This window comes from Natrix helvetica (assembly GCF_964273705.1).
Source record: "Natrix helvetica genome assembly, chromosome: 12".
NCBI lineage: Eukaryota > Metazoa > Chordata > Lepidosauria > Squamata > Natricidae > Natrix > Natrix helvetica.
In genome coordinates this window covers 16,198,122-16,337,547 of record NC_138556.1, presented here as the reverse complement: position 1 = coordinate 16,337,547, position 139,426 = coordinate 16,198,122, and the positions used below count along the sequence as shown (strand labels likewise).

The 139,426-nt window shown below is 45.7% G+C and overlaps 9 protein-coding genes across 18 annotated transcripts in view; 3 read left to right on the top strand and 6 right to left on the bottom strand.

Annotated features, from left to right (window-relative positions):
* The window catches only part of TERB2 (telomere repeat binding bouquet formation protein 2), a gene marked incomplete at both ends in the record, with an annotated part of 5,863 nt that extends 4,877 nt beyond the window's left edge, over window positions 1-986 (bottom strand). Inside the window, one exon of the mRNA XM_081964509.1 lies at window positions 797-986. Within this exon, the coding sequence (XP_081820635.1) occupies window positions 797-986 (190 nt within the window). The remainder of the gene's footprint in view (window positions 1-796) is intronic.
* A 1,846-nt stretch (window positions 987-2,832) lies between these two features.
* Window positions 2,833-7,703, bottom strand: TRIM69 (tripartite motif containing 69; the record flags this gene model as incomplete). The annotated part of the gene is made up of 6 exons (XM_081965257.1): window positions 2,833-3,646; window positions 4,401-4,525; window positions 5,413-5,435; window positions 5,803-6,036; window positions 6,733-6,828; window positions 7,155-7,703. The coding sequence occupies 6 exons, from the start codon at window positions 7,701-7,703 to the stop codon at window positions 3,102-3,104; spliced, it is 1,572 nt and encodes a 523-aa protein (XP_081821383.1). The 3' UTR covers window positions 2,833-3,101.
* A 5,857-nt stretch (window positions 7,704-13,560) lies between these two features.
* Window positions 13,561-21,349, bottom strand: B2M (beta-2-microglobulin). Its single transcript, XM_081965252.1, has 4 exons — window positions 21,189-21,349; window positions 17,136-17,414; window positions 15,752-15,788; window positions 13,561-13,997 (listed from the first exon to the last, which is right to left on the bottom strand). The coding sequence occupies exons 1-3, from the start codon at window positions 21,259-21,261 to the stop codon at window positions 15,775-15,777; spliced, it is 366 nt and encodes a 121-aa protein (XP_081821378.1). The 5' UTR covers window positions 21,262-21,349; the 3' UTR covers window positions 13,561-13,997; window positions 15,752-15,774.
* Window positions 21,350-25,041: 3,692 nt separating this feature from the next.
* PATL2 (PAT1 homolog 2) lies at window positions 25,042-45,034 on the top strand. 3 transcript variants are annotated; one of them, XM_081965109.1, is made up of 19 exons: window positions 25,042-25,114; window positions 25,842-25,959; window positions 27,476-27,801; window positions 29,028-29,096; window positions 30,099-30,158; window positions 31,102-31,248; window positions 32,908-32,994; window positions 34,557-34,687; window positions 34,783-34,860; window positions 36,428-36,569; window positions 36,895-37,012; window positions 37,100-37,197; window positions 37,900-37,944; window positions 38,755-38,903; window positions 40,380-40,539; window positions 41,568-41,708; window positions 42,463-42,560; window positions 42,896-43,086; window positions 44,627-45,034. In XM_081965109.1, the coding sequence occupies exons 1-18, from the start codon at window positions 25,076-25,078 to the stop codon at window positions 43,047-43,049; spliced, it is 2,160 nt and encodes a 719-aa protein (XP_081821235.1). In that variant the 5' UTR covers window positions 25,042-25,075; the 3' UTR covers window positions 43,050-43,086; window positions 44,627-45,034. The 3 variants fall into 3 exon arrangements, with proteins under 3 accessions (XP_081821235.1, XP_081821234.1, XP_081821233.1); XM_081965108.1 differs by having other exon boundaries at window positions 27,452-27,801; window positions 37,103-37,197; XM_081965107.1 differs by having other exon boundaries at window positions 27,452-27,801.
* A 6,102-nt stretch (window positions 45,035-51,136) lies between these two features.
* SNX1 (sorting nexin 1) lies at window positions 51,137-77,600 on the top strand. The gene is made up of 15 exons (XM_081964653.1): window positions 51,137-51,327; window positions 56,547-56,652; window positions 57,426-57,562; window positions 59,584-59,650; window positions 62,318-62,361; window positions 66,923-67,064; window positions 67,969-68,047; window positions 68,986-69,061; window positions 72,797-72,910; window positions 73,058-73,151; window positions 73,443-73,648; window positions 74,121-74,264; window positions 74,465-74,545; window positions 75,976-76,047; window positions 77,196-77,600. The coding sequence occupies exons 1-15, from the start codon at window positions 51,193-51,195 to the stop codon at window positions 77,244-77,246; spliced, it is 1,548 nt and encodes a 515-aa protein (XP_081820779.1). The 5' UTR covers window positions 51,137-51,192; the 3' UTR covers window positions 77,247-77,600.
* Window positions 77,601-79,225: 1,625 nt separating this feature from the next.
* Window positions 79,226-87,155, top strand: SNX22 (sorting nexin 22). 3 transcript variants are annotated; one of them, XM_081964596.1, is made up of 7 exons: window positions 79,226-79,364; window positions 82,495-82,578; window positions 83,288-83,392; window positions 83,510-83,595; window positions 83,924-83,956; window positions 85,156-85,232; window positions 86,031-87,155. In XM_081964596.1, exons 1-7 carry the CDS (start codon window positions 79,284-79,286, stop codon window positions 86,189-86,191), a joined length of 627 nt encoding a protein of 208 aa, XP_081820722.1. In that variant the 5' UTR covers window positions 79,226-79,283; the 3' UTR covers window positions 86,192-87,155. The 3 variants fall into 3 exon arrangements, with proteins under 3 accessions (XP_081820722.1, XP_081820723.1, XP_081820724.1); XM_081964597.1 differs by lacking the exon at window positions 79,226-79,364 and adding an exon at window positions 80,460-80,845; XM_081964598.1 differs by lacking the exon at window positions 79,226-79,364 and adding an exon at window positions 81,426-81,523.
* A 74-nt stretch (window positions 87,156-87,229) lies between these two features.
* On the bottom strand, window positions 87,230-92,656 carry PPIB (peptidylprolyl isomerase B). The gene is made up of 5 exons (XM_081964594.1): window positions 92,456-92,656; window positions 90,179-90,292; window positions 89,848-89,941; window positions 89,495-89,679; window positions 87,230-87,663 (listed from the first exon to the last, which is right to left on the bottom strand). The coding sequence occupies exons 1-5, from the start codon at window positions 92,630-92,632 to the stop codon at window positions 87,541-87,543; spliced, it is 693 nt and encodes a 230-aa protein (XP_081820720.1). The 5' UTR covers window positions 92,633-92,656; the 3' UTR covers window positions 87,230-87,540.
* A 1,890-nt stretch (window positions 92,657-94,546) lies between these two features.
* CSNK1G1 (casein kinase 1 gamma 1) lies at window positions 94,547-129,658 on the bottom strand. 6 transcript variants are annotated; one of them, XM_081964663.1, is made up of 14 exons: window positions 129,496-129,658; window positions 123,172-123,564; window positions 122,205-122,245; window positions 121,106-121,175; window positions 120,340-120,491; window positions 119,417-119,651; window positions 118,527-118,612; window positions 117,853-117,937; window positions 116,302-116,450; window positions 115,577-115,678; window positions 113,192-113,299; window positions 111,531-111,637; window positions 99,496-99,553; window positions 94,547-98,924 (listed from the first exon to the last, which is right to left on the bottom strand). In XM_081964663.1, exons 2-13 carry the CDS (start codon window positions 123,347-123,349, stop codon window positions 99,499-99,501), a joined length of 1,368 nt encoding a protein of 455 aa, XP_081820789.1. In that variant the 5' UTR covers window positions 123,350-123,564; window positions 129,496-129,658; the 3' UTR covers window positions 94,547-98,924; window positions 99,496-99,498. The 6 variants fall into 6 exon arrangements, with proteins under 6 accessions (XP_081820789.1, XP_081820787.1, XP_081820786.1 ...); XM_081964661.1 differs by having other exon boundaries at window positions 94,547-98,915; XM_081964660.1 differs by having other exon boundaries at window positions 94,547-99,553.
* Window positions 129,659-130,991: 1,333 nt separating this feature from the next.
* Window positions 130,992-136,121, bottom strand: PCLAF (PCNA clamp associated factor). Its single transcript, XM_081964438.1, has 4 exons — window positions 135,820-136,121; window positions 134,612-134,689; window positions 132,587-132,752; window positions 130,992-131,740 (listed from the first exon to the last, which is right to left on the bottom strand). The coding sequence occupies exons 1-4, from the start codon at window positions 136,031-136,033 to the stop codon at window positions 131,680-131,682; spliced, it is 519 nt and encodes a 172-aa protein (XP_081820564.1). The 5' UTR covers window positions 136,034-136,121; the 3' UTR covers window positions 130,992-131,679.
* Window positions 136,122-139,426: the final 3,305 nt, after the last annotated feature.

The window sequence follows — 139,426 nt, the reverse complement described above, 5'->3', positions numbered from 1 at the left end:
TTGCAAATGGTGGGATCTTCCAACAGTTAGGTTTTTCTCAGAAAAAGACTGAAAAGTAAAAAAAAAATCTAGATATTTTTTTGGGGGGGGAAGCCCTGGGTAAATCCTGATAGAGATAGTCCTTGATTTGCAACTCGTTCATTTAGTGACTGTTTGAAATTCCAGTGCCCCTCCCAAAAAAGTGACCTACAACCTGTCCTTGCACTTACGGCCATCGCAACACCCCCGAGGTCAGGTGATTAAAATTTCGGCAGGTGTAAGGACACAGGTTGCAGCGTCCCAGCGTTACGGATGGGATGGCCGTTTGCCACCTACCTGGTCCAGGGGAGAAAGCTAAATTTGCTCAACAACTTAACTTGATTCCCTGAACAACTTGCAGTGGTTTGCAAAAAAAAAAAAAAAAGGTCACGAAGTCAGGTGCGGCTCACTTAACGACCACCTTGCTTAGCGACAGAAATGCTGGCCGTCTTTGCGGACATAATTTCGAGGGCTATTTGTAATGGTTCTTAAAAATAGGACCAGCTGTTCAGGGTTTCCAGGCAGAGAAACTTTCCCCAGGCTTGGCGGGGGCGCTGGGTCCATGCCCCCAGCCGCCATGAACAAATTTCGAAGCCTGGTGGGTGTGGCTTCAACGGCACGGGCGCCATTTTGACTCTTTTGACCTAGCTGATACTCGCCAGCAGCCCTTCATGTCAACTGGGGGAAGCCTTGGGCCTCTTCACCCCAATGGAGGCTTCCCCTGTTTTCCTCCCTTCCCCCCCCCCCCGCAGGGATTCCCTCGCTGCCCCCACCTCACCCCAAAGGCGGCGGATCTCTGGGGGGACGCTCTGCGAGAACCAGGCGCTGAGGCCCCTAAATATCCCGCCGTGAGGCCGAGCTGGGGTCCCCCAAAGCTCCATACATCCCCGTTTCCTTTCCATCTGAAGGAAGGCCCCAAAATGTCTCCGCCCACTCATTGAAGGAAGACGTTTGCACACTTTGACCATTTCGCCACATGGGGATGCTACATGCAAATCCAGGCTGTGTTTACGTCTCCTTTGGAGGGGGGTGGAGGGGGGGGATGTCTCCTTTCAGGTCGGGACGTTCCAAGGGCAGCTAAATCCAGGCGTAAAAAGAGGCCCCTGAAACTTTGCTGGCCGATTCCAAAGACCGACTTTTGCAAAATATCAATAATGTGTGATGGGCGGGCTGTTAAAGCAAGGTCATGGCACACACTTGAAAGTAAATCAGGAAGAGTGTAATTGGGTGTGTCTGTCTGTCTGTCTGTCTGGCAAGAACAAAGAACGCTTATCAACAGGAAATATGCATGTTAAGTTTTAAAAAAAACGTCGGATGAAAAATGTTTGCGCGTTAATAAGACGTGTTAGCTGGGATGGTTGCTGAGTGTGGGGAGTAGAGCTGTGAAGTCATCACAACTGCCGAATTCCAGAAAGTAACCACGGATAATGCCTTGGTAAGGCCACACTTGGAATACGGCATTCAGTTTTGGTCGCCACGATGTAGAAAAGTTGTGGAGACTCTGGAAAGAGTGCAGAGAAGAGCAAGAAAGATGATTAGGGGACTGGAGGCTAAAACATATGGAGAACGGTTGCAGGAACTGGGCATGACTAGTTTGATGAAAAGAAGGACTAGGGGATATCCAATATCTCAGGGGCTGCCACAAAGAAGAGAGAGTTTAGCTATTCTCCAAAGCACATGAGGGCAGGACAAGAAGAAATGGGTGGAAACTAATCAAGGAGAGAAGCAACCTGGAACTAAGGAGAAATTTCCTGACAGTGAGAACAATTAATCAGTGGAACATCTTTCCTCCAGAAGTTGTGAATGCTCCAACACTGGAAGCTTTAAAGAAGATACTGGAGAACCATTTGTCTGAAGTGGTGATGGGTTTCCTGCCTAAACGGGGTTAGACTAGAAGACCTCCAAGGTCCCTTCCAACTCTGCTATTGTATTATTGTATTATATCTCAAACATGAAAAAGTGATTGCAAATATATATACAGAATTTGCTCTTTGCAAAGGCTTATTAGCATTGTTAAAAAAAAACAGCAAATCCACCCACTGCCATAAATTTGAGCCTTTCTTTAGGCTGGGTTACTTTTCACCAATTCAGACAGTCTTTGACTTATAACTTATTTATTTAGTGACCATTTGAAGTCAGGGTACTGAATAATGTGACCGCTATCACACCCGTGTCAAAGCGTTCCCCCACAGTCACGTGATCACAATTCGAGCATTGGGCAGCCGGCATGTCGGCGCCATCTTCCTAGGCAGCCTCCGACTCACCAAACTCACTTAATGACCGAGATTCGCTTAACAACAACTGTGGTGATTTGCTGAATGGTGCTTTAAAAAAAGGTCGTAAAACCGGGCATGCCTCACTTACCAACCGTCTCACTTAGCAATGGGAAATCTGGCCCCAGGTGTGGACTATCTGTGCAACTGATTTTTTTTTTAATCTAGGGGAAATGAAATTTGCCCAGTTATTATTTCCTCAAGTTTCTGAACATTTGCCTGTTTTCACGCCGGTTGTGAAGAAGGGAGCTTCCCATCAAACACCAGGAGGAGAAAGGGGGTGGGGGGGGGGGGGAAGCCATGCTTAAACTTAACATTTTCTTTTGATTTTATTTGTCAGGGGTCCGAGTCACAGACCCAATCCAATCAAAACCCTCAGGCCTGGGGTTTCCTCAAAGTATGAATTTATTTATGAAGGCTGACATTATTCGTATTATTCTTATAATATTATGGAATGGAACACTAATAGCTTGGGATACATCCTTCTGCTCAACCTTAACAGTTGGAAATTATCCCGGAAAGAAATTGGATGACAACCCCCCCCCCATTGGAGATGCTCTTTTAAGTGGTCAAGGAGGCATCTGGCTACCTTTTCGAAACGTGACAGCTGTCCTAGCTGAACCACAGAAAGGGTCAAAGGAACTACTCTACTGTTGGAAAGAGCAGGGAGTAAACCCCGTGAGAAGTCCAAGGAACTGATTAGACCCTTCTACCGGCCCTGGGGGGTCGAACCCCCGCAATCCTATAAGCTTCCACAGAGCCAGGGTCAGGCATATTGGTTGAGGAGACATCTCCATTCTCCCCGTGCTTCTACATATCGAAAGCAATAATTCTCAGGGGTTCCTTGTTCTTTCCAGAGTCATTGAGACACGGGCAGAAGTAGGGGTACATCTTCTCGGTGAAGGTGTCCGTGAAGGTGTAGAGGTGAGACATGGCCATGGCCTCATAGAAGGATACCTGGCCCCCTTCATAATCCAAATAGATCCCCACTCTGGAGAGGTTGCTAAACAAAGTGAGACATTTGGGGTGGATATCGACAGCCTTTAGCTCGTTCTTATTCCTCAGCTTGATCAACCAGTGACCTTCCTTGGGCGAGAGGGGATAATTCCCTTTCCGGTTGATGCTTTCCCGGACAACCCCTAGAGTCCACTTGCTCTTCTTCTTCACTTCCACCTCCCAATAGTGCTTCCCGGTGGTGAATCCTTCAGAAGCTAAGACCGAAACGCTGCAGTCAAATCTTTCTGGGATATCTGGAAGAATCTGCTTCGTGTCGTTATGCCAGACGCAGGTCAATCCTTCGGAGAGGACCAAGTTAGGGTGGGCTGTGTTAGGATCCAAGGTGATGAAGGTGATGTCTGGAGAAGGAAAGACATGATTGGTGAAGCCTGGGAGATGCCTTCATTCTAAATTAAATTACGATAAACAAGGCCTATCTATATGATAGGGAATGCTGTGGCTCAGTGGCTAAGACGCTGAGCTTCTCGATCAGAAAGATTGGCAGTTCGGCAGTTCGAATCCCTACTGCTGCGTAACGGAGTGAGCTCCCATTACTTGTCCCAGCTTCGGCCAACCTACCAGTTCATAAGTACGTAAAATTGCAAGTAGAAAAATGGGAACCACCTTTGGTGGGATGTTAACAGCATTCCATGCGCCTTCGGCGTTTAGTCATGCCGGCCACATGACCATGGAGACGACTTCGGACAGCGCTGGCTCTTCAGCTTTGAAACGGAGATGAGCATCGCCCCCTAGAGTCGGGAACGACTAGCACAGGATGTGCGAGGGGACCCTTTACCTTTTTATCTATACGATATACTAACTTTCTTTGGTACAGATATGAAATACATTAACCTCTTATTCTACAATCAACAGCAATACACAGCATTTCTGTCACATCCCAAAATTAAATGTGCGTTTCTTTCAGTTACTAGCAAGAAGTCCAACAGTGGTTTCCAAGTGGAAGCAAAGTTAGATTTTCCTTCACTGGAATAACTTTGTTTGCTATCTCAACCAGTTGCATTAGCTTCCCTATTCCTTCTTCCAAGATAGGAAGGGAGGGGTGGATAATCCATTTCAGTTAAGATCAAGTAACTGATCTGGTTGCTTCTTTACCTGGATTAAGGATGGTTCTCATTTCTTTCCACACCGCATAATGCATGGGTCCCTTGAATTCTCCAGGGTTCAGCGACCCGGTCACTAATTGTCCCAGAGACGAATTGTCAGTTTTGTTCTCCATCCTACACAGAACATTTGTAGAGTTGGTTAAATGTGGCAGTGATGAGGGATAATCTGGGACATAATGAGACACGGTGGCACAGTGGTTAGAGTGCAGTACTGCAGGGATGATAGGTAGGTTGGTAGGTAGGTAGGTAAGTAGATGATAGATAGATAGATAGATAGATAGATAGATAGATAGATAGATAGATAGATAGATGATAGATGGATGGATGGATGGATGGATGGATGGATGGATGGATGGATGGATGATACTGTAGATTATAGATTAGAGAGAGATAATAAGAGAGAGAGAGAGATGAGGGGGAGGAAGAAAGAAAGAGAGGGAGAGGGATGGATAGATGATGGATGGATAGACAGACAGACAACTATTCTCTTCTATTGGAACTCATTCATTGCTTGAACACTGATACATGTGTTTGCATCAACACAGAAGAACCAATCCTTCTGGCCGGTATTTTAAATTTTCGGGGTAGACTTTTTAGGCTGTTTTTTAATTTTTATTATTATTGTACAGGCTTTGTATTTAATCTATTTTTAAGGGGTATTTATATTTTCTACTATGTACATGGTTTTTTAGTTGCTGTCTGTACACCGCCCCGAGTCCCTTTGGGGAGAGGGGGCGGTCTATAAATTCAATAAAATAAATAAATAAATAAATAAAATAAAAACTACATAGGTGCTGAAGAGTTGAGTGTTAGGATTCCCAATCTCAAGGGAAGAACCTTATGTATTTGGGTCCTTCAGACAGGGCAGAATGCGCAGCAGCAGGAAGAGCAGGCCAACCAAGGGGAATGGTTCAGATTTTGTGGTTCATCTTCATATTTTTTGTTACTCTTGAAGTCTGCTATAATCATTTCAGAATATTTCCTTGTAGACTCGTACTCACCGTTCCACAAATGTCTTTATTCCCTGCCAGGAAAAATAAAACAAGAGAAAAGGAAGAAGAATCATTTCTAAATTGCCTTCCCTTTGGACCCATTGATAAGAATAAATATAACTCAGCAAAGCAAAGATTAGAGTTCAAATGTCTCAGTGGCCTTAAGAGTCTTCAAAGCTTCTGGCCCTAGAGGGCCTTTATACCTTTCTACAATCTATATCAAATGACCTTAAAGCCAAATGGGCTGCCAGCTTCATCTCTGAACTTGTCTACTTGACTTCGGAGTTCTCAGCTGTGTCCTTCTTCTCCATGCTAAGCAGATGCCCCTGAGTCTTAATTACACGTCTTAATACTCCAGACACATCATCCCAAACCCTTGTGCAAGATTGGCAATCTTACTTTTAGGAAACCGGCAGAATTTTGCTGGTACAACCGAGCCTGAATGCAGACCAAAGTGTCTTTGGCAATTTGTGATCGGTCCTGGAGTTTGTTTAGGTTCCCTTCCATTTCCTGCAGAAGGATTTCACTCTCTTCCTTTAACTGATGGATTAGCATTTTCTCCTTGGTGTGAAGAAACTGGTGCAGTTTTAGGAACTCCAAGGAGATATGGTACTGGAGCTGTAACTTGTTCTCCTGGAAATTAAAAATAAGAGAGAGAGACAGACAGACAGAGAGACAGACAGAGACACAGAGAGAGAGATTGAAAACAAAGTCCATGCAATTAACTGACGCTAGTGATATGGATTCTGATCGTTGATCTGTTATTTACGATGGGACAATCATTACACCATAAATGAGCTTTTGCAACGTTGCTTTAGACTTATTTCCTCTTTTTTAATAATGGCTACCAAGAAAGAAAAACTGATTCTGATGTTACTGGCTTGCAGTATGTTTATTTGGGTTCAAAATGAGGGAATAAATGTGTTGCGTCCCGTCCCGTCCCGTCCCCCCGCCACCAAAAAAAAAATCAAACTGATAGTATCTATTAAATTAAAGGAATAACAGAGTGGGAAGGGACCCCGGAGGTCTTCTAGCTCAACCCCCTGCTAAGGCAGGAAACACTATGCCATTTCAGACAAACGGATGTCCAATCTCTTCTTAAAAACCTCCAGTATTGGAACAATCACAATTTATTAATGCAAGTTGTTCCACTGATTAATTGTTCTAACTGTCAGGAAATTCCTCCTTAGTTCTAAGTTGCTTCTCTCCTTGATTAGTTTCCACCCATTGCTTCTTGTCCTGCCTTCAGGTGCTTTGGAAAATAGCTTGACTCCCTCTTCTTTGGGGCAGCCCCTGAGACATTGCAACACTGCTATCATTCATACTCACTTTATGACTGGAAAGTTTCTCCTCCTGCGCATTCTTCAACACCTCCAGTTTTACCAGGATAGACCTGAGCTGAAGTCTCAAGGCGAGTAGCCTTTCCTGTAAACATAATATGAAGTCACAGCTCCGTTTTAGCTAGATTAAAAAGCCGCCTCTCTCAGCCCCAAATCCTTAGCCTCCAAAAGTGGGTCACCCTTGAAACATGAATCATTTCAAACAGAACACAAGGGTTAAGCTCAGCCACTTTAAGCGGCGTTGACTTCAACGCCCACAATTCCAGAGTCAACATGCTGGAGTTGAAGTCTACACCGTTTCAAGTTGCTGAGCTTGAGAAATCTTGCAGAACATTAAAAGGGGACCTGCTGGAACATCTAAAGGGCCTTCAAAAGCTTCCCTTTGACAGGGTCACAGGATCATTCATTTACCGTATATATCTGCACTGCGTCAGGGATGAGAAGAAACTGGGTGCATTGATCTTTGGGCACCTGAGCTTCCCGGCAGGTGAAGCACGCTAGTTTCCCTTGAGGCTTCCAGTAGAGGGTCAGTGGTTCTCCATGCTCCATGCATTTCTGCTGTTGGCCTCCTACGTGAAAAGTCTTAATCTTCTCCGCCATCTTTTCCAAGGCTTGGTTGATTATGAACTTGCGGTCAGGAACGTTGATGTGGCATTCTGGGCAGAAAACACCCTTTTTATTCCAGATGGCCTCCAGGCAAGGTTTGCAGAAGTTATGGCCGCAAGGTAGAATGACCGGCTCTTGGAACAGTTCGAGGCAAAGAGAGCAGGACAACTCCTTGGTGAAGTCATCCGCATTCAAGTCCCACGAGGTGTTTGACGAGCTGGCAAGGATCGGGCTCACTGCTCGTTCGTTTAGGGAAATGAGTGAGGAAGTGGACGGATTTTTGCTGGAGGAAGTGGACATTGTACTGGAAAGAGCCAACACTAAAGCAACAATCAGAAGTAGGGAAGAAAGCATGCATGAGAACGATGGCCTTAAACGGCAACGGTTGGATTAGTAGGTCATCTACCTAGGGTCACCTCCAATTCCGTCACTGAATGAATCTACAATCCTTAACCAAAATAAAGTTGATTATCTGATGAATTCACTAGATTCATTCTAGCTAGAATTGTTGGGATGTGAGATGAGCAGCAACTAAATTTAAATGATTGGATGGATGGATGGATGGATGGATGGATGGATGGATGGATGGATGGATGGATAGATAGATAGATAGATAGATAGATAGATAGATAGATAGATAGATGAAGGAGGGAAGGAGAGAGAGAGATAAAGACAGAGAGGAGGGAGAGAGAAGAGAGAGGGAGAGAGAGAAAGACAGAGAGAGAAGAGAGAGGGGGAGAGAGAAAGACAGAGAGGAGAGAAGGGGGAAAGATAAAGATAAACATAAAGAGAGGGGGAGAGAGACAAGAGAGAGAGGGAGAGAGAGAGGAAGAGAGAGAAATAAAGACAGAGAGGAAAGAGAGAGAGAGATTTATTTTCAACAAATAGGTGAAATTAGTTTTTTTCAATTCTAAACCTAGAGTATAACTCCCAGGTTTAAGTCCTTCTGATGAAAATCCTGAGAGATAATGCATCCCCCCACCCACCCTTACCAAAGTGGTCAAGTGAGGAAGGCTGATGTTTGCCATCTCCTGGTAAAATTCTCGTGCCTGGTTGTTGTTGTTTCTTAAACGACTGAAAAACCTGCAGCCCCATTAAACAAAGTCACCTTTGTAAAAAGGTTTCACTGGTTAATTTGGCCAGTTGATTGCCTACATATTACAGATGATAATAATATAGCTAGAGTTACTATATTAGTCCGTCAGTTTCCCAATGTTATTTTTTAAAAAAACCCAATGCTAATATTTAAAAACGGCAGGATGTATCCAGGAGGTAAGAAGCTGACCTTGATATGGAAGTGAAGTAGCCCCTTCATGGGGGTGGGGGGGTTTACAATTAATTGACTTTGGACCAGCATTCCCCCACCTGGAGATCTTTAGATGTGTTGGACTGCATAATTCTCATAATCTTCAGCCCTTTTAGGACTTTTAATGACAGAGCTTGGATGATTCAGGCAACTTATAAATTACAGTGGTACCTTGGTACTCATCATTCATTCCAGGAAGCACGAGGAGTACTAAAAAACGATGAGTACCAAGCAACCCCTTGACGTCACGTGACCCTTTATTTCATCCGGAAGAGGTACTAGAGTCACAAGACAGCCAACACCAACACCAGTTCTACCTTACACATCAAGTCCTGGGAGAAACGATAAGTATACCAGGACAAATTTTCACTTCAAAACACATCATGTACTCAATTCGACGAGTTTTGAAGCAGTCATGGACCCAAGGTATGACTATAAACGAATAATAGTAGCAGCGATAACAACCATCCTAACGCATGTGGGCACCAGGTAGGAAAAGTTAACATTAGAAGACCTGGTGTGCTCCAGACTTGATCCTTCTCTTTTGCCTTTGGTAGATAAATCCACATCTCTCACCAATTTCCACTTGAGGTTATTTCATGGCAGGAATGAGGTCCTGCTTTGAAAACGTTTTTGAAAAAGCCACAGTGGGACCTACTGTAGAAGTCGCCATCTAGCCCATTCCTCCTTGGGGTGCTTCAAGATAAATGGGCTGGCTTCCAATTTCCACCCATTTCTACAGTGAAATGTATCATTTGTGGCATTTCTAGGAATTCACCTATTTTGAAGAAGAAAGTCTTTATTGTTCAGAGGAACTTTTGGTTCCTCGTGAATCTGCTTTCAGTGTTCCTGCCTCGTAACTGCCACTCTCTAACGGTCTTCTTCTTCCAGAAGATTCCACTGGCTTCCTATGAAATGACTTAAGTCTCAAACCTCCTCATGAACTCTCGAAGCAAGAACAAACTCTAACAACAGCTGTCGAACAGCTGGCCCTTATTTTATTCTCTTCTTGGCACTGCTCTCCCAACAGATTGCAAATCCAATATTTTCAGAGAGGCTCGAATTGACAGCTATTGTTTTCGTAATCTTACATCAGGAAAAATAACCCCCCTCGAATCTTCTGAAACCGTTATGATTTTGAGAAATTTATTTATAAACTCAAAGCCACCAGGATTATTTACTGACAAAAATGCAACTCCTCGTACAATGCAACGCTTGAGAAATAGCATTGCTACGTTATTGTCCGTGCAAGCCATTTCACCAGCTGTTAAAACATATGCAGGATGCTAAATTTAGCTGAAAATGTTGGCCAGAGCTCATGTAGCTTATATTGGGTTTCACACACAGCTCTTTTCCCAACTCATTAATGATTTTTAAAACACTGAATATTCTCTTAATGTATTGCTTAAGAGCCATGGTGGTGCAGTGCTTAGAATTTTTTTTTATTAAGCATGCATAAGTATATAAGTGTAAACATGATTATGAATACATTGGAGGTGTCTATTTTTCTGTCTGAGTTCACCCTAATAGGAGGGCTTTCGTAGATACGACGGGTTGGAAAAGTAGCTCCCTCCTAAGCATTCCAATGAGCTGTGAATCTATTTGTGGGGTCTATTTTTCTGTCTTGGGTTCATGGGGACCTAACCCTAAGTGGGTTTTCTCCCCTATGGGATTTTCCCATGTATTTGACCAGGAAACGTAGATACAACAGGTTGGAAAACTCAGCTCCCCCCTAACTATACCGATGAGCTGCGAATCCATTGGCGGTGTCCATTTTCCTGTCTGAGTTCATGGGGAGCTAACCCTAACCCTAAGTGGGTTCCCCCCCCCCATGGGATTTTCCCATGTATTTTACCAGGAAACATATATACGATAGGTTGGAAAAGTCAGCTCCCCCCTAACTATACCGATGAGCTGCGAATCCATTGGCGGTGTCCATTTTCCTGTCTGAGTTCATGGGGAGCTAACCCTAACCCTAAGTGGGTTTTCCCCCCTATGGGATTTTCCCATGTATTTGACCAGGAAACATAGATATGACAGGTTGGAAAAGTCAGCTCCCCCCTAACCATACCGATGACCTGCGAATCCATTGGCGGTGTCCATTTTCCTGTCTGAGTTCATGGGGAGCTAACCCTAACCCTAAGTGGGTTCCCCCCCCCCCCATGGGATTTTCCCATGTATTTTACCAGGAAACATAGATACCATGGGTTGGAAAAGTCAGCTCCCCCCTAACCATACCGATGAGCTGTGAATCCATTGGCGGTGTCCATTTTCTTGTCTGAGTTCATGGGGACTTAACCCTAACCCTAAGTGGGTTTTCCCCCCTATGGGATTTTCCCATGTATTTGACCAGGAAACATAGATATGACGGGTTGGAAAAGTCAGCTCCCCCCTAACCATACCGATGAGCTGTGAATCCATTGGCGGTGTCCATTTTCATGTCTGAGTTCATGGGGAGCTAACCCTAACCCTAAGTGGGTTTTCCCCCCTATGGGATTTTCCCATGTATTTGACCAGGAAACATAGATACCATGGGTTGGAAAAGTCAGCTCCCCCCTAACCATACCGATGAGCTGTGAATCCATTGGCGGTGTCCATTTTCTTGTCTGAGTTCATGGGGACTTAACCCTAACCCTAAGTGGGTTTTCCCCCCTATGGGATTTTCCCATGTATTTGACCAGGAAACATAGATACGATGGGTTGGAAAAGTCAGCTCCCCCCTAACCATACCGATGAGCTGCGAATCCATTGGCGGTGCCCATTTTCCTGTCTGAATTCATGGGGAGCTAACCCTAACCCTAAGTGGGTTTTCCCCCCTATGGGATTTTCCCATGTATTTGACCAGGAAACATAGATACGATGGGTTGGAAAAGTCAGCTCCCCCCTAACCATACCGATGAGCTGCGAATCCATTGGAGGTATCCATTTTCCTGTCTGAGTTCATGGGGGCTTAACCCTAACCCTAAGTGGGTTTTCCCCCCTATGGGATTTTCCCATGTATTTGACCAGGAAACATAGATACCATGGGTTGGAAAAGTCAGCTCCCCCCTAACCATACCGATGAGCTGTGAATCCATTGGCGGTGTCCATTTTCCTGTCTGAGTTCATGGGGACCTAACCCTAACCCTAAGTGGGTTTTCCCCCCTATGGGATTTTCCCATGTATTTGACCAGGAAACATAGATATGACGGGTTGGAAAAGTCAGCTCCCCCCTAACCATACCGATGAGCTGCGAATCCATTGGCGGTGTCCATTTTCCTGTCTGAGTTCATGGGGAGCTAACCCTAAACCTAAGTGGGTTTTCCCCCCTATGGGATTTTCCCATGTATTTGACCAGGAAACATAGATATGACGGGTTGGAAAAGTCAGCTCCCCCCTAACCATACCGATGAGCTGTGAATCCATTGGCGGTGTCCATTTTCATGTCTGAGTTCATGGGGAGCTAACCCTAACCCTAAGTGGGTTTTCCCCCCTATGGGATTTTCCCATGTATTTGACCAGGAAACATAGATACGATGGGTTGGAAAAGTCAGCTCCCCCCTAACCATACCGATGAGCTGTGAATCCATTGGCGGTGTCCATTTTCATGTCTGAGTTCATGGGGAGCTAACCCTAACCCTAAGTGGGTTTTCCCCTCTATGGGATTTTCCCATGTATTTGACCAGCAAACATAGATACCATGGGTTTGAAAAGTCAGCTCCCCCCTAACCATACCGATGAGCTGTGAATCCATTGGCAGTGTCCATTTTCTTGTCTGAGTTCATGGGGACTTAACCCTAACCCTAAGTGGGTTTTCCCCCCTATGGGATTTTCCCATGTATTTGACTAGGAAACATAGATACGATGGGTTGGAAAAGTCAGCTCCCCCCTAACAATACCGATGAGCTGCGAATCCATTGGCGGTGTCCATTTTCCTGTCTGAGTTCATGGGGACTTAACCCTAACCCTAAATGGGTTTTCCCCCCCTATGGGATTTTCCCATGTATTTGACCAGGAAACATAGATACGATGGGTTGGAAAAGTCAGTTCCCCCCTAACCATACCGATGAGCTGCGAATCCATTGGCGGTGTCCATTTTCCTGTCTGAATTCATGGGGAGCTAACCCTAACCCTAAGTGGGTTTTCCCCCCTATGGGATTTTCCCATGTATTTGACCAGGAAACATAGATACGATGGGTTGGAAAAGTCAGCTCCCCCCTAACAATACCGATGAGCTGCGAATCCATTGGCGGTGTCCATTTTCCTGTCTGAGTTCATGGGGGCTTAACCCTAACCCTAAGTGGGTTTTCCCCCCTATGGGATTTTCCCATGTATTTGACCAGGAAACATAGATACCATGGGTTGGAAAAGTCAGCTCCCCCCTAACCATACCGATGAGCTGTGAATCCATTGGCGGTGTCCATTTTCATGTCTGAGTTCATGGGGAGCTAACCCTAACCCTAAATGGGTTTTCCCCCCTATGGGATTTTCCCATGTATTTGACCAGGAAACATAGATACGATGGGTTGGAAAAGTCAGCTCCCCCCTAACCATACTGATGAGCTGTGAATCCATTGGCGGTATCCATTTTCATGTCTGAGTTAATGGGGAGCTAACCCTAACCCTAAGTGGGTTTTCCCCCCTATGGGATTTTCCCATGTATTTGACCAGGAAACATAGATACGATGGGTTGGAAAAGTCAGCTCCCCCCTAACCATACCGATGAGCTGCGAATCCATTGGCGGTGTCCATTTTCCTGTCTGAGTTCATGGGGAGCTAACCCTAACCCTAAGTGGGTTTTCCCCCCTATGGGATTTTCCCATGTATTTGACCAGGAAACATAGAAACATGGAAAAGTCAGCATCCTCCTAACCATACCGATGAGCCACGAATCCATTCAAAGCCACCAAGAACTTCCAAAGAAAACATTGTTAGATAACTTTTATTAAGGATTTTGTATACATTAGTAGAGGATAAGAAAAAGAACTTACAGTATATGTTAGGCAAGACTGTCAACTGAGCTAGCCTATCAGGTAGCAGTTAATAAAAGGAAACATTAATTATCATTTTTAGAAGATTCAATTTTGCAATTCTTATCTCCACAATATAACACCCTTAACTCCTAAAAGATTTAACATAGCAATAAAGCGAAACCTTTTCAGACACTTTTTATAAAATCATGATGCCTTGAACGCTGATTTATATGTGACACGTGATATTTATCGTTGATCCTTTCCTGAACACGCATTGTTTAAAAAGTTGAAATTGGAGATCTTCGGTCAGTGATAAGCAGAAACATCTTTTGAAGTCAATTCAGAAAGATCATCAGCAGAAATAGTAGTTTAAAGCAGCATTGATCAAATCTGGGGGTGGAAAATATTATTTTTACATTAAAAAAAAAAACAAGAAGTGTGGTACAGTACACTATAGGCTAGATTGGAAAGCCAAATAAATTGATTTTTGCCTCTGTGTTTGAGTCTCTCTTAACAGGGCGATATTGAAAATATAAAAACATACAAATGCAGGGAAAGTACTTTTAAAAGTATTGCAAGAATGGTTCAGGGTTCTTGTAAGGATTGCCAAAGGTTGTGCAAAGTGTTTGCAATTCTTCTGCGCTCCAAACCGGGCTAAATTATCCAAAATTGAATAAAATTGTCTTTTCTTTGGGTAAGGACACACGACTGATGTGAAGCGAAACATCTCAGATTAACGAATGTTGGTTTGTCACATTTTAATATTTTTAGACACATAAACCCATTACCTATGAGCCTTGATGGCGCAGTGGTTAGAGTGCAGTACTGCAGGCTATTTCTGCTGCCTGCCGGCTGCCTACAATTCAAATCTCACCAGGCTCAGGGTTGACTCTGCCTTCCATCCTTCCGAGGAAGGTAAAATGAGGACTCAGATTGTTGGGGGAAAGAGGCTGACTCTGTAAACCGCTTAGAGAGGGCTGGAAAGCATTGTGTGCTATTGCTTCCTTCCTTGAATTCCTTCCTTCCCTTTCTTTTCGTCCCCAGTGGTTAGAATGCAGCATTGCAGGCAAACTCTGCCTACAACCAGGGGTTCAATCCTGACCGGCTCAAGGTTGACTCAGCCATCCTTCAGAGATGGTAAAAGGAGGACCCAGATTGTTGGGGGAAAGAGGCTGACTCTGTAAACCGCTTAGAGAGGGATGGAAAGCATTGTAAAGTGGTATGTAAGTGTAAGTGCTATTGCTAGTGCTATTACCCAATTAAAGCAAGGACTGTGTTTTACCAACATTGGGTAAAAATGACTTTTTGATAAGCAGGTATTGAAAGAAGCTCTGTGTCAACTTCTAAAGCATTGCCATGACTATTATCAGGCTGGCATGGAAGGGGAAATTCCATGCATGCCTTCAGCCGGAGTACAGCAAAGATATTAATTATGATTATTTTGGTTATTGTGTGTTCTACGCTTTTTGACAGTATATCATATGGATTCTGCACACACACACATATATATGCATGCATGCCGGCAGGGGAATTCTGGGAGTTGAAGTCCACACATCTTGAAGTGGCCACTGGTCTAAAACATCAGCTTTCTTCTTTTTACAGGTCTCTTTCCTGGTGAAAGCTGCTTAAACGTGTTGGCTCTCTAGTTTCATTTTGTTTACTGCTTTGTCTTTTGTGACAGCAAGCTGATCTCTTTCCTAGGGGTGACATGATAGCAGTCTTCTGGTATCTCAGGGGTTGCCCCAAAGAAGAGGGAGTCAAACTATTCTCCAAAGCAACTGAGGGCAGGACAAGAAGCATCAGGTGGAAACTAATCAAGGAGAGAAGCAACTTAGAACTAAGGAGGAATTTCCTGACAGTTAGAACAATTAATCAGGGGAACGACTTGCCTCCAGAAGTTGTGAATGCTCCAACACTGAAAGTTTTTAAGAAGAGATTGGATAACCATTTGTCTAAAGTGGTGTAGGATTTCCTGCTTAAGCAGGGAGTTAGACTAGAAGACCTCCAAGGTCCCTTCCAACTCTGTTATTCTATTCTATCCTATTCTATTCTACTCCCTGATTAATAATACAACACATTAAAATGATACACACACTTTCGTATTTCCTGTGAAGTATTCTTTTCGTGAAACAGCCATCTCTTACCTTATTTGCTGGAGATTACTGGATTAGTGGTCTTGTTCTATGAAACACAAAGAGAATAAACTTACAGCACATATTTCTTCAAATACATATCAAATCATTGAAGGCCTACAGATTCTAAGCTAATTCTTTGCTACTGAATGCATTAATCCAGCAGTAGCATATCAAGCCACAACAGATCTGTAACAGATGCCTTTTCATGTTTACAAGTGAACTGCCCAGAATGGTTGGAAATTGGGCAGCATACAAATTTAATCCGTAGTAATAAAAACAATCGGACTGAGCGAACTTATTGCATTTCTGTCTTTTTATAAACATGTCTACCGCAATCGTAAGATACAGAAAAGAGACTCTTATTATCGTCTGCAACAATTCTATTTATTAATACCCCATGATGATTAAATAGAATTCCAGCAATTCATGCAATTGCGTGTTTCCTTGACTGCTCAACTATCGAAGGCTGAAAAAGTAAGCCATGGTTTGACAGAGATGGCACATTTGAAGATCAGGACGTGCGAGAAATCCAACAGACCATCATGGTTCATTGGACGTTAGAACTGGGCTCAACAGAGGTTGCTTCAGGGCCCAGCACACAGCTTCATTGCACCTTTTACAGGAAGGGTGGGAGACTTCTATCTCCCCAGATGTTGCTAAACTACAACTCCGAAAATCCCTCACCAACGGGAGGGTGAATAGGGAGAATAGATCAGCAATAGGTGTAGAGAAACTAGACCAGGGGTATCAAACTCAAGGTCCGGGAGCCAGATCTGGCCCGAGGGGCTGCCCTGGAAACAGCGAAGCACCGGTCTGCGGTGCCTCTGCCAGAGAAAACAAAGCTCGGGAGGGCTGTGTGCTCCTGAGCTCTGTTTTCAGCCATGACGGCCTCCTGCAGTCCTCTGCCAGCAAAAACTGAGCTCTATCTCCGCTGGCAAAGCCCTGCAGGAGGCCGTCATGGCTGAAAACGGAGCTCAGGAGCCCTTTTTCACTGGCACAGCATTTGGGCCACCGCAGGCACACACAACACGAGTGATGTCAAGCTGGCCACGCCCACCTAGGGCCCCCGAAGTCAAACACAACCCTGATGCAGCCCTCAATGAAATTGAGTTTGACACCCCTGAACTAGACTGATGACTCCCATGATGCATTCTCCAGCTAAACTAAAGGTCTCCAAACTTGACCACTTTAAGACGTGTGGACTTCCAACTCCCAGAATTCCCCAGCCAGCATAGATAGCTGGGGAATTCTGGGAGTTGAAGTCCACAAGTCCTAAAGCGGCCAGGTTTGGAGACCCATGGACTAGGACATCTTAACTATTCCTGTTTCAAGTGGAGGAAGGATGGGGAGGGGGAAGAAGAAACGGAACAGAAAGTCAACTCAAAGTAGTTACCCCATTTCACTTTCTGGGGCTCGGAGAACGCCTGGTGCTCCACCACGCACAAGTATTCGTCCTTTCCATTGGGAACCACCCCAACGTGGGCCAGAAGCTGGAAGGTCCAGTCTTCTTTGAAAGAGAGGTCGGAATACTTGACGTCGGGTATTTTGACGTTATTCTTCAGAAGGGTAACGTTGATTTTGGGAGGGTGGAAGCCCTCCGCGAAGCAGTGCAGAATGTTATCCTTGCCGTCGGATATAGGATAGCGGGAATACACTTGCACTGTAGGCGCTTCTAAAGGTTGAGGGGAAAAAGAAAAAACAAACAAAAGAGAAGACATTGTAAATCCAGGTCATCTGGCCTATATTTTCTCCACCATGCCCAGAGGGCCTTGAGATAGGATTTTTGTAATTTAGAATGAATGAACTGGAAGGCACTTTGGAGGTCTTCTAGTCAAGCCCCCTGTGAGAGCAGAAGACCCTATACCAGGGGTCAGCCACCTTAAACACTCAAAGAACCACAAAGGTCCTAACCAGAAGCCCCCGGTTCAATTCTAGAGCTGGCCGGAAGTCCGGTTCCCTCACCATAGAGTCTCCTCCTAGTGCGGCATCCTTTTTCCTCTGCTGATCGGAAGTCTGGTGTGTCGTTCCCGCCCCCCCCCATAGAGTCTCCTCCTTGCGTGGCATCCTTTTTCCTCTGCTGACCGGAAGTCTGTTTCCCCCCCCCCTAGAGTCTTCTCCTAGCATGGCATCCTTTTTCCTCTACCTGTCCTAACCAAAAGCCCTATCAATTGTGGAGCCGACCAGCGACAGGGAGCCGCAGCAGAGGGATGAAAGAGCCACATGTGGCTCCAGAGCTGCAGGTTGCCGATCCCTGCCCTATATCATTTCAAATAAGTGGCTGTCCTCTCTCTTCTTAAAAACCTCCAGTGATGAAGAATCCACAACTTCTGGTGACAAGCCATTCCACTGGTTAATTGTCCTCACAGTTAGGAAGGTTCTCCTTCATTCCGGGTTGCTTCTCTCCTTGATGAGTTTCCAACCAATGGATTTGGTTCTTTGATGTTGCTTCCAGATAGAACATGATTTCCAACAGCTGATCTATCCAGGTAGCATCAGGCAAGTAATGCACAATAACAGGGCCACCTCTTTAGAAAAGATAGGTGGGCCATGGATTCCCAAAGGAATCCTTTGGCTACAAGCAGGATTCTCCGGTACAGGTGGCACTCAACATACAATAACAATTTGGATAGGAATTTTGGTTGCTAAGCCATGCGGCCGTTAAGCAAATCATCCCATGACCGGACCCGATTTTTATTACCATTTTCATTGTGGCCGTTAAGTGAGTCACATAGTGGTTAAGTGAATCCGGCTCCCCCATTGAGTTTGCATGCCAGAAGCAGGCTGGGAATTGAGGTGAGATACAAATCGATGATTTTTTTTTTTAAAAAAAACAGATTATTTTTATTTAAATCGGATCATTTTTATTTTTATCAAATTTATTTTAATAATATGCTTTTAGAGGGGAAAAAAATCTATCTAAAGATACGTTTTCTATTTAAGATATTCATCCTTTAGTTTATTCAGCATGAAATGGAGCTTAGTTATGTAGCATGCGGAGGCTGTACATTCTGCCATGTTGGGACTCTCGGTGAGTCAACAGCAGGTCAGAGGTGACAGCTGCTCTTTACAAATTATGATTTAAATCGAGTTGATTTAAATCAAGCCCTTTTACAAATCCACCCTGATATCGTGTGACTGCAGAACACATGATCTCAATGCGAGATCATGTACGCAGCATTGTAATGGGGATCACAAAGCTTTGGGAGAGGCATAAGTGTCATAAATCCCGTCCCCATCTCAAATTCTGGGAGGACAAAGAATGAATAAAAGTGCGACATACATTTTAGGGCAGGTTTCCCCACCCCACCCCCACCCCCAACCGTGGCAACGATTAAGATGTGTGGACTTCCACTCCCAGAATTCCTCAGTCAGCATGTTGGCTAAGGAGCTCTACAACTTGAAAGCCACATATATTAAAAGCTCCAGAGTTTAAAAAAAAAAGATTTTTAGAGCAAACAAAATGTTTCTTTTCTTTCCCCACACTTTTAAGAGCCCCCTTTTAAAGCATTGCTGTTATTGTATTCTTTGATAAGATATCCATCACAGTTATCTTTGTGTTCTGCTCCTTTGGTTTTTCTGTTACTAGGGTAGAAAGCAACAGACTATTATGTGAGGAGGTTGGGGAGGAACATGGGCTAGTCCTGGAGTCTGGGGAAGGCTCTGATGAGGGCTCTGTGTCAGAGGCAGAGAGGGGGCCAGAGCCGTATGCCAGTTATCAGCTGCCTTCAGAGTCAGACATCAGTGAGGCAGAGGAACAGCTGGAGCCTGTTCCCAGTGTGCACATGCGCAGAGTTCCCAGATGAAAGGAACAGCTAAGGAACAAGGGTCGACTTGGGAGTAAAGTGACAGGTGGACGGTGAATGGCCTCTCCCACAGGGAATAAAAGAGGAGCAAAAGAGGAGTGGAGTTTGCAGGAGACAATTCATTCGCTTAATCCTGACTTTCCAAGACCTTCTATCGCTGCACTATAGAGTATTTTAACTTACTGCAGCCGTGTCTGGTTTGCCAATTGCACAGTGGCAGCTAGGACAGCGTTCCCCTCTTTGGAAAAGTTTTATAGCTCCCGCTGCCTTAAGAAAGTTCAAAACATTCTTAAAGATCCATCTCATCCTGGGCACCCCCCTCTTTTTTTTTTAAACTGTTACCATCTGGCAGGCGATACAGGATAATAAAAACAAGGGCAAAGAGGCTGAAAACCAGCTTCGATCCCAGAGCAGTAACTATATTAAATTCTACTCTACAGTGCAATATCGGGTTTTCAATTTCAATTATATAGCATGTGTGTTTGTGGTTTTATTTTTATAACGTACACCGAAGGTGGCATTTAATTCCGTTGTATGATGTGCAATGACAATAAACTAAACTAGACTCTTTTCAGCACACCACTCTTTCAAATCAAAAGAAAATACTTGGCTACTCAAGTCTTCCCCTTCTTCCCTTTTGCATTTGGGGCACTGAGCCCCACAACTAAACCAGAAACATGGCTAAGGGAGGAAAACCAAGTTTCCCTGAAGTTTATAACAAAGAACATCAAGACGGTAGCCATTACAGGTTTCCCCGTTCCTCACCCATCATGGGTGCTCACACACAACTGGGGGGGGGGGAGGATTGTTATTGTTTTGGAATAGTTTTAAGCCATCCTGTGAAGTTTAGGCAGCTTTAAAATGCAATAAAAATTGAAGAATAAACAAAAGGGAACCCCTCCCATTTCCTTCCTGTATATCCCAATCAACAGAAATACGAATAAAAAAAGCAAAATGGAACTGAATTCTCCTATTATTCTTCCAACCAGATCTGTTCTCCTCCCCGCTTCCCCACCGCAAGTATTGCAAGGAAGTCAAATTTTTTCTTTTGATTTCCTAGATTATTAGTAAAAAAATAATTAAAGAAAGAAGATTATACCAGGCCACAGAAAGGGAGGGAAGAAGCCTTGCGCTCCCCTCCTTAAGACTACAACCTCCATTTTCCCGCAAACGGCCGAGCTAACCCGGGACAGACCCGGGAGACGCAAATTTAATTCCCTAGATTATTCGTAAAAATAATAAAAGGATATAAAGAAGTAAGATTATACAAGGCCATAGAAAGAGAAGTAAAAAGGCTCCACCGATCTCCTTAAGACTACAGCCCCCATCTTCCCGCAAACCTCTGGGCTATCCCGGGACAGACCCAGGAGAGGCAAACCCACCTTCAACCCCGCAAAGCCCCCCGCGAGTTTCGGGGTGCAGACCCCCCCTCTCATGCCCCCACCCACACCCCTTCACCCCCACGACGCCCGAAGCTCCTGAAGAAACGCGACCAATAATAGTGGGGAAAAAACATTTTAAGCACAGCACCTTCTCAAGTCACCCATTTCTAACCCGGGTAAGTAAAGCGGGGGACAGGAGGAGAAGAACCAGCGGCAGGAGCGCAGAATTCGCAATCGCGAGAAGCAGAAAAGTGGTCTTACTTTCCAAGGCTTTTGTGAGACCGCAGACACACACCAACACCACACACCAGAGGAGAAGTTCTTTGGAGGCCATGATCTTTTTTTAAAAAAAAAAAATTACTTTGCAGACGCGACAAGAGCCTTCCACTCTCTTCGGATCCCGAAAGCGAAGTGACTCCGCGAAGCGGGGGAACTACGCCTAAGAGAGAGAAAAAGTCGTCTCCGGGCCAATCGGAAAATCGAAAGAGCCGTGTCGTCACTGGTAACTAGGCACGAGGTTTCCCGCAGGGGTCTGCTCAAGGCTTCGGGACTTTCCAGCGCAAGCGCACTTCTGCCCGCCGCTACTTCCACTTTCGGTTTCTCGCTGCTGGGAAGACGCGGCTGATTTCCGAGAAAACTCAGCTCGGCTTGCAAAAGGAGGGGGAGCGAGGAGGATCTGCTGCTCGCGCTGGAGATTAGAAGGCAGTTTGCAGCGGCTGAAAGGGGGAAAAGATCGCGGTTGTGTCCCAAAGGTGCTTTCCACAACAGGCAAAGGGACTTTTTGGTTTTTCTTTGAATGCGTTTTGCTTCTCATCCAAGAAGCTTCTTCAGCTTCCCCACCGTCCATCCAGAGCTGGAGAAGCTTCTTGGATGAGAAGTGAAAAATCTTCAAAAGAAAACCAGAAAGTCCACTTGCCTCTTGGGGAAAAGAAAAAAAAACACCTTTGGAGGATGAACAGATAAGACACAATGGTACAATGGGGGGAAAACACTTTGGCTAGAACATAGAATTAAGAGAAGTGGCAAAATTTATGGGAAAGGAACTGTAGATTAACAACCGCAACCTCTTATCAAGAAAAAAATGTATGTAACGTTTTATAGATGGCATTTACCACCTGCAAGGTTAGCTACAATGTTCAGAAATATTTATCGAGCAAATGTTGGAAATGTAATTTTTAAAAATGGGCACGTTTTATCATATGTGGTGGACTTGTGTTAAAGCAAAAAAAAATAACCTGCAGGTTAGCTAAAATGTTAAAAGTACTTCTCTAGAAAATGTTGGAAATGTAATTTAAAAATGGGCACATTTTATTGTATGTGGTGGACTGTGTTAAAGCAAATAATAATAATAATAACCTGTAAGATTAGCTAAAGTGTTTAAAAATATTTATTGAGCAAATGTTGGAAATGTAATTTAGAAAATAGGCACATTTTATCATATGTGGTGGACTTGTGTTAAAGCAAAAAAGACAAATAACCTGCAAGGTTAGCTAAAATGTTTAAAAATGTTTATCTAGCAAATGTTGGAAATGTAATAAAAATGGGCACATATTATCATATGTGGTGGACTTTTGTTAAAGCTAAAAATATGGGGCAAAAATACACAGATGGCTAGAAAGGATAATAGGGAAAGGTAGATTTTAAACCTGAACTGTTTTTATTAGCGATGATATCAGAAAAAAATGATAAGAAAAGTATGTATTTAGTATGACATGTTTTAACAGCAGTGAGGATTACCTTCGCACAATATTGGAAAAATGAAGAAACACTGGAAGACAAAGAGATAATTAAGATATTGTGCAGATATTGTGTAGATTGTGCAGAAATGGACAGACTTATATTGAAAATCAAACAGAAAGAAGACACAGAATATTATTAGACATGGAACTTATTTTACAAGTAGTTGGGGAAAAAAGGAGTGGAGACTAAAAAATGCAATCTGTATTGCTAAGCAAATTAAATACCCAGACAACACAAACTTTATTAAGCACTAAGAAGTAGAATTAATAGAGAAATAATTTTTTAAAAAAATTTTAAAGCACCTTTGGGACAATCATGACCCTGGATGACTGAGAATGTCCGTAGACATCTTGAATATTGTTCCAGAAAAAAAATGGTTCCTTTTTAATCTGTTGGCAGGTTGTTTATTTGGAGAGCCAGGGAATTTCCTAGGATAAATTTATAACCCTGAACTTTGCTCTCTGACAAACAGGATTGAGCCTGTTTGACTGCAACAGCAGTTTCAGAATCAGCATATATTATTATTACTGGGTGTGTATGTGTGTGTGTGTGTAATGTATATATATATAGGAGTTTGTGAAAGTTATCTGAATTTATAATTCTAAACACAGGCCAGGTTACCCGAAAGGTGCATAGCTCTTTTTTTCATGCATCATCTGACATCCAAATGCATAGAATAGAATAGAGTAGAGTAGAATAGAATAGAATAGAATTTTTTATTGGCCAAGTGTGTTTGGACACAAAAGGAATTTGTCTTTGGTGCATAGGCTCTCTACATAAAAAGACACGATGCATTCATCAAGAATCATAAGGTGCAACATTTAGTGATAGTCATAGGGTACAAATAAGCAGTCAGGAAACTAATATACATCGTAAGGATACAAGCAGCAAAGTTACAGTCATGCAGTCATAAGTGGGAGGAGATGGGTGATAGGGCCTCCTGGGGCAGGGGAGGCTGTTTTCGCCCTCGCCAGGCTCCTATAAAGCATCTGGAGCCTGGGGTGGGCGAAAAATGGCTTTAAAAAAGACTGAACTCAGCTGGCCCAGGGCAACGCCTCGCGTGCCATAGGTTCGCCATCCCAGATCTAGGTGGTTAGCAGAGTGGTAGGAAAAATATTCCCCTGCTGGATTTCTTAGCTTCTTTCATGGGTAGAAAAAAAGTTGCCAGGCAGTTTTGAAACAACAGCCTTTGAAAGGGGGCACATGAGAGGAGGGGGGAATCCCCAGAGCAGCTCTCTTAAAAATGCAACCTTCCCATGGCTCTTACTATAAACCCTCCCAATGTAGGCAGAGGTTTGGCCTCTGATGGGCCAGTTCAAACCTGGTTCCTGAGTTAATCCATTTTCTAGGTTTATGCAATACACCAGGGGTCCTCAAAACTATGGCCCGGGGGGCGGATACGGCCCCACCAAAACCATTAATACAGCCTGTGAGGGACCACAAGGCTGTCTGAGCTTGATTGCTTTCTTCCAGATGTTTTATTACCCTAACTAGGTAACATCATCAGTGATGGAATGGAATGGAATGTAGGGTAAGGTAGAGTAGAATCGGGATAGAATAGAATAGAATAGAATAGAATAGAATAGAATAGAATATAGGGTAGGGTAGAGTAGAAGAGTTAGAGAAATTAGAAGAGAAGAGGAGAAGAGAGAATAGAATAGAATAGAATAGAATAGAATAGAATAGAATAGAATAGAATAGAATAGGAGAAAAGAGAATAGAATAGAATTCTTTATTGGCCAAGTGTGATTGGCCACACAAGGAATTTGTCTTTGGTGCAGATGCTCTCAGTGTGCATAAAGAAAAATAAAATAGAATACATTCATCAAGAATCAAAAGATACAACACTTAGTGACAGTCATAGGTTACTAATAAGCAATCAAATCATACTAGGAAACAAACAAAACAATAACAATTTTAAAGATACAGACAACATGGTTATAGTCGTAAGTGGGAAGAGATACAAACTAGAAAGGAAGAGAAGAATAATAGTAATACACTTAGTAGAAGTCTTGGTAGGAAACAGGGTTTATGTTAGCCCTTCTAGCACTGATGATGTTACCTAGTTGGGCCATGAAACGTCTGCAAGAAAACCAGCAAGCTCAGAGAGCACCAAGGACCGCTCATTTCAACCCTGAGCTACCAATCTTCTGCTTTATTGAACTCCATCAGCTGCTCCGCCGGATCGGATTCGAAGTTAAGCCCCTGCCAGGGGCTCGCAAACCAGCTAGCCCCGCGCATCGGACCCACGCGGGATCAAACCCCCGTGGCTGAGCCCCTTAAAGAGGGTGGTGTGTGTTTTTAAATGAGCCCCGGACCGGCTGCCCCGCCCTTGAAAAGGCCCTTTAAAAGAGCCGGCATGGCCGCAGGGAGGGACCGCTGCCGGGAGAAGGCGCTACGAGGGCTCCATGGCCGAAGGAGGCGAAGTCGCGGGGGCGCCGGACGTGGTAAGCGCCCGGCGCTGCAGAGACTGGGTCGGTGGGCGAGCCGGTGGATGCTGGAGCCCTTTGGAGAAGGCGGAGCACCGTTGCAACCCTGCTGCATCCTTTGCCTTTCTTTCCGGGAAAGCCACGAATCTCCTTGTCGTGCTTTGCTTTCTGCATTTAATTGCTACCCTTGAGTAGTAAATGTACGGTTGAGTAGTGCATTTCCACGGAGTAGCTGCGTCCGTGCGGTCGGGAGTAATAATAAGACTTTACTCCTGGAAATTCCGGAGCGCGTAGTTGCGAGGATGCTCCCGCGCGGGGCGAGCAAGTCTCTTACTCACTGAGTTGTTGCTCCTCCTTTTCTCCTTCGTCTCCCTCCTAAATGTGAATTACTCCTCCTCGTGGCTGTTGGGAGATCGTACAAGGCTGGCTTATCCTAGCAAAGAAGCTTTGGCTATAAAACTTAAGTTGGAATCTTTAAAAGAGAATTGGCTGCCTTACTTTTGGAGAGGCATTGAAATAACTGCTAGTATAGATACCAGTAGTAGTAACTCCGCAGTGATGCCGGCTCAGTACAAGACGCTATTTCTGGCTGAATTAGAGGGATGTGTAAGCAAAACTATGAGTTTAAACTTTCTTAAACTGGCCCAGATTGAGTTTTGGTCAAAATTCCCTATTCTTTTCCAAGGAGGGATTTAAATTATGAGGTTCCATTTTGTTTGTTTGTTTGTTTGTTTGTTTGTGTCAGATCGTAGAGAATTATTTCATGATGGAGGAGGAGGAGGACACGGGGGAAGAACCGGTGATTGACAAAGCAACTGAAGAGGACGATGTTGATCTTTATATTAACTTAACATTCAGTTCAGGTAAAACATACTGGAACAGCAACTCCTGGCCCCTTTGGTTGGAGTAGAGCGCTTGTAATGAAATAGTAAAGCAATAGTATAGCAAGAAAAGTGAACCAAAGCTGCCCTAATTGGATTTTCTTTCTTTTTCTTGAAAAGGATATAAATAAGAGATAGAAAATATAAAAATACATTCTTAAAAAGGTGTGGATGATCCATATGGTACTTGAGAATGAGTATACTCGAACAACAAACTATACAAATTGCTAGGAGTAAGCAATATATTAATACCGAACATTATAGCTCATGTTGAAATATAGTTGGGTGAAGGGAAAAGTCAAATCTTGGATGCGATGCAAAATTATATATAGTGTTATGCAATCATGATTTCCAATTAGAATTAAATTCTGCACCAGATTTATTTTTTAGGAAGGAAGTTCCATGAAGGATGTTAAACACCTATATATTAATATATCCATGTAAATATAATAAAAGCATGATGGGTAACAATGGAGTTTCATAGAAATGTTTGCTCTAGTGAACTGGACACGTGGCCAAATTACACGTATAACTGAAAAGTTGAAAATGACTCCTCTTCCAAGTTAAATCGTGGTTAAGTTCACGGAGCAGACATTTAACCTAGTTACTAAGCAAAGCAACCTTCTAAAGATTGTGCAATGGGTTAAGCCAGAATATAAGTAACTTGCCTAGATTTGCAAAGGTTCGGAACAAACCAAACCTAATATATGAATGCTACTTTTACATCAATTTAATTACTCAAGTATTGTGATTAAATTGTATTCTTTAAATTGTATTCTTTTAAAGTATTCTTTACAAGTAGGATCTCTGTGGAGACCATCAAGTACACAAGGAGGAGGATAGTCTTCCACCTCTTTAGCTCCTTCAACAACTAAAGGGATCTAATAACATCCGCCAAATCGTGAAATTAGTTAGTACAGTTGCAAGGAGCACAGAGAATAAGATGGCTTGAACTCAGGATGTTTTATCGGGTCAAATCTTACTTAGAGGTGACATTCAGGGGTGAAATCCAGCAGGTTCTGACAAGTTCTAGAGAGCCGGTAGCGGAAATTTTGAGTAGTTTAGAGAACTGGTAAATGCCACCTCTGACTGACACCCCCCCCCCATCCATTCTCTGCCTCCCGAGTACCAGCTGATCCAGAGGGAATGGGGATTTTGCAGTATCTTTCCCCTGCCACACCCACCAAGCGATGTCCACAGAACCAGTAGTAAAAAAATTTGAATCCCACCACTGGAGTACACATCCCACAATGTCCAGCCAGCAAGTCCAGCTGGCCCCAGAATGGGGTGGGAATGGAGACTTTGCAGTGTCCTTCCCCTGCCACGCCCACCAAGTCACACCACGCCCACCAAACCACACCCACAGAACCGTTAGTAAAAAAAAATTAAATTTCATCACTGGTGAGATTGTAATAATGTAAGAATTGTACTGCAGTTCCCCCCTTAGGATGAGGGTGTTTCTATATTGACCTAGATATCCGTTCTTTTGGCTTGCAAGAGAACTCTGAAGACCATAAGGCAAAGGCCTTGACAAAGGAATCTCAGACAGTGGCTGAGGTTGACCCCGAGGAAGGGGAGGTGGTTGATGCTGAAGGAGAAAAAGAGACCGGAACTTCAGACGTGGAATCGATGGTAGAAGATGGGAAAGAAGATGAAAGTCTTCCCCAAGAGTCTCCATCCCAGTTTGCTTATGGCACCATGGAGGTTGAGGAAGAAGACATGACTGACCATGAAGAGGTGCCTACAAGTAAGAATGCAGGAGAACCGCATGACTTGGACGATCCAGCTGTCATGAGTGCTGTGTGGAGTCAGCTTCTGCTGGAGGTGAGGGGGACCTTGGGAAATTTCCTTCGATGGGTGTTCTCAAGTTGGAGATGAGCTACAAGATTGCAAGAATGGGTGGTAAACCAGCTGGCTATGGAAGAAGGGATGTCTCCCCCAAGCCATTGAAAGCACACTAGATTGAAGTTGCTTCTCTTAACAGTGCAACCTCTTAAGGTGCTCTTAAGCTATGGGAGAGGACCTCAGGTTTTGGTCCTCCTTTCATGTAGAACCCATCTTCTCTCAGGACCTGGCAGTGGTATGTCCGAGGATCTCCATGTGAAGTAGATTAAGTTGAGAGAAGGTGGACAAGCTGTTAATCACTGAATAAAGTCAATACTCTAATCTTAATTCTCTTGATCCACCTTGGTCTACTGGTGAAGGCACTAGAGTCCTCCTTGGTCTACTGGTGAAGGCACTAGAGTCCTCCTTGGTCTACTGGTGAAGGCACTAGAGTCCTCCTTGGTCTACTGGTGAAGGCACTAGAGTCCTCCTTGGTCTACTGGTGAAGGCACTAGAGTCCTCCTTGGTCTACTGGTGAAGGCACTAGAGTCCTCCTTGGTCTACTGGTGAAGGCACTAGAGTCCATCTTGGTCTATTGGTGAAGGCACTAGAGTCCTCCTTGGTCTACTGGTGAAGGCATTAGAGTCCATCTTGGTCTATTGGTGAAGGCGGCAGAGTCCTCCTTGGTCTACTGGTGAAGGCAGTAGATCTTCCTTGGTCTACTGGTGAAGGCTAGAAACCAGGAGTCTGTGAATTCTAGTCCCACCTTAGGCACAAAAGCCAACTAGGTGACTTTGGCGTCAGTCACAATGTCTCAGTCCAACTTACCCCATAGAGTAATTGTTATGGAGAAAATAGGTAGAGGAAGGATCCTTGTGTATATTCGTCACCTTGGATTATTTATCAAAAAGGTAAAATCAAGGTGAGGTATATGTTAAATAAAAATATCCACCACCATATCTGACTTCAAATTATAATTTTGTAATTGACCAAAGCGGGCTTAGATATATATATATATATAGGAATTTTTTTTTACATGCTTTGATTTTAAATGCATAGCCAAAAATGAAACCTGTAACAGGTATTTTGTAATGCTGATAATGTCCCTGAAAAAAATAAAATTAGTTTTGTAAAGTGCTCATTTTGTATTTAGGACATCCTGTATCTGTTTAGTGGCATTGTTGTGATTTTCTGTCTTTTGAATCCGCTCTTCTCTCTTTTTTCAGAAGGAAGATTCTGCTATTCTTGATAGCAAACTGGCCAACAATCTTTCAAATTTTTCTCCTGATTACTTGGTAAGACGGCTTGGTGTTCCCTCTCTTCCCTCCCCTTCCAATAAACATATTAACGAAATAAATAAAAAACGGGATGGAGGCAGGGATTAGGCAGGATTTTACAGGAAGGGGCTGCTGTTGAAGGGATCCATTATTGGGGAAAACATCCAATTGTGAACCAAGGCGGCAAATATGTCTCAATGCAGCTTCCTCCTCCTGTTTTCCCCACAACAATCTTGTGAGGTGGGTTAGGCTGAGAGAGAAAGAGGGGCTAGCCCAAGGTGTCACCCAGCTACTTTTCATGGCTGAGGTGGAACTAGAACTCACCGTCTCCTGGTGATTGGTCCAAAGTCACCCAGCTAGTTTTCATGGCTGAGGTGGAACTAGAATTCACCGTCTCCTGGTGATTGGTCCAAAGTCAACCAGCTAGTTTTCATGGCTAAGGTGGAACTAGAATTCACCGTCTCCTGGTGATTGGTCCAAAGACAACCAGCTAGTTTTCATGGCTAAGGTGGAACTAGAATTCACCGTCTCCTGGTGATTGGTCCAAAGTCACCCAGTTAGTTTTTATGACTGAGGTGGAACTAGAATTCACCGTCTCCTGGTGATTGGTCCAGTCACCCGGCTAGTTTTCATGGCTGAGGTGGAACTAGAATTCACCGTCTCCTGGTGATTGGTCCCAAGTCACCCAGCTAGTTTTCATGGCTGAGGTGGAACTAGAATTCACCATCTCCTGGTGATTGGTCCAGTCACCCAGCTACTTTTCATGGCTGAGGTGGAACTAGAACTCACTGTCTCGTGGTGATTGGTCCAAAGTCACCCAGCTAGTTTTCATGGCTGAGGTGGAACTAGAATTCACCGTCTCCTGCTTTCTAGCCTTAGTCGTTAGACCAAACTGCCTCTCTAAATGGATAACATTAATGGGCATTAGAAGCAGCCTTGAGTGCCTCAACCGTACCAATTGCTCACAGTCATTTTGTCTCTTTCCTCACCCTTCCATCTATTTTTCCCCCTCCTCTTCAGTCCCATTCGTGCATGTGGAGTCCAACTCTGAGGAGGAGCCCGTCGTTATCTATGATGCAGGTAATTCTCTTACTCTGCACCTGAAAGCAGGAGCGTTTGGCTTCGGCCTGGCTTTGCCATCTACCCATCTTGATTAAGCTCAGCTACGCTAATTGCCCTGAGCCGGGGGGGGGGGGCTGCGTGGATCAAACGCTAAGCCATAAGGCAGGGTTTTCAAACTGCAGCAGCTCGATTCACCCACCACGGCAAGCCAAAAACCAAAACCACACAATGATTTAAAGTCATGTGTGAACCCGGTCTGATGGAGCTTGGAGAAGCCTAGAAGTATTTGGAACTATTCAGATTTAGGGCAGGGTGCTTTTATTTCCAGAATGAGAACATCCTGGTGCGGATAGGGAGGGGAGGGGAAGGAAGGAAGGAGAGAAGAGAAGGGGAAGGGAGGAAGGAGGGAAGGGAGGAAGGAAAGGAGTTCAGACAGGAAACAGCAAGAGATGATATTGGACACATTTGCCTTAATTAAACAAGATTCTGGATTAATCAGCTCAAACATGGCATTTTCGTAGCCTATTTTTCATCTTTTGTAGTTCTTCTCCCTTCTGCCACGGGACTACACTTGCTCCAGATTATATTTTACTCCTAACACCTTTTGCTCTTATTATTTTAAAATCCAGATGATTGATAATTTGAGCATAACTGAGATGGAGTTTAAACTATGAAAGATGAGGTCTGAAAATCCGCTTCAGAGTAGAAGTCAAATACTTACCCCTAAATTCAGTAATATGGAGTTTTAATAACAGTGAGTGAACTGCCCCGCATTTGGGTCTCCATGGGAGGTGTCCAGAGGACGTGGTCAAAAGAAGTCAAGATGCCCAACGGTGCAACTGGAGCTTTGCTTGATTTTTTTTTATCTGCACTGTGACAGTCCTTCCTTGTTGACTTTTTTGCCAACCGTAAATCCCAGCGAATTGCAATTCAGGTTTGACCGTCACTTCTTATTCTCCAGGCTCTAGAACGGGTGTGTCGTTCCCGGGGCAATCTGGAATTCCTGACTTCACCGCGGCGGACCAGTTACCTCAATTCCCCTGATGTGCACTGCCCGGCTTTCTGCGGGCGGACTCGGACTCCCAATCCGCAGCGTTTCATGCGTCAAGTAAGGGGAAATCTCGAGAATTCCAGATTCCCTGCAGAAGCTCCGCACTCTAGCAAGAATCGCGTTGCACGTTTACAATAATAGAACGGTTGACCTGAGTTGGTGCCAAGATCTCCAAGAGTTCAGGATTCTGATTTTAATACACATTTTGGTCCATTTGGTCAAGCAGAGGTGGTATTCAGCAGGTTCTGACTAGTTCTGGAGAACCGGTAGCAGAAATTTTGAGTAGTTCGGAGAACCGGTAAATACCACCTCTGGCTGGCGCCGCCCCCATCTATTCTCTGCCTCCCAAGTCCCAGCTGATCAGGAGGAAATGGGGATTTTGCAGTATCCTTCCCCTGGAGTGAGGAGGAATGGAGATTTTACAGTATCCTTCCCCTGGAGTGGGGAGGAATGGAGATTTTATAGTATCCTTCCCCTGGAGTGAGGAGGGAATGGAGATTTTACAGTATCCTTCCCCTGGAGTGGGGAGGAATGGAGATTTTACAGTATCCTTCTCCTGGAGTGGGGAGGGAATGGAGATTTTGCAGTATCCTTCCCCTGGAGTGAGGAGGAATGGAGATTTTACAGTATCCTTCCCCTGGAGTGAGGAGGAATGGAGATTTTACAGTATCCTTCCCCTGGAGTGGGGAGAGAATGGGGATTTTACAGTATCCTTCCCCTGGAGTGAGGAGGAATGGAGATTTTGCAGTATCCTTCCCCTGAAGTGAGGAGGAATGGAGATTTTACAGTATCCTTCCCCTGGAGTGAGGAGGAATGGAGATTTTACAGTATCCTTCCCCTGGAGTGAGGAGGAATGGAGATTTTACAGTATCCTTCCCCTGCAGTGGAGAGGGAATAGAGATTTTGCAGTATCCTTCCCCTGGAGTGGGGAGGGAATGGGAATTTTGCAGTATCCTTCCCCTGGAGTGGGAAGGGAATGGGGATTTTGCAGTATCCTTCCCCTGGAGTGAGGAGGAATGGAGATTTTGCAGTATCCTTCCCCTGGAGTGAGGAGGAATGGAGATTTTGCAGTATCCTTCCCCTGAAGTGAGGAGGAATGGAGATTTTACAGTATCCTTCCCCTGGAGTGGGGAGGGAATGGGGATTTTACAGTATCCTTTCCCTGGAGTGGGGAGGGAATGGAGATTTTGCAGTATCCTTCCCCTGGAGTGGGGAGGGAATGGGGATTTTACAGTATCCTTTCCCTGGAGTGGGGAGGGAATGGGGATTTTACAGTATCCTTCCCCTGGAGTGGGGAGGGAATGGGGATTTTGCAGTATCCTTCCCCTGGAGTGGGGAGGGAATGGGGATTTTGCAGTATCCTTCCCCTGGAGTGAGGAGGAATGGAGATTTTGCAGTATCCTTTCCCTGGAGTGGGGAGGGAATGGGGATTTTGCAGTATCCTTCCCCTGGAGTGGGGAGAGAATGGGGATTTTACAGTATCCTTTCCCTGGAGTGGGGAGGGAATGGGGATTTTACAGTATCCTTTCCCTGGAGTGGGGAGGGAATGGAGATTTTACAGTATCTTTCTCCTGCCCCATCCACCACGCCATGCCACACCCACCAAGCCATGGCAACAGAACCGGTAGTAAAAATTTTTGAATCCCACCACTGTGTCCAGTTGTATAGATGTTTGAACTTCTCAGTTTTGATGATTGTCATCTTCCTGTCTTGCAGCAACCTCCAGCGACGTCACCTTCTCTAAGACCACCTTTTCCGTTCACTCCACCCCGCAGGACACGTCGTCCGTTTGGCCTGAGTCAGGTGATGCGCTATGCAACTTGAATATTGTACCCCTGGGACAGAGTGTCTCAGCCTTTGCAACTGGGAGGTGTGAGGACTTCAGCTCTCAGAATTCCCCAGCCAGCATGACCGGTTTTACGACTGTCATGAGATATGAGTGTGATGGGCAAGCTCCATTGCAGTTGTAACTTGAGAATTAGAATAGAATGAATGAGATGGAAGGGACCTTGGAGATCTTCTAGTCCAGCCCCCTGCTGAAGCAGGAGATCCTATAATATTTCAGATAAGTGACTCTTCTAGTGATGGAGAGCCCACAATTTCTGGAGGCAACTTCTGTTCCACTGGTTAATTGTCTTCACTGTTAGGAAGTTTCTCCCTAATTCTAGGTTGCTTCTCTCTTTGATTAGTTTCCAACCATTGTTTCTTGTCCTGCCCTCTGGGGCTTTGGAGAAGAATTTGATCCCCTCTTCTTTGTGGCAGCCCCTCAAGTACTGGAAGGCTGCTATCATGTCACCCCTAATTCTTTTCTTTAGACTAGCCAAACCCAAATCCTGCAGCCGTTCTTCATATGCTTTAGTCTCCAAGCCTTTGATCATCTTCATTGCTCTTCTCTGAACTTTTACCAAAATCTCGCCATCTTTTTTATAGTATGGTGAGCAAAATTTATAAGCTACAAGAGTTGTACTAAGAGTTGTACCTGTACTCAGCTGGGAGAGGGGTTTCGGTTACTCTGTTTTGGAGAAGCAGCGAAGATGCCTTTAGCCAAGTCGTTTTTGTCAAGCAGAGTTATTTTATTTTATTATATTTAGTTTGCCAAACCTGTACAAGATAACAGGTATAAGTATAAACATGGGCATGAACAAAGGAAGTAAATAGAGATAAATGGGGACAGTAGGACAGGGACTAAAGGCGCACCGGTGCGTTTAACGCACGCCCCCTTTACGGACCTCTTAGGAATGGGGTGAGGTCCACAGTAGACAGTTTAAGGTTAAAGTTTGGGGGGTTTGAAGATGTAACAACGGAGTCGGGTAGGGCATTCCAGGCGTTGACCAATCTGTTGCTGAAGTCGTATTTTCTGCAATCGAGTTTGGAACCGTTGACTTTGAGTTTGTATCGATTGTTTGCCCGTGTGTTATTGCGGTTGAAGCTGAGCTGTGATGAATTATGGGGTGTGGGGAGAGATGATGAACTTTTAACTGGGTGAACCCACAGGATGTACATTAGAGTTGAAATTTCACAGCATAATGCCAAAATGTCTGTCTTATTAAATTGGAGTTTTAAGGATAACTTTGCTTTGGACAATGATTTGATTCTGCATGATGTTTGGAACGCTGACTTCGTCATTGACAGGTAGGACATTGTAGCAGGTAATTTTGTGTACTACGCTTAGGTCGACCATAGTTCCAGGTTGTCCTATACAAGTATACAAGAGGTCTCATCGGATTCCTTCTCAAAAGACCTTTAAAGAGATTTCGGGCTGGGTAACTCTGATCTTTCTCCTGTTGCGTCGGATGGAGGAGGGCATAACGGCCAGAGCAGTTGGGGGGAAGGGTCTTCTAACCTGCAATGTCTTCCCTCTTCAGATGTCCGGGTATCCTTCTCCACCTCCCTTCCAACCGTTCTTTTCCAATGCCGGCAGCCCCACGTGGACTTTGACGCACACCCCCGAAACGCCACCATTCAGCCCACTGAGTGGCAGCCAACAGAAGATCAGGTAAACTCTAGGAAGAAGATTCAGAGACCTCTTTATGGTTTCGTCCCCGAAGAGAGTTGGGATTGACTGCTCTCGCTTGTCTTCCGTTGTTGCAGCTTGCCCAGCACAATGACCCAACTGCATCCCTTGCATCAGCGATTTCTGACCCAAAGACAGCGAGGACAAGAAGCGAGGTAATGGGGTAGAGAAGGCATGGTGAACCTTTTCGCACCCGGTGCCAAAAAGGTGTGCGATCATCAGGGCCGCGCTCTGGAAAAGCCGGACTTCTGGGTTAGGGCACGCATGTGCATCCAACGATGAGCTGGCCGGTGTGCATGCACAGGTCTGTTTTTGGCGCTGCCATGCGCACAAAGGGATCGTGCTCCGGAAATGTCTAACTTCCGGGCTCTGGCATGGATAGGCACCCAACAATCAGCTGGCTGGCTTGCATGCACAGGCAGGTTTTCAGCACTGCTGTTCATGCAAAGTGATCTTATTCCGGGAAAGCCAAACTTCCGGGTTCTAGCAATTATGTGTGCCTGACGATCAGCTGGCCGGCTTGCATACGCAGGCAGGTTTTCAGCACTGCTGCGCATGCAAAGCGATCGCATTCCAGGAAAGCCAAACTTCCGGGTTCTAGCAGTTATGTGCGCCCGACGATCAGCTGGTCAGTGTGCATATGCACGTTGGTTTTCAGCACTGCCGCGCAAAGGGAACGCGTTCCAGAAAGGACAGCTGATCACACACACACCCCGCGCATGTGCACCAGAAACCCAGAAGACAGGCAAGGCCACGCATGCCGGGTGACATGGCTTTGCGTGCCACTTTAGGCACACATACCATAGGTTCACCATCCCGGGGGTAGAGAAAATAGAAAGGGGGAACATAGCCCGCGTTGCCATATTCCGTGTAACGACGAGAACAAAGAAATAACGATTGTAACAGATTGCAATGATGGTTACGTGTCATCAAGTCAACTTCTCCGTGACAATCTGGTTCCTTCAGATGTTCCAATGGTGGCACCATCCTTGCTATAAGTGAGTCCACCCATCTTTCTGCTGGTTGCCCTGTTCTTCTTCCAAACTTTCCCAGCATCAGGGCCACCTCCAGAGAAGATTTCAATAAAATATCATGATTGCTGCTGTGGGCTCAATACAGAATCTTGCCAACGGAAATATGAATTTGCAGCCTCATTTATCCTGAGTTATTTAATGGGGAAACCTCCTTGAGATGTTTTTTTTTTTCCCCAAATGTTTTCCCTCCTGAATTGTTGGGCACATGAGATAACCTTACCGCTGGGCTCTCCCCAGATTTCCTTCCCTTGCTTCAGTGTCTTAGACGTGAAGGGTTATGTGGCTTAGGGCACTTGTTCCACACGCTACCTACCATCTGGTGGAACAAATTCCAGATTTAAGGTAAGGCTTTCGAAATAAAATGTTATCTTCGGTTGGCTACTGACCTTCCCATTTATGGCTTGTTGGTCTACATGATTCTAGAACGCCTTCAAAATCTTCCCCAGAGAGTTAGAAGTACAATGAGGATCTATTTCTTGGGTGAAGTTGACCTTCTTGGACCAGTGGACGGGTTAGAAGATTTCAGAACGTATCTTATAGATTAGGGGGTCTCCAACCTTGGCAATTTTAAGCCTGGAGGACTTCAACTCCCAGAATTCCCCAGCCATTCTGGGAGTTGAAGTCCTCCAGGCTTAAAATTGCCAAGGTTGGAGACCCGTCATAGATGATGTTTCTGCTTGCCTCCAAGACTTCGCTCCATGGACTCTCAGCCACCAGAAGTGGATCCTTTCTCTGCTCTCATGACTCCGATTGAAAAAGATTGGGTGATAAAAGTCCAGATGTTACAGCTGCAGAGCGAAAACCCCCAGCGAGATGATTATTATTACCAGGTGGGTGCAGGAGGAATTCTGGGAGTTGAAGTCCACAAGTCTTAAAGTTGCCAAGGTTGGAGAAACCCCTGTTCTAGTCCAACGCTCCTGCCCAAGCCAGAGACCCTACACCGTTTCTGACAAAGGGCAGTCCCGTCTCTTCTTGAAAGCTTCCAGGGATGAAGCTCCCACAACATCTGAAGGCAACTTCTGTTCTTCTCTGGTCTGCGGGAAAAACCTTTCCCCATGGAACCCAAAGGGTTGAGGGCCACTGCTCTAAAGACAATCCTAATTTAGATACTGTAGGCTTGCCCTCCTTTGACCAACGGTCTTCTCTTGTCCTCAGGAGTATTATCGCAAACTGGAACACAAACAAGCTGAGAAAGGACTCCTGGCAGGGAGCAAACCGGAGGTCCCTAAGCTAGTCACCCCATATATCCAAAGAGTGGAGACCTATGAATCTGGTAAGTCCAGTTCAAGTGGGAAGGGGGGGGGGGGTTCTAAGGCATGGAAATGTGCGAACATCTCCTGACAGTGACTTCCTCTGCCAGTAGTGCGGATTCCAGGATCCTTAGGACAGGTAGCCATGTCGACCTGCTACAGTCCCCGCAGGGCTATTGACGCCGTGCACCATTTCTCTCTGGAACAGGTAGGTGCCCCATCGTTTTGCCCATGCTCTCTCTGAATGGCAGCATCAGGAGCCTCTCTTCATATATTTTGGGGGAGAAGAGATTGTTGGAAATAACGTACATGTGTCTTAAGCATATTATGAGCCACGGTGGTCCAGTGGTCAGAGTGCAGTACTGCAGGCTACCTCTGCTGGCTGCCGGCTGACTGCAATTTGGCAATTCAAATCTCACCAGGCTCAAGGTTGACTCAGCCTTCCATCCTTCTGAGGTGGGTGGGTCCTTCCTTCCTTCCTTCCTTCCTTCCTTCCTTCCTTCCTTCCTTCGTGTTAGAATGCCATATTGCAAGCTAACTCTGCCCACTGCCATGAGATCAATCCTCACAGGCTCAAGTTGACTCAGCCTTCTGTCCCTTCCGAGGTTGGGTCAAATGAGGACCCAGATTGTTGGGGGCAAGAGGCTGACTCTAAACCTCTTAGAGAGGGCTGGCTGCAAAGCACTGTAAAGCGGCATATAAGTCTAGGAGCTATTGCTAAATCAAAGTTTGTCCTGGATGTCGGATGAACAGAGTGCGTCATTTAATCGCTCTGCGGTCTGCAGCTCGTCTGCAGAATTCTGCGTTGCAAATGGCTTGGCACATGCAGGCCCCTCCCCACAGAACCCGATGCAGGTGGCTTCTCTTCTAGTGACTCAAATGTTTTTGTTTCCTCTCTTTATTTTCCAAGGCGGTGGGAAACCAACGGCTGCAAGTCCTGTACCAGATTGAGAAAGTAAGTGGCTGGCTACTTCCTACGTTATGCTGTTTGAACAGCTGGGTGGATTAAAATCCTGCCTGATGTTTATATGAGCCCACTGTAACAACATTGCCAAAAAGGCATTAAGAGTTGTTAACCTAATCTTGCAAAGCTTCTTCTCTGGTAATATTGAACTGCTAACCAGAGCATGCAAAACCTTTGCTGGACCAATTCTCTAATACAGCTCATCTGTCTGGAACCCACACTGCATCTCAGACAATTGAGCAAGTCCAGAGATATTTCACGAGAAGATTCCTCCACTCCTCTACTCACAATAGAATCCCTTATGCCACCAGGCTCGAAATCTTGGGCTTAGCCAACTTAGAACTCCACCGTCTTCGGTCTGACCTAAACGTAGTACATAAAATTATCTGCTACAATGTCCTACCTGTCAATGGCTACTTCAGCTTCAATCACAACAATACAGGAGCACACAATAGATACAAACTTAAGGCAAACCGTACCAAACTCGATTGCAGAAAATACGACTTCAGCAACAGAGTGGTCAATGCCTGGAATGCTCTACCTGACTCGGTTGTTACATCCTCAAACCCCCAAAACTTCAACATTTAACTGTCTAGCGTGGACCTCACCCCCATTCCTAAGAGGTCTGTAAGGGGGCGTGCATAAACGCACCAGCGTGCCCACCATCCTTGTCCTACTCTCCCCACTTATTCGTATCTATTTCATGTCTTCATAATCATGTTTATACTTATATCTGTACACCTTATACATGCTTGACAAATAATAAAAATAAATAAAAATACATGTATGCTGTGGAAACAGATGTATCTTCTGCTCCTGGAGATGGAGGACGCTCAGCGGGAACTGGATCAGGCCCCCGAAGAGATGCATCCCCAGTTACGGGAGAAACTTCTCCACGGGGTAGAGCGCACCTACCAAGCCCTGAGAATTGAGGAGCATTCTGGGGAAGAGTGAGTCCAAGACAAATGACTAGCCATAATGGTAACTGGAAGGCACCTTTACGATGTCTTTGTGTCTGTGTTAATTCATGCATGATATCATTTCAGCTGCTTTCTCTAACGTACCTGCAGTTATCTCTCTTCTTCTTTCTGCTTTTCTGCTAAAGCAGCAGCCCCCCCAACCTTTTGGGCACCAGAGTCCGGTTTTATGGGAAAAGATTTTTCTGAGGACCGGAGGAGGCGTGGTTTTGTATGCTGCCTGCCTCCCGCAGATGGGGCTTCACTTGTTTGGGTGGCCCAGTTGCTGGCATGCCACGGACCGGGAGTTGGGGACCCCTTGTTGTGGCCACCAGAGCTGGCAGCAGACAGTGAGGAGGTTGGGGAGGAGCCTGGGCCAGTCCTGGAGGCTGGGGAAGACTCAGATAAGGGCTGTAGGTCAGACGCAGAGACGGGGCCAAGGCCATCTGGCAGTGATCAGGTGCCTACGGTTGCTAGAGAGCAGTGAGGCAGAGGAATAGCTGCAGCCTGTTCCCAGTGTGCGCATGCACAGAGCTGCCAGAAGAAAAGAACTCAGAAATCAGGGTTGACGTGGAAATAAAGCCACAGGTGGAAGGTGATTGGCCCTTCCCATAGGACATAAAAGAGGAGCGAAAGGGGAGTCGGCTTTTGCAGGAAACAATTCGTTCGTTCGGTCATTAGATTCATTTCAGGAGTGTGAAGATCTGTCCATGAATCTCAGAGACTCTGTGCCCGGTCTTTCCTTGCTCATTCGGACAATATTTACATGGCAGCTTTCCAAGATAGATAAGGTCTGTAGTCATAAATATTCCTTTGAAAGACTGTTTGCCAGGCCTTGGCTGAATGTGAATGAGAGGAATTCACATTCGTTTAATGAAAGGGGTTTTGCCGGGACCAGGACTCTGCCTCGTGCTTTTTGGGGGAAGCCTAGCTCAGAACACCCTTGTTCTAAAGGAACTTTCTTGTTACCCAACATTTTCCACATGGTCTGGATCTGTTCTTCACACCCTCCCTGCTCTATGACCCCCTGCTTTCCATTTTGAGAAGGCCATTCTCTACCCATTGACTGGGAATTGTTATTATCAACAATCATTCTGGATCATCTTCTTTTTAACGACCCAATCATCCCTCGCAGGGTGGAGTCTTGGCAACTGAATGGAGCTGCATGTTTACTGGCCAGATGCCCTTCCTATTGCCAATGCAGAGCTTTGTTCGGCAGATATAGTCTCATTGCGCCCAGAGAGAGAAATATCTGCCTCTCCCTAGGGATCAACCTCCCTGCCTCCTAATAATGAGGCAACAGCTCCACCCCTAGGCCACTGCACCACGCAAGAGTGATTCTGGATAATTTCTGGAAATTCCGGGACATTTCTTGTCGCTATACTATTGAGCTCTTGGGAGTGTGGTTTTTCTCACCCGTCACAAAATCTTTGCTTTGATTTCCTGATTTTTTTGTTCTCTTCCTTTCAGAGAGGTGAAAGAGGAGTTTCTACAGATACTACTGGTCGGGAAAGGGAAGCGCTTAGTGGCACGACTTCTGCCGCATCTGTCCCTGGGGCAAGCCAAGGTGACTCTCGTCACCATTGTACAACACCTAGCAGTGCTTATCAAGAAGGACTTGCTGGAGGAGGTACCCATTGTCACCTTTAGTTCTCCTTTAGCCATTATCCAGATATTTGGAGAGACATGCAGGGGGGATTTATTTATTTATTTATTTGCATGCAAAGCAAGCGTTTTGCATTTCTTAAGAAGAACCACCTGACAGAATCCCTTGACGTCCTTTGGCCCGAGGTCTTCAGAAAACAATTGGACAAAATGGATGAACTCAGGGGTGGGCTTCAAAAATTGCAGCAAAGGGTTTGCTGCCCCGTTGCTGGGTGGGCGTGGCCTCCTGCCTCACGGCAGGGTGTGTGTGTGTTTTTTTCACCCTTCCCAGGCTCCAGAGGCTTTCCTTGAAGGCAAAAACTGCCTCTCCCGAGCTCTGGAAGCCATAAACAACCCCCTTCTGGAACTTCCAGTAGGCCCCTTTCCCCCCCCCCCTCGAGCCTCCACGTGGGCCCTGCACTTAAATGATGAACGGGCCGTGTGGAGACTTCTGGGAGGGTTGCGGCGGGGTGAGAGGGAGCAAGGTGGGAGGGGCGTGGCCAGCCACGGGTGGCATTCAGGGGTTCACCGAACTGGGCCGAATCCTAGCTAGAGGATCGCCCAAACCCATGTGAATTCCCAGCAGCCCACGTCTGGATGAACCTAGCTTGAGTTGAGGTCCCAAGCTTATTCTGTGAGGGTGGGTTACAATCTGAATTTGTTCTGTGGTTTAGCATGTCGATATTGCTAAAAAAAGGGGTGTGTATATATATATGTGTGCCCTAGTTGGTTTAGATATGATTTGTTGAATAAACTACAACTGGTTAAGTTCATTAGACACATGAAGTGATAAACCTACATTAACAGATCGCCATGGTGGTCCATTCAGGATGTTGGGCCAAAGCAAGCAACCTGGTGGTTTAATCCCATGGATGAACTCACTTTAAAATACAACAGTTGATTGGATTCCCCAGTTATCTCTGGTCTGTGGACTGGATGCAATCATCTCTCCCAGAGTGGAAGACTTGAGTTTTAGTCTAATATTTTGTCGCTTTGCCCTTTTGACTCTGGCAGACCCTCTCTGTCCTCTACAACCCTCTCTGTGACACCATTAGACAGTTGACCTTTGGAGAGCTGATGGATGTCCTCCAGGAACTCACCCAGCTGCAGCCTGATTCTGTCAAGCAGTCCCTCGCTTTGGTCTTTAGCAATAAGGTACGGGAGCGTACATGTTTCATGGCAGAATCCCTCCTGGAGTGAGATGTGGAGGATTTTTCTTAGCAAGGACCAGGGGTGTCAAACTCGATTTCATTGAGGGCCGCATCAGGGTTTGACCTGGGGGGGGCTGGTAGGCGTGGCTGGGGGGGGGATGTGGCCAGGGTTTGTTTTGCTAGCCCTCTGCCAGCAAAAACGGAGCTCGCACGCGCTCCTCCGTTTTCGGCTACCACGGCTTCCTCCAGCACTGTACCAGAGAAAACAGAGCTCGCACGAGCACCTCCTGAGCTCAGTTTTCGGCTACCACCGCCTCCAATGAAAACAGACCTTGAATGGGCCCCTCCCAACGAAAACGGAGCTCGCACGCACCCTCCCCAATGAAAATTGAGCTCTCACGCGCCCTCCCCAACAAAAACGGAGCTCGCAAGCACCCCTCCCGAGCTCCGTTTTTGCTGGCAGAGTGCTGGAGCAGGCCAGTGAAGCCGAAAACAGAGCTTGGGAGAGCCACGCGTGGCCCACCCAAGCTCCGTTTTTGCTGGCAGAGGCACCGCCGGCCAGCCTTTCTCTGTTTCCAGGGCAGCCCCGTGGGCCAGGTCTAAGCACCACGCAGGCTGGATCGCCCCTGCGGGCCTTGAGTTTGACACCCCTGATCTAGGTTGTATGTAATTCAAACTTTTCCCGTCTTGATCGTGACTAAGATGAATCCAAGTGCTTTCTCGGTGGGTTTTTAATCTTCCCACCTTCCTTCCCCAAGTTTGCCATCTCGCTGCTGTACCAGCTCTTAAGCCATGGGGAGAGATGCCTCTCTTCGGATACATCCCCAAAACCTGATAACACAGACTTGGAAAAATGGTGAGGAACAGTGGTGGGATTCAATTTTTTTTACTACTGGTTCTGTGGGCGTGGCTTGGTGGGTGTGGCAGGGGAAGGATACTACAAAATCCCCGTTCCTTCCCAATCAGCTGGGACTCGGGAGGCAGAGAATAGATGGGGGCATGGCCAGCCAGAGGTAGTATTTACCAATTCTCCGAACTACTAAAAATTTCTGCTACCGCTTCTCCAGAACTGGTCAGAACCTGCTGAATACCAGCTCTGGTGAGGGACCTCTTGGTGAGCGAAATGATCCTAGTCTGTTGGGCTTGATCAATGCTGAGTTGCCTACAGTTGCTCTGTGTTGTCCTTCACAGGGTGGACTTGGTGCTACTTGTTGCAAAAGAGCTCTCTCAAGTTCCCCAAACTTCCATGGTGGAACCCCTTCACCTTCCCAGCAACCTTCTCTTCCTCTTCTGTCGCTATGTGGACAAGGACACCGTGAAACGGTTGGATGTCCAGATGGACTGAGGATTATCCATGGTTAAAAGAGTGTGTTATATAAAAGGCACGTATGGGCTTCTGGTGCTTTGATCTTGCCTACGCGTTGAATAGCTTTGGGATTGTCCCTCTTCAGTCTTCAAGAGCTTTAGTAGAAATGGGGCCAGCGGGTGTAGTGTAGCCCTCAGGAGCTGGGGCACAGTGGCTCAGTGGCTAAGACGCTGAGCTTGTCGATCAGGAAGGTCGGCGGTTCGAATCCCTAGCGCCGTGTAACGGAGGGAGCTCCCGTTCCTTGTCCCAGCTTCTGCCAACCTAGCAGTTCGAAAGCACCTAAAAATGCAAGTAGAAAAATGCAAGTATTCCATGAGCCTTCGGCGTTGAGTCATGCCGGCCACATGACCACAGAGACGTCTTCGGACAGTGCTGGCTCTTCGGCTTAGAAACCCCCTAGAGCCAGAAACGACTAGCATGCATGTGCGGGGGGAAACTTTTACCTCTCAGAGGACTTTTAACTTCTAATTCCATCTTAGGCACTTTGCTGGGGGTATCTTGGGCCAGTCACTCCGCTCTAGGAAGGAGGGAACGGCAAACCACTTTTGAAAAACCACACCAAGCAAACTTCAGGGACTTGTCCAGGCAGAGATAAGGAATGAATACCAACTCCAAGAAAAGAAAAGAAAACAGTCATCAGTTATGAGATTAGACTTAAGCCTTCTTTGTTGGCGATAACTCCATGTGTCCTTCTGCCCAGTCAAGGGAGAAGGTGTTTAATTACGGAAAAGCAGGATTTCAGGAGATGTAGTTCTGATAGAGCCCTGCCAAAACAAGCAGTCGGAACATGATCCTTGTTTGGGAGTTTTCTTTTCAGCTACTTCGCCTGCGGTGCCATTTGTTACAGCTCGATTCTCCGTTGCTAGAAAAGGGTGCAAATGTTGACTGACCAGCAATTGGTCAGCTGCCAACCTAAAAAAAAAAAAAACTCCCCAAGATTCCCTTCTTTGATTCTTAAGTGATTCATGCAACCGTAGGTTTCTAGGAACCACACAGAAGCTGTTTCCCCTGTGAACCTCTCGGACAATATTTCTAGGCAAAGAGAATTATGAAATAACTGCCGTAACTCGAGAGCTGAAATGGATAACCCTTATTTTTTTTGCAAATAAGGCACCGAGCGAATGGCTAATAGAGACTCCACAGTTGCGGTGGGACAGACAGTGGGGCGCAGGAGCTCAGTGGCTAAGACTGTGGCAAGAAAGGTCGGCAGTTCGGCGGTTCGAATCCCTACTGCCGTGTAACGGAGTGAGCTCCTGTGACTTGTCCCGGCTTCTGCCAACCTAGCAGTTCGAAAACACGTAAAAAATGCAAGTAGAAAAATAGGAACCACCTTTGGTGGGGAGGTAACAGCGTTCCGTGCGCCTTCGGTGTTGAGTCATGCCGGCCACATGACCACAGAGATGTCTTTGGACAGCGCTGGCTCTTCGGCTTTGAAACGGAGATGACCACCGCCCTCTAGAGTCAGGGACAACTAGCACGTATGTGCGAGGGGAACCTTTACCTTTACAGTTGCAGAAATGCTGGTGTGTAATCTCAGGATTGCCTTTGTTTTACAGGAGATGCCTTCCCGTGCAGCTACAAAACCTGAAACTTTTGCTGGTTCTGCCCATGAGGATTTGGACCACTGACTCAAGCAGTCAGATGCGAATTAGCGATGTATAAAAAGTATTCCAGAATTGGATCCTTAATTTAACAACACAGATTTTGTTTTTGGGGGTTTTGGGGGGTGGGTTTGTTTGTTTGTTTGTTTGTTTTTGTTTGGGGTTTTGTTTTTTGTTTAATACTCTGTGCCAATTGTAAATATCTAGTGATGTGCACTAGAGAGCACACTACAGCAACATGCTCAGCCTTGTGTAAGCAGCCCTGGCCTGAGCATTTGGGACTTCTGACAGGGAGAAAGCTTTGTTTTTTATTGTCTTCTGTACGTACAGCACTTAAAATGTATTAAAAGCAACTCAAAACCTGCCTGGCATCTTGACATGGGAGGGAAGGGAGGTTACGGTTGGATAACGAGGCTTGATCTTATCCAAGGTGGTTTGAACATTCCTGTTGTCTCCAGATACTGTCGGGCGTGAAAGAGCATTTTCCCATGTGACGGTCCAGTTAAACTGCTTTATTGCTCCTCGCGCCTATTCGAAGGAATCTTCTCAATTCATGGACAGCATCCGGTTAAAGTTAGATAAAACTCAGCAGCAGTCAAGTCACTTGTTGCAACTTAGTGGTTCTAGCAGTGGTGAAATTCATTTTTTTTTACTACCGGTTCTGTGGGCATGGTGTGGCATGGCGGGCGTGGCAGGGGAAGGATACTGCAAAACCTCCATTCCCAGCCCACTCTGGTGCCAGTCAGAGGTGGTATTTGCCAGTTCTCTGAACTACTCAAAATTTCCGCTACCGGTTCTCCAGGACCTGCTGGATTTCACCCCTGGATTCTAGGCTAATCCCTTTTTTCACTCCACCCCCAGGTTCTGCCATTCCTTCTCCTACAGATACAGCCAGTAGCAGACATTGTGTTCTCCCCAGGAGAGTCTACAAGGTGTATGATCAAAAAAGAGACAAATTGATGTCCATGATGGTACAATTGAACTCTCTGCATTTTCTAGGCGTGAATGCCCATAAAAATTACAAATTCAATCCCACGCTCCAGCTGCCATATTGACTTGTTTAATCGTATCCTGCAGTTCCTTCTGCTGCTTCCCGTCAGCTGAGGCCACCCAACATTTGAGAGACCCAGAAAAGCTTCGTTCTGGCTCTTAAGATCCAAGAAGAAATTGCACTCCAGAATATTTTGGCCTGGTGGCCTTCAGGATTTCAAAGGTCCTTGCAAATTCTTTTAAGTTAACGCTTGGTCATGGCTGTAGTTGTTAACAGCAAAACCCTAAGTCAATATGTAAGAGGTCAGATACCATGCAGTTGCGCACACAGTCCTCCCAGCTAAATTATACAGAACAGACTATATCAGAGCAGTAAATTCAAAAAGGTTAGAACTGTTTGGAGGCTGGAAAGAACGTGTAAAGAACGGTTGCTGGAACTGAGGATGTCTAGTCTTGATGAAAAGGACTTGTGGAGACGTGATATCACTCTTCCAATCTCTCAGGGGCTGCCACAAAGAAGAGGGAGTCAAGCTATTCTCCAAAGCTCCCGAGGGCAGGACAATGGAAACTAAAGAAGGAGAGAAGCAACTTAGAACTAAGGAGAAACTTCCTGAGAGTTAGAACAATTAATCAATGGAACAACTTGCCTCCAGAAGTTGTGAATGCTCTAAGACTGGAAGTTTTTAAGAAGATGTTGGATAACCATTTCCCATGTATTTGACTAGGAAACATAGATACGATGGGTTGGAAAAGTCAGCTCCCCCCTAACCATACCGATGAGCTGCGAATCTATTGGCGGTGTCCATTTTCCTGTCTGAGTTCATGGAGAGCTAACCCTAACCCTAAGTGGGTTTTCCCCCCTATGGGATTTTCCCATGTATTTGACCAGGAAACGTAGATACGACGGGTTGGAAAAGTCAGCTCCCCCCTAACCATACCGATGACCTGCGAATCCATTGGCGGTGTCCATTTTCCTGTCTGAGTTCATGGGGACTTAACCCTAACCCTAAGTGGGTTTCCCCCCACCCCTATGGGATTTTCCCATGTATTTTACCAGGAAACATAGATACGATGGGTTGGAAAAGTCAGCTCCCCCCTAACCATACCGATGAGCTGCGAATCCATTGGCGGTGTCCATTTTCCTGTCTGAGTTCATGGGGAGCTAACCCTAACCCTAAGTGGGTTTTCCCCCCTATGGGATTTTCCCATGTATTTGACCAGGAAACATAGATACGATGGGTTGGAAAAGTCAGCTCCCCCCTAACCATACCGATGAGCTGCGAATCCATTGGCGGTGTCCATTTTCCTGTCTGAGTTCATGGAGAGCTAACCCTAACCCTAAGTGGGTTTTCCCCCCTATGGGATTTTCCCATGTATTTGACCAGGAAACGTAAATACGATGGGTTGGAAAAGTCAGCTCCCCCCTAACCATACCGATGAGCTGCAAATCCATTGGCGGTGTCCATTTTCCTGTCTGAGTTCATGGGGACTTAACCCTAACCCTAAGTGGGTTTCCCCCCACCCCTATGGGATTTTCCCATGTATTTGACCAGGAAACATAGATACGATGGGTTGGAAAAGTCAGCTCCCCCCTAACTATACCGATGAGCTGCGAATCCATTGGCGGTGTCCATTTTCCTGTCTGAGTTCATGGGGGCTTAACCCTAACCCTAAGTGGGTTTTCCCCCCCTATGGGATTTTCCCATGTATTTGACCAGGAAACATAGATACGATGGGTTGGAAAAGTCAGCTCCCCCCTAACCATACCGATGAGCTGCGAATCCATTGGCGGTGTCCATTTTCCTGTCTGAGTTCATGGGGAGCTAACCCTAACCCTAAGTGGGTTTTCCCCCTTATGGGATTTTCCCATGTATTTGACCAGGAAACGTAGATACGATGGGTTGGAAAAGTCAGCTCCCCCCTAACTATACCGATGAGCTGCGAATCCATTGGCGGTGTCCATTTTCCTGTCTGAGTTCATGGGGAGCTAACCCTAACCCTAAGTGGGTTTTCCCCCCTATGGGATTTTCCCATGTATTTGACCAGGAAACATAGAAACATGGAAAAGTCAGCATCCTCCTAACCATACCGATGAGTCCATGCATCTTAAAAGTGGCTGAGATTGAGAAACATTACCCTAAGGAGAGAGGTTTTTTCCCCTTAGCCCAGTGATGGCAAACCTTTTCGGCACCAAGTGCCCAAACCAGAATGTATGTGCAGGTGTGGGTACCAGAGCACTGGAAACCCGAAGGCCAGCTGGCTGGTGTGCGCATGCCTGTTTTTTTGCCGTTTTAGAGGGCTGTTTTCAGGCTGTTTTTCAGGCCGTTTCCCAGCTGGTTTGGGGGTCAAAAAATTCCCTGAAAAACAGTCCGGAAAACGGCCCGAAAACAGCCCAAAAATAGGCCATTTCCCGGGCTGTTTTTCATTGAATTTTCAGGCCTTTTTTACTAATGCAGTATTCCAAGTGTGGCCTTACCAAGGCATGATAAAGTGGTATTGCCTAATACAGAAATTGCATAATCATTCCTGTAGCTCTTTAGTCTCATTCATTGGAAGAGTTAGTTGCATTCTAATTTGGGGTTTTTTCTTTCTTTCTGCTTTGCCTGATGCAGCAACTGCCCAGCTGAATCACTGCAGAGGCCTCTATAATCTTATCAGCCGAAAAAGTGGAGCCAATTTAGATCGACAACCCCGCCCTTCTGTTTCCTGTTGCAGTTGTTTGTACTGAATACAGAAAAGCACAGCTTCTCATTTTGCTGTCTCTTCTGCATGCTGGGGTGCTTTCAACTTCACTGCCTTAATTTTTGTCTTTGAATCATGATCTGTCAAACCACCACTTGTAGAATGTGGACTTTGTTCCTAAGCTGGAAGGACAGAGGTCGGCCTAGATTGCACAAGTCTATTGTAAATGTCCACCGCGTAGAAATGCAGCTGTGCACAAGACTATTTTAAGAAGTCAACAGGTCTTGCCTGAATCTGGCTTTTATTATTGCTACCCAGAAAATGGCTAAAATGGCAAACTTGCTTGCTAGTAAAGATGAGAGAATTTATACCTGTTGGGCTCCTGCTCACTTTAAGGTATTTTCTTACTCAATGTTGCCTGGGCTAGAATATACCTCCCAGCCAGCTTCTTTATTCCCCAAAGTTTTTTTTTTAATTTTTTATTACAAATTTTAAATTCTTTTGTAAACAAAGTGTTGCCCAGGTTTTCCCCTTGAACATTCTCTCATATACATAATTCACCTTACATCATATTTCCATTTCCAACTTTAGCCATATTATTTTCTTCCCTTATTTTCTATCTTATACTTAACGGTAATTTTTTTTCTTAGCACGTAAACAATATTGCCTAACCCTTCAGAAATGAGCCAAATTTATCATTTCATTTTCCATCTGTTATGCATAGGTAGCATATATCCTCCAATTCAATTTTTATATAATGAGCATTTTACTTAATTAGTTATCCACAATTAATAATGTTAGCAGAATACCAACGTACTGCCTGCAACCCACCACTGCTGCATATCATTAACAGTATTAACCTAATTCTTTTTTATTCTACTAAATATATCCCGCCTTTCCCTTCCTCCTTTTCTAATCATTTTCTCTTAGTTCATCTCTTACCCGCTTTAATGTTCCACTTTTCATTAGCTTTTGAAGTGCAATGGGGTGCAACACAAAACTGTGTCAAAAGCAGAAGTGTACAAGGCAGGAATAGCCAAGCCAATGCTGTCTGTAGATCATTAAACAGGTGCCTGTGAAGGAAATGAAACATGTAGGTGAAAGCCAAGAGGGAACTCTGGGCACATATTTTCCACCACTTGTCATACAGCTTCAAGATGCAGGCATGGTTAAAAGAAGGAAGCAAGCTAACAAGCCAGACGTCTTCTTAATATACGTACCGCGGGGAATTCCCTGCACAACTCTCACAAGAAATGATGCTATCTGACAGAGATGCAGGGAACTGCTCACAACTGAGGGTGAAACACAAGCCTGTATGGTCTGGATTTAGATGGAGAAAGGCAGGATATTGTTTTCTGTACAAGGTACAGTGGAGGCAGTGGTGTGCCCAGGGAAAGGACCAACCACAGGACCAAAGAGAAGATGAGTGAAGCAGATGGAAGATGATGAGAAAAATCAAAAATTCCATGGATAGAAAGCAAAACGAATCAAGGGGAGAAGCACTCTAGAACTAAAGGGAAATTCCCTAGCAGTGTGAGGACAATTAACCAGTGGAACAGAAGTTGCCTCAGACCTTCATCACTGGAGGTCTTTAAGAAGAGCCAGTCACTTGTCTGAAATGGTATAGGTTCTCCTGCTTGAGCAAGGGGTTGGACTAGAAGACCTCCAAGGCCCCGTCCAATTCTGTTCTGTTCTGTTCAACCGGAAAACAGAAGAAGAGGAGGAGGAGGAGCAGGAGGAAAGGAGGAAGGAATTCTAAGATAATTCGTATAATTATCAAGCTAAACAAAATACTGGTTGTACTATTAAAGACTTGAGTAGGGTGCTCTTATAGAAAAGCAGGTTGTAAATATCACTGGCATCTACAAAATCTCTCATTTCCTGCTTCTCAAAAGCGAGGTTCAATCTCTACTAGATGGATTCCTAGTTTGTTTCGGCTTCTGCTCGGTGCATCTTCAAACCACAAAATTGTCTTTGGACGAGTTCCAGTTACTTTTTTTCTTCTTCTTCTACAGAAATATCTCTCTTCTTGAGAATATGTAATGTTCCACGAATACTTGTGTTGCACACACACAGAGGAACATGTCTTCATTCAGTCTTCTTCACGGTGGGGATAAATGGAAGATCTCGTTTTATATGGACCATTCTATATATTTTGTATTATTTATTATATACGCATTTCTATGTTGCATGCATTTACATTATGAGCCATTGTAGTTTATATACACAGAATATACATTTTTCTACACGGGAAGGCCTCAACAGTTCCATTTAGTGACCGTTCAAAGTGACAACGGCACTGACGTATGATCGTTTTTCACATGAGCTCCGTGATCACCGTGATCAAAATTCAGTTGCTTGGCAACCGCTTCATACTTACGACCGTGACAGCGTCCGGTGGTGGTGGTCACATGATCCCCTTTTGCGACCTCCCGACAAGCAAAGTCAATGAGGGAAAACCGATTCACTTAACAACCGGGTTGCTAATGTAAGAACCGCAGTGTTACGCTTAACAACTGTGGCAAGAAAGGACGTAAAACGGGGCGAAACTCACTTAAGCAAAGGTCCCACTTAACAGCAGAAGTGTTGGGGGTTTCCTTCGACGTGGTCGTAAGTCGAGGACTGCCCGCCTCTGTCACCACAGGGCTCTCCAAGGTGGCGCCAACAGCTGCAGGGAGGCCACGCCCTTGGCTCCTCCCCGAGGCGCCGGTGCCAAGACCGGATTGGCTCGTCCGTTTGGCTTGCCCCCGCCTCCCCTCCTCGCCCCGCCCCCTTCACCATAAATCACCTGTTGCGGCTTCCGGCCGGGCTGCGAGAGGGGAGCCGGAAGTGGCTGCCTCGGCGGCGAGATGGCGTCCGCAGGCTCCCCGGTGGACCGGCTGCCCCCGCCCTTCCCGGTGGAGGCGGAGGCGGAGGCGGCGAGTCCCGGAGACCCCCAACCGGACAGCGACTCGGACGGGGAGGACATCTTCACCGGCAACGACGTGAGTGCCCGGGAAGGGGGTGGGGGCGTGGGGTGGGGGGGCTGCCCAGCCCTTTTTGCGTGGGGAGGGGGGCTCGTCGTGGTGAGCCTTGCAAGAGGTGGGAGCCCCCCCTCCAAACCCCACACCCCCGGCTCCCTCCTGCAGCCTGGGAAAGTTTCCCTTCGGTTGCTCTCCCGGGGTGTGTGTGTGTGTGTGTTTGGGAGGACTACAGCTCCCATCATCCCCGGCCGGGCCCTTGCAGCCCCAGCCTCCCCTGCAGATTATGAGGTTGATCTCGCACCCTCCTCCCCCCCCCCCCCACTCCAAGTGCAACCGAACTATGGCAAGCTTGGAGCAAAGTCGCTTTCCCCCCCCTCCCACCCACCCGCAGAGGGACACCCCCCCCTCTCTCCCCACCCGGGATTTGCACCCCGGGAAGCCCCAGAAGAGTTTTTTTTTGGGGGGGGAGTTTGCTTTGGGGCGGGGGGGGAGCCTCTTCCCTTCCTCGGTTCCTTAGGGTGGGGGTTGTTTTGGGGGTGTGGGAAGCCGCTTCCCTTCCTCGGTTTTTTTTTGGGGGGGGGTTGTTGGCCTGGATGGAAAGAGGGGAAGGGGTGCCTTTTGCAACCAGGCGCCCTTCAGGGGCGGTGGTGGTGGTGGATGGACTTGGCCCAGGATGATGGGAGTGGAAGTCCAGCCTCTCCCCGGCTCTCTGTGTCTGCCCCTGGGGGGTGCAACCTGGGCAGCCCCCTCCCCCTTACTGTTTAAGAAGCACCGCTTGGTGGGTCTCCCATAGGAAACCCCTTTTGCCTTTGTAAAGCTCCATCGTGGGCTTGTTTTGCAAAAAAAAAAAGTTGCAAAAGTGGTTTGTTTGTAGGGAGAAGAAAGGCTGGACCCTGCTTGGGGTTTTATGGTTGAGAACCCTGCTTGTTTTGCAACAAGAAACGTCCCCATCCTCTCTCTGGCTCTGCACCCCGTCCTTGGCCTTGGGTTGGTTCGCTTCCTTGCAAAAGGACTTTTAATCTTAAATGATTCAGTTGGAAGAACCTGGGTGGTCCTCACTCCCTTTCAAATCCCTTTGTAGAGCTGTCCGCTGAGCTCCCAGCTAATTCCATTCACACACAGACTTAAATCCTGGAAAGGGAAAGTTGTTTTGTTGGATTGCCAAATCTAGCCAAACGGGCCTGGGATTCCTTAGTAGTCTCCCATCCCTGTAGCAACCGGATCGGATTCTGCTTAAACGTTTTAAATCAGGCGAGGCCAACTGAATTTTCGTTTTCTTCTAAAGTCGTGCAAACATTTAGCCATTTATTTGTTAGAGTCCTATCTCGACTTTTGGCCAGGGGTTCAGCGGTAACCCTGAAAGATAGGCTGGGCTGAGAGAAGGTCAGAGTCATAAATGGGATTTTTTTGGGGGGTGGTGGTGATAACATTTATCCTGGGTCCCCCCAATCCTAGTCCAGTATTTAAAATCTATGCCACAAATGCACAGCATGTGTTTACAATTGATAAGCTGCTGGGTAGCTTACCATTAAAATAAAAATAAAGTAATGTCTTGGAATTTTGTTGTGCTTGGCTTTTAAGTTCTGTTTGTTTTCTTTTTAGCTGCATTTGTATCATAGATGTATAAACTGCTTATGGAATACGCTAATTGGTATCTTAAACTCTTTTAGTAATCTTTAAGTAATTCTGAAGGTTTCCCAACAGTAAAGATGCTAATTTTATAATCTTGTGGATTATAAAGTTCCTAGCCAATAGCCTGGAGTTGCCCGGGTATTTATAAGAGGAAAATGTCCAGACCAAATGTAATTTCTAATGTTAGATTTTCCCCCTTACCAGAGGGAGCCCCCTTGTGGAGTACTGTGGAGCCGTTACCATGGCAACTCCACTGTGCTGTACAGTAGAAGCCATTTTACGGCAGTACAATAGAAGCCATTGTAAGGCACAACAGGCTGCATCTTAACAGAACACACACCCCAAGGGGTGTTAGGAGTGTCTTACTCCCACAGTATTTTTCTCCAGAGAGTAAGTCACCTGTGTACCAAGTTTGATTGAAATTGCTTGAGGCAATCCAGAGCTGGAACATACATACATACATACAACCATTTATATATAAAATAAAAATAAAAATATAAGGATAGATAGATGATAGATAGATAGATAGATGATAGATAGATAGATAGATAGATAGATAGATAGATAGATAGATGATAGATAGATAGATAGATAGATAGATAGATGATAGATAGATAGATAGATGATAGATAGATAGATGATAGATAGATAGATAGATGATAGATAGATAGATGATAGATAGATAGATAGATAGATAGATAGATAGATAGATAGATGATAGAGAGATAGATAGATGATAGATAGATGATAAAGATAATAGCATCTGCCGTTAAATTGTCAGCACTAATAAAAATTATCCTTATGGCTGGAAAACTTATCTGAATGGAAGTGAAGTTTCTATGGTCCTGTCCCTTTGGACAGCAATCCTGGGGTGTGACAAATGGATGCAAAGACCCTTTAAATGCAGTTTTGATACAACAGCTATGTCTCAATCTCTGCTTCAAAACAACAACAAAAATCTTAAGTGAAGTGAATTTCAAGGCAAGAAGAATATAGAGAGACTGGCCGTCTTGCGCTACAAAAATCCAGAAAGAGTTAATTGATTGGCAAAGGAGAAAAAAAGTCAGGGGTTTTGAGGCCGGGCCCCACCCTTGTTCCAAGGGAAACTGCTGAATGTAGACAATGTATGCAATGACTGCACACACAGACACACACACAAAAGGAATACAGATGGAATGAAACTTCTTGTGCAAAAGAAACAAAAATTTGGCATTTAGTTTCTGACAGTGGGTAGGGAAGAGTTATGCACATGTGCAACAAAGCAGCCTGCAGCTGGCCGTTTGCACAACTTCTCAGCAGAAAAAGCCTAAAATGTGGGAAGCGTCTCCCATTGTGACCAGGACTAGGGTTTCATCGCTAACAGAAAACAAACCGTTGGAAGTAAAAGAATTCACCCTTTTGAAACCATATTATGGAATGTAGAGTTCCTGGAAAAGCAGGAGGAAAAATAGAATGCAAGGCAGTCATAAAACTAGAACATAAAGAACACAGATCAATCTTTATTTGGTGGTAGAGCAGCAGATAAAACGCAAAAGTCAGAAATTAACCAGCACAATGAAACATCTGTTTTTGCAAAGGGTTAGGGGCTAGGAAAGAATGAGGAGGCCGCCAGCACTTTCCCCTGACTGACAAATCTTATTCAAAAGTAGAAACGGTTCGTGAACAGTTGTGGCTCAGTTTAACCCTCTGCAAATCGGGGGAAGTGAGCTGCAGCTCTGGAAAAGCTTTAAATGAAAAAAAAAGAAAATGCTCTCAGACTAACTCTGCTTTCTTCCTGCGATGTCGCAGAACGAGGCTTTGCATAATAGCTCAACACTCCTGGCCCACCTTACATTGTGAGAAAGTCCTTTGGCAGAAGGGCGGCATATAAATCCAATAAACAAACACACAAACAAATGCCAAAAAGCTTTTCGTGTTTGCAGAAAGGATAAGAAGTCTGTCTGGATTCTCACGGGTTCAGACAAACAGGCAAGTTACTTTGACCTGTAGCTCCAAGGGCTTCTTGTGGCCCGCCAGTGGCCAGCTGAGCCAGCAGCAGATTCAGACAGTGAGGAGGTTGGGGAGGAACATGGGCTAGTCCTGGAGTCTGGGGAAGGCTCGGATGAGGGCTCTGTGTCAGAGGCAGAGTGGGGGCCAAGGCCATCTGGTAGTTATTTGCTGCTTCTGGAGCCTCCGGTGTCTGACATCATTGAGGCAGAAGAACAATGGGATCCTGTTCCCAGTGTGCGCATGCGCAGAGCTGCCAGAAGGCAGTTAAGAAAAGAGAGTTGACTCGGGAGTAAGGCTTGGAGATGATTGGCCCCTCCTATAAGACATAAAAGAGGAGCGAATGGGAGGTGAGCCTTTGCAGGAAGCATTTAGTTCATCTAGTCAGTTCAAGCTTTGAAAAGTTCTGTTTGACTCGGTGCTAAGTTTGGCCTTGCTCTGCATTTGGCATTTAGGTCTCTGGCAGGATTCCCAGGGAGATAAAGGTGGGTGTTTTATCAACATTTCCCCTGAAAGACTGTGGCAACTCAAGCAGACATCTGTCGGAATCTTCACAGGCTGTTGGTGAAGCCTTGCGGACTGGGAATTGACCATCATTCACAGCCGTGTAAATAAAAGAGGGTTTTGGGGACTAAGATTGTGATTTATGCTTTCTCAGGAAGTCTAGGGCAGAACAGGGCTAAGAACTCCCTCAGGTGTCACCTGCAGCAGGGGGACCTCTAAACCTGGCTTTTGTTTTAAAACCGCTTCTTTGACCCCCACAAAGGCCTGAGTTTCAGCACCCACGGTTGCGTGTCTGGCGCCCCTTGGAGCCGTCACCCTGTTCAGACAGCTATTGTCTTTGGGCAAGTGCCCTCTTGCTCAGCGAGGCAGACAGTGTCAACGCTGTCTCCAGATACCAAAGCGGGGGAGAGGGGGAGGAAGAAGCAGGGAGCCTTTATAAAACATGTGCTTGTTTGACAAAGCAGCCTTGGAAAAGACATTGTTAATTTACCGTATTTTTCGGAGTATAAGACGCACCGGAGTATAAGACACACCCAGGTTTTGAAGAGGCAAGTTTTTTTAAAAAGTAGGTAGGTAGATAGAGGGAAAGAGAGGGAGAGAAAGAGAGAGAAATACAGTAGGTAGGTGGGGGGGGAGAGAGTAGGTAGATAAGTAGGAAGGTAGATGGAGAGAGAGAGAGAGAAATAGAGAGAGAGAGAAATACAGGAGGGAGGGAGGGAGAATGTAGATAGGGAGGTAGAGGGATAGAGAGAAAAATAGAGAGAGAAATAGAGAGAGAAATACAGTAGGTAGGTGGGGGGGGAGAGTAGGTAGCTAGATATATAAGTAGATAGAGGGAGAGGGAGAGAGAGAAATACAGTAGGTAGGTAGATAAAGGGAGAGAGAGAGAGACAGAAATAGAGAGAGAGAGAGAGAAATAGAGAGAGAGAGAAATACAGTAGGTAGGTAGATGTTTCCAGGTGTATTTATCCATGTGCTTGAGAAGGAAATCGCTGACAACCTTTAGCACCTAAAACTCATCAACCACTCTAAACAGCTTTTCGAAAGGGGGAAAAATGTGTTACTAACCAGATTTAATTCTGCAGCTTGGAATAACGGACACTTCTCTGTCCTAATAGAGCAAGCCAGAGTTCCCCAGGAAGGAATCCCCAGTGCCGCTGGAAAACAACTTCAAGACAAATGGCATCCAGGAAGAAGAACAAGACGATCTGGATCTATTTGCAGGTTGGTAGTGGTGGAAAGAGGGTGATCATTCCTTTTGCCCAACTCGGGATGACTCTGAGCGGCTAACAGCAGTCGGAGACATTACAATCAAATCAATAAAAAAGTAAAGGCAAAAGATCTCAAGAGCAATCAAGTAACGGTGAGGGTGGCCCAGATCAAGTAGCTTTGTGTTATATCTTCTTGGATTTGATTTGATTGTCAATTTCTAAAGAGTATGCACTAAGTAAATGTGTCTGGCCTGAAGCTTTCTTGTGGCTCTCAGGCATGTCACACTTTCTATTATTCTACTATGCCTTTTTCTATTGTGGGAAAATGGGAGGGGGGATTGTACGGAGTTACCTACTGTGTAGCCAAAACAAAATTCTTTCTAGAAAACCAAGGTCATGCTTTGTCTCTGCACCTGACCGGAACTGGATGGGTGGAAGCTGCCAGCGGGGCAGTGGGAGATTGGACCATGTAATGGACTTGCGGGTGTGGGGGGAAAGATCTTGAACTTTCAATTAGGTGGGGAAAACCGGGAAGCTTTCAGATTCGTGTTTTCCCAGATGTGCCAACATGGCTCTCTTAATCAATTGGAACTTTGAGCAATACTTTGCCTTGGACTCTGATTTACTTTTGGATGCTATTTGGAACCCTGACAAAATGATTCAACTTACCAGGAATATCTTTCCTGTTCCCTGGAAGTCAAGAAGTGATGAAATTCTATAGACTATCCTGAGAGAGGGAATTTCATCAGTGGCTTTTTTTTTTTTAATCAATTTGCCCTTTTACAGATGCCACTGTCGAATTGTCCCTGGATAATACCCAAAATCACCCAAAGAAGGAGACGACACCAGTGCTCAGCCCTGTCCCCTCTCTGGAAAAGCCAAGTCATTCCTCTTCTAACCAGCAGTCCAAAACCGATGAGGAGGTAAGCGCCTGTGTGTTTGGCTAATTATCTACTCGGTGTAGTTACTTGTACGTTCAGCTGTGTCTTGTGTAATAGGGAAGGAGCCCTCCATCCGTCTCCTTTCATTTCCAACACGTGGCACACGGAGCTTTCTCCACACCAGCCCTGTCCTCTGGGAAGTCCCAGTCCAGCGATAAAAGTCTCTTCTCTCCCTAAAATAATAAAGCTAGAGTGGTTGTCACCAGAGGTGGTATTCAGTTACCTTCCCTAAAGGTAAAGGTAAAGGTTCCCTTCGCACAGATGTGCTAGTTCCTGACTCTAGGGGGCAGTGCTCATCTCCGTTTCAAAGCCGAAGAGCCAGCGCTGTCCGAAGACATCTCCATGGTCATGTGGCCGGCATGACTCAATGCCGAAGGTGCACAGAACGCTGTTACCTTCCCACCAAAGATGGTTCCTATTTTTCTACTTGCATTTTTCATGCTTTCGAACTGCTAGGTTGGCAGAAGCTGGGACAAGTCACGGGAGCTCACTCTGTTACACAGCACTAGGGATTCGAACCGCCTTTCTGATCGACACGCTCAGCATCTTAGCCACTGAGCCACCCTTCCCTACCGGTTCGCAAATGTGAACGCGCACACCTCATGGGCACATGCGCTCGGCCTTCCCGTGCATGCGCTTTGGCTTCAAAACATGTCTAAATGGGACGGCATAGAACCGGAACGGGCCTACCGGCAGTTTCCACTACCAGTTCGGACGAAGCAATCCGAACTGGCCCAATACCACCTCTGGTTGTCTCCCTTCCTTTTATTCCGAGAGAAAGGGGCAGATGCTCTCTCCATGCGAAGAAAGGCAGGTTGAGGACATTGGCTGTTCCATAGCGTTCGGGGCTTCATACCTTTCCCACCTTCTAGCACGACTGTTAAAAGAAACCCTGAAATTTTGGGCGTCGAGCAGACTCTTGTCCCCCCCCTCCCCCGTTCCAATTATTGACTTTTGCCCCCTCGAGCTTGCTATATAAGCTCCGCTCCGAAATTTTGGGCGTCGAGCAGACTCTTGTCCCCCCCCTCCCCCGTTCCAATTATTGACTTTTGCCCCCTCGAGCTTGCTATATAAGCTCCGCTCCGAGCAAAGGTGAATATTATTTATTTATGCTTTGCAGCTCTGTTTATCTTTTAGCTTTCAGGATATAATTGCTAGGGAAACCAGCGTGTGAATGTAACACACACAAACAAAAGCACTACAAATACTTTTTTAAAAAAAAGAAGAAAAAAAGAGGCAGCAGCTAAGATGCTTCCCAAAGGACAGTGAAAGGAAAACTGGAGAGAGCCAAGCCCTCTGACGTGGTCTCCACCTGCCTTCCTTCTCTGTCAAATTCATTCACGAATATACATTCTTATAATTGCTATTTCACATCTATTCATCATTAATATTTATCATTATTTTCTCACAAATATAGAGAATACAGTTTGGGTCACTTTCTTGTCCCCCATGCCTCGCTCTTCTCTGCCTTCTATCCTCCTCTCCTTCCTCTTTTCTTCTTCCCCTCTCTTTACCCCCCTCCTTCTCTCTTCTCCCCCTTCTTACCCTCTCTCCTACTCTTAATTTCCCTCGCTTACTCCCCCTGCTTTAGCCTTTCTTCCTTCCCCTCCTCATCCTTCCTCCCTTCCGTTGTTGCTCCTGCTTATTTATTTTCTCTGATGAGTTCTCGGGGCAGCATTTCAGCAATCCCAACTTTATATTTTCCTACAAATAATTTTCTCGGTTATATTTTACTTCTAATAAGAATTCCACTTGGGAGTCTCAAGTCCCTCAATGCCCACCAGAGATCTAAGTCCAGTCCATCTTGAACTGTGTTGACTCTTATCTCCCGCCTAAATCCTTTGGCCGTTAGTAGTTGGGATTCTTGGCGGAGAGCGTTACTGTGCCTTACGCCTGTATTCATTTGAGCCGCCTTGGCTCCTGATTTCCTCTGCTTCGCGCCTACCTTAAGGCCCAAGAAAAGTTTCTGACGTCCGTGTAATCTCTCCTTGCTTCCTACCTAGCTGGAAGAGGAAGAGCAAGAGGATCAATTTGAACTTTCCGTGGGAGTGAGTGATCCCGAGAAAATTGGTGAGTCCCCGTGAAACAGGAAAAGTTTGACAGCATCGTGTAGGGTTGAACCCTCTTGGACGTGCAGCCGTTCACTAAATTCATTGTATCCACCTTCTGACTTCAACATTGTTGCTGCCCTGGGGTTGGGGTGTTTTTTTTTTTGAGCCTTGGACATCTGCCACATCTGTGTCTTCCTTCTGATCTCTCCAGTGACATCAGATTCCCCTATCAGTAGCATCCTATCCCCCACCTACCCCTGCCGAGTGGATTAGGTTCAAAGCAAGTGATCCAAACTCACCTGTAAAGAATGGGTTCGAGTCCCAGAAGGGTATGGCTAGCTGATGAGAGCTAAATAGCTTGGAATAGGTCTGTACTAGTCCCCCTTTATTTCTTTGTCGGTAAATACATAACGGATTAACAGAGTTGGAAGGACCTTATAGAGCTGGCAGCAGAGTCGGAGAGTGAGGAGGTTGGGGAAGAGCCTGGGCCAGTCCTGGAGGCTGGGGAAGGCTCGGACGAGGGCTCTGCGTCGGAGGCAGAGACGGAGCCGAGACCGTCTGGCAGTGATCAAGTGCCTACGGTTGCTAGACAGTGAGGCAGAGGAACAGCTGGAGCCTGTTCCCAGTGTGCGCATGTGCAGAGCTGCCAGAACAAAAGAACAACTCAGAAATCAGGGTCGACCTGGGAGTAAAGCCACAGGTGGAAGGTGATTGGCCCCTCCCATAGGAAATAAAAGCGGAGCGAAAGGGCAGTGGGCTTTTGCAGGAAACAATTCGGTCATTAGATTCATTTCAGGAGTGTGAAGATCTGTCCGTGAATCTCAGAGACTCTGTGCCCGGTCTTTCCTTGCTCATTCGGACAATATTTACATGGCAGCTGTCCAAGATAGATAAGGTCTGTAGTCATAAATACTCCTTTGAAAGGCTGTTTGCCAGGCCTTGGCTGAATGAGAGGAATTCACATTTGTTCAATAAAAGGAGCTTTTGTCGGGACCAGGACTCTGCCTCGTGCTTTTTGGGGAAGCCTCGGTCAGAACACATTTCTGTATATTCTCCTTGAAGAGGCAGAAGCTACAAAACCTGATTGCACTCGGTGCAACTTACGTGGCAGCTGCATAAACAGGTATCTCTGGATGCAGGGTTATGTCAGGGAAATTCAGTGCTTGGGGAATATGCTCTGCTCTGCTTTAGGCTTGTGACTGTCTTGAACGAAAGTCGTCTGCTCCAAAGGGATTGCTTGGCCAGCTCTCAACCCCCTTCCTCTTTCTGCGTGCTGTGTGTGTTTTCTTCTTTCCTTCAGCTTTTTTAGTTGTCTAACAGCCACTTCATTGTTCAGCGCGGGGCAGATGTGCAAGTCTCCCTCCGCCCCAGGAATGCCACAAGCCCTTAATTATTGCACCAGCCTGATATCTGTAGGAAGCGGAGCTCGGGGTGGCTCGGTATGATCTCCGTTTCACTGACGCTCTGGATCGATCCACCAGTTGCTTGAAGTTCTGAGTCGCTTTTATTTTTATTTTATTTTATTTTTTAATGTCTGCTGAAGCAAGGAATGAGGTGCCCTTGCTCGGTTGGCATTGATGGAACATTGAGAAGAGGGAGAATTCGGCATTAGAGAATGCTCTTGTTTTGAAAGGAAGCGAGGTTTTAGTCCTTTGGTGTCTAAATAAGATGCTTTTTCTACCCTGGGAAAGACGGGGGCGGGGGGGGGGACTCTACTCCACTGATGGCAAACTTTTTGGGTACTGAGTGCCCAAACTGGAACATGCGCATGTGCTGGAGTGCCGGGAACCAAAGACCAGCTGGCTGGTTCGCATGCTCACGCACAGCAGCTAGTCCTCATGTATGCTGGAGCGCCGGAAACCCAAAGGCTAGCTGGCTAATACGCACGCGGACACCAGCTAGCTGGTCTTCGAATGCGCTGCACGCTGGAAAATGAAGACCAGCTGCTCTTCACGCACACCGGAGCACCGGAAACTTAAAGAGCAACTGGCTATGGCGCATGCCCACAGAGGGGGCGCTGCGTGACCCCTCTGGCACGCATGCCATAGCTTCGCCATCGCAGCTCTACTCTCCAACTTTGGGAGAGCTTTGTGGCTTCAGGACCTGGAAGAGTTTTTTCCTGGAAAAAAGGATGATCAGTGGTGGGATTCAAATAATTGAACAACCGGTTCTCTGCCCTCGTGACCAGCTGGGTAGGCGTGGCTCGGTGACCGTGTGGGCGTGGCCAACTCAACATCACTCACATCGATGGGCACTTTGCTTTAGTTGTTACAGTGTACTAAGGGTTAACCGGAGAGGCAGTTTCCCCAGGAGCACTCTACAAGCCTCCCAAAGCCTCTGCATTCCCCCCCCTTTTTTTGGGGGGGGGAACAAGGTGTGCAGAGAGTTTGGTAGGCCTGCAGAGTGCAAAAACTTTTTTAAAAAATGCATCTCTTCAAAATCATGGTGTGTTTTATACTCCGGTGCCTCTTATAGTCTGAAAAATACGGTAAAGTTGATGAATCGTTTTAGAAGTCCCAGGTTGTTAGCTGAAAAGATTGGGCCGATTGTCCTTGACAATGGATTCCTCCATGCTGACACGGTGCCCGTAGAGAAAGCACGGTAACCCCAAATTACTAAATGTCCTGGTTATTACAGCTTGCTGAAGCTGTCAAAGTCTCAATTTTCTTCTTTTTTGTTCCTGCAGGAGACGGAATGAATGCCTACGTCACTTACAAAGTGTCCACCCAGGTATGCCAGCTCTTCTTTCTTCTTCCCCGTTGCTGCCAAGGCATCAGGCCCACTTAAGAGTTTTCTAATCTTGGGAATTTCAAGGAGTGTGGCCTTCAATTCCCAGAATTCCACCGCCAGCATCACCATCGATGAGAATTCTGGGAGTTGAAGTCCACACTCCTAGGAATCCCCACTGTCGGGGAAACATTGTTTTAAGGATGAGTAATTATTTTATGTCCGTTTTCCCCTTTGAATTTAGATTTATTTTTTGTTCTTCCAAAATTAGCAATAGCATTTAGCAATAGACTTATATACCACTTTACAGTGCTTTACAGCCCTCTCCTTGGTAGGATGGAAGACTGAGTCAACCTTGAGCCAGTCAGGATTGAACTGCTGGCAGTGGGCAGAGCTAGCCTGCAATACTGCATTCTAACCACTGGGAGGGAAGGAAGGAAGGAAGATAGCAATAGCTCTTAGATTTATATACCGTTTCACAGGCCTTTACAGCCCTCTCTAAGCAGTTTACAGAGTCAGCCTGTTGCCCCCAACAATCTGGGTCCTCATTTAACCGACCTCGGAAGGATGGAAGGCTGAGTCAACCTTGAGCTGGAGAGATTCGAACTGCCAAATTGCAGGCAGCCGGCAGTCAGCAGAAGTAGCCTACAGTACTGCACTCTAACCACTGGGCCACCATGGCTCACATTAACCTTGCAATTGCAGGGGGGAAATACGAAGTTGTTGTTCACTATTCTAATTATACTCTTCTCTGCCTCTAAAACCCCAGCCCCGAATTCATTCCGACTAGAACAGCAAGCTTGATTGATAGCAGAGAACCTGATGATTATTCAGCTTCTGTGTGATTCTTTCCCAAAGAATGAGGGAAATTCTAATCCTAATAAGAAACTCTAATTAGATTAGATTTTGTAATCTAAAAGGAACGAAATTGGAGAGAGAGAGAGAGAGAGAGATGCATGCAGATCTGGGCTTAACCGATTCTTAAAAGTTGTGTGACCATTGTGTGAGGAGAAGTTTGGAAAGTTTCAAAGGTGATGGGTTACTGTGACAATGACTGATGCCTGTGTAAAAAAAGCATCCTGCCATTTTATGCAATTACACAACCCACAATGCAAAAAAACCCTACAGGTGGGTGGCCTTCTAGAGCAGGGGTCTTCAACCTTGGCAACTTTAAGACTGGTGGACTTCGACATTGGGAGTTGAGGTCCACATGTCCTAAGATTGCTAAGGTTGGAGACCCCTGTTCTAAAGTATTTTAGGCTAGAGCTAGGCAGTGGGTAGGGGATGCAGTGGCTCAGTGCCTGCTGAACTTGTCGGTCAGAAAGGTCGGCAGTTCGACGGTTCGAATCCCTAGCGTCGCGTAACGGAGTGAGCTCCCGTGACTTGTCCCAGCTTCTGCCAACTTAGCAGCTCGAAAGCACGTAAAAAATGCAAGTAGAAAAATAGGAACCACCTTTGGTGGGGAGGTAACAGCCTTCCGTGCGCCTTTGGCATTGAGTCATGCCGGCCACATGACCACGGAGACGTCTTTGGACAGCGCTGGCTCTTCGGCTTTGAAACGGAGATGAGCACCATAGAGTCGGGGACGACTAGCACATATGTGCAAGGGGAACTTTTGCCTTAGGCAGTGGCTACCTTAGAATTGCATGAGGTGGAGAAAATGCAAGACACAGTCTGATGGATATGTGTGGACCTCCGAGACTTCAAATGATGTGAGGAACCGTGGGAGTTGACGTCTTCTCCGAGGTTGGAGAAGATGAAGGTAAGTAGAGATGATGGTGAGAAAATCCAGCGTGTCTTTCGCACCTCTAATTTCCAGCCAGTTCTTGCAGGTTAAATCTCCACCTGAACTCCTGTCTCTCCTTAGAAACAACAATTTGATGGCCTCACGGTGGCACCAGGCGTTCAAGCTCTGCCAGGCAACTTGTTTTTCTAAATGAATTTCTCCATGCGCCACCTGTCCAGAAAGCTCCAAGCTGGGGTTTAGCTTTCCAGTCATTTCCTGTCTCTCTGCGTGGGAAGCTCTTGTGTGTTGAGGCTTTTGTCTCCAGGACTTTGTGGTGTTCAGAGCAGGAACTCTCGTCTCTTTTTTTTTTTTCCTTTTGAAAGGGGCTCGAGCAGGTTCTCCAAAGCCACAGGTGGTTTCTGAGCATCTTTTAGCAAAGCCACCCCAGGGATGGTGTGGAGGAACCGTTGGAACAATAACCTCATCTGTTCATTTCCTCCTCCTCCTCTTCCCCCTCTCTCTCTCCCTCCTCCTCCTGGCCACAAACCCCACTCCCTTCTGGCACGGATATTGTTTCCTCGTTGGGAACGAAACATCTGCACAAAAACAATCAAGCTCTGAGAGCACCAAGGATCCTATAGTCCTCATCCTTCTCTTCCTCTCCTCCTTTCTCTTCCTCCTCTTCTCTCCTCCCTCCCTACTCCTCTCTCCTTCCTTCCTTCTTTCTCCTCCTCCTCCTCATCTCCCTTCCTCTTCTCCTCCTCCTTCTTCCTTCTCTTCTCTCTTGCTCCTCCTCTCTCCTCCCTTCCTTCTTTCTCCTCCTCCTCTCATCTCCTTCTCCTCTTCTCTCTCCTCCCTTCCTTCTTCCTCCTCCTCTCATCTCCCTTCCTCTTCTTCTCCTCCTCCTCCTTCCTTCTCTTCTCTCTTCTCTCCTCCCTTCCTTCCTCCTCCTCCTCTCATCTCCCTCTTCTCCTCCTTCCCCTCCCTTCTCCTTCTCCTCTCTCCTCCCTCTCTCCTTCTCTCTCCTCCCCCTCCTCCCATTTGAATGGGGACTTTGGAAAGCCTCTGAGATGAAAGGCTTCAAGGACACATTATTTGGAGGGGATGTAGACAAAGGGCCAGTAACACCCTGTTTGTTTGCTTTTTAAGGCTGGGAGGCTTTGTTTTAATTCTTTTATTTTCCCACCAGCTCCTAAATGCCAGACAAAGAGAGTTTGCAGCTCTGGGGAAATCAAAAAATTTCCCTGTGGAATAGGTGGCTTAAGCCTGCCTGTTTTGATGCCAAAATGCAGAGATGGGGGGGAGAGAGAGATGGGCAGGTGGGGTGAGTTTAACAAGAAGCCGTTGGCTCAGCTCTGGGAGGGACCAAACTTTTCACATCCACATTTCAAAAGTTCCCCGGGCGCATCTGATTCCAGTCCCTCAATTACGCCTTCCTTTTGTTGACCTGCCGTGTCTTTGCAGCGTGGTGGAGAGCTTCGGTTTCTGATTTGGCAAAAAAAAAAACCTCACCTTGTGCACCTTCCAAATATCCGCATAACTGGGTCAGCGTCTCCTCTCGGCCAGTTGCGTCAAAATCCTTTTCCGTGCTTCACGGCCGGCTACTTTTGAAACGGAGAGGAGACGTCCAAAAAAACACTTACCACACGATATGACTTGGCAAGCTTTCCGAAAGGGAAGCGAGACGGTGCTTGGCCACACAGGAGCCTCTTTTATCCTGGTTGCGTTTGGTCTCTTCAGGAGTGCAGAAACTTCATCCACCAGCATTGTTTTCCCTCTCCTCTTTTTTTTTTTAAATTAAATGCATCAAGTTATACTTCGAGCCAGTCCTCTTCTCTCCAGCGAGTCCACTCCGTAGGGTTGTGGGAAGGGGAAAAAGAGGCAGGAGTATTAGGTGCTTGCGGCCTTGAGAGAGAGAGAGAGAGAGAGAGAATAAAAAACAGGGGACAGCAATATCATAATGTCTTGCTTGTCAATAGCTGAGTTGCAGATTGTTTGGGTGGCAAGATGCTCTGTAAACTGCTTAGAGAGGGCTGTAAAGCAGTATATAAGTATTTGCTATTGCTAAATGGGAAGGAAAGGAAGGAAGGAAGGAAGGAAGGAAGGAAGGAAGGAAGGAAGGAAGGAAGGAAGGGAGTGTGGGCCGTGGTGGTGCAGTGGTTAGAATGCAGTATTGCAAGCTCACTCTGCCCAATACCGGGAGTTCGATCCTGACCAGCTCAAGGTTGACTCCGACTTCCATCCTTCTGAGGTGGGTAAAATGACCCAGATTGTTGGGGGGGAAATATGCTGACTCTGTAAACCGCTTAGAGAGGGCTATGAAGCACGGTGAAATGGTATATAAGTCTAAGCGCTATTGGTACCTATCTTCCTCCCTTCCTAGTGGTTAGAATGCAGTATTGCAGGATAACTCTGCCCACAACCAGAGGTTTAAATCTGACCGGCTCACGGTTGACTCAGCCTTCCTTTCTCCTGAGTGGGAGTGTGTGTGTAAAATGAGGATCAAGATTGTTGGGGGCAAGATGCTGACATTATAAATCAGGGAGGGAGGAAGGGAAGGAAGGAAGGGCCATGGTGGCACGGTGGTTGGAATGCAATATTGCAAGCTCACTCTGCCCACTGCCAGGAGTTTGATCCTGACCAGCTCAAGGTTGACTCAGCCTTCCATCCTTCCGAGGTTGAGTAAAATGAGGACCCGGATTGTTGGGCGCAACAGCGGTTGACTCTGTGAACCGCTTAGAGAGGGCTGTAAAAGCACTGTGAAGCGGGATATAAGTCTTAAGTGCTATTGCTATCAAGCGTCCTGTTTTGCTAACCGGATTCTCCCTTGTCTCCCAGACCACTCTGCCAATGTTCAGGAACCCGCAATTCTCGGTGAAGAGACGATTCAGTGACTTCCTGGGCCTATACGAGAAGCTTCTGGAAAAACACGCCCAGCACGGGGTCATTGTTCCCCCTCCCCCTGGGAAGAGTTTAATAGGTGAGAATGCCAGCAACGAGTTTAATTGCCTCTCCCGAGTTCAAACCTAGCAGGTAGATCTCGGCTTAACGACCCTTCGTTTAGTGACGGTTCAAAGTTGAAAAGACATTGAAAAAAGTGACTTAGGTCTGTTTTTTCACACAGTGTCCGCAACGGCCACGGGATCAACATTTCAGCCGCGTGGCAACTGACTCACATTTATGACAGTTGCAGCGTCCCACTGGGTCACGTGATCCCATTTTGCGACCTACTGAGAAACAAAGTCAATGTTGAAACCAGATTCACTGACGCACCGGGTTTTACTAATTTAACGACTGCAGTGGGTTCACTTAACAACTATGGCAAGAAAGGTCATAAAGCGGGCAAAAACCTAGCGACTGCCTTGCTTAACAATGGAAACGAGGGCTCGGTTATGGTCGTAGGTCAAGAGCCACCTGTATAGTGGGCTAGCGTCACATGTTACTGCATACCAGGGTAACTTGGGAATTATTGGTCCTGAGATGAGACCTGCGGGCCTTGGAAACTCACCTGTACGGAGGGAAACTCAGAAAGGCAATATCTAAATAAGGGCTCTCCAACCTTGGCAACTTTAAGGCTTGTGGACTTCAACTCCCAGAGTTCCTCAGCCAGCTTTGCTTTAAGGCTTGTGGACTTCAACTCCCAGAGTTCCTCAGCCAGCTTTGCTTTAAGGCTTGTGGACTTCAACTCCCAGAGTTCCTCAGCCAGCTTTGCTTTTAAGACTTGTGGACTTCAACTCCCAGAGTTCCTCAGCCAGCTGAAGTTGAAGTCCACAAGTCTTAAAGTTGCCAAGGTTGGAGACCACTGATCTAAATTAAACCCCTTGTATATGCCATGCAGCTAACTTCGGTCCTTGTTTTTCTTTCTTTTTTTCCTCTTGTCCCAGGGATGACCAAAGTCAAAGTTGGAAAAGAAGACTCTTCCTCCACAGAATTCTTAGAGAAACGAAGAGCTGCCTTAGAAAGGTTGGGAGTTTGCGTCCCTCGTTGGCGGGTGTTGCAACCACAAGTTGGTGCAGTTGGTTTGTTACGCTGGGTAGGGAAATTTGCCTCGTTACGAAGAACTCCTCTCAAACGCCCCCAGATATTTCCTGTTGATGGTCCTCAGACACATCAACCTGTGAAAGGACCTCACTGGCGTTTCAACCCGTCAGGGAGTGAATCGCAGGAGAACGTGTCCTTCCAAAATTCTTCGGAGATGCGTTCCGTAGGGCTGTTCCCTTGAGCAGTCAATGGAAATTATTCTCTGGAACCTGGCCTGAAATCTGGCCTGAAACAATCAGATTCCTGAAATCTGATTGTTTTGTCTGGAATGGACTCCAGGAGAAACACTTGTCTGAGAAAATTCACCCGGGTGGAAATGTCTTCTAATCTCCCCCAAATACGGAAGTGAGAAGGGGAATCCCCCAGTTGTTCTTCCTATTTTCCTTTTCATAATTCCACTTTCAATGGAGGCTTAGCACCTCCCTTAAGGATAGCTCAGTTCCACAACAGCCATCCTGTTTTCAAGCCACCATAAATGGTTTTCGCCATTACCCAAAGTGTCTGTGGACTTTCCAGTCCGTTCTGGCATTCCTTGGTAGAGCTTCACCTCTAGGCCATTGCACCACTCCATTGAATAATACTATATTAAATAAATATTCCCAGAGGAGAGGATCTCTCTGATAAATCGACCCAACACCTAATCATAATCTGTAGGGAGGGGGCAGAGCTGATGATGAATCAACCATTAAAGTTAGGGTGTTTTGGTTATCCTCCCCATCCCTGCCCCTATATTAGTCGGTGGTCACGCCTCCTCTAATCCATGGATGGTGTCGGCCTACAAGCCAGCCTTGCAAATTCTCTTTTAAAATGAGGAATTCTTCACGGAGCTAAACGGAACCTTCTGCATTCCAATTCCACAGATACATTCAAAGAACCATAAGCCACCCCACCATGCTGCAGGACCCAGCTGTCCGGGAATTCTTGGAAAAGGATGAGGTGGGTTTGATGCCCTAACCGGGGTCTGTGCTTTTATGGCCTAAGCAAGCAGCTCCTAATTTTTTGGACACCAGGAACTGACTCCAGGGAGATGATTTGGCCCACCAGGGGCCAGCAAAGCTGGCAGCAGACTCAGACAGTGAGGAGGGTTGGGGAGGAACCTGGGCCAGTCCTGGAGTCTGGGGAAGGCTCTGACGAGGGCTCTGTGTGGGAGGCAGAGAGGGGCCAGGGCCGTATGCCAGTTATCAGCTGCCTTCAGAGTCAGACATCAATGAGGCAGAAGAACAGCTGGAGCCTGTTTCCAGAGTGCGCATGCACAGAGTTGCCAGACGAAGGGAAGAGCTAAAGAACAGGGGTCGACTTGGGAGTAAGGCCACAGGTGGACAGTGACTGGCCCCTCCCAGAGAAAATAAAAGAGGAGCAAAAGGGGAGTGGAGTTTGCAGGAGACAATTAGTTCGCTTAATTAGTGTGAAGATTTGTTTGTGACTCTCAGAAACTCTTTGCCAAGTATTTTCTTGTACAAGCGTGGCGTTTGGAAGATATCGGCCTGGCAGCTCTCCAAGCCTGATAAGGTCTGTGGTTGTAAATCCACCCTGTTTGCCGGGACTTTGCTGGACGTGAATGAGAGGAATTCACAGGAGCTTCATAAAAAGGGGTTTTGTCGGAAAAAGGAGTCTGCTTCGTGATTTGGGGAAGCCTGGGTCAGAACAGGAGAGTGGTTTTTCCCGAGGACCAGAAGAGGTGTGGTTTGGCGTTCTGTCTGCGTCCCATGAATGGGACTTGGCTTTTTTGGTGCTGCCTGGTTTCTGGCATGCTGCGGACCGGTGCCGGTTAACGGACCGGGAGTTGTTAGGGACCTTGGCATGGGGTCCATCTTGGAGAAATTGACCCGCAGTTGTGGTTTTTGCTGCGCTTGAGCTCCATGGCCCCGTTTTCAGGAACCAACGGCTCAGCGAAAGGCGAGAGAGGGGTGTGTGAAGTGGAAAGCAATGTCAGCTGCTTTCGGAACCAGCCAGCCGTGAGGAAAGAGTGACGCAGATCGGCTGGATCAAGGAGGCTCGGACGGTCTCTGCTGATTCAGCCGGTTCTGCTTTGTTCCTTTCTGCTGAACCACGTTCAAGTGTTAGGCCGTGGGTGATGGGGATGGCTCCTCTCCTGCCCAGACCCACAGTCCAAATTCTCTGTTTACAGAGAGGTCGCTTGAGAAGGGTGGCCTTTTTCTCCCTCCCACCCATAACTTAAATATATCCGCTACTCCTTCCTCCTCCTCTTTTCCCCACAACAACAACAACAACAGCCCTGTGAGGTGGGTTGGGATGGCCCCTCGCCCAGCCGGCTTTTGTGACTTACCGCCTGCCTGGGATTGGCCAACGTCACCCAATCGCTTTCATGCCTAAGGCGGGTCTAGAACCCACCATCTCCTGGTGATTGGCCAAAAGTCAACCAACCGCTTCGATGGCTTAAAGGCGGGATAAGAACCCACCGTCTCCCGGTAATGGGCCCAAAGTCCCTCAGCCAGCTTTCATGCCTAAAGCAGGACTAGAACTCACCACCTCTGGGCGTTGCACTGGCTGGCAACTCAAAAGAATATCGGTTGCGACTCATGACCTAGAACTGTGATGGTCAACCTATGACACGTGTGCCGGAAGTGGCACGCAGAGCCACCTCTCTGGACATGCCAGCTGTTGCCCATTGCTCTTCACGTTTCAGGGCCACTGTCTTCATCCGTGCATGCGCTCCAGAAACCGGAAAACCAAGTGACCGGCCTGCGCATGCGTGCGAGGGAAGCACTCTTCCAGTTTCCAGCACTCCCACGTGGGTGCGCCAGGCAGCTGCTCTTCCGCTTTCTGGCACTCTCCTGCGTGAACTCTCCCGTTTCGGCACTCGGTGCCGAAAAGATCCGCCAAGGCTGACCTAGAATATTTTGCCCATTTAGGGGATGGGTGGGGATGGCGCCTGGGACTTTCGGTGTCTTTATTTCGTCCCGATTTTGCTCTCTTCTCTCTCTCTCTCTCTCTGTTTTCTTTTGTGATTGAGTCACACTGGCCCCTTTGATCATTTCCAAGCCGCCTATAGAAACGTTTGTGATTTCTGAGAAAATGATGCGCTTGCACGAAACATGGTTACTGATTACCCAAAGGGGTGGGGCGGTGGGGGGAAAAGGCAGAGAAAGCACATTTGAGACAGAGTACGACGGGTGTGCGGTTAATAATCCGTGTCTGGTCTAGAGAAAGCAAGCGAAAGTTTGGAGAGAGCCTTGCAGTTGAGCCCTGGCGTAGTTTTGTTTTCATGCATTTTACACGGTTGGCTCCTTTTCGTTTTCAATCTGTAGAATTGGGGTTTCTGTATTTCTTGCTCTCGGGTGGCTGGTTGAAGAGGAAGCCACCGTTGTGGGTGGCTTTGGCTGCATGATTCGTATATGTGTGACTTATGAGTTACCCCAGTGTAGTGTTCAGCATTAGCAACTTTAAGCTGTGTGGCCTTCAACCTCCCAGAGTTTTTTTTGTGTGTGTGTGTGTGTTTCCAATTGCGGTTAAATGCATAACATTTCTAAGATGAGCTCAGCTCAGTTCCCTTGGAACTAAAGGCACGCAGTGGCTCAGTGGCTAAGACGCTGAGCTTGTCGATCAGAAAGGTCGGCGGTTCGAACCCCTAGCGCCACGTAATGGAGTGAGCTCCCGTTGCTTGTCCCAGCTTCTGCCAACCTAGCAGTTTGAAAGCAGGTAAAAAATGCAAGTAGAAAAATAGGATCCACCTTTGGTGGGAAGGGAACAGCGTTCTCTGCGCCTTCAGCGTTTAGTCATGCTGGCCACATGACCACGGAGACGTCTTCGGACAGTGCTGGCTCTTCAGCTTTGAAATGGAGATTATTACCGCCCCTTGGAGTCGGGAACGACTAGCACAGATGTGCAATGGGGAGCCTAGTTCCCTTGTGGATTCAACCACGCTGTTTTCCGACATACTCCAAACACTTCCTAATCAATCCTGGTTTCCTTTAGTGGCCACCCATCTAATCCAGCCAAGTTTATGTTTCTAACTCAAGAAAGTATTGAAACACACCAAGGATCATCCAACGAACGCCATGCTGGAGAGGAGAACTTGAATCTCGATCTTCTCACCTTGGTCCTGCTGATTTACACCTCATTTTGTTTTGTTCAAGAGATCAAGATTGGGTATCGGTGCTTCTCAACCTTCTCTACTTTAAGATGTATGGACTTCAACTCCCAGAATTCCCCAGCTGGCTTCAATTCTGGGAGTTGAAGTCCATGCCTCTTAAAATGGCCATGGTTGAGAGGCATTATCGTATTTTTCGGAGTATAAGACGCACCTTTTCCCTTTAAAATAGAGGGTGAAAATCTGAGTGTGTCTTATACACTGAATACAGCATTTTTGGCCTCCCGACACCCCGCCCCCTTTGCAAAAATGGCCATGCATAGCCTTTAGGAGGCTTATAGAGTGCTCCTGGGGGCTGCGGAGGGCAAAAATGAGCAAAAAACGGTCCGTTTCTTGCTCATTTTCGCACCTCAACCCCCAGGAGCACTCTATAAGCCGCCTAAAGGCTACGCATGCCTTTTTTTGACAAAAAATGGGCCGCTTTGGGGAGGTGTGCAGAGTGCAAAAACCTTTTTTTTTTTTAATTGTCTCTTCAAAATCGTGCGTCTTATATTCTGAAAAATACGGTAATTTACCAAATGCGCACGCTGTTTGATTTTCCTTCCCGCCTTCTTTTTCAGCTGCCACGCGCTGTTGGCACGCAGGCCTTGAGTGGAGCCGGCCTCCTGAAGATGTTTAACAGGGCAACGGATGCGGTCAGCAAAATGACCATCAAGATGAACGAATCGGATATTGTAAGTCGCCGGGCTTTTCCTTGATACGTATGAAACCCTTCTGTATCTTGTGTCCCTGACTGGGTTTCCTGAGGTTGCCTGAATCCGCGTTCTCTTCCTACGATGACCTGTTGGGGTTTCGTTCTCTGCCCCGTCTCTCCTTTCTAGTGGTTCGAAGAGAAGCTCCAGGAGGTGGAATGCGAGGAACAACGCCTGCGGAAGCTACACGCGGTTCTCGAGATGCTTGTCAGTCACAGAAAAGGTAACTCCCGTGACGAAGTGGGAGTTGTATAACTGTAGGGGGGGGGGGGGGGAGAGGTCACCTTTCAGCTTTACAAAAACTCAAGATTTGCATCCGGGACCTCGAGTGCAGGGTTCCAACGTTCAGATTTGGTGGCGTTCCTTTCTCCTCTGGCATCTTGCATCTCCTCCTCACGATGTTGTGTCCTTTGAGGGTCTTTTTTTTTTTTTGCTGCTGGCTTTCCGTGTCGCTGGCAGGGAAGTGCAAATCTTCTCACGCTCCCCTTTCCCCCCCCCCCCCCCCCGCCTCCAGAACTGTCGCTGAATACCTCTCAGTTTGCCAAGGGCCTGGCCATGCTGGGAAGCTCGGAGGACAACACGGCCTTGTCTCGGGCCCTTTCCCAGCTGGCCGAGGTGGAAGAGAAGATCGAGCAGCTGCACCAGGAACAGGCCAACAGTGACTTCTTTCTCCTGGCGGAACTGCTGAGCGACTACATCCGTCTCCTGGCCGCCGTGAGGGTGAGGGCTGCTGGGGTCTCGCCGAAGGCAGGGATGCAGGGGGGGGGCTGCTGGGGGTTTTGCAGGGGTTCGAGAGAATCTCTAGCTAAGATTCTGCGCAGTTCGGAGAAGCCCCAAATCCCACTCCTGGCTGGCCCCACCCGCCCCTCCCAGGAGTCCCCACGCGGCCCGTTTTGCATGCAGGTACCATGTTTTTCGGAGTATAAGATGTACTTTCTTTCCTCAGAAAAGAGGGTGAAAATCTGGGTGCGTCTTACACACCGAATACAGCATTTTCTGCCTCCCAAAACCCACTTCACCAAAATGGCCGTGCAGAGTCTTTAGGAGGCTTATAGAGTGCTCCTGGGGGCTGGGGAAGGCAGAAATGAGTGAAAAATGGGCCGTTTTTTTTTTTTGCTCATTTTAGGCCCTGAGCAAAAAATGATCATAGGCTTCCAGCAATGAATTTCTCTGCCTCTCTCTCTCCCTCCAGGGTGCCTTTGACCAGAGAATGAAGTCTTGGCAGCGTTGGCAAGATGCCCAGGTCACACTGCAGAAGAAACGGGAAACTGAGGCCAGGCTTCTATGGGCCAACAAACCCGAGAAACTTCAGCAAGCCAAAGAGGAGATCTCAGAGGTGAGAGAGAGAGAGAGAGAGAGAGGCCTCTACAGAGCATGCCCAGCGCGGTTTTCTTAAACACTTGAGCCAAACTTTTTTTAAAGGATACCCTCCCCGCTCTCCCCAACTTAGTTTTGCTTCTGCTGATGACCCGTGTTGTATTGTCTAACCAGTTTTTTTTAAAAAAAAACATTTCTATTTGTTTTTTATTTCTTCAGTGGGAATCTCGCGTGACACAGTACGAAAGGGAGTTTGAACGGCTCTCTGCCATCCTCCGGAAGGAGGTCTTACGATTTGAGGTAGGTTGTTATTAGTGGCGAAGTCGTGTCCGACCCATCGCGACCCCAGGGGCAACGTTCCCCCAGGCCTTCCTGTCCTCTACCATCCTCTGGAGTCCATTGAAGCTCACTCCGAATGCTTCTGTGACTCCATCCAGCCACCTAATTCTCTGTCTTCCCCTTCTTCTTTTGCCCTCCATCGTTCCCAGCATGAGGCTCTTCTCCAGGGAGTCCTTCCTTCTCATTAGGTGGCCAAAGGATTTGAGTTTCCTCTTCAGGATCCGGCCTTCTAAAGAGCAGTCAAGGTTGATCTCCTCTAGAACTGACCGGTTGGATCGCTTTGCAGTCCAAGGGACTCGCAGGAGTCTTCTCCAGCACCAGAGTTCAAAGGCCTCCATTCTTTGGCGCTCAGCCTTCCTTATGGTCCAACTTTCACAGCCATCCATTGCAACTGGGAAAACCATAGCCTTGACTAGACACACCTTTGTTGGCAAGGTGATGTCTCTGCTTTTTAGTATGCTGTCTAGATTTGCCATAGCTTTCCTCCCCAGGAGCAAACCTCTTTTAATTTCTCGAGGTAGGTAGGATGAATCTTTCAACACAGCAAAACCCCTTCCAGTTTCACGGTGGCCAAAGAAGCAGAACTAACGTAAGGAAATGTCTGCCTCCCACTCCCCCCACACGCCACCCCCACAAAGATTCACTTCCCTGATTAAGAGAACCTCGGTTTCCATTCTTTCCCAGCTGTCTCTGTCCCAGGAAAAAGGAGGAGACTTCAAATGTCATTTAACTATCGATCGGGGTGGGGGCCTGCTCATTTCACATTTAAAGGATGCAGGTCAGCCGGTCACAGCGTCGGTCTCAACTTTTGATATCCCCCATACATGTCATACATCAGCTCAGTGGCTAAGACACTGAGCTTGTCGATCAGAAAGGACGGCGGTTCGAATCCCTAGCGCCACGTAACAGAGTGAGCTTGTCCCAGCTTCTGCCAACCTGGCAGTTCGAAAGCACCTAAAAATGCAAGCAGAAAAATAGGAATCACCTTTGGTGGGAAGGTAACAATGTTCCATGCGCCTTCAGCATTTAGTCATGCAGGCCACATGACCACGGAGACGTCTTCAGACAGCGCTGGCTCTTCGGCTTTCAAACAGAGATGAGCACTGGCTCCTAGAGTCTGGAACGACTAGCGCATATGTGCGAGGAGAACCTTTACCTTTATGTCCTACATGAAGCTAAAAGTTCAGTTGCACTTTTCCAAAACATTGCGTAAGCTGGTCATTGCGTAGCATTTTTTTTTTTAACTTGAGAGACATGGAGTTTATTGCCGACTCAAAAAAATTGTCAAGCCAAATTCCATTTCTTGGATCCTTTCTGAAGGTTTGCAGCATCCTCTACCGCAGAAGATAACAATGCGCCTGAGGTTTTGTTTTCAACTTCTTTCTTTACAGAAAGAAAAAACAAAAGATTTCCGGACACATCTGACCAAATACCTGGAGACGTTGCTCCATTCACAGCAACAGGTGAGAGAGATCTCCCGTGCTTCCCCTTACCACGTGTCACATCCAGAATTGATTTCACGCGCTGGGCTTATAAATAAATACGGCATCTCCTACGTCGAAGCCTTTGAAGTCCCCTGCAAATGATACCCAGTTAGATGGACATTAGAAAGACATCTCATCATATCTATAAAGCGGAGTAATATGAGATCTTAACAATTGAGCCTCGTGACTTGGGAGACTCATTTAGTTTGGGCTTTTCATGTCAGTTATTTTAATTTTAGCACTTAGCAATAGCGCTTAGATTTATATACCGCTTCACAGTGCTTTCCAGCTCTCTGTAAGCGGGTTAGAGGGTCAGCCTCTTGCCCTCAACAACCTGGGTCCTCATTTGACCCACCTCGGAAGGACGGACGGCTTGAGCCCGTTAGAATCGAATTGCTGGCAGTGGGCAGAGTGAGCTTGCAATATTGCATTCTAACCAATGCCCCACCATGGCCCTTCCTTCCTTCCTTCCTATCTACCTACCTACTTAGCAATATAAGTATACTTGTATATTTACTGCTTCACGGTGCTTTTACAGCCCTCTCTAAGCAGTTTACAGAGTCAGCATATTTCCCCCCAACAATCTGGGTGAGATTCGAACTGCTGGCAGTCGGCAGAATTTAGCCTGCAATACTTGCATTCTAACCACTGCGCCACTACGGCTTTTATCTCACCTTTGTTATTTCGTTGACAGTGAGCATACCTAATATTCCTTCCCCTCCCTATTTTCCCCACAACAACCCTGCGAGGTAGGTTGAGCTGAAAGGGGAATGATTAACCCAAAGTCACCCAGCCAGCTTTTATGCCTAAGACGGAACTAGAACCCATCGTCTCCTGGTGTTTGGCCCAAAGTCACCCAACTGGCTTTCATGGCTAAGGTGGGACTAGAACTCACTGTCTCCTGGTAACTGGCCCAAAGTCCCCCAGCCAGCTTTCATGCCGAAGGTTGGACTAGAACTCACCGTCTCCTGTTTCCAGCCTGGTACCTTCACGGTTTCCATGGATTGGCAGGAGTCTGGTGATCAATGAGGGAAGTGGGGATCCCCAAAATCTTTCCAATGAACAGCTGGAGAATTGCTCTCTGACGTTCCCTCTTTTTCTTTCTCCCCCCCCCCTTCCCTCCCCAGCTGGTGAAATACTGGGACGCCTTCCTTCCAGAAGCGAAGGCCATCTCCTAAGCAGCCTTCCTCCTCAACTGGACTGCCTTGATGACTTAATACCTCTCGGCCTTGGATCCCACAGAGCTCTGATCCTCCTTCGGCCAAGGAGCCGTTTCCCCAGCTAGTAACTCTTCTAACTGTATATTTTTTTCCCATTTAGATTCATATATAAATATATATAAACACAAACACACACACACACATATATATATTTTCCTATTGAAAAGAGAGACTCGCTTCCTGCTTGCAAGCCAGGAGTAGGGCAGCACAGGCAGGACGGTTTTCGGACTTTGGTGTTGAAGCCACGGATGTTCCCATTAACTTTGGTGGCACAACCACAGCAAGTGAAATAAAACTTACAATCAGGGCTGACGTGTCTCTTTGTGTGTCTCTTCGGGTGTGCGTATGCATTGTAGGAGCTGCAAATATTCCTCGACTTAACAATCGTTCGTTTAGGGACCGAAATTACAACAGCGTTGAAAAAAGTGAACCTATGACCATTTTTCACACTTACGACTGTCGTAGCATCCCCATGGTCACGCGATCGAAATTTGGACGCTTGGCAGCTGGTTCATACTTACGACGGTTGCCGTGATCCCCTTTTGCCACCTTCTGACAAGGAAAGTCTGTGGGGAAGCTGGATTCGTTTTAACAACGGAGTGACTAACTTAATTGCAGTGATTCAACCGTGGCCAGGTCATAAAATGGGATGAACAACTCACTTAACAACTGTCATGCTGGCTGGGGAATTCTCAGAGTTGAAATCCATAGATCTTAAAATTCGCCAAGGTAATTATAGACCCATTAGTCTTCTAAATGCTATTAGTAAACTGTATGCCAAACACCTAAATTATAAACTTCAAGACTGGCTAATTTCAGGGGGGATAATCAAAGATGAACAAGCCGGTTTTAGAGAAGGAAGATCTACGGTGGATCATATCTTGGTACTCCACCATTTAGTACAAAAATACATATATATATATTTTAAAAATCCTCTCTTTTTGTGGCCTTCCTTGATTTTAAGCAGGCCTTTGATTCAATATCCAGAATCACCCTCTGGGAGAAATTAAAATGCACCACCATCGATAAACGCCGCCTCTTCCTCATACGAAAATTGTATGCCAATTCCACCTTGAAAGTGAGGTGCAATCCCCAAGGGAGTTTAACCAGCTCAGTAAGGGTACAAAAAGGGGTACGGCAGGGTTGCATCTTGTCCCCCTCTCTCTTTTAACTTCTTATTTCTTATTAATCTTATTAATCCCCTGATTGATCTCTTACAGAACCCTGATTTCCATCCTCCTAACCTAACACAACGCAAAATGCCAATTCTTTTATATGCTGATGATGCTGCTATCATTTCCCAACCCCCCCCCCCCCCCTAGGACTGAAGAGAGCAATTAAGGCAACACTCGGCTATTGCAGGCAAAACAAGGTGGTCCTTAACTTTGATAAATCAAAAAATTTAGTTTTTGCTAAAAGACCAAGTCAATACTCCTGAAAAATAGAAGGACATAGTTTGGAACAGGTTAGAACATTTAGATACCTTGGGGTTGGACTAGATGACCTACAAGGTCCCTTCCAAGTTCCAACTCTGTTAATCAGAAGTTGTGGGAGCTTCCTCATGGAGGCTTTCAAGAAGAGACTGGACTGCCATTTGCCATTAATGGTGTAAGGTCGTCTGCTTGGCCGGGGGTGGTGGTGGTAGCGAGGATGGACTAGATGACCTTCAAGGTACCTTCCAAATTCCAACTCTTTGTTATTCAGAAGTTGTGGGAGCTTCATCACTGGAGACTTCTGAAGCAGGACTGCCCTTTGTCCTTAATGCTGCAGGGTCTCCTGCTTGAGCAGGGGGTTGGGCTAGATGACCTCCAAGCTCCCTTCCCACTCTTGTCCATCTAAAATCTAAACGGCCTTCCCGGGGCTGCCCCATCGGAGCCGGGCTGCGGCGGGGGCAGAGCCCGGACTGGGCGGAGCGGGGCGGGCGGAGCGAGGCGGGTCAGCCGCGGCGGGGCTAAGCGGAGCCAGGAGCCTGGGCTTGGCCGGCAACGCTGCGAGATGCTGGAGGTGGCGGTGAGCGCGGTGGGGCTGCGGGCGCCTTCGCCTCGGCGGCAGCGGAGCCCCGGCAAGCCTCATACGGTGCGTCTCTGGGCAGGGCGAGCTTGGGGGGCGTGGGAAAAGGCTCCGTTGACCTGGGTTGGGACGGCCGGAGTTCAACCGGGAGAGCCAAGTAGTTAAACCAGGCGGGTTGCAGCCTGAAGCCTTCTTCCCTTGCAGCGCTGGCTTGGATGAAGCCTTCCCTCCGGCAGAGAGAAGGGGGGGGGAATGGGGGGATTGCACCAACGTCTGAACGGGGCCTGGGGGAATCTTACTCCTAGGTAACACAGACACAGATACACACGCAGTCTATTAAAGGCAAAGGCATTTCTTAGGAATGAGGTTTTCTCAAACTTTTTGTCTGAAGTGGTGGAGGGTTCCCTGCCTAAGCAGGGGGTTGGACTAGAAGACCTCCAAGGTCCCTTCCAACTCTGTTATTCTAGTCTATTTTATTCTAGTCTAATCTTGTCTATTTTATTCTTGTCTAATCTAGTCTATTTTATTCTAGTCTAATCTAGTTTATTTTATTCTAGTCTAATCTTGTCTATTTTGTTCTAGTCTAATCTTGTCTATTTTATTCTAGTCTATTTTATTCTAGTCTAATCTTGTCTATTTTATTCTTGTCTAATCTAGTCTATTTTATTCTAGTCTAATCTAGTTTATTTTATTCTAGTCTAATCTTGTCTATTTTGTTCTAGTCTAATCTTGTCTATTTTGTTCTAGTCTATTTTATTCTAGTCTAATCTTGTCTATTTTATTCTTGTCTAATCTAGTCTATTTTATTCTAGTCTAATCTTGTCTATTTTGTTCTAGTCTATTTTATTCTAGTCTAATCTTGACTATTTTATTCTTGTCTAATCTACTCTATTTTATTCTAGTCTAATCTAGTTTTATTGTAGTCTGCATTTCTGTGTGTGGGAAAGCATGCCGTGGCCCTCGGGGGGGGAACATCCCCAGGTCCTGGGTGCAGAAGATGCCATCATGCAAGGCACTGAGATGCAGGCGGGGGGATCGGACCCTCTGCTGTGGGAGGACACCGGGGAGCTTTCAGGACACGTAGGGAGGAAGACCAACCTCTTCCTGGCACACTGGAGACACTGGCGCACTGTTTTTGCCATTCAGCCAGGTTCCGGAGAAGGGAAAACTCTTCCTGGGAATCAATAAACTGCCATTTATCATTTATCCAAGCCTCCCTGGATAAAAATAGTCAGGAAAGCACCTGCTTAAGGGGAGAACAGCCGGTCCTTTGTGCCACGGAGTCACGCAGGGACAGGGAGAAATGGTCTGAAATGCCGCCGGGGCTCTGGAAATCTGACAATCCCCCCCTCCCTCCCTCCCTCTCTGCCTGAGTCAGTTTCCGGCCTCCTGGTCCAGCAAGGATTAAAGCAGACCCTCCACTTGGCCTGGAGACCATTTGAAGGACTCTTTGTCTCTTTGATGAATTCAGGATATTGTGTGCGTGAATGCAAACTTTCTCCCCCGGGCTTCGGTGCTCTTCGGTTCATTTAAGCGAGAAGAGGCAGGTGTGAAAAAGTTTGGAGGAACCTGTTTTAATTTTTCCCTAAGGTATATGTGTGCGTTGGGGCGGGGCCCTTCGGTAAACAGCTCCACATCTTGGAAGGTGAGGCTAGGAAGCCAGCAAGCGACAGGATCCTTAAACGACCAAGTTCGGGAAAAACTGCAGTAGCTTTTCAAGTGTTCTGAAAGAAGGATGTTTCTCCCACCCCCCACCCCACCCCCAGCCCTTACATCTCTGGAGGGACACAGTGGCTCAGTGGCTAAGACGCTGAGCTTGTCAATCAGAAAGGCCTGCAGTTTTGTGGTTTGAATCTCTAGCTCTGCGTCACGGAGTGAGCTCCCATGACTTGTCCCAGCTTCTGCCAACCTAGCAGTTCGAAAGCATGTTAAAAATGCAAGTAGAAAAATAGGAACCACCTTTGGGGGGAAAGGGAACAGCGTTCCGGTGACTTTAGGCCTATCACCAGGAGACTGGGAGTTCTAGTTCCTCATTAGCCATGAAAGCTGGTTGGGGTCTTGCACCAATCACCAGGAAACAGTGAGTTCTAGACTTGCCTTAGGCATGAAAGCCAGCTGGGTGACCTTGGGCAGTCTCTTTCTCCCAACCCTGGTGAAAAGAAAGCAAGAGCCAACCACTTCTAGAAAGCAGAATGGGGATGCACCAAAACACACCAAAGTCTCAGGTGCGGTTTCTCCACGCACATCGACTTTAGGAGAGATGGGAACTGCCCAGGAAGTGTTTCTCACCTACGTATCCAATGCATTTCCCAGCCAAAGACAGAGCGGCTTCCCATTTCGTTCCTTTACTTGGACTTTGCTCAGCCTCCCTCCAGCTGCTCTCAATGTAGTAAAAGCTAGGGTGGGAACCAAATTGGTTCTTTCGTTTAGAAGTGCTAAAAAGCTTCTCCTTCCCAGCCTGCTTCCTTCCTTCCTTCCTCTTTCTTTCTCCTTCCTTCCTTTCTCTCTTTCTTCTGTCTTTTCTTTCTTCCTTTCCTTCCTTCCTCTTTCTTTCTCCTTCCTTTCTTTCTCTCTTTCTTCTGTCTTTTCTTTCTTCCTTTCCTTCCTTCCTTTCTTTCTCCTTCCTTTCTTTCTCTCTTTCTTATGTCTTTTCTTCCTTCCTCTTTCTTTCTTGTTCTTTCTTCCTTCCTTCCTTTCTTTCTTTCTTTCTCTCTTTCTTCCATCTTCTTCCTTCCTTTCTCTTTCTTCCTTCCTTCCTTTCTTTTTTTCTTTCTTCCTTCCTTCCTCTTCCTTCCTTTCTCTTTCTTGTTTTTTCTTCCTTCCTTCCTTTCTCTTTCTTCCTTTCTTTTTCTTTCTCTCTTTCTTTCTTTCTTTCCTTCTTTCTTCTTTCTTTCTTTCTTTCGCTTTCTTTCTTTCTTTCTTTCTTCCTTCCTTCTCCTTCCTTCCTTCCTTTCTTTCTCTGTTTTTTTCTTTTTTCTTTCTCTTTCTTTCTTTCTTCCCTCCCTCCCTCTCTCTCCCTCTCCCTCCCCCTCTCTTTTCCACTTTCCCTCCCTCCCTCCCACCTTCCCTGACATCTGGAATGCAGCATCCTGCAGGAGGGTGGGTCTGAACCCAGCTAGATCGCAGGAGGAGGTCAGCGGGGACGTAACTGAAGGCAGGGGCTGTGATTTTGACTCCCTTTTGGCTTCTGTTGCAGGTATTCAGAGTGGAGATCCTGTATAATGGGAGGAAGCATTGCGTGGAGAAGCGCTACAGCGAGTTTTACGCACTTCATAAAAGGGTGAGTAAGGGGGACGATCTTTCTCCGGTCGAGCTTTTGGATTTTGGCCATCAGCACAAGAGCAGTTGGTTAGTTGTTTTCCTTTAGGGAATTCCCCCCCCCCCCCCCAATGTTGTAACTGAGCCAGAACTTTGAGATTTCATGGTGGTCTCCGTTCCAAACAAGAACTGTTCTCAAGAGAAGGCCTTCTTTCAGCTTCTGGAGATCAGCCAAAGTTATGTGCTGCCACCTGCTGTAGACTAGAGGGAGGTGCCCCTGGGAAGAGCGCAACAATGCAACAGGTAAACTGTAAAGGTTCCCCTCGCACCTTATGTGCTAGTCGTTCCCGACTCTAGGGGGTGGAGCTCATCTCCGTTTCAAAGCCAAAGAGCCAGCGCTGTCCAAAGACGTCTCTGTAGTCATGTGGCCAGCATGACTAAACGCCAAAGGCGCATGGAACATTGTTCCCTTCCCACCAAAGGTGGTTCCTATTTTTCTACTTGCGTTTTTTACGGGCTTTTGAACTGCTAGGGTGGCAGAAGCTGGGACAAATCACGGGAGCTCACTCTGTTACGCGGCGCTAGGGATTCGAACCGCCGAACTGCCGACCTTTCTGATCGACAAGCCCTGGAGCCACCTTAGCAATGCAATAAACACGGCCAATTCCAGAATCACAGTGGTTTCTTTGTCCATCCCCTAAGAGGCGCAGTGTCTTCTTGTCTCTCCTTAGATCAAGAGGAGCTGCCAGGTTCCCGATTTCCCACCCAAGCGGGTCCCCAAATGGATGGTGAAAGTTCTGCAGCAACGGCGGGCTGGCTTAGAAGCTTATCTGCAGGTGAGGAAACGCCCAAGGAGGGAGATGGTTATTCCTTTTCTATAGTCCATCACTCCTACTTCCTTCCTCTTTCTACATTCTTCAGGGAGGGCTTACTACTTGTTGCATTTCCCACAGGGCGTCATCTTGCAGAACCAAACCCTTCCCAAGGAGCTGCTCCATTTTTTGAAGCTGTGGCAGGGCCAACAGGAGCCCCATTTGGGGTGAGCATTGCTCAGGACTGGTGTTGGGGCCCACCAGCAGCCCGCGGAGCTGGCAGCATAGTCGGACAGTGAGGAGATTGGGGAGGGGCATGGGCCAGTCCTGGAGGAGTTGTCCGAGGTCTCTGAACTCAGTTGTCTTGCAGACGTTTTATTACCCAGTTTTGCAAACCCCATTCCTTTCTAGCACTGATAACGTTATCTAGTTGGGTAATGAAACGTCTGCAAGAAAACAAAACAAACTCGGAGAGCACCAAGGACTTCGCAGTCCAATCCTGAGCGATAAATATTTTCTGACTGAAGACCCTTTCGTTGCTTGCTTTTTCAACAGATGGGATGAGAATTCGTCCTTGCAGGACTTCAGGCAAGAGGTTTTCTGTTTCTTTAAGGGGGAGGGGGGAGAATGGTGGAGCACCCCAAACTTCTGCTGGTGAGGGGGATCCGAGGACCAGCTTGACCTCACTGTTCCAATATTTGCCAACCTTCTACCCTGTTTCCCTGAAAATAAGACCTCCCCAGATAATAAGCCCAATCAGGATTTTGAGTGCTTGCTCTAAAATAAGCCCTCCCCCCCAAAATATAAGCCCTTCCCAAAAATATTGCAACACAGCAGCAGGCATGAGGTGACCCCACTCACCGCCTCCTGCACCTCATGAATAATAAGACCTCCCCGAAAATAAGGCCAAGCGCTTATTTTGGGGGCCAAAGGAAAATATGACCCTGTCTTATTTTCAGGGAAACACGGTATCATTGTCATCTTTTAATGACCCCTAAAGGTCTTTTAAGCCTGGAGGAGAATTCACAAACTGATTTGGTTTTTGCCACACTTGTGCAGGTGTATATACACACACACACGAATATCTACCAAAATTGTTCAGCAACCAATTTGGTGGATGTACTTTATATATGGGAAGAATCAAAGCAGTGGGTGAATTCTCCTTCGAGGCATCTGAATTAGTGTTAGCCAACTTCAGCTGATTTTGAAAAAGGTAGGAGACGTGGAGACATGCCCCCCCTCACCCACTCACTTTTAAAGCACTACTTTAAAAGCAGCCCCTTCCCTACTCACCCACTGGCCCTGGATCACGTAGCTGTGAAAAACATCTGAAAGGCTGTTTTTAAAGTGTTTTTAAAGACTTTCACATGGCTGTGAAAACCATCTGAAAGGCTGTTTTTAAAGTGTTTTTAAAGACTTTTAATGATCTGAAAGGCTGTTTTTAAAGACTTAAAGACCTTTAATGACCTTTAAAGACTTTTAATGGATCACATGGCTGTGAAAAACCATCTGAAAGGCTGTTTTTAAAGACTTTTAAAGCACTTCTTTACAAGCTGGCAGCTGCTTTTCATCCCACCACTCCACGGAGCAGGATACTTTGCATTGGCAGGCCGTATCCGGCCCATGGTCCATAGTTTGAGGATGCCGAGTATAAGGTCTCTAGCTTGAGCAGGGAATTGGACTAGAAGACCTCGTAAGGTCCCTTCCAACTCTTGTCATTCTGTTACTCCTGGCCCTAATCCTGCTTGTTCTAACACCCAAGGTGGCACTTCTTCCTTCTCAAACAGCTCCTGCTGTGACCAGCTCTCTCATCGGCCTGGCGTAAGCTTCCACATCGATCCGTATGTGCTCCCATCTTCCCCAGGTAAGCCTTGAAGAAGCTACCTTTCCAGAGATTTTATTTTGGGGGGATGACAGAGGAAGACCAAATAGCACCTTTGGGACAACCGTGACCTGGATGACTTTGAATCACCATAGACGTGAAGCTGGGAAAATTCAGATTTCTTTCCCAAGCTTCTCATGGACAGCCTGTTAACCAACGTCCCTCCCCATCCTTGTGTAAGGGAAAACGGACCTGTTAAAATTGTCGTGACTTCCACACAATCCCCCAGAACTTTCCTTTCACTTTGGAAATGGTGCCTTAAGCTATTAAGGAGATTCCAGGGCCACGGGCTATCTTTTACGGCTTCTGCTCTTGTTATATACTGTATTTTTCGGAGTATAAGACGCACCTTTTCCCCCCTCAAAAAGAGGGTGAAAATCTGGGTACTTCTGGGTACAAAATCTGGGTACATGCGTGGCATCACCCATGCCCTGTTTTTTGGTCCCAGGAGGCTTCATGGAGGCCAGCTAGGCCCAAAACAGGGCACGAGAAGAGGGGTTTGTGCATGCATGCACGGGGGAGAAAGGAGAGTGCAGGGGGTCATGCGTGCATGCGCAGGGGGGCAGGGCACATGGAGGAGTCATGCATGCATTGCATTATGGGTGTGTAGACGCTTTTGGCACGCAACAACAAAACGTTTAGCCCATCACTGCTCTAGGGACATCTAACCGGTTCTCTTTTGAGAAAGTGCATAGCATATACTCTTTATTGTCATTGTAAAAAATAAATACGACGAAATTGGTTACGGCTTAGAGTTTCTTCTTCCTCTTTTTATTCCAGATTTGCTTCCGAATATAATCCTGAACGGCGTCCTGCAGGGTCTCTACGCCCAAGACCACCATTTGCCTGGAAGTGAAGCTCTTGACCGAGTCAGAGATGCCCAGGACAACGGCAGTGGCCCATGGGCTTGGTCTTCTGCTGTGCCTTTCGTCCTTGCCTAGGGTGGCTATGGAGAGGCCCGCTTTGCAACTGTGTGCCTGGAGAGAGGAAGCGTGTAAAAAGCAGAGGGATGGAGGGCACCACAGACCGGCTGCACAAGTGCCCACCCTCGGTTTCATTCAGGGGAGGAGAAAAAAAAAATCCCATAGTCGTAGATCCTAGGCTTTTTGAGTAGGGTATCAATTAAATGCACTGTGGTTTATTCCGACTGCCATCTCGTCTGCAGAAGAGTTCAGCCTTTGGAAAACTCATGAGACCGGATGTAGGTGTCCTGACCGAGGCTTCCCGAGAGCAGGAAGCAAACTCCTGGTCCCAACAAAAAACCCTTTTATTAATTTCCTGTGAGTTCTGCTCATTCCCATCCAGCAGTCTTTCCAGGGAGGATTTACACCCACAGACCTTCTCTGGCTTGAAGAGCTGCCAGGCCGATATCTGCAAAACCTGGCAAGGAGTCTCAGAGAGTCACGAAACCAATTAAGCGAACTAATTGTCTCCTGCAAACTCCACTCCCCTTTCGCTCCTCTTTTATTTCCTCTGGGAGGGGCCACTCATTGTCCACCTGTGGCCTTACTCCCAAGTCGGCCCCTGTTCTTTAGCTATTCCCTTCATCTGGGAACTCTGCGCATGCGCACACTGGGAACAGGCTCCAGCTGTTTGTCTGCCTCACTGATGTCTGACTTTGAAGGCAGCTGATAACTGGCATATGGCTCTGGCCCCCTCTATGCCCTCTGATGCAGAGCCCTCGTCAGAGCCTTCCCCAGACCCCTAAAGTGGTAGATTTTTGAGATATTGGAAGGAAAGAAATACATGCTCTGTAACTATTCATCTACATCTATCTGTCATTTGGAGTTTATGATGTGCATAAGGGGAAACATGGTAGTAGGATTTGGCTCTCTTCTGCTCATCCAAAGGGAACTTCTGGGACCTTCCACCCCCCCCCCCCCCAACTGGGCTTATAGCAATGTTTGGTAGCAACCCCAACTACAATGGACTTGAATTCTCCTGTCCCGGTGGTGGTGGACAAAAGGCAAGGTTAGATGTTCTACAAAAAAAAACACAATGGTCATATTTATTGGTCCATGTGCTTTTTTACAAAAAGAATGAGATGACGCAACACTCCTGGGCCCCCCCGGAAGGGGCCTCGGTGCCCCGCCCCCGAGGCCGATGATGGAAGCGTTGAGCTGTGGTTGCAGAAATGGGAGGCCCCACCACCCCAGCATGGAAGGGAGACAGAGAGCAGTGGGTGCTCAGCAGCTGGAGGAGGAGGAGGAGGATGAATGAGGCCCCAAGGAAGACGGTAGGGCCTCCAGCCCTTTTCCAGACCAGTACCTGGCCCTCCAACAGCCCGAGATTATTCTTTGGCAATGGCGAATGGTTTCTCCACCTCAATGACATTGCAGTCCGCAATGGTGACATCTTTCAGGGGTTTATCGCGAGCGTCTGTCTTGGTGCTCTCCACCTTCCGGACGACATCCTAGGAAAGAGGGAGTGACAAAGTCATGAGACGATGGAGACCATCTACCATAGAGGACATCGTTCTCAGGTACATTCGTGGCCTCCACCGTCCTAATGGTCCCTGTTGCAGGTTGGAGGATCAGTTGAGGGTCCAGGAAGATGATGTCATAGTATAGAGGAAGGGCCTTGGGAGGGGGAGAAAGAGACGGTGCCTAGAGAATATAAGAGGAGGGGGAGCCCAGAGAGCTGCATAACAGGCCAAGAAAGCATCTTCTCTGACTTATCAGAGGCCTGGAGATGCAGTAGTTACAACGCAGTACTGCAGACCACTTCTGCTGACTGCCAGCAGTTCGAGTATCACCAGATTCAGCTGCCCATCCTTCCGAGGTGGGTCAAATGAGGACCCAGATTGTTGGGGGCAAGAGGCTGACTCTGTAAACTGCTTAGAGAGGGCTGTAAAAGCACTGTGAAGTGGTATATAAGGCTAAGTGCTATCCCTTCCTTTCCTCCCTCCCAGTGGTTAGAATGCAGTACTGCAAGCTAACTCTGCCCACTGCCATGAGTTCGATCCTCACAGGTTCAAGTTGACTCAGCCTTCCATCCCTTCTGAGGTCGTTCAAATGAGGACCCATATTGTTGGGGGCAAGAGGCTGACTGTAAACTGCTTAGAGAGGGCTATAATAAAGCACTGTAAAGCGGTATATAAGTCTACCTGCTATTGCTATCAGGCTGTAAAAATAGACGGCAGGAGATTTGTACTTTCAGACTTGCAAGATTCTATTCATTTGTCTGAGAAATAAAGTAAAATTAGCTCATCTGGTCATGTTTCCTGTCTGGTCTAGCTGGGAAGGATGAGGAGAAGCGGGCATCTCTAAAACCTTTATTTTTATTTAGGACAAGGCAGAAAGACCTGGGGATTTTCAGGTGTTATTAAATCCCAACTGCCAATAGGCTCGGCCAGCAGTGTCGCAAGTTTATTTCAACAACGCCTGGGGGAAGGTTGCCAAATCCAGCTTTAGCTCATCAGAACCTCAGTCTAGACGAGAGCTAGATTTTCGACATCCCAAGGTAGCCCCAAGCTGAAAATGAAGATGGCTGTTAATTGGGATCAAAAAAGACAAAATCGGAAAGCTGCTTGGCCAGACAAGAATGGGAAGGCCACTGCTGTACTGATAAAATGTGATCTCCAGTCACAACCAACTTTTTAACAATGATGCAATCTTTTTTTTTAAAAAAAAAAAAGAAAGTCAAAGTTTTGGTACATCCTCTAAAGTTCTTGTTCTATGACTCAACAAGACGTTCAAATATGGGGAGGAGGAAACAATGAATTTCTAATAATAGTCAAATTCAGCTCTTCTTATTTTGAACCACTGTATCTAGACTGGCGTTTCTCATCCTTATCCACTGTCAGTTTTCCGAGATGCCCTAATTAATTCATGAGCCTCGAGCCAAGTTTCAAAAGAAATCCAGTCATTTATTAGGAACACCATTACGGCAATACCTCATTGCAGTCAGATCTGACCTCATTTTAATTATGGCTGAACTTTATCCCCGTTTCCTCCCTCCCCTCAGTCTGTGTCATAAATCACTTTCACCAACGAAGTGCACACCTCACAAGCCTGCTGTAGTAACCTGAGATCCAATTCTAGCCGAAGGTATGCGTGGAATGCGCTCCCCCCCATTTCCTCACCATGGCAACTTTATGAGTTGACTTTTAGGAATGTGGACTCCCAGAATTCTCCAGCCAGCCTGGTCGGGAGTTGAAGTCCACCCAACCTAAAGCTGAGAAACACGGATCGATACCCTGAACAAGAGTAACTCTCACCCAGCCCAACCGGAATCCTACTCACCATCCCTTCCAGAACTTTGCCAAACACGACGTGCTTGCCATCCAGCCACGAAGTCTTGACAGTAGTGATGAAGAACTGTGAACCGTTGGTGTCCTTGCCGGCATTGGCCATGCTGACCCATCCTGGCCCGTAGTGCTTCAACTTGAAGTTCTCATCTGGGAAACGGTCCCCGTAAATGCTCTTCCCTGGCAAAAGATGAGAAAAGGAAAGACGTTAACGCTGTCCAAAACAGAGACGAAGACTTTCAACTTGGGATAGGCCCGCATCTTCCGAGCATCTCCGAGTCCTTTTCAGATGTTAGAAGGACTTATTATGGAAGAGCCTGAGCTTCCTGTTACGGTCTGGAGTCTTACCTCCCGTTCCATCACCCCGGGTAAAATCTCCTCCTTGGATCATGAAGTCCTTGATCACACGGTGGAATTTGCTGCCCTTAAACCCAAATCCTTTCTGGAAAACAAGAGCAGCAAAGCATGAGAGCGGTAGACGCAGGGCACCCATACATTAAACATTGGCAGTGCCTCCTGTGCCGGTCCCCAGGGTTTCCTGGGGTGATTGCCCCTTTCTATCCAACAGCGGGGCCAGCCCTGCTCAGAAAGAGCCATCATCGTGAGGATTTCTCCCCAGTCCTTCACAGCTAAAGACTTTTGTGTTCCCCTCGTGAAGTAGACCCGCATCCCAACTTACCTCTCCTGTGGCTAAGGCGACAAAATTTTCCACGGTTTTTGGAACCGTCTTTGCAAAGAGGCCGATGACAACACGCCCCACCTCTTCCTCCCCGATCTTAATATCAAAATACACCTGGGGAGAGAAACAGAGGCTACTATCAGGGAGCGAACTCCTTCCTATTCTGAATTTAGGGCACAATCCTTGGAGGCCATTTTGGATAGCCAGGCGCCATTCATTGCCACACAACTGCGCTTCGGGTTAGAGTGGAGTCACAACATTACTACAATAACCGGAAACATAAGCTTGGTTAAAGCTTCCACAGTGACTTCCGAACAAAATGTAATACGGGTACCAGTAGACTCGACTTACGAGAAATTTCTGTTGCTAAGCAAGAGAGTTGTTGAGGGAGTTTTGCCCCATTTTGCGACTGTTGTTCATGCCACAGTTGTTAAGTAAATCACCGCAGTTGTTAATAACAGGCTGTTAAGTGAAGCTGGCTTTGCCACTGAGCTTGTCAGAAGGTCTCAAAAAGGGATCACAACCGTCATAAAGGCGAGTCATTTGTCAAGCTTGCACAGGTCAAATCACGCGACCATGGGAATGCTGACCTACGGTCACTAAAGGGTGAAAAATGTTCCCAAGTCACTTCTCAGCGCCGTTCAAACAGTCCCTAAGTGATTGTATGTCGAGATCTACTTGTATTTAAGTCACACTCATCGTTATCAGGCAAGGGATGAAAAAGAGACCATTTGAGTCAACTGCAATGGTGACATCATTATAGGTGTGATGTTCTCGGAGACTTCTGCCAGACCCGTGTATGTGTATTTCTGCGTGTGTATTTACACAATTCTGTAAGAGTTTTGTTCCCTGCGTCATCCGTCTGGTAAACTCGCAAGATTCGTTTTTCTCGCCATGTATACATCCGAACTAGACTGTGCTATTTCTCTGTGCCGTAATATAATAAATATAATACAATAAATATAATATAATAATAAATATAATTAGTAGGTATATGTATAATGTTGCATTTATTTATTCAGTCATGTATTTGCAGTGTATATTAGAGGCAGCGACCCTTTGAGAGCTGTATGCAATGCAATTTCATTTTAATATACGCTGATTAATATTCGTGTTGTATTTGTGCTGATAAATAAATAAATTAATATTCGCGTACATTCAAAGTGACAATAAAGTTATTCTAAGCCTGAGGATGTACCAGGCTTAGATGCTTTTATCACAATAATATACCACGGCTTCATCTTATTATCTCAGACATGGCTAACAGTTCCTGGGAAAGGCAGAATCCTTTGCCTTGGGAGGGGGGTGTTAATAACAGATGCCTAGTCCTTCAGGCCTGGGTGGCTTTCTTCACCCCTCCCAAATACTCTTTATTCACCAGGAAATCACAGTCCATTTTTTTAGCCTTTTGAAAATGCCATGTCATCATCCTGGTCACCGCTTTCCTTAATCTTAATTCCTGCACTTACACCAGCCAGGAGTCAATCCCACTGGATGCAGGTGGGCTTCCTGGGGGGCAATCCTGCAGCCATGCAGCACGCTAGTCCCCCAGAAAGCAAGCCAGCAAGAACAACCCTCTTCCTTCTGGGGCTCAGATGCCAGCCTTCCAAACCCTCACCTTGCAACGAAGAGAGGACGATCAGAGGATGGGCAATCCTATTCCTGGATTGCCCATCATCCTCTGACTAGATGGCTGAGCGGCTAAGACACTGAGCTCGTCGATCAGAAAGGTCGTCAGTTCGAATCCCTGGTAGAGGTCTCCTGCGTGAGCAGGGGGTTGGTCTAGATGACCTCCAAGGTCCCTTCCAACTCTGCCAATGGTTTTGTGTTTGTTTGTTTGTTGACCCTGCTTCGTGGGGGAGCGCCTGTGCCTGCACGACTCGCGTGCAAACCTCCCCACTCACCTCCCATGCTACCTTACCGAGGCAGGCAGACCTACCTACCGGGGGCTCGGGCAGCATCAGCATCCCAGAGGCTCGTTGTAATTTGAACGGGCGCTGACGCCAGTTCAAGGGATTTAAGAGTTCTCCGTTGCCCGCCCGCCCGCCCCGTCGGTCTTAATACACGTGTGCGTGCACATCCATACGTGCACGCGCGCCAATGCACGCCGAGGAAGCAAAAAACTGACCCCTCCGGGCGCTGGCCAGGCTGTTGCAATCCGAAGGGGCGCTGCACGGGCACCGGATCCCGCTGCAAAGCCAGCGGGTGTTGGAAAGGGGGGGGATGCATGGGGAATATTGAGCCTGGGTGCCTCGTCCCCCCCCCCCGCTTGCTCACCTTCACGGTGACCTTGGGGCCCTTCTTGCGCTCCTCTGCGTGAGTGCCTGGGAAGAGCAGCATCAGGAGACCCCCGCCCAGCCCCAGCAGGGCCGCAGCCGCCAGCAACTTCATCTTCCTGCGTTCGCAGCTCCAGCCACGCCAGCCCGGCCACAGTGCCCGCCGCGCCGCCAGCATCCGCCCCCTTCCCCTCGCGAGCCTTCCTTTCCCCGCCCTCTGGGTCCCCCTATCGCCTCCCTGATGGTACAGCCCGGAGACGGGCGGAGCGAGGGCTTCAGCGGCGGGGATTGGCGCGTTCCATCGACGGAGGGGGGGGAGGGAAAGACGGCGAAGAAGCCAGCTGCGACAAAGGAATGCCACGTTTCCAGCCTCGTATTGGGCAGCCGAGTGGGCCAATGAGAAGCTGGCACGGAGGGCGGCGGCGCGCCCATTGGGCCAAGTGGCAACAAAGAAAAGGCCGGGAGGAGGGAGGCTGGTCTGGCGAGACTACGTTACCCAGAAAGGGGCGCGCGAGGAATGGTATACCGCTCCGCTCCTGTAGGGGTCGGTGTAGGTGAGATGCAAGCAGAAGCCGCTCAACGGTTGGACTTTGCGTTGAGCTTCAGAGCAGTCAGCCCTGCCTACCTCCAAGGTTGTTGTGCCGATGCAATTAAGACTCCTTCATTTGTGGAGGAAAACAAGGCTATAGCGCTATGGCCGAAGTTATTCCAGGGTGAACGGAGTTTTTTAAAGCAGTGTTTTCCAACCTTGGCTACATTAAGATGGATGGACTTCAACTCCCAGAATTCTTCAGCCAGCCATGCTCCAGACTTAATGCTTCATTCAACAGATTGCATAACTTTGTATTAATTATTCAAAACCTCCAAAATATAAAGCAGATCTTCTGTGATTGCTACTGATGAATAGGTTTATATTTTAGATCCTGAAGGGAATCGATGTTAGAAGCTTGCTAAAAAGATGGACCTGCCTTCTGGCATTTTATATTAGCACAAAATAGGAAACTGATTTGTGTAACAGTAATAGCTAAAAATCCAAGTGTCCGATTTGAAGCACCCAAGAGTGGGCTCATTTCGTCAAAAATTACATCCCAGGAATCCCAGTTTTTATATAAATGTTGCTGAGCTCTTGACACGCAGGGAAGTATTTTAAAGGTTCTTTGTACAAGAAAAGCAGCAGCAGTTAAAGCCATTTTGAAAACTAAACCTTGCCTCTGCAGACAGGAGGCGGATGTTTTACGACATGATTTATGGCTGTGATTTGTGATGTTTATTGCCAGTTTCTGGTTTCGTGCTGGTTTTCCAGCAAAAAGATGTCCATTCGGAAGAATGGATTTGCCTAACAAACATGGTTAAATGTCTGTGGAGATTCTTAGTCCTCCAGGCCATGGATGTCCTAAAGGTGCTTTTTTTTCCCTTCAAGAAGCAGCTGGACTTTCTGTTTTTTCTTTGAAGACGTTTCACTTCTACTCCAAGAAGCTTCTTCAGCTGTGGCTGGATGGTGGGGAATGGAAGGATCTTACAACCCAAAGGTCGTTTGTCGGGAATCTACCTACAAAGATACTTTACAACTAGATTCTTAGCAAATAATCTAGACCAGTGTTTCTCAAACTTGGCGACTTTAAGTCCTGTGGACTTCAACTCCCAGAATTCTGGGAGTTGAAGTCCACAGGACTTAAAGTCGCCAAGTTTGAGAAACACTGATCTAGACTATGAAAGAGCTACTGGTTATCCTTCCATTCCCCACCATCCAGTCAGAGCCAAAGAAGCTTCTTGGATAAGAAGCAAAACGTCTTCAAAGGAAAACCAGAAAGTCCAGTGGCCTCTTGAATTTTTTTTTAAAAAAGCACCTTTGGAACAATAATCATGGTGATTCACTTAACAACATTCCCCTCCCCCAAAATGTGAAAAAAAATCAATCTGATTATGTGGGTGCCTCAACTTACGACTGCAATAACTTACGACTGGATTTCCGGTCCCAATTGTCACAAATCAATGACTACCTGTTCAAAGAAGGGCACTCTGGCATTCTGACTTCAAAATATTAATTTCAAGGCCCAAGATCTGTGGTGAAACAATGACCAGACCGGAAGAGAACAGAGCAAAATCAATGTTTTATTTTACATTAAAATGGTGCCAGTAGGGGGGAGAATGTATTCAAGGTACACAACATTTCTTGCAATATCCCATTCAAACAGGTGGCAAGACCCATTTCCTGACACGATAAAACCCCCACCCGCGCTGGAGGAAGGAATTTCACACGCATGGCATAGATAAGCCCTTATTCCTGGTTGAACTGTTTTCAAATGCATTTCAAACTGACATTCATCTTGGAAAAAAAGGTATTTCACGTTCCCCACCAAGCGGCCACCGCAGGGCACGGATGATGAGAGGACAGTCAAACATTGCATCCTGTGTTTCAAATAAAACCTTTAAACATTTTTTGTAAAAAAAAATCCAAAAGGCATTTTAACAAGAATCAGAACAGTGCACATAATGTTTTTTTTAAAAAAGAGAAAGGAAATAAGAAGATTTTCACAGCTGATTTTTCTTGACGGGTTAAGAAGAGCTGCCCTCCTTCGCTATCCCCAATCCCACGATTTAAAAGCACAGCGGCCGGCCGACGTAGGTCAAAGAAACAGACATTAATAAAATATACATCAATGGGAGGTTTCCCATGGGAGCAAACCACTCAGCTGCACTTCCCTGCTGGGAGAAGATGCGATATTTGGTTCTGGTCCAGACACCCCCAAATTCCTTTCTCTTCTGATCATGGCGAAGCCCACTTTTGCCCCCCCCCCTCAATTCACTGGGCTTCCTAAGTGGAAAAAGGCAACTGCGTTCTAAATCCCATAAGGTAGCACCTAAAGTCATACAGCAATAGCACAGTTGGGGGAAAGAGGGGGAATATATATTTTTGGGGGGTGGGGGGGAAGTGATTACATTCCTGAGACAGTCTAAAAAGAGCGAGAGGGGTTAATCAAAGCCTTCCTACTGTTGGATTGGCACCCGCTCAACATTTTTCGAGGAAGGATATTAAGCTGATCCCAGGAGCCAGGGAACACGCAGCCCTCCAGTTTGGGGAGAAAAAGGTGGCCTTTTCCTGGGACTCGGCCTGGGGACCCCCTCGGGTGAGAAAATACAGAGGGGTCTACTGCGCAAATTTGGCAATAAAGCGAATGGAAGCAAAGGCTGCTGCTGCTGCTGCCCACATCCGAACTTGAGGCTTGCTGCATATCGAATACAGGAACAAAATAAAGGCTCCCCCCCGGCCCCTTTTTCAAAAATCACGCCATGTAAGGATGGAAAATTGGAAGGGGGGGGGGGCTTTTGAAAGAGCCAAATACAAATCCCAGAATCCCCAGCTGTGCTAAAACAGGAAGTTGGCAGGGCAATGCGATCTGTGTGTCCGCAGACTCCCAGCTCTATTAATATCATTCCTATAACTTCAAGACACCTTACATTTCTCCACCTTTCACAGACAATTCCATGGACAGTAATAAAAAACATCGGTTTGAAGAAAGACAAGTTTGTTTCCGATGACGTATGCCAGAGGTCTTCAAACTCGGCCACTTTAAGACTGGTGGACTTCAACTCCCAGAATTCTCCAGCCAGCAGGCTGGAGAATTCTGGGAGTTGAAGTCCACCAGTCTTAAAGTGGCCAAGTTTGGGGACTCCTGATGTATGCAATACGCATCAGGCAGACACAGCTCGGAGAACCACCGAGGCCATCTACCCCTGGGTCCTTTCATTGCTAGCGGTCGCGCCAACATCAAGGCCTACAGAAAGCGACCAGCCTCTCGTTCCTTGGTCACGGACGCTCAAAAAACTGGTTAAAACGGGCAGCCTTTTAAACGGGCAAGGAGTTGGTACCGTCCTTGGAGGCCCCCAAGAAAGAGTACAGACAAGGCATCCTAAATCTGTTCCTCTTTTCCGTAATATCTTGAGAAAGCAAAGATTATGGCTTTGCACTGAAGGGGAAAGTACGAATTTGGCAGTGCACATTTATCCCTTCCCCACAAAAATACCATGCTACACGCCAGGGGCTCGCCCTGGTATCTCCCATTTTACCTTTCGTAAAAAAAGTCACCAAATCTTGGGAAAGACGCACCTATGGACTGCTGTGAGCCACGAAGAAGCAGTCACCGTTTGCTTATAGGTGGTGTGGTACATGGAAGAAATGGAAGAACAAATGTTTGGACTTGGGAACATCTGGGCAGGCCCTGTCGAAGACCAAACATCTCAGGGATCTCCCCCCACCCCACCCCCATTGCTGGTTCGTGGGGTGTTTTGAGTTATGTTCAAAGGGTAACGAATGAAAGAGAGCGAAGTTATCAAAGCCACCATGAATTTCTAATGCTGGTCATTCTCAGTGCGATTGTATGTACATTTTTTTGAACGTGAACGCAGAGCTTCCTCTAGATTAGCCATTCCAGCTTATTTATATATATTTTTTAAAAAAGGAAGTATGAACAAGCGATCACTCCGATAAAACAGATTTGCTCACTTCAAGGAGATGGAGAGGTCTGAGGATAAAGATTCTTGGCTCGAGCAGAGATGGAGTCTTTTTTTTCAGGACAAAATAACCAACAGCTGAGAAACATGCATATAGGTGAGATGCCCTCTTGCTAGGTAACCGGGTGGCGTTATTTTTCTTTTCTAAACAGATATCAAATGTCTGCTGATACTTCGTTCCAATAGAGAAAAAATAACTGTGCCAAGCTAGTGAAGAATTCAAGAACTCCAGAAGGAAAGCAATCCTCACCGTTTTAAATAGACGTGGCTCTGGGAAAGACACGTAGGTTTTTTTCCAACATAGTTCAGAAGTAAATTATCCGAGACTGGAAGCCAATGTGTTTTTGCCTCATCGGGAAAAAGGAGGCTACAGATATTACCATTTCTGAAGAAGCAATGGAGAACTTTTATTTTTTGTGAAGACCAGGGCTCTGTGCAAAATGAATGATTAGCTTATAACCAAAGGGAGATTCCTAAATCCGCTCAAGGAAGCAAGCCTGATTCCCTTTGGTAAAGGTGGAATGAAAAGCTAATTTCAATTGGTATTGAATGGGCAGCAAGTTAATGGTGAAGAATGTACTCTGACAGGGGGAAACTCCCAACTCTTTTATCAGTGACAAAAGAGGAAGATGATGAGTTGGGTTTATGTGTTGCACCCCATTTTGGGGGGAAAGGGAAAACACAAAGAGAATCAATGCACAGATCACTGAAAACCTGGGTCCTCCTGGCCCATTAATTGGGAAATGAGCAGCAATCTACAGCTCTGAAAAAAGAAGTGGAGCTGAGATTTTAACATTAAGACAAACAGAAGGCATGAAGAGAGTAGTTGAGATGAGCAGGAATCCAGTCCAGTGGCTTTTCCCCTTCTAGCAGTTCTTTCATTTGCAAACGAGGAACTCTATGCTTGTCTCTCCCTCTACAGTCCTGGAGGTAGCTTCTTCCTTTCCAGGAGGAAAGGAAATTAGTCGCTGGATCAACAGGGTCGCGTTGCCTTTCAGACGGATTTTAGGAGGCGACTCCAAGGGTTTTGAAGAAGGATCCTCTTCAATCCCTCTCTCAAAGTGTGCCCAAAGTTCCTGTCGGCTTGGGAGAAAGAAAGAAAAAAAAACGTGCATTTTTGATATTTTATCTCATTGCGTGTCCAGGTATGTGTTCATGAACATTAGGGCCCAGGTTACAAAACAGAAAAAAAATAATAATCAGCAGGCACTACATAGATGATACCCTCTGCTAGTCTGTAGAGATTGACTGAAAAACCTTGGCAAAATCCAAACCAGAGACGAAGTATAAGGCAACGGCAGTGTCCTCTCTCTGGCCGAGCTTTGCTCCGCTTTAAAAGGGCCAAAGGGCCTCATTTCATTCCATGGTCATTTGTCCAAAGTTCAGTCCAGCTGACTTCGCTCCTCCAGCCAGCAGAAAAGATATTTTTTTTTTGTTCAATCTCAAGCCGGTGAAAGGTAGGCACCATGGAGACAAACCACGAGCGGGGAGTGTTTCAAGAGGAGCTGGAAAAAATTCAAGTAAGCGGCAGGGCGCAAACACCGTGGCGGGCGTTGAGAAGAACCCGGCAGCGGTCCTGGTGAGGAATCCTAAAGAGGGGATGGGCAGCCTGCGTTAAGAGGAGTGGGAAAGCTGAGCACGTGGGGCTGGCGTCATTCGCCACGACGAGGAGACAACACACACAGACAGCGCCGTATGCATCCGTCGTGTTACAATAAAAATAAAAAATAATTAAAAGTGCAACAAACGTATGCTCATTTAGAACGGACAGTTTTCTCCAACCATTCTGAGGAAGAGAGAGAAAAAATAATAACAACAGGAGAGAGACATCACCGAAGCCAGAAAAATTCAAGGCAACTGGAAGAGTAGATTGTAATTCTCCGACTGTTGGCTTACTGCGGTGGATGCTGTCCCTGGGCAACCATCAATGGACGTCCCATCTTGGCTGTCTGGGAGAGTTGAAAACCAAGGGTTTAGATGTAGGAGAACCTTGGGGCTCTTTCAACAGCGTTCTTCCCTTTGCAGCCGTTGAGTTCACTTTTGCCCTACGGCTCACCACAGGCCCTGTTCTGGGAGGGGGAGGGAGGGGAGGGGGAAGCACACGGAGAACCCAAAAGGAGGAACAACAAAGCACATTCGCCAGGAATGCCCCCCCCCCCACCATGGAAAAGGAAGGTAGCCAGCCTCGTCTTCCATCAAAGGGCAACCAGCACCTGGAGGGGAGGGCGAAGGGCAAGGTGGGGAGGGGAGATGCTCTCTGATTCTACCAAAAGGAGCTTCAGGATCCGAGGAGTGAATGAGGGAGACCATCTGGGGAATCCACCTGAATGTTTATTTTGGAATTTCCCCCTCCTCTCTCTCTTTTCTCTCTCTCTCTGTTTCTCCCCCTCTTTTTTTTTTTTTTTGGTTTAAAGTGTCCCTTGTTTCTTGACCTTCCCCAAACAGGAGCCTCATTTAATAAGACGTGGCAGGAACAGCAGGTACGCAAAAAACATCCCCCCCCCCCAAAAAAATGCCTTCGGAAGACACCTGTTATTTCTGGCGCTGAGAAGACTTCTTTCGTTTCCTCTTATAGAAGCAGCAGCACCTGGAGCATAAAGAACACAGGCAATCAATACAAACGTCCCAGGGCCGCCCCGAAAACACCCTCTCCTTCCAACGCAACGCACACAACAGCACAGGGTGGAGCCAACCTTCTCGGAAGCACTCGAGGCATCCTTTCCCCGTCCACCCTCTCCTGTCAAACCGGACAACCCTAACACAACAGGACAGCCTGCACTCATTATGACCACACATCAGGGGACCCATACTTTCTTTTCTTTTTAAATCAGGGGTCTCCAACCTTGGCAACTTTAAGGCTTGTGGACTTCAACTCCCAGAGTTCCTCAGCCCGCAACTCTGGGAGTTGAAGTCCACAAATCTTAAAAGTTGCCAAGTTTGGAGACCCCCGATTGAAAGGACTGCCATAACGTATCGCAATCCATTCTGACCTCCAGCTTCTCCAGCTTTTTCCATGCCACCTGCACTCACGCCAACCAGGAAGGTGACACACGGCAGCTTTCATACCCTGTTTCCCCGAAAATAAGCCCTCCCCCAAAATATTGCAACACAGCAGCAGCCGTGAGGTGACCACGCTCGCTGCTTCCTGCACCTCAAAAATAATAAGACCTCCCCGAAAATAAGGCGAAGGGCTTATTTCAGGGGTCAAAAGAAAATAAGAGCCTGTCTTATTTTCGGGGAAGCATGGTACAAAAGACCCATGCCCATCCCCAAAGAACAGTCCAAGCCTCCATTTTCTCAAAAACGCAACCTGGACAAGCGAGAAGCTCTGAAGTTCCGGAAGGTTCTAATTAGAGATTCAGAAACATGAAGAAGTTTGCATGAGATGCCGTTGGGATAGATCCACATAGCAGGAGGCAGAGGAAAGTCCAAGCAGTTGATCACATGGAGATTAGAGTCAATTAATTAAGAATAAGTGGGATGAAGTTTTGGCCTAGGAAGGACTTGGGTTGTCCTGGAGTTTTCAAAAGATCTGAGGTAAAATTTTGGGAGTGCCATTTCTTTCCTCATTAGAAATTTATTTTTTTTGTTACAGAGGAACAAACTTTTGATGTAATCTAAATTAGATGGAGATTTAGTGTTTTAATACTCTTCCTCCTTATTTCATTACAAAGCATTCAAAATGGGAGATGTAGTTCAATCAGTAATCCATGTTTGCTAATTCCTGAAAAAGGTAAACGTGCCCCTCGCACATATGTGCCAGTCGTTCCCGACTCTAGGGGGCGGTGCTCATCTCCGTTTCAAAGCCAGCACTGTCCGAAGACGTCTCCGTGGTCATGTGACCAGCATGACTCAACACTGAAAGCGCACAGAACGCTGTTCCCTTCCCACCAAAGGTGGTTCCTGTTTTTCTACTTGCATTTTTACTTGCTTTCAAACTGCTCGGTTGGCAGAAGCTGGGACAAGTCACGGGAGCTCACTCCGTTACACAGCACTAGGGATTCGAACCGCTGAACTGCCGATCTTTCTGATCGACAAGCTCGGCTAATTCCTTAGTTACATTTTAATACAAAGAATGTTTTTCATCCTGGTTTTATTCATACCTTCCTATTACTTTGCTTAACAGCAAATGTCCCTTTTGATAGGGAACTGAATGCACAGTTCAAATTAGTGCCAGTGCATAAACCTTGCTGATGGCATCTGAAAATGTTGACTGTCTGAACTGTTTACACATCATTGAAGATATTTATACTTCCAATTCCTTAAAAAAGGAAATTAAAGTGACTCTTGGGTGCATCTTCCCATATTTAAAAAGCCAGGTGCTTTTTAACATTTTTTTTTTAATGCAACATTTAATTCAACAGAATTGATACCCTATTCATTATTAACATTTATTCCAATGTTCTAACATCCAAATTTCATCAATTAAAATATGTATTAAAAAGACCTTCTATACCAAAACATGCAATCAGTTGATGGAACAAATAAGTTAGAAAGATTTAATTTGAAGTAGTTCCTTGGAATTCCCAAGTTATCTTTCAAAAGTTCAACTCTGGACTCTAAAAATTGTCTTTCTCTCTGCTGGATGATGTCTAATCTGTCTGTCCATGTGACACATTTCTTCTAGAGCAGGGATCTCCACCCTTGGCAAGTTTAAGACTTCTGGACTTCAACTCCCAGAATTCCCTAGCCAGACAGCTGGGAGTTGAAATCCACAAAGTCTTAAAGTTGCCAGGAATGGAGGCCCCTGTTCTGTAACACCTTTTTCCAGCTTGATGTCCTGCAAGTGATGGGAATTTTATCGTACTTAGATTAGGATGACTGAATTAGTAATTTCACAGATTGATGGGCAGCATATTGTTGAATACTGGGCTATACAGTGTCCTGGCCTGCCTGGGATAAAAGCTAGCTGGCATCACAACTACCCTGTTTCCCCGAAAATAAGGCCTCCCCGGGTAATAAGCCCAATCGGGCTTTTGAGTGCATGCGCTAAAATAAGGCCTCCCAGAAAATATTGCAACACAGCAGCAGCTATGAGGTGATTGCTACTTGCCTCCTGCACCTCAAAAATAATAAGACCTCCCTGAAAATAAGGCCAAGTGCATCAAAAGAAAATAAGACCCCGAAAACACGGTGTAAGTTTCGATGCATTAAATAAATCCCAGCAAAATTATGGAAACCACAGTAGGCTAGAAAAATGTCAATCGGTGTAAATTGTCTATGTTAACCTTTCTTCCCACCCATTCCTCAAAAACACTTTCCACCAACTTCTCCTATATAGAGAGAGTCTTCCCTGGGAGCTCATGACATCAGAATTGGGTATGAGTACAAATCTCACAAAAAGTCCTTTTATCTCTTGGAATGGATCAACCCCACAAAAGAGATTTGGACAGCGAGCTGGATTAAATACACATTTAATAAATAAAATAATAAATAAAATAACAAACGGATGCTGGGAGGCAGGGGGAGGTCCTAGCAACTTTCTAATTGCAGTGTCCGACCCTTTCAGTCCACGTACTAATTGTTCAGCCAAATGGTTACATTCAGCATCTTGCATAAAGAATTCTTAGACAATCAGTGCCTTGACCAATTGTTTAGAGAATATAAGAATATAGAGAAATACTCAGTTTGGGTCTAAAATAAACGTCCTCAGGTACTTGATTGGCTGATCGGTTGGTTGATTGTTTGAGATGGAAGATATGTAGAGCATGTGATATGGACAAAACCTCACAAGAAATAACTATAATAAAAGAGAAAGGGGACATAGCTAGTGTTTTGACAAGGCATTCTCTTTAATCAATGATAAAACGAACAACCAAAGTGAAGGAAGATGATCGGTAAAAACCTGAGGGGCGCATGCAGGAAACTAAGGGTGACTTATTCTGCACAGGTGGCCTCCTTTAATGATGACACACAGGCTGGATGGTTCACAGAATGAGACAATCCAGTTTCTTATGAGAAGCCTGGACTCTGGGAAGCCTTCACCTACGCAATGAATTCACTATGAAATGAAGCAGAGACACAGAGTCACATGGAAGGACCGCATAGGCAAGAGTCCCTTTAACATACCTATTCCCCACACTCGAGATTTTCATGTCAAGCTCCTCTTTGCTCCACTCAACCACATGTATCCTGCCCCATACATCCCTACGACCCATCCGCTCGCACAGAGAGGGACTTCTCCAGGTGCCGTCCACCAGACAGTGCCATGGGGCGGCGCCTAGGAGCAGAGCCTTCTCTGTGGCGGGCCCAGCCCTGTGGAATGACCTCCCCCCGGATATTAGGACCACTACTGACCTCCGCTCCTTCCGTGTAAAGCTCAAGACCCACCTATTCCAAACAGCCGGCCTGGCTCAATCATAACTTCATAACGCTCCTGATGGGTTTTTTAATTCAGTAATTTTATTTAATGGGATTTTAAATTGTGTTTTAAATTGTCTTTCACTTATGAGTCTACCTCCTCCATGCACATGTATATGTCCTTGTTCTTTATGTATGTATGTTTGTTTTTATCTGTATTTTATCTGCTTTGATTGTACGCCGCCCCGAGTCCTTCGGGAGAGGGTTGCGGCTAATCAAATAAAATTATTATTATTATTATTATTATTATTATTATTATTATTATTATTATTATTATTATTATTATTATTATTATTATTATTATTATTATCCAGAGGCATTGGGGCTGCAACAACCGAAAGACAGCACGGCCGTCGGCCCAATATATCAGGGAGGTAGTTGTTTGGGAAAGAAGGACCTGCACGAAACCAACCAGGCCAGAGACGGCTTCTCATAAACACGGGAAGTATATTTTGGGGAACTAGGGACTGCCCTTCTTTCAGCAACCCTGGTGGCAAAATGGTCTTAGGAAAGAGCCACCTAAACCCCTCGGATTAACCACAGGTTACTTCTCTAGCAGGACACATTGCCAAGCCATCAGGTGGCAAGGGTTCCACAATATTAGTCTAACCCAGGGGTGTCCAAACTTGGGAACTTTAAGACTTGTGGACTTCAACTCCCAGAATTCCCCAGCCAGCTGGCTGGGGAATTCTGGGAGTTGAAGTCCACAAGTCTTAAAGTTCCCAAGTTTGGACACCCCTGGTCTAACCCTTTATGGAGGTGGGCACCAAATTCTGCCTTTCCTCTTTCAAACAGAAAAGCTTTTAAAAAAAAATGCTTCCCTAAATTCTACCGAATAAATTGTGGCAATTGGTGAGGCTGAAGAAACAAATCTTTTTCCAATTAAAGAGGGACACCGTGCAAAAATGCATTATGGTGGAGAGCCAAATTGATAACAGGTAAGATAATCCTGGGCAATCACTTCTAAGAAGAAGCTTTTTTTGGGGGGGGGGCATTCTTTGTCTTTGGCACGTACTTCATTTTTGGCCTCGGTTCTAAAGGGCTCCAGAATGACTGTCTTTGCTTCCCTTGTGCCTGTCCATCAAGACTGATGGGTGAAGGCCTTGCCCAGGACACCTGGCCTTCTCACAGTGGGCCTTCACAACTATGATGCTCTCCAATTCTTGACCCAGGTTTGGTTCCACCTTCACAAGTGGGGGAAAGGCTTGGAAAGGCTTTTCAGAGAAGTTCTGAAGGTACTCTGAGAGTGTCTAGAGATAGTTATATAGTTTTTTTAGCTTTGTGGGTTGTTGGATGGAGCGTCAATTTTAGGAGATTGAAGGGTGAAACGAAATGGCTGGATCCACAGCTCCTGAATGTCAAATACACATAGCACTCTATGTGCAATTGTGCATCCAGGGGTGTCAGCCACAATGACCACAAATCAAGCAAGTTGAGCCCAAAGACAAATAATGCTTGGGGAAGTCCAGGATTGCGTTTTTGGGGGGAGGCAGGAATGATGCATAAAATCTTTTGAAAGATTTCACGCGACAGAGGTACGCACATCTATTCAGGTGTTCTCTCACCTGAAAGATGAACGAGGATATACCCAAAGGGTACTGAATGGTTTTTTTTTAAATGATTTGTCTCCTCCCTCCAAGTTCAAAAGACTTGAAAGATTGACTGTTTCAGCATCATTCTCCAACCTGATGCTCTCCCAGCAAGTGTATACATCGGGATAACGATCGAGTTTTGACCGATGAGGGCTGCTCATTGGTAGAACAAATAGTTCACATTTTGACATCCACAGTAAGTGCTATAAAACAGGGGTCTCCAATCTTGGCAAATTTGCTGGCTGAGGAACTCTTGGAATTGAAGTCCACAAGTCTTACAGTTGCCAAGGTTAGAGACCCCTGCTATTGCCTCAAACACCGAGAGCCACTGCTACTCCATGGTTTTGGAATAAGCTAGCAGGTTTTAAGATGGGTGGACTTCCATGTCCAGAATTCTGGGAGTCGAAGTCCACTTGTCTTAAAGTTGCCAAATTTGAGGGGAAAAACCCAAACAAAATCCCCTTGTCCAATGTCTTTGGAGACATGTTATATTTAAAAATAACGGATTCCATTACTTTGGTTCTCCTCAGATCTTTGGCCATTCCAAACCACTTTTCTAAGCTTTTTTTTCTGAAGTACGAAACAGAGAATTTCAGAAGGAGACCCAGAGTCACCTTGCGATTGAGAGGGGCTGCAAATAATTTTTTTTATAATAAATAAATAAAAATAACAGGCTTGGAGATCCCAAGGAAGCAGGGGAGCCCAAAAGTGTTGGCAGATCTATTTTTCCACTCTTATTTATACGTGTTTTAACTCTATTAATTTTTTTTAAAGATGTTTTAAAATTGTGTTTTATATTGTTCATTGGGTTCTTTTCTACCCTGTTTCCCCGAAAATAAGACCTCCCCGGATAATAAGCCCGCTTGCGCTAAAATAAGCCCTCCCCCAAAAATAAGCCCTGCCTGAAAATATTGCACCGCAGCAGCAGCAGCCGTGAGGTTATCACGCTCGCTATCTCCTGTACCTCAAAAATAAAAAGACCACCCCGAAAATAAGGTCGTGCTTATTTCGGGGGTCAAAAGAAAATAAGACCCCATCTTATTTTCAGGGAAACATGGTAGAACGCCACCCAGAGTCTCATACATGAGATGCGTGGCAATATAAATTTAATAAATAAAGAAAATATATGTAATATAGCATTCATTCCAATAATAACCCTGATCGCTTCCTGGCATTACATGGCACTCTTTGGCTTTTATGATTCAATATTTTATTTTCGCATGCCTAGGTGGCATAGCAAATCGTGGCAGAGGCTGGCTGCAACACCAAGAAAGCACTCTCAATTGCATAACAGGTGAACGTACGCTGGCCTTCTGCAAAAACTTGTCTTTTATTTTATTTTTCTATAGCACCAACCAAGCATATCACAAAGAACAGATCTGAGAAGTCCATACCCCGAGGGGCTTACAATCTAAAAAAACAGACAGAAGGGAAGCGTTTCCTTGGCAGAGCAAAAGGGAGCGAGGGGACGAAAACAGAAAATGTGATTTAGTCAATGGGTTATGTGCTGTTTATTTTCACTGAAGAAGAGTCCGTAAGTCTACTTGTGGCCTTTTTCGGGGATAAGCTATGTCCATAGCTTGATAAAGATGAAGATCTGTGGCACAAAAGCAGGGCATTTACAGAATTACCTGAGAAATAGCAACAGCACTTAAGACTTATAGACCGCTTCACAGGGCTTTTGCAGCCGTCTCTAAACGGTTTACAGAGTCAGCATATTGCCCCCATCAGTCTGGGTCCTCATTTTACCCACCTTGGAAGGATGGAAGGCTGAGTCAACCTTGAGCCGTTCAGGATCGAACTCCAGGCTGTGGGCAGAGTTTGTCTGCAATACTGCATTCTAAGCACTGTGCCATCACCTACCTACCTACCTACCTACCTACCTTCCTTCCTTCCTTCCTCCCTCCCTCCCTCCCTCCCTTCCTTCCTTCCTTCCTTCTCACTTAGCAATAGCTCTTAACTTGTATACTGATTCATAGTGCTTTACAGCCCTCTCTAAGCAATTTACAGAGTCAGCCTCTTGCCCCCAACAATCTGAGTCCTCATTTTACCCACCTCGGAAGGATGGAAGGCTGAGTCATCCTTCAGCCTGGTGAGAGTCGAACTGCCAAATTGCAGTCAGCCGGCAGTCAGCAGAGGTAGCCTGCAGTACTGCACTCTGACCATTGCGCCCCACAGCTCAGAAATCAAGGTCAGGGGGTCTATCAGGAATTGCATTTGATGCATCTTGAGATGCTTGATGTGAGGGGGGGGGAAGGAAATAGGGATGTCACGGGAATCCCATACAGCAGGGATCCCCAATCCGTCCCCGTCCCCCCCCCTGGGCCAAGGATCGCTACCGGTCCGTGACTTATTAGGAACCGGGCCTCAGAGCTGGAGGTGAGCAGTGAGTGGGCCAGCGAGGCTTCATCTGTATTTGCAGACACTCCACAACGCTGGTATCACCAGCTCGGCTCCACTTCCGATCATCAGGCATTAGTTTACAAATCCACTAACTGCCCTGACTCACACTCGTCACCTCCGAACCTTCGTCATCCTTCGGGCCAATGATGGGCATGCGAAAGAGGTCGGGGATGTTTTAAAATTAAGGACCTCTAGCTCGGTGTGGGAAATAAACGGAAGACTGTGTGAGCTGTTGTTTGAATTGCCACCCCGTGCTTCCTAAGAACAGCAAGTGTTGTTACTCAAACGGAGTAGTTTTCTCAAGCCCCAGGATGGGTAATTGAATCTGGCCCAAGGGATAAGTTGGAAAGTCAAAATCATGGGAGGGGGCAGGGACAGGATCCCCCTCGCCCCCACTGATATCCTGCTGTCAGTAGATGGGGCTGCGCATTGTCCATCCTCGAGAAGGAAGTCCTCAGCCAAAACAGCTGGTATGGTGACGGGGAGACCCTACAAGCCGTATTCAGTTTGGGGTTCAAAACTCCCCATAATCAGCCTCTTTCCTCCACCACCACCACCACACCCGAAACTCTAAAGCTGCACACGTGGCAAAATAAGCAAGTGTTATTGTTGCTGCTACCGTCACACATTCCTGGGACAGAATGTTTCCAATGCAGGAGCCCCAAGAATGCAAAGCTTTGAAAAATCAATATATTCCAGCTTTATGCAGTTTTGAACTACCGGGAGTTATTGTTGGAATCAAAGCCCACTCAGAGCCCGAAAGGCACTCTTTTCAGAAACGTCCCCCCGCCCGCCCCCAAGAAACTCTTATGCTATGAACCTTTTTACCAAGCTAAAATCTGGTGGTGTTAAACATTGATGTCACCGGTTTTTAAGAGAGACCTGATTATGTGGATCCATATTTGGGGGGGGGGGGATCCACTTTAGACAACAGATAAGGGATTCTGGGACAAAAACAGGACTACTCTATTCTCACAATACAGATTCCCTGGCGTTGGAAATGCCCAAATACTTCACGAAACCATAGAAACCGCTGCAAAACACTTTTTTTTTAACCAATGAAGGATTGAAAAAATATATCCCGGGCAAAGGAGCTGCTTAAAGAAAACCTGCACAGCTCAACACCTTTGGGGACAAACCGAGACACCTTCAGGCTTTCCAGACACTCCGCCACAGTCTCTCTTGAGGGAAGCCACCGATGTGCCAATCCGGGCATCAACCTCCCTGCCTTGCCCTAATTGCCCCTAAGGCAGGGGTCGGCAACCTTAAACACTCAAAGAGCCATAAAGGTCCTAAACGGAAGCCCCCCCATTCAATTCTGGAGCCAACCGGAAGTCCGGTTTCCCCCACCGTAGAGTCTCCTCCTAGCGCTGCGTCCTTTTTCCTCTTCTGACCGGAAGTCTGGTTCCCCCACCATAGAGTCTCCTCCTAGCGCTGTGTCCTTTTTCCTCTACCTGTCCTAACCGAAAGCCCCATCAATTGTGGAGCTGACTGGCGACAGGGAGCTGCAGCAGAGGGATGAAAGAGCCACATGTGGCTCTGGAGCTGCAGGTTGCGGAGCCCTGCCCTTAAGGAGGCCATTCTTCACTACTTGCCCCACTCGATTAATGTCGCTTTGCTTTTGGGCCAAGCGCAGCCTAGTCTGATTCACTCCCCCTTGCACGTGTACCAGAGAGAGTGACTCACCACAAGTTGAGCATTTTCAGGCAGCTACAACAGACAAGTGAGGAGAAGGAGAAAGGAGGAAAGAAAGAAAGAGACAAATAAAAACACAGAAAGGAAAGGAGGAAACATTAGATCAGAGTAAGATGGGAGCAAGTCACGGCAGTTCATGCAAACGTGCACTGCGGATCCTGAGGGTCCTCACCAGCTCCACCTACTTTCTCACACCTGGCTCTACCTAACCCTCCCTGTAATCCCTGAGGAAGTGAGGCCGCGGTGGGCTCTTTCTCAGGCGGACAAAAAGAAGCATTTGCAATAGCCCAAGATCCGATATGATCACAAGCAGGAGAAATGTCTTCAGTGAGGCCTTGGCAGAAGGGATCGGGAAGCTTCCTGAACTATTCTTGGAAAAGAAAACCCTAAAGAAACTTCCTGGGAAGGTCCAGATGCAAACACCTTAATGCCTTGAGGGACAGTAACATGCTATGACATAAGACCCGACATCGCTAAGAATAAAGATGCAGCTTTTGCACTCGGTTAGACGACACTTCTGGGAAAGTGGTTTTAAAGAGGAAGGTGACTTGGCAAAAAAAATCAAAAATGAAATTGGATTCTCAGCTAATTGAAGGTGTTATGAGGGATGGCTGGCCGAGAAACATCTTGGAAGTAGTCATAAGATAACGGAGGGTAAACTTTGGAAGTACCTTTTCTGTGGAAGGTTTGGAAACCTGTGCCAAAAACACAGACAACAGCGGAGAACAATTGTGACTTCCAGTGAAGGTTAACATTTCCCTAACTTCCACTTCAATTACAGTTTTCAGTTCTGCACTGCAGGTATCCAAATGGCCAGAGTGATATAGAAAACTAACTTTTTTTCCTTAGTTGTTTTGCAATCCAGATCAGACAAGCCTAATTTCTTCCCTCCCAGAGGAAACCTTCTCTCGTGAAACTGGAGGACATAAATGTTTTCAAGGACAAAGTCCACGACATGCACTCCTAGGCCCAATGACTTGGGGAATAAAAAGATTATTTGAACTAAGTGGGAATTGCTCCAAATCAACTTCCAGAGCTGATGGGAACCAAAAGAACAAAAATAGCCCATTCCTTCAGCTTGACTGGCCCTATCACAAAGGGGATGGTCTGCCTTTGCTTGGTAGATACAGAACAATTCTTTCGGCCGTTTTATTAATGCTATGGCCCAAACAGGCATTTTTTAAGAGCTGAAGTTTAGTTCATTTCTGTAACATTTCCTGGAGGAAAAAACCCCAACCCTACTGCTAAACGGCTGAAGACTCTTCCCAGCACTTCGTATAAAGGCAGTTAATTTTTAAAAATTAACCTAATCTCTTCTTCTCATCTCCAGCCTTTCAACCACAGAAAGTCACTGACTGACTGCTGTGTGACAAATGTTATCAACTGGAAAAGCTAATAAAATACCATATCTTGTCACGAGGATATTTGTGCTTATTTTTTTAAAAAAAAAAAAACATTAAAATTCTCCTTCTTCTGAGCTCAAAGATGCTGTAGAGCTGTTGTTGCTTTTTCCTTAAGGGAGAAGGTGGGAATGTTTGCGAAGTGATAAACTGTTTCTTAGAAGATTTTTAGGGCGATGGTTTCCTCTCCTAGCTGGCGCTTAATTAAATTTAAGGCACGGACAACCTGCTTTTCTGGAAAGGACATTGGAAGCTCACCTTTAGCCTAGCCAGTCGTGGATCACCTCTGCCATAAAACCTACAGAAATATTGTTATGATTGCTGAAAGACTCTCCAGAGTCTCAACACAAGATAAAGTCAGGCAAGACAAACAGCAGTTTTGTCCCTCACTAAGTCTTTAAGGAAACCTCTTCTCGGTGTAAATAACCAAGTGTGTCTGTCCTTGCCTCTCTTGTGGAGAAAAAGAAATGGAGGGAGGAGGAGGCTCCCTATCATGGTTCCTAAAGTGATAATAAATCATGCGCTGTAGCACTGGATGGTAGAGATGAAAACAATGACCTCGACTTCTAAGAAAAACAAAATAAATCCCACTGCAGGCCAAAATAACTCAGGACTTTTGTGAGACAGAAGAAGTTCCCCTACTGAACAAAAAAAAATCATCTTTTTTCAAAGAGGAGTTAAAGCACAACGGACCTTCGATCTTCGGAAGACGACTGGGGAGGGAGAAGGAGAGGAACATGGGTCTCTCTGAATAGTAGACTACACTATCCCAAAGCAATCGAAGTTGTTCGAAGTGCGAAGGGCAGTAAGGACCAAAAGCTACAAGCCTTCACTCCTGGGGGAATCGGTTACGCATGCCAGTTGCAAAATTCTTCTGAAACCCTCCGTCCAATCTACGGCACATGCATCAGGTCAGACGTAGCATGACCCGGACAGCTCAAAGGGAAAAGAAGCTGCACCCAGCAACGCCATGGTTATCCATGCAAGAAGGAAAGCGGGAAAAAAAGGATCTGACCACACGTTATGGGCACGGGTGCATCGAAGCTTGGAAACACACCAACATATTTTACACGGAGATGATGCAGGGGAAAATCTTGCTTGACAGCAAACATACTTAGCTTCCTCTACTACTTCCACCTCAGTACGGGCCGCAAGTGGTACGTTGGAAGGTGCTCCTGCTTGCTCTTCAACGTTCAACTCGCCGTTGGTTGAGCTTACCACCTGGAACGAATACCAACAGAGAAAGAAAAGCCTGTTAATAAGACCAGGTGTGGGTCAAAGCCACATCGAATGCAGCCCACAGGCCTTCTCGAACCCAATAAACTAAGGTATCTTGAGGTCATCAGGTTGGCAATCAACCCTATCTTCCTCTCTTGCAGCCTCTTTTTCTCCATCTTGGCACATCTATTAATCAGGAAGCCAGGGGTGTGACACTCACAATCACCACTACAGGGGAGACTGCTTCATTCTGGCGGCAGAGGACCAGGAAGGAAAACAGAAGGCGGTTTCAGATGATTCGAGAGCTTTTGGTCCATGAAGTGACTTATGTCTGAACACATCAATCTTTTTTGTGCAGAAGATCCTTAATAAGTGTTCGATTGACAACAGCAATAGCACTTAGACTTATGTACCGCTTCACAGTGCTTTACAGCCTTCTCTAAGTGGTTTACAGAGTCAGCATATCACCCCCAACAATCTAGGTCCTCATTTTACCCACCTCGGAAGGATGGAAGGCTGATTTGAACCTTGAACCTGATGAGATTCCAACTGCCAAATTGCAGGCAGCCGGCAGGCAGCAGAAGTAGCCCGCAGTACTGCAGTCTAACCACTGCGCCACTGTGGCTCACAATACACAATCCCACAAGGGGCAATGGAGCTAATTGGGCACAAGTCATCTGAAATCTGAATAATCAGTTATATACAGGTAGTCCTTGATTTACAACCGAGCCCAAAATGTCTGTTGCTAAGCAAAATAGTTGTTAAGTGAGTTTTGCCCCAAACCGTTCTTGCCACGGTTGTTAATCCCTGCAGTTGTTAGGTTAGTCACACGGTGGTTAAGTGAACCTGCTTCCCCAATGCCTTTGCTCGTCAGAAGGTCACAAAAGGGACCCTGCAACCATCATAAACATGAACCACTTGCCAAACGTCTGAATTCTGATCATGGGGACGCTGCAACGGTTGTGTGAAAAACAGACATAAGTCACTTTTTTCTGTGCTGTGGTAATTTCCAATGGTCACCAAATGAATGGTTGCAAGTCAAGGACTGTCCGTACTATATGTTGTAAGGCCTGGCCTTTGGAGGAGGAGGAGGAGGAGGAGAGGAGGAGGAGGAGGAGGAGGAGGAGGAGGAGGAGGAGGAGGAGGAGGAGGAGGAGGAGGAGGAGGAGGAGAAAAGGGTATATAGAACGTGGATTTGGGCAAAAGTCCAAATTTTTAGATTTGTGCTCCTTCCCCCAATTTGAGCCTCCTCCAATCAATGTGGATTAATTCCAAGATTTCTCCAGCCAGATTAGTCTTCCTTGAAGCTCACACCTGGAGCTTAAGGAAGACTAGGAAAAGGCCTTCCTAAAGAATCGGCATGGCAATACAGCAACATCGCACTTCGTTCTAAGTCTTTCACACGCCTCTGATGTCATGCCCGCCCGCCCTCATCATTCTAGCAGAAGCCAAACCTTGCAGGTAAAAGAGGGAGGGGACCCTGCGCATGCCCAAGGGGAGATAGCCAAACAGCTGTGCGGGAGAAAGGAGGAGGAGGGGGGAAAAAAAGAGCAATACCTGGACAGATCCCCCATGCCGTTCGGTAGCCAAGTGAGAGGTCAGAAACAAAGTATTGGCCTGCCGGACTGCCGGAATTTCCCACTCTCCTCTGCGTTCGGACACAGGCTGCCCAGGCATCAGCATGCAGGAAAGCAAAGAGACCAGAGGGAAGGCAAAAAGGTGAACCAGAGCCAAGCAAGCGTGTGAAAAAGGCTCAAGAGGGACAGGGAAGCAAAGCATTTCGGGCATCGGATATTCCCGTCGACGAGGAGGCCTACAGCAGGGGTGTCAAACTCGATTTCATTGAGGGACGCATCCAGAGGTGGCATTCAGCTGGTTCGGACCGGTTCACCTGAACCAGTAGTGGAAATCGTGGAGGGGGCCACCTGCCCAGGCTCTATGCTGTCTTATTTAGGCACGTTTCCAAACCGTACGCGTGTGTGCAAGCCGCACGCACGATCAAGGCGCATAGGCGGAAGGCCGAGCGCATGCGTGGATGGGGCACACACACTCACATTTGTGAACCGATAGGGAAAGAAAGTGAATACTACCCCTGGTCGCATCAGAGCTGTGTCTGACCTCGGAGGGAGAGGGGGCCATAGCCAGGTGGGGCGTGGCCAGCTTGATGGCACTCATGTCAGGGGTGCCTGTGATGGCCCGAGTGCTCTGTCCATGAAAACGGGCCCCTGAGCTCCGTTTTTGCCTGCAACTGTCTCCTGCAACCCCCTGCCAGTGAAAATGGAGCTCAGGAGGGTCACCCGCAGCTCTCCCGAGCTCCATTTTCGCTGGCAGAGGCACTGCAGGCCAGGCCTTCGTTGTTTCCAGGGGGCCTTGTGGGCCAGATCTAAACGCCCTGCGGTCAGGATTCGGTCCCCGGGCCTTGAGTTTGACACCCTTGGCCTAAAGGCACAACGCAGTCGAGGCAGAAGTGTGTTCCCTGTGTTTAAAAACAGAAAATAAATGCAGGTAGTCCTCGAATTACGACCGCAATTGGGCCCAAAATTTCTGTTGCTAAGGGGAAGATTTATCAAGTGAGTTTTGCCCCATTATACGACCTTTCTTGCCACATTCGTTAAGTGAATCACTGCAGTTGTTCAGTTAGCGACACAGCTGCTGAGTGAACCTGGCTTCACCATTGATTTTGCTTGTCAGGAGGCCGCAAAAGGGGATCTGGGGCACTGCAACCGTCATAAATATGAGTCAGTTGCCAAGGGTCTGAATTTTGATCATGTCACCATGGGGATGCTGCTACGGTCGTTAAGGGTGAAAACTGGTCATCTCACTTTTTTTCACCGCTGTTGAATCTCAGATGGTCCTTTCTCCCAATTAGCACTGGAGACCTGAGTATTTTGTACTCTTATTTTAAATAACAGATTCACCCACCTCAAAAGCAGCCAGAGAAAGCTTGCTAGACTAAAACAAAGAGCAGCATTAATAAGGCCACTGACATCCCTGGCTTTTCTAGGTGCCCCTTTTAGGAATGCAGGCTAGAGACAGGGAGGCACATTTAATACAATACAATAGTAGAGTTGGAAGGGACCTTGGAGGTCTTCTAGTCCAACCCCCTGCCTAGGCAGGAAACCCTATACCGTTTCAGGCAAATGGCTATCCAACATCTTCTTAAAGACTTCCAGTGTTGGGGCATTCACAACTTCTGGAGGCAAGCTGTTCCACTGATTAATTGTTCTAACTGTCAGGAAATTTCTCCTCAGTTCTAAGTTGCTTCTCTCCTTGATTAGTTTCCACTCATTGCTTCTTGTTCTACCCCTAGGTGCCTTGGAGAATAGTTTGACTCCCTCTTCTTTGTGGCAACCCCTGAGATATTGGAACACTGCTATCATGTCTCCCCTAGTCCTTCTTTCTCTTAAGCTAAACATACCCAGTTCCTGCAACCGTTCTTCATATATTTTAGTCTCCAGTCCCCTAATCATCTTTGTTGCTCTTCTCTGCACTCTTTCTAGAATCTCCACATCTTTTCTACATCATGGCGACCAGAACTGAATTCAGGATTCCAAGTGTGGCCTCACCAAGGCATTATAAAGCGGCATCAACACTTCACGTGATCTTGATTCTATCCCTCTGTTGATGCAGCCTAGGACTGCGTTGGCTTTTTTGGCAGCTGCTGCACACTGCTGGCTCATATTTAAATGGTTGTCCACTAGGACTCCAAGATCCCTTTCACAATTACTATTACTGAGCAAGGTACCACCTATACTGTACCTGTGCAGTTTAAAGCATTTAAAGCATTTAAATGAATTTAAAGCATTTAAGGCAGGGGTGTCTAAACTTGGCAACTTTAAGACTTGTGGACTTCAACTCCCAGAATTTCTGGGAGTTGAAGTCCACAAGTCTTAAAGTTGCCAAGTTTGGACACCCCTGATTTAAGGCATAAGGAGAACCAACCTGATTTCGGTAAGGCTGTACGGAGGATCGATCCCGGTGTATGTGGGGGTCTCTGATTACAGATGGTCCCGATTCTATATGCATGGGTCCCACCGGAGTGGGCTGGAAAATAAAACACAGACCCGAGTGAATCACATTCACTGAAAGCAAAGCAAGATTAACACTTCCCCCGTTCAGAAGGGAAAAAGAAAAAAAAAACCTTTTGAAAAGAAAAAATATATAGCGTGAACACCCAGGTTTGCAGGGAGGTTCCCGACAAAATACAGGTAGTCCTCGGACTTACGGCCACAACTGAGCCCAAGATTTCAGTTGTTTATTGAGACATTTCTCAAATGAATTTTGCCCCGTTTTACGACCTTTCTTGCCACAGTTGTTCAAGGAGTCACTGCAGTGTGCTCAGTTACTAACACGGTTGTTAAGTGGACTGCAACGGTCATAATTGTGAGCGTCAGTTGCAAAGCGTCTGAATTTTGATCATGTGACCATGGGGATGCTATCACAATCTAAGTGTGAAAAAATGGACACCAGTCACTTTTTTCAGTGCTGTTGTAACTTTGAACGGTCACTCCATAAATTATTCTTAAGTCGAGGGCTACCTGTCCAGGCGGCAACATTATTTTCCAAATAACGAGACAATGAGAGGTTGGGTCAAAACTGGCTTTTAAAGAGCAACCTCGGGGGGGGGGGGGGGGAACCACGGCAGATGCCACAGGAGGACCACTTACAATTGGCCTGCCAACCCAGTCGTAGGCATAATCGAAGGTGAATCCTCTCTTTTCAAATAACTCGGTGAAGATGGTTCGTAGGTAATCGTAGTCTGGTCTCTCAAAGAAGTCTAGTCGTCTGACGTAACGAAGGTAGGCGGCCATCTCCTCTGTTAAAGGGAATTAGGAAGAAGCAACATCAGACAATCTGTTCAGAAAGAAGTAGAAGCAGAATACATTTCAGCGTTACCTACTGGTCAGGTTAAAACCCCCTAAATTATCAGTTTACAGAGGCAGAGGAGATCGAGAAATCTGTTGCATGGATGGGCCACCAAGCCATGGATTTCTAAAGAGCCTCCTTATGTACATCACTGAAATATTTGCAGGCTTAGGGGCAAAAACGATTAGTAGGCACCAGCTTTGGAACAATGAAGTGTTTGTATTAGTGTCCTTGTTCTCCAAACTGTTAAAGGCACCGGTGGGTATAAAAATAAAATACGTAGCTACGGCCACTTCAAAAACTCAAGCTGAAGCAGAAATTTAGACTTCATGGATTCTAATACAGATGTATCTTCACACACCCACAAGCCTGATTAAGAAGGAGATGCAGTCTGCTTGCTTTCAGTAGCCTGGGAGCTGCTGGGATGTGAATTATACACCTCTGTATGCTGTGAATTTCTTAGACTGATGGGTTGTGGAGTCCAGATTGGAAGGGCTGAACTCAACAGAAAGTCCAAGTCATAAAAAGGCCAGGTGATTCAAAGCAGAGACAGGCAAGGCTCTGCCAGGGATTAGGTAAAGGTAAAAGTTCCCCTCGCACATATGTGTTAGTTGTTCCCGACTCTAGGGGGCGGTGCTCATCTCCGTTTCAAAGCCAAAGGGCCAGCGCTGTCCGAAGACGTCTCCATGGTCATGTGGCCGGCATGACTAAATGCCAAAGGTGCATGAAACGCTGATACCTTCCCACCAAAGGTGGTTCCTATTTTCGTACTTGTATTTTTTACGGGATTTTGAACTGCTAGATTGGCAGAAGCTCGGACAGGTAATGGGAGCTCACTTCATTACGCGGCGCTAGGGATTTGACCCGCCGACCTTTCTGATCGACAAGCTCAGCATTTTAACCACTGAGTCACAGCGTTCACTTCTAAAAGAACTTAAGTAAACTGGTAGAAATCCATGTTCTAAAGAAGTTTCAAGGAGAAACTCTCCCTCATTTAATCAATGTTTGCTAGTGTTAACGGAGTGAGCTCCCGTTACTTGTCCCAGCTTCTGCCAACCTAGCAGTTTGAAAGCAAGTAAAAATACAAGTAGAAAAATAGGGACCACCTTTGGTGGCACAGTGTTCGGTGCGCCTTCGACGTTTAGTCATTCCGGCCACATGACCACAGAGACGTCTTCGGACAGCGCTGGCTCTTCAGCTTTGAAATGGAGATGAGCACCGCCCCCTAGAGTCCAAGGGGAGCCTTTACCTTTACCTTATTTCTCTGTACTCGCTACATTCTAAAAATCACTGTTTTAATAGTTCTTATTTCTAGGAGTAATTTACAGAAATGATAAGCCACCAGAACTTACCTGGGAAGTTCTCACAGAGAACATCAATTGGAGTATTCCTCTTTGTGTCCCCAATCTTCTGGTATCGCTCTTTCAGTGTATCAGCCTGTGAAATGCAGAGGATTCTAATTTTAAAAACTATTATTGGGTCGTAATATGTAGGATGCTGTCCTGGAGAGAAGGACAGGTGAAGTAACCAGAGGAACAATCTTTGAGTGAGTTATAGAAATTTGGCAAGCATTTAACTAAATCCTTGCATGTCATCTGACACATCTTTATTTGCATCCTAATTCAGCAAGTTCTGCTTTTTAACACCAACCCTGGGGGGGGGGGGGGGAAGAGTAATTTAAATTTTTCCCACCTGCAAAATGAAACCAAATTGGTCCAACTTTCTGTATACTAGCTGCCCTTTTAACTTGCCAGGGGAAATTACGATCATTCAATCATTTTAATAGGGTGTTGTGGGTTTGTTTGTTTTAAAAATTTTCAGGGATTTTTGTAAGCCACCCAGTGTCTTCTGGAGCGGCCAACCGTAACAAATCTAGTCTACCAAATTAGGCGGGGGCCAAACCTGGATGCTGGCAGTGAGATGTCCTTCCGAAAGAATGAAAACAAAAATAGGTTGTCAGAAGAGGCAGGTAATTAACACAGAAGCTATCTGCCAAAACCCAACTGATGCACATTTTAGCATCTACCTTAAGGCCTTGCCATGGTAAACTGCCTCGAAGAAAATACATGAACATGTGTCCAAGAGCTTCCAAGTCATCTCGCCGACTCTGTTCTAAAACACGTAAGAGAACAGAACACTGCTCTAACATTCTTAATCAACATTAGGTTAGCAATTACATTCCTAGCAATTAACTCCAGTATGAAAAAGAAGACATCCATAAATATGCAGACACGTAAGCAACGTAATCTACAAGGACCCCGAGAAATTATTGGTTTAGTAAAAGTTCGTTCCACACGTACAACAGAATTGAGTTGTTATTCGTATTCTCCAAGTTGGCTATTCTCACATTCAAATGGAAAACACACCTGTGTTAAAACTAAACTGGACAGTCTGGGGTTCTCCAGATGTTTTGCACTACCACAATTTCTGACCTTTGTTCAGCTTTTTTTTTTTTGTAATGTGTAAACCTGATTTATTCCTCTCTTAATAAAAACAGGATTAAAAGCTTGATTTACTCGTTTTGTTTTCAATTCCCAATATGTGGAAAAGCACACAATTTCAATTTTGTGTCATAACGAATAATGTCAGAAGAAGCTACTGTTGTTTGTTTTGCTTGCAGAAAGAGAAAAGGAGGAAATATTGAATAAAAGCAGTGGTAGTTCTCACTTCCTAGTAGACAATTTTGGAAATGCTGGCTGACTAGGTCAATCTCAGCTGATAAGCAGCTATGAAAGGACATGTACTAGAAATGTAAACTTCTTTGAATTCATATTTATTGCAGGCATACCGAAGTCATATTGCTATCTAATTTTAAAGAGAGTCATAATATGAAAATTAGCAGCTCCCAAACATGTTTGTGTGATATAAACAGCACAGAACAGTATCCATTAATGCAGCATATTATACTGAACAAACCTTTGCCCAGGTGTGTATTAATGGACATATATCTTGCTGTTCCAGTAAGGCTCTTGTGTTCTCTGTAAGGTATATGTTTTTGCGTTTCAGAATCAATGTACTCCTTGGCCAATCCAAAGTCTATTATGTGGATGATGTGTTCTTTCTTATTTCCTTGCCGGCCAATAAGAAAATTCTCTGGCTTGACATCTCGGTAAATGAGATTCTTTGAGTGCACAAATTCCATTCGAGTAATCTATAAAAAGACAAAGAAGTAAGTTACTCTACATCTCTGAATTAAAAATCCTTTGCTAACTGTTCAGAACTATTATTTTGAATTAAAGTTTGCATGTACAAGATCACTAGATATGAAAATATCTACTAGATTTATATACCAAGATTGCTTTTTTGTCGTAGTGAAAATGCATTCCTTTATTTAGCTAAAGGAAATGGAAAATATAAACTAACTAGATCATAATCAGTTTAAGAAGCTACCTTCTAAAGAATGCATAGAAATTATTCTGGGTTGGGCAATTTGTTCATTAGAGATGTTAAATTATTGTCCTACTGTTATACCAAATGGAACAAGAAAAGGCTACAACATGCCTCAAACTATCTAACAGTCCCTAGTAAACAGTTTGAAAGCCACTGTCCATGACCCGATTTCAGTTCCTAAGGCTCATTTGATGCGACCTATTTTAGCCACAAATCACCTGTAATCAAACTAGCAGCTTGGCTTAATTAGTGCTCTTTTAGCCTGAGCTTCATTATGGAAACTCTTTGCTGAATCCATGGTAGTTAAATAGAACCAAAATAAACTTATAAAGAAAAGTTTGCACAGCAGTCAAAAAAAACAAAACAGAGACTGTACTGTAATTGGAAATATTTGAGGCTGGAAGAAGGGAGGATGTTTAAAAAAAACTTGAAATTGTTCTTTGACTCACCAGCTGAATTGCTATCATTAAGACAGTCTTCAGAGTGAATGTTCTATCACAGAGGTCAAACAAGTCTTCCAAACTTGGACCAAGGAGCTCCAGTACCATGGCATTGTATTTTCCACATGGACCATAATAAAATACCTGTGGGAAGCCTTCAACTGAAACAAATGCAAAAACAAAAAAAATATTAGCTGCACTATATCAAGAGGATGTCACAAATAAAAAAACTACCAGCTTTGATGTAGGCCACCCAAATAAAAGTGCTAGAAAAATAGTTTCTTCATCCCATTTCATTTGATCTTTCCTCTTCAAAAGGAAACCCTAAATTTCGAATTAGACCTATGCCAGCGCAGCCACCCATAACAACATTTATACCGGTGGCAGAATTAATTCATTGAATTTGATGGTGGCTTACAGAGCTAGGCAGATGGCCTCTAAGATTATTTATTTATTTCTTTTCTGTTTGGGACAAACTGAATCAAATCACCAACTACTTTTCCAAGGGACCACCAAATTTCAAATCAGTTTAAGAATGCAAAATGGAGAGATATTACTTTAAAAAAAAACAGTGAAGGTTTTTGGGGGTACAGAAAATGTTCCTTTGGCTCCTGTATTGCATCTGATGAGTTATACGCACTACACTTATCAGTGCTAAAAACTGCACCCTCTGATTTCTAGGGTACTTGTAGCTTTCAAACATATAGGTAAGTACTAGTTTTACTACACCCAGTTGCCACAATTCATTTTAACTCCTAGGAGAAAGATTTCTTACCTGAAGAGCCGAGGTGTTTATAAAATCTATACTCTAAGTGCAGTTGTGGGGCACGAGATTTTAATGGTTCCTATAAAACACAAAACAATGAAACAAAAATGAACGGATTGTTTAATGGTAGATTGTTTCACTAAATGACAATGTATGAACAGGACTACATTAAATTGGTTTTGCAAATTTGCTTTCCAATTTGAATACACACACACACACACACACACACACACACTCAAAGTAAAGCCTTTCTATTGTAAAATTTTATGCCACAGAGTCACATTTGTGAGGTGGATGGCTGTATAAATATAATAAATAAATTTAAAAGTAGAGCAAACATGTGGAAAAAACACATTGTTTTAAAAGGAGATAGAACTGCCACATCTTTAATGTTCAATGAGATATATCAGTGTTTCTCAACCTTGGCAACTTGAAGCCAGGTGGACTTCAACTCCCAAAATGCTGGGTGGAATTCTGGGAGATGAAGTCCACCCAGTTTCAAGTTGCCAAGGTCGATAAAATGTTGAAATATATGACCATCTCCTAAATGTATACATACCCATGTTAGGACTGTGCCATCTTCATAGGAAAGATGACAAACATGGCAAAACATTCACTCTCAAAACATTCTGCTCCTAAAACAGCCCACTCCGCTCATAGAAAACGGTTTTGTATTCCAAAATTTGTCAGAATGGCTTCTTTCAGACTGAATCTATTATCGCGAGCAAAATGGACGCGTATCAATTCAATACATAAATCAATCTATTTCTCATGCCCACCAACTTAGGTGAGCTGATGGACGGGCATGTAAGCAGGATTCCTCATATTGGATTCTTCCATTCATCTGCAGTCCTTTTAAAAACTTGGTGGCAAGCAGTAAGAGTTTTAAAAATAATCACTGGCATTTAAGTTGAGCCAGTAAAGGTTTTAGTGAGCAGCACAGCAGATACTGAATTGGTTTCTACAAAATTTAAAGGTAAGTACCACAATACAGCACATATATGAAATGTAGGCTGGATGTAATCAGGACAAATGTGGCTTGAAATTGTTTTCTTGTTGGGGTAATCTTTGGCACGCAGAAATGTTTTAAAACCACAAAACTACTCACCAGCTTGATTGCTACATATTCATTTGTGTAAAGATTTTTTCCTGCAAAAAAGAGAGAGTTTTGTTTCAAATAGCAACCAGGATATGCAAATTATTATTTTTAGCTGTTAGGTTTCTCTAACATTTTTTTAAAAGGTTCAATAGCTTGTTTATTTATTATCAACTTTTGTTTGCAACTCACATTATCCCCAATAACCTATCTTCTGAGAATAATTAATCAATCTTGAAAGATTGTCTATATACTTTGGAAAGTAAATACCGAAATACAGGAAAGAATTATTCCTCAAAATACTTTACGTTACAAGCAGGGGTGTAACATCCAAGTAACAAAAATCCCAATTAATGTCAAGAATACTAAACCAAAGTTCATTAAAAATGAAGAAACAGGAAGTCAGAAAGCTATGTTACATGTATGTCAGGGGTGTCCAAACTTGGGAACTTTAAGACTTGTGGACTTCAACTCCCAGAATTCCCCAGCCAGCCATGCTTGCTGGGGAATTCTGGGAGTTGAAGTCCCCAAGTCTTAAAGTTCCCAAGTTTGGACACCCCTGATGTATGTATATGATGCCTGTATGCATTATAGCAACAGATAAAAAGGAAACGTTGCTAACTGCAACCACTACATGCAGCGTTTTATATGTGCAGGCAACTTACCACGATTCATTCAGTGGCCTTTCATAGTTACAACGGCACTGAAAAAAGTGACTTGTGTTTTTCACACTTACGACCTTCTGACAAGCAAGTCAATGGGGGAGGCCGATTCACTTAACAACCGTGTTACAAACCTAACACTTGCGGTAATTCAACGATGGCAAGAAAGATAATAAAAACAAACTTCACTTAACAAATGTCTCACTAAGCAACAAACATTTGGGGATCAGTTGTGGTCCTAAGTCGAGGACCACTTGTGGGAGGAGATTCTGGCTAGCCAGGATTGAAAGCTGCTGAACCTGCCAGGCCCTTCTTACCTAGCCTGAGCTCCCCAAAATTGCCACAGCCGATCTTCTTGCCAACCCTAAAATTGGGCCCGACCATGAGAACTCCAGCCGCCGAAGTGGAACTTGATGCTCGAGAACTGTGCGTGCTTCTTCCTGGATTTGCTTTCCCTGTTCGCCTTTCATCTTTCTCCCTAGTAATATGGTCCATGATCTTGCAATAAAAAATATCTGGTAGTTAAGTAGGATTTGGTCTTTGCGCTTATTCTTGAAGAGAGAAATATAGATCCAGAAGAATCATCGGGTCAAACTATAAAATACTTTGGAGATCTTTTGGCATCATATCCAGGCTGTTCAGGCACTGTCACGGAAGGTCCGGGGATGACTTCACCGTCCTCAGCGAGGTAGAGGAAAACCTTACACTACCTGCAGAGGGGCAAAAAAAAAGAGGGCAAAATCACAATCCGATTGGTAAAGGAAGGTGGTGAAACACAACAGGGATGTACAACAAAAAAGCCCCTTCTTATGACTCAAAAGAGTTGTTGGATGCAAGTAAAAATAAAAAAGTCAGGAAGATTAAGACAAAAAGCGATTATTTGTGGTGGCCTGCACTGGCTAAACAGCCCAAAACAAGCTATGTCAAAGTTACCAATCCCTGCTACTACAGGTTTATGATTAATCTAATTCTGTGGTCCTACCTGGCCTGGGAAGGAAAGGCATAAAAGCATTTTGCTGTTCAACCCCCCAAAAAATGTTTGTTCCAGCTACATGTTTGTGGTGAAACCAATCTGGCTGGCTGACACTGAGTCACTATGCTCCCCCTAGAATGTAAGAGCCTCATGGAACTTAGGTGGCTGTGATAACACAATGAGCTTCACGGGAGTTCAGGAAAAATAGTGGGCAGTGGGCAGGGCCATTAAGAAGGCAAGGTGCCTTTGTCCTGCATAATCCAAAAACCTGTCTTCTTTTGTCTTTTAAAATAGTAAGTAATAATCAATAAGTCTGTAAATCATCCGGCAAAATACAAAGCCTAAACATCTCCATTTACTTCTAGTATAGAAAAACGAGAAGTAAAAAATATCCCAGAAATGACACATCTGAGCTGCATCTATAGTTAACTAAGTACAACGGCTTTTTTTTATTATTTTGAAAGCATCCCCCCCCCCCCCTCCTATTCAAGGCAGGGAAAATTGAGTTTTCAACCAAGTCTGAAGTGTGTGGTCTAATAAGGAATTTGCCTTGAAAGCAAAACAAAAGTTTAATCTTTTGGTGTCAAGTGTGAATGAAAACAAAATAGAAAAAAAAGAAGTTAAATATTCTGATGTTTAAGGTAAAGATTCCCCTCGCACATATGTACTAGTCGTTCCCGACTCTAAGGGGCGGAGCTCATCTCCGTTTCAAAGTTGAAACGGAGCAGCACTGTCTGAAGACGTTTCTGTGGTCATGTGGCTGGCATAACTAAATGCCCAAGGCGCATGGAACGCTGTTCCCTTCCCACCAAAGGTGGTCCCTATTTTTCTACTTGCATTTTTTATGTGCTTTCGAACTGCTAGGTTGGCAGCAGCTGGGACAAGTAACGGGAGCTCACTCCGTTACATAGCGGTAGGGATTCGAACCGCCAAATTGCCGACCTTTCTGATCGTCAATCTCAGTGTCTTAGCCACTGAGCGTCCCTTTCTGACGTATTAAATACATCAAAGTTTGGGTCCTAAGCAGAAGCTCGTGGAGTTATTTTTGTTTTTAAGGGACAAAATCTGAGATCCATTCTATATTACAGCAATTTTTGGACACTGCTGGATTGTTTAGGAGAGACAATATTTTGAGTATCACAAATAGAAAATCACTCATCACTGAGTGATATGTCACGCACATAGTTTTAACATTTTCATTGGATTTTGACTGATATGCCAATGTAAGAGCTGCTTACCCTGTCTTGCATGATATTAAAATTTCAAATGTGCGCTGGATACATATTAAAGTTATTTTTTTTAAAAATCAGTTGAGTATCCCATGATATAGAATTGTATAATGCAACCCCATCAAAGTGACCAGAAAGAGTGCCAAAAATACATACAAATAATTAATGCTACTACACTAAGCAAGGAGTAGAAAACTGCTGATCGGTTATATTTGGGAATTACTTATATAAACATTAAACTAAAAGGGGAAATAAAGAACAGAGTTTATAAGCTGACTTTGGAGTTTGGTTCTGAAATCCAAGAGCCAACTGACCGTATTAAGATGCAGCCATTTCAAATGAATCACTAGGTAAATACCATGATCAAAATGCAACCACCGACTCATCAATACATATCAATCATATACATTTTCAATTAATCTGAATAGATTTACCACCTATTTTGAAGAACAGTCCACAACTGGAGGTGGTTGCCATGGAAGTGGCACATAGTTGTGCCCACGCAAAAGGACTGAGAAGCTGAAAACAAGTAACTACAGGGGAATCTGAAACCCTGATAATGCAAGAAGACTGAAAGGAGAATTAAACACCGCTGAATTTTTACTCTGCCCTAAGTGACCCCTAAATAAAAGATATTAACAAACAATATTTCTCCTCTTTTTTTGTTTTATATATAACAATCTGTTTTTCAAAACAAAGGAAAACACTGTCAAAGCAAGTAGAGTTCCAAAATTCCCTTTCAAGCTTGTTCCGTTTGATACAAACAGTTCAATTAAATTACAGTATGTTGTTCATATCACTGCAACTAACATTCCTTGGGAACCCAATAAGGTAAAGGTAAAGGTTCCCCTCGCACATATGTGCTAATCATTCTTGACTCTAGGGGGCGGTGCTCATCTCCGTTTCAAAGCCGAAGAGCCAGCACTGTCCGAAGACATCTCCGTGGTCATGTGGCCGGCATGACTAAATGCCGAAGGCGCACAGAACGCTGTTACCTTCCCACCAAAGTGGTACCTATTTTTCTACTTGCATTTTTTACGTGCAGAAACTGGGACAAGTAATGGGAGCTCAGTCTGCTGATTCGAACCGCCGACCTTTTTGATTGACAAGCTCAGCGTCTTAGCTACTGAACCACAGTGTCCCCGGGAACCCAACAGAATCCCTATCAAAACTCTCAATTATCAAACTTCTATATATACTTTACTTTACTTTAAACGGATCACTTCTGATTGGCAAATCAAATGGGAAAGGTAATTTTTACATAACACGGAAGAATAAAGTTTCAGATAGCATTGGAATTTATGTATCACTCTAACACCAATAGTTACATGAGCTATCATTAATGAAATATGATATAGATACACAGGCATTCATCTTGTGATTTGGATCAGTTTGGCAACCTTGGCAACTTGAGGATGTATGGACTGGAGGATTCTGGGAGCTGAAGTCCACCTATCTTTAAGTTGCCAAGGTTGAGAAACTCTGGTTTGGTTAAATCCCTTCAAGTCTCATATCAGAGACTACTTAGCAATCCAAAAGTCTAATTCCCAATTTATTGACTGAATGGATATGACTATACAACACTGTAATCCACAGTTGTGGTGAATTATTATAAGGAACTAAAGAAGCTTCTTGGATGAGAGGTGAAACATTTTCAAGAAAAAGCCAAGGACGCTCAGTAGACTTTGGAACAGGACCTTTAGGAAAACCATAGCCCGAATGATTGAGAATCTCCATTAGGCATTTATTACAAAGAAGCATTTTAAAAGGAAGATATATAGATATCTTTGTTGTGGTACTTTATAAGTCCAAAGTGTTTCATTAAACAGAACTGTATTCTACAATTTTAAGAACATTTAATCACATTCCTCCCAAATCAAAGACATTTGTCCATGTAACACTGAACAACAGACTGCCAAAATAATCTGTGGCAGATTTTTTTCTGCCAAGTGGTATTCCATACGTGAAGAGTTAGAGGAAAGATGAGCACAATCTTCTAGGAGAGATACATCATGATCGTATTAGAGTATCATGAAATTAAAATGGAACAATTATACCAAAGCAAAACTATACATTTCAATGCCAAAGTATTTATATCAGTTGCTACTGAAAGCAAGCTTGAAGCTGATTCCTCTAACAAATGTGTTTTAGTTTTCAGTTTTAGTTACAGTTTTAGTTTAGTTTTAATTTAGTTTTAGTTATAGTTCCTCTGAAACGCCTACAGTTATTTCCTATCTATACGAGAATTTGAGCTTCTGGCCAAAAGGATATTTTTTATCCTTTTATATTTTCTAGGATTTTTTAAAAAAAATTACTTCCACTTTCAAAAACTGCTTTTATTCTTTCACATAACAATATTTCTCTGATCTGGGAAATTAATTAAGGAAGCCATTGTTTCAATTCAACTCTATTTAACATTCCACATTGTAGCCTATAGCTCTCATCTCCATCTTTTACCTATTTCAACATCCTCAAAGCATTTAATTTGTTGACGCAAGGTTTTCAGGTTGACATTTACCAAACAAACATCAACTCCCCAAAAGTCAAAAAGGAATTCCGTCAAGAGTTACGTCCAACAGAGAGAAGTACTGCAGAAAGATCATCATTCAGCTACAGACCATAATAAACCACTGCACTTTAAGCACTGAGTCATCTAGGTTGAAAGAAAAACAAGGCAATCAAGAAGGTGCAAAGAGGAAGCCAGAGAGAAGAAAAAAGAAGAAAAGAAAAGAAAAGCATATTCCTTTGGTGCATTTGCTTCCTTACATCCTTACAAACTGTTCAGGTTTGGCTTGTCACAGAGGGAGCCCACGCTAAAAGTAATCCATCCAGGCTGCAATTCAAAACTCAGGGGGAAACAGGTTCTTACATCAAGGGGGAAGAGTTCAGTTTTTTAACAAACAGAAACTTTCTTTTCCAACAGACGAGGAAATTTACACTTCAGAGTTGAACTGTGGAATTCTCATCTCAAAGGTGCTTTTTCAAAGCACTATTTCTGGACTTTGTCTCCTTGAGAAAGAAGGCGTTTCACGTCTCACCCAAGAAAGCTTCATCAGAAGCACTGATGAGACCATCGCCCAAGCAGCTTTATCAGAAGAACGGAGGAAGCTTCTTGGATGGGAAGTGAAATGTCTTCAAAGAAAAACAGCTGCCTTTTGAAAAAGTACCTTTGAGACAAACCAGGAATGACTGAGAATCTCCATAGACATGTGGAGTCCTCCCTCCCTCTCTCTCTCCCTCTCCCCCCCCCTCTCTCGGAGGTTTTTCTTGCGGATGTTTCATTATCCCATTGGTATCATCATCAGGACTACAAGGGAGCAGAATTTGGGAATGAACAATTTGGGAATGAACAACGAAATGTCTTCAAGAAAACAACCAAGCTCAGAGGGCACCAAGGACCCACAGCTCCCCCCCCCCACACATATATATATGATAGATAGACAGACAGACAGAGAGAAGGATAGATATAGATAAGTAGATAGAGATAGAAAGAGAAATAGAGAGAGATATGGATAGAGATAGATAGATGGATGGATGGATGGATGGATGGATGGATGGATGGATGGATGGATGGATGGATGGATGGATAGATAGATAGATAGATAGATAGATAGACAGACAGACATAAAGAGATGGAGAGAGAGAGAGAGAGAAATAGAGAGGTAGTGATAGATATATACAGATAAAGAGAGAGAGATAAATAGACAGAGAGAGAGAGAGAGAGAGATGTATGGTATGCATGCATGCGTGTTGTATGTATGGTGTCTGTGTGTGTACACAAACACACACACAACCCAACCCACGGCAAGGCACCTCACAGGCCCGGGGCAGCCGTTTCCCAGGCGGGGGCGGCGTAAGGAAAGGCGCCTCCGCTTCAATGGATTCCGCCTCCCCAGGCGAACCCTCCGCGGGGCTCTCCACGTGGCCGTCCCGACGTGCAGCGCCGAGCACCGCCGGGGCCTCCGCCTCCCTCCCTCCCTTCCCCCCCTCGCCCCCTTCCTTTGTCTCCTTCCCAGATGGCAGCCGAGGCAGAGCCCGCCACACGGAAAGGCTGCCTGCCGAAGGCCGGCCCGGGGTTGTAGGGGGGCTGGGGAGGAACCGTATGGGGGGGGGGATTGAGTTGGCTCCGGAGAAGCGACCCCCGACCCAAAACGAAGGCGGGGGAGGGGAAAGGAGCTGCCCGGGCGCCGTTTAAACGCCCCACATGGCCGGAGGGCTCCGCCCTCGAGGCGGGGGAGGGGGAGGAGAAGAGAGCCCCCCCAACTCAGGAGCCCCCCACTCAGCTCCGGGCCTTCGGGGCGCCCCCTCAGCGGCGCAGGGCGAGGAGCGACCCCCCTTCCCGCCCTCTCTCGCGAGCGTTCCCATCGGCTACGGTTAACGGCGGACGCCCCCGCCCGCCTCCCGGAAAACCCAGCCCGCAGCTCGGCCTTCTTACCGACCCGAGGAAAAGCCGCTTCTCCCGGCTGGGAGGGGGCGCGAACCCGGGGCCACTGCCCCCTCCTTCGCTGAGCGCTCTGAGGGGAGAGGGGGGGGGGAGCGGGCCACCCCGGAAGCGCTTCCCGCGGACACGCCCTACGACGGCCGGCGCCCTATGGGAGAGACGCCAGCCGGCCCGAGGCGAGCGTCACAAAAGTGTTTCCGGGGCCCGGGCGCCCTAGCAACCGCGTCCGGTTGTTAAGCGGGATAGGGCGGGGCTTCGGACGGCGGGGCCTGCGCAGGCGCAAAGGCGGGAGGGGTTTCCTTCAGCCAGAGACAGATGATGGGGATGGGCGAGGGGGGGGCGGGAGATAGAGACACGCGGGTTGTGGGGGTCACGTGTGAGTTGTTTATATGCTGGTCCTGGGAAGGGATCCCTGGCTTGAGCAGGGATGGGACACCACTGGGTGGTTGTTTCTCCTCCTCCTCCTCCCTTTCTTCATCTTCCCCTTCTCCATCTCCTTCCTCCTCCTATTCTTCTCCTCCCCCCTTCATCTTCCTCCTCCTCCTCCCCCCTCCTTCCTTCTTCTTCCTCCTTCTCCCTTTCTTCATCCCCTTCCTCTTCTCCTTCTCCATCGCCTTCTTTCTCCTCCTCTTCTTCCTTTCCTTCCTCTTCCCCTTCATCTTCTTCCTCCTCCTCCCCCCTTCTTCCTCCATTTCTCCTCCTCCCCCCTTCTTCTTCCTCCTACTCCTCCTACATTAAAAACTAAAAAACCTATAGCACCATACAAAGGAGCAGAAGAGATTTATTCTGACTTCAAACCCAATGGCCTTTAGATTAACAGAGTTGGAAGGGACCTTGTAGGTCATCTAGTCCAGCCCCAGCCCCACCAAGCAGGAGACCCTACACCATTTCTGACAGATGGCAGTCCAGTCTCTTCTTGAAAGCCTCCAGTGATGAAGCTTCCACAACTTCCATTCCATGGGTTGATTGTTCTCACTGTCAGAAAATTTCTCCTTATTTCCAGGTTGAATCTCTCCTTGATCTGTTTCCATCCATTATTCTTTGTCTGGCCTTCGGATGCTTTGGAGAATAGCTTGGAACCCCCCCCCCCCTCTCTCTCTGGCAGCCCTCAAATATTGGAACACTGCTATCATCTCCCCTGGTCCTTCTCTTTACTAGAGTAGCCATGCCCAATAGTTCCTGCAACTGTTTTTCATGTTAATCCCCTAATCATCTTGGTTACTTTTCCCTGCACTCTTTCTAGAGTCTCAACATCTTTTTTTATAATGTGACCTAATATAATGGGAATTCTGGAAACTCTAATCTCAAAGCAGTTGAATATTTAGCCTGAATATGCTGAAAGCGAACTTCCTTATCTTTCTCACTGTCACAAAGTTCGATACAAGGAAAGTATGAATACTCGTAATCTTTAAAATCATTATTTAAGAACTAATCGCAGTCTGCACATAGACAAACCAGTTACCCAGATAAAAAAACAAGAATAGCTGTCCTGAATTCTGTAAAACTGTTATATCTTTATTAGGCCAATTCCACAATTACAAATAATGTAGTAATTGGTTAATCAGAAAAAAATTTAACCCTACCCCCCCATGCCACAAAACAAAGATGGAAGCAAACTGGAAAATCTTTAGAAGTGTTAATATGTTATTTCTAATATCAGAAATTCTATGCTTTGGGTTGCCTTTGTACCAAAATTTGGCCTATTCAAGCTATTATATAGAGCCATGTAGAAATTCGACCATTGTGCCACTCAACGAGGTACATTTCTTGGGCCTTATTTCTTTTTAAATCCAAAATAATTATTCGTTCGGCATTTTCTAGTTTACAGGAAAAAAACCAGCATAGCAACAAGATATTTTACAGAAGCATAAGAATGTTATTTAACACTGGTATGGCACAGAACTTTAATAAGTGCTTAAAGAAGCAAAGACGAATTTAATACGAAGCATTTAGTTACTAGTTAAGAATCATTAAAACACTTTTAAGTATTAAGAGCATTGTATCATGACCTGACTTTTTTTTTTTTTAGTCTGCCAACTTTTAGGTTATTTTAGTCAACAGAATAGCATGCCAGATGCTTATAAACACTTGAATTCAAACGGAATATATGCAATATATATATATACAGCCTATACACAATGCTCTGAGAGCACAAGATCTGCTTTGCAGATCCAGGATTAGCTCACATTTGATCATCTTCAGACTCTTCCTGCTCTGCAGGACAAGAAGGCAAAGGACGTGCCCTGTCAATGGGGGGGGAAAAAATACAAGTCAGCAACTGTTCATATCTCTAAAATTCCAGTAAATTATATTTTCAATAGCTGAGCCCTTAGAAGAGACTAAAAATATCGTAAAGGCATGCAGCCTCCAGCTTGAACTGGGATCTGTTTTCCAGTTAGATCAGAAACCTTCTAAGCTCCCTTATCATACAGTCACTTCTTTCTTTCTGTGTTGCCATGAATAAAGATTCCAGAACATGGTCTATTTTGAACACAGGTCGAAAATTCTATTCTCTAGCTCAGTGTTTCTCCACCATGGCAACTTTTAAGCTGTATGGACTTCAACTCCCAGAATTCCCCAGCCAATTCTTATGGGAGCTGCAGCCCATAACAACTTGAAGTCACCAAGGTTGAGAAACACTGAAGTAGGTAATGCCGCAAGCACTGTTTTAAAAAACCCATTAGCAAAAAACATGTGAAATAAGCTTCCCCAAATGCTTGTAAGGTTGACTTAGCCTTCCATCCTTCCAAGGTGGGTAAAATGAGGACCCAGATTGTTGGGGCGAGATAGGCTGACTCTATAAACCGCTTAGAGTGGGCTGTAAAAGCAGTGTGAAACGGCATATAAGTCTAAGAGCTATTGCTATTGCCCCCAATACCTAGTAAAAATCCATTTTAGACATGGATTCTCCAAAACTCATGCTGTACCGAGTGAACAAGGCTAGGGAATTGTCATTTTCAATAAGCAGTAACTAATGAGCAGTTAGATCAAGTGAGGTAGAAGTTTTGAAACTTGCGTCACCAATTCTCCTGTAGAACATTGAACGTCGAATACCCTGGCAGGTGTTTTGCCACTAAGGACATCCTTACCTCTTTCTGCGTTTCCCTATTTCGCTGCACCCCGGTTCCTCCTCCGAGTTGTGGTTCTCCTTTTCCCGACGATTTGGAGTTTGCCTGAAGAATTCCCCGATGCCCTTTTGCCAGGTCGGAGTTGGCCTCACACAGACCGGGTTACCTCCTGCGTACTTACTCTCCCCTGTAGAAAACAAACCAGAATGTTATCAGTGCCCAGCTAACAAAGAAAACAACAACAACACGCCCAACTTACAAGTAGGCCTTGGTTGATGATTGTTTGATGACAGTTCGAAGTTATGATGGCCTTGGAAAAAGTGATTTGCCACAACCTGGCCTCAAAGTTGACTCTTGCACACCCCCTCGGTGTGCCACGTGATCACAATCAGGGCACTTGGCAACCTGCTCTCGTTTACAACAGTGGGAGCAATTTGCAATCACATGATGGCAATTGACAACCTTCCCAACCAATCTCTACAAGCAAACTGGGGAAGCCACTTAACAACCATGTGATTTGCTTTGTAAAGTCAAGTATGGTTACATAACTCACTTCACGATTTAGCAAATTACATCCCAGTTTCAATCCTGGCTGGAAATTGAAGACTACCTGTAGTAGCTACACAAGTTTCTAATCCACATATGGATTAATCTCTGAATGCTCAAGCTATCTCAAGTTAGTTGAAGCAAGCCGTCTTTGCTAAACTGTAACGCAAGAGCGCCAGAATGCATCAGATTAGTAATTTCAAGTATCTCTCTCACAGAAGTGAGTATATGAGGCTGCTGCCTATTCCTAAACCATTTTAGGAATTATTCCCAGAGCATTAAAGGCACAAAATATTTTAGGCCTAGCTCAAATATATTGACTCAAGAAGAAACAGCAGAACAACAGAAAAGCCTAGAAACTATATTACACTTGGCAATAACCCTGTGGTGGTGTAGCTCTAGATTAAACAGCCACAGCGCAGTATTTTTAATTTAAAGCTGAAGGAAAGCATACAAAGCACCACAAAGTAAGTAAGTGGAGCTTCAATCTGATTGCAGCAGTCCTCGACTTGCAACAGTTCATTTAGGGACGTTCAAACTTACAACAGTGCTGAAAAATGTGATTTATGACCTTTGTCCAAATGTACCTTTGCAGCATCCTGCGATTAAAATTCAAATGCTTGGCAACTAGTTCCTATTTATGGCCGTTGCTATGATGAGCAAAGTCAATAAAGGAAGCCAGATTCACTTAATAACCAGGTGACTCGTTTATCAACCCACCATGGTTCACTTAACAACTATGGCAAGAAAGGTAGTAACCATAGTATAATGCAATATGTGAAGGCACTTTCCATGGTGGACCGATAGAAAGAGGTCGTCAGGTGGAACAACGGCTGATGACTGACCTCTCTCTATCGGTCCACCATAGAAAGTGTCCTCACATGTTGCATTATAGTATGGTATGCTGGTTTACCAGCTGCGGACAGGAAGGCACTACAGAGAGAGATCAATTTGGCACAAGAAACCATTGGTTGCCCTCTGACACCACTGGATGACATCGCCAGATCTCACTGCTTTAGCAGAGTAAGGAAGATACTCAGAGATGATTCACACCCTGGTCAGTGTCTCTTTGCACTTCGACCATCGGGCAGAAGACATCAAAGCATAGCCAGGCGAACAAATAGATTTAAAAATAGTTTCTATCCTTGGGCTGTCAGACTTTTAAATACAACCACAATCACTCCATGCACACGCGGAAACATGTGACTAGTTTTTTCTTTTTTTAGTTTCCGCTATAATGTTGCACCAGTGAGGCTAAAACCAATTTCGTTGTATTTATTTTATACAATGACAATAAAGACTATACGACTAACATAAGGCAAAAGCCACTGAACAAATGTCTCATTTAACAGCAGAAAGGCGGGGCTCAATTGTGGTTGTACGTGGAGGGATACTTGTACTTCCAGAGCAATTCTAAATTGAAAATCGCCAGCGCCCTTTAACCTCTGTCCAAAGCAGCATTAAAGCCAGTCAAGTATGGAGTCCATCTTACACACTCACCTTTCCTTGATGCAGGAGACGAACTGACATTCGCCTGTCCAGAGCCCAGCGCCTTCCGAGGAGCCCTAGCAGCTACCACTGGCAGAAAGAAAGAATTAAGAGATTATTTACATTTTAAAAATGCCATTAAGCCCAACTATCTAGGCCTCAGACCAGTTGCTTCTTGTTACAATCCCCAAAGAGCAGGGCAATTTTATAAAATGCAGGGGTTAAACCAATGACAAGGGCGAATGTGCTCTACTCCAAGGTGCTTCTATCTAGTCTAAGCTGATGAAGGTTGACTGGATGCAGTTTCCCAGGCTGTGTGAATGCAGCCCAAGACAAACCCTTTATCTTTTGTCTTCTTGAATTGAAAGTCAGCACCTGGTTTCCTTTTCAGGAGGAAGCTGACTTTTGTGTATTTCATCTCAGCAGCCTTGCGAGGTAGGGCTACCTTGAGTGAGAGCATTCCTGCATTTCAAAGGGAGTTGCAATACACACCTTGCGTTCAATCAACACGGTCAGCTACAAATAAATCTAACGGCCTGGGCACCCTATGCTAACCCAGGCTGCCTTTTTCAGGGCTTGCGGAGTCTTACATCCAGCTTAATAGCCTAAACCTAGTTAAAATCCATCCCGTTTGGAAGGAAGATGGAGGAATGCAATGCAGCTGCTTTAAATATGACAATTCACACACCATTCTTTTATCCAGGATAAAGGCAGCTAGAGTCAGACCCGGGTTAGTCTCTTTCCTTTCCTTTCCCACTCCCCACCCCATCTGGTATGAAACTAACCCCTTTAAGCAGTTAATTATTGGACACCTTAAGCAAGGCGGCTAGTTCTGCATCCTCGTTAGTTCTACATCCCAGTTAGTTCTGCATTCCAGTTAGTTCTATATCCCACTTAATTCTCCATCCTGGTTAGTTCTATATCCCACTTAATTCTCCATCCCGGTTAGTTCTATATCCCACTTAATTCTCCATCCCGGTTAGTTCTATATCCCACTTAATTCTCCATCCTGGTTAATTCTATATCACACTTAATTCTGCATCCCGGTTAATTCTATATCACACTTAATTCTGCATCCCGGTTAATTCTCTCACTTAATTCTGCATCCCGGTTAGTTCTGCATCCCAGTTAGTTCTATATTCAAGTTAGTTCTGCATCCCACTTAACTCTGCATCCCGGTAAGTTCTATATCCTGGTTAAGCCTGTGCAAATGCGTTTACCTTTCCGATAGGCACCGGAGGTGCCTCCGCAGTTCGCCTTGGTCCGCACCATGCCCGTCCTTTGCCGTTGCACCGAAGGAAAAAAAAAAACTGGACTAAAAGGGAAGCCGGGAAGGGAAGCAAGAAGAAAAGGCAAAAGGCGCAACTTTCTTGCAAGCTGCTCCTTCCTCCGGCCGCGATATTCGGGCTTCCCGCGCGCGCGCCGCGCTCCCATTGGCCGAGGCGGAGGCGGCGAGCGGCCAATCACGAGACAGCCCGCGATTTTCGCCCGCCGTTCGAAACTCCGGTCTCGTCTAGTTCCCTTCGCCGCCCGGAGTCGTCCTTGGGCGGGAGAGATTCCCCCCAAACCCCGGGCCCGTCGCAGGTCCGGACCGGGAGAAGTTTGATTTGGGCTCCTCTAAGTCGAGGAGAAGAGCGTCCCCGTCCGTGGCAGCCGTAATTGAACGTTATGTATGTGTATATTGGGGGAGGGGGGGAGTGAAAGGAAAGAATGCATGTGTGTGTGTGTGTGTGTGTATGCATATGTATATATGTTGTATTTTTGTGCTGATAAATAAAGGGAGACTAGTATAGATCTATTTCAAGCCAAACTGCCAACCTTTTGATCAGCAAGCTCAGCGTCTTAGATTTCGTCTTAAATAAATAAATTGTATTTATTTAAATAGCGTCTTAAATAAATAAATCTGTTTATTTAAATAAATAAAATAAGTATCAAAGGAAAACGGGACATAAATTAGAAGCACAATCCCTTGTTTAAATCTGCAATTCTCAAAGAGAACTGGTTCCTTATCTTTTAAGGCCCCCTACTAATTACCCAATAAATACCTCCTTAAACCCTTTTTCTGTTACCTAACTGGAAAGGTAAACAGTGCCATTCCACACCCAATCAAAGGGTAACTTCATTAGGTTTACAATACAGCCAATCTAAACCCATCAAGCCTTGGTTGAAAGTGATAACAGACAGCCTGCTTCTGCATATCCATCCATTATCATGGTGATAAAACTCCGAAGGCTTAATTGGTGTTAAGCCACTTCAGTTCCATTGTCATTCACCGGAAGCAAGAGTCCAAGAACCACTGCTGAGGGTTAGTTTGTTGATTGAGAAATGTGTCAAAAGCATCTTCCCAGACTTTGCATCAATGCCTATAGGAAAGGGAATAGCTCATCACCAACTGATGATCCGCGAGAAAATTTTGGTGGTCTGCAGAAAATTTATTTGCATTTTTTTATATTGCACTAAATCAGGAGTCCTCAAACTACAGCCTCCTCTGGTGGGGGGTCCACATTTTTCCAATATTTCTACTTACTGCTGTCAGTATGTGTGAAAATATTTGGTCCCTTTATCATAGCCCTCTGGTAATATACCTAGGAGATATATATCTGGTTTCAACTCAATATTCTGTTTAATTATCATTTCCAGCCAGTTTTTATTTTCTCCCAATATTTTCTTGCTTTACTGCATGTCCACCACATGTGGTAGTAGGTGTCTGGGGTCTGACTACATTTCCAGCACTTAGTGGACAGTTTTTAGAAGGTTTTTACCACTTCTCAAATAAGGTCCCTCATTTCATTTGTCCTGCATCTCCACGGTGTTAGGAAAAGTCTTGTTTTTCTGCTCTCATCCCAACAGTCGCAGTCATTTATCTTCTTGGCAATTGTTTTGTTTCCTCTTCAGTGAAAGAGGAAGTTGGGTACAGACAGTCCAACCGAATCCTTTGAGCTTTCCTTGTTCGTGAAGCCAAGAAGATAAATAAAAGCTGTGGGTATTTCCTGATGCTGGATGTTTAAAAGTTATGCTTGTGTTTCCACTTGATAGCAAAGGTTTCCACTGTTTGTTTGTTTTTCTCCAACAGTTTGCTGACCGTTGCAATCTGCTTCTGGGAACAAATGACAAAATGTCTATATTGGTTTGACCGTGTCAGTCTGAGGAAAACATATTTAATGAAGAATGATCTAAGTCACTGGGTGGTCCATTCCAGTAAATAACGATAAGCACATCTCCAAAAACAAACAATAGCAAGTCCACTAAGGTTTGCTTAAAAAGGAACAGTAACAATGCAGGCTTGGAAGGTTTCCCTAGAAATTCCCAACATCGCTAACTGAGTTTTAGTATTATGAAAAGAGATTTGTACCAAATGTCTGCTGGTTCACTCCATCTAATTTTCCGGCTTTCCTGCATCCAGTTTCGATCACCATATTACAAAAAAGATGCTGAGACTTTGGAAAAAATGCAGAGAAAGGGGACTAAGATGATTAATGGCCTAGACCAGTGTTTCTCAAACTTGGCGACTTTAAGTCCTGTGGACTTCAACTCCCAGAATTCCCCAGCCAGCTATGCTGGCTGGGGAATTCTGGGAGTTGAAGTCCACAGGACTTAAAGTCGCCAAGTTTGAGAAACACTGGCCTAGACAGTTGCAGGAACAGGGTATGGATAGTTTAGTTAAAGAAGGACTAGGGGTGATATGATAGTATTCCAGTATTTGAGGGGCTACCACAAAGAAGAAGGGGTCAGCTTATTTCCCAAAGCACCAGAGGGCAGGACAAGAAACAATGGATAGAAACTAATCAAGGAGAGAAGCAACCTGGAATTAAGGAGAAGCTTCCTAACAGTGAGAACAATGAACCAGTGGAACAGAAGTTGCCTCCAGAAATCGTGGACTGGAGGTTTTTAAGAAGAGACTGGACAGTCGCTTGCCTGAAATGGCATAGGTTCTCCTCCTTGAGCAGGGGGCTGGACTAGAGGACCTCCAAGGTCCCTTCCAGCTCTATTCTATTTGTACAGCAGTCCAAGACTAAAATAGGGTGGCCCAGCTTGCAGTGTACAACAATAGATGGATAGATATATTAAAATAAAATCAAAGGCAAAGAATCTGCAATGAGCAAGAGCAGGACTCATCGCAATTTGAGAAGCTTGGAATTCGACACTCAGATTCTTCTTTAGCTATTCCACTATCATAAACGCTATAAAACCTCTTGGAACTTTTACTTTAGGTGATCTTGTTGGAAGAACTGTTTATTCTTTCTATTTACTATTTGTCCTACTTATCTACCCACTAGTGGGCAACTTGAAGGCTATATTAGATCTTCTGGTTGTGGTTAGACTTGGGTATAACAATAAAAGTGCGGACGGACCCATGGCAAAACTCCTGCTCAGAGTCTGAATAAACATTCAGCCTTGTCTTTTCGCTCCTGTAACCAGCTGCAGATGTGCGACCTTGAAGCTGGAATGCAAGAACTCAGCAATCTTCAGACAGCCATTTTCTAGTCATAAACAATAGAGCAATGCCATAGCAGGAGAGATGTACAATATTCACCGCTAAGAGGACTCAAAACTTTTTCTAAAAGAGAGACTTTTCCCCCTTTGATAGAAACTACAAAGGATTCTTTTTGGAGAGGAGGAGGAGGAGATTTTGATTGCTACAAAATTTAATTTTATATCTCAAGGTTGGGCCTTCAGATACGAGAGAAATTTAATTGGTATGGGGATGAATAACCAACTCGATTGCAGAAAGTTTGGCAACTATATGTCTTTTCTCTTCTTCTTTTGACTTTTGAGGTTTTAGGGTTGTTGGTTTTTGCTTTCTTTGCTCCTTTTTCTCTTTCCTAG

Bases quoted from the DNA above. Each gene is read 5' to 3' on its own strand.
- B2M (XM_081965252.1), bottom strand. From the start codon at position 21,261: ATGGCCTCCAAAGAACTTCTCCTCTGGTGTGTGGTGTTGGTGTGTGTC. The intron at 17,415-21,188 runs GTAAGACCACTT...CTCAACCTTTAG, and splicing joins TCTCACAAAAGCCTTGGAAA to AAGCGCCTACAGTGCAAGTG.
- PATL2 (XM_081965107.1), top strand. From the start codon at position 25,076: ATGGCCGAAGGAGGCGAAGTCGCGGGGGCGCCGGACGTG. The intron at 37,945-38,754 runs GTAAGTGGCTGG...CTGTGGAAACAG, and splicing joins TCCTGTACCAGATTGAGAAA to ATGTATCTTCTGCTCCTGGA. The intron at 40,540-41,567 runs GTACCCATTGTC...TGACTCTGGCAG, and splicing joins AGAAGGACTTGCTGGAGGAG to ACCCTCTCTGTCCTCTACAA.
- SNX1 (XM_081964653.1), top strand. From the start codon at position 51,193: ATGGCGTCCGCAGGCTCCCCGGTGGACCGGCTGCCCCCGCCCTTCCCG. The intron at 72,911-73,057 runs GTAAGTCGCCGG...TCTCCTTTCTAG, and splicing joins AGATGAACGAATCGGATATT to TGGTTCGAAGAGAAGCTCCA. The intron at 76,048-77,195 runs GTGAGAGAGATC...TTCCCTCCCCAG, and splicing joins TGCTCCATTCACAGCAACAG to CTGGTGAAATACTGGGACGC.
- SNX22 (XM_081964596.1), top strand. From the start codon at position 79,284: ATGCTGGAGGTGGCGGTGAGCGCGGTGGGGCTGCGGGCGCCTTCGCCT. The intron at 83,393-83,509 runs GTGAGGAAACGC...CATTTCCCACAG, and splicing joins GCTTAGAAGCTTATCTGCAG to GGCGTCATCTTGCAGAACCA. The intron at 83,957-85,155 runs GCAAGAGGTTTT...CTTCTCAAACAG, and splicing joins TCGTCCTTGCAGGACTTCAG to CTCCTGCTGTGACCAGCTCT.
- PPIB (XM_081964594.1), bottom strand. From the start codon at position 92,632: ATGCTGGCGGCGCGGCGGGCACTGTGGCCGGGCTGGCGTGGCTGGAGC. The intron at 89,942-90,178 runs GTAAGTTGGGAT...CTTGTTTTCCAG, and splicing joins TCGCCTTAGCCACAGGAGAG to AAAGGATTTGGGTTTAAGGG. The intron at 87,664-89,494 runs GTGAGTAGGATT...CCTCTTTCCTAG, and splicing joins GCAAAGTTCTGGAAGGGATG to GATGTCGTCCGGAAGGTGGA.
- CSNK1G1 (XM_081964660.1), bottom strand. From the start codon at position 123,349: ATGGACCATATTACTAGGGAGAAAGATGAAAGGCGAACAGGGAAAGCA. The intron at 118,613-119,416 runs GTTTGTTCAGTA...TACGTGTTTTAG, and splicing joins TAATACACACCTGGGCAAAG to AACAGAGTCGGCGAGATGAC. The intron at 113,300-115,576 runs GTTGGTTCTCCT...ATGCCTGGGCAG, and splicing joins TACAGCCTTACCGAAATCAG to CCTGTGTCCGAACGCAGAGG.
- PCLAF (XM_081964438.1), bottom strand. From the start codon at position 136,033: ATGGGAGCGCGGCGCGCGCGCGGGAAGCCCGAATATCGCGGCCGGAGG. The intron at 132,753-134,611 runs GTGAGTGTGTAA...TGTTTTCTACAG, and splicing joins GTCTCCTGCATCAAGGAAAG to GGGAGAGTAAGTACGCAGGA. The intron at 131,741-132,586 runs GTAAGGATGTCC...CCCCATTGACAG, and splicing joins ATAGGGAAACGCAGAAAGAG to GGCACGTCCTTTGCCTTCTT.